The 144,179-nt window shown below is 47.2% G+C and overlaps 1 pseudogene across 1 annotated transcript; it reads left to right on the top strand.

The window, feature by feature from the left end:
• Positions 1-31,974: 31,974 nt before the first annotated feature.
• On the top strand, positions 31,975-109,803 carry LOC144828344 (uncharacterized; annotated as a pseudogene). The gene is made up of 3 exons (XR_013610427.1): positions 31,975-32,108; positions 72,568-72,693; positions 102,857-109,803. The product of XR_013610427.1 is annotated as an uncharacterized LOC144828344 (transcript).
• The last annotated feature ends 34,376 nt before the right edge of the window (positions 109,804-144,179 follow it).

Here is a 144,179-nt window from a genome sequence, read left to right as displayed (position 1 = left end):
AGCATACCCTGCCTCTCTTATGGCGGCCAAAGCGGTACAAAAGGGGGTGGTGATGGACGAAGCATCTGAATCAATCAAACACTCACACCCAGTCAAAAGATCTGGGTTTGATCCATCACCGTTCTTTAGCCCACTCTGCCACCCCAGTTCAGACATGGCTATGTGCAAATCAGTCTGACCCTGTGCCTCATTGCCACAAGGCAAACCATGAGCTTGAGCGCTTTAAGTACTCCAGGGCTATGGCCAAGTCCTTGGGCCTCTCGGCCCCGCGCCAGCAAACGGCTGCCTTTCGCTCCTTTCGTGGCCAAGGAAGGGGCGCCCCCACACGTTCTGCCAGCCACAGGCCGCAGACTACCGTACAGCGCGGTGGCGGACCTGGAAACCACCGTGGCGGCGAGGCCAGTCCACACCTGCCCCTGCAGCATCCGCCTCAAAACCCTCCTAGTCCGTGCTTTCAGGCCCATGTGACACCAGTGGGGGCAGGGTTCGCCATCACCACCACCACTGGCGCACTGTCACTTCAGACAGGTGGGTGCTGCAAATCGTCCGAAGGGGCTACTCCCTCCCCTTCGCGATGTCCCCTCCAGCCATGCCACCGCAGTGCCACCACGTGTCGGGGGATCATTTGAGACTTCTACAGGAAGTTACGGCCCTCTTGGCCAAGGAGGCCATCAAGCGTGTTCCTGGGCCAGAAGTAGGGTGCGGTTGTTACTCCCACTACTTTCTGGTACCCAAGAAGGGCAAAGGGGACCTACGCCCTATCTTGACCTATGGAACGTCAACGGCTTCCTCCGGAAGGAGAAGTTCAAGATGCCGACATTGGCTCAGGTCTTACCTGCCCTAGACCCTGGAGACTGGATGGTAGCGTTGTACTTGCAGGACGCTTATTTTCACATCTCCGTCCTGCCGGCCCACCGGCGTTACCTCCGGTTCATGGTAGGCCAAGAGCACTTTCAGTTTACCGTGCTCCCCTTCAGCCTTACCAGCACCCCACGGGTGTTCACAAAAGTGATGGCGGTGGTCGCAACTAATCTGCGCAGGTTAGGGGTTTCAGTCTTCCCCTACCTCGACGACTGGTTGTTGAAGGCGGGCTCGCCCCAGACAGTCGTCAGCCACCTCCAGACTACCGCCGACCTCCTGCACCTGCTGGGGTTCTCTATCAATGTGCCGAAGTCACACCTGTGTCCCTCTCAGAAGCTCCTCTTCATCGGAGCGGTTCTAGATCCAGCGCAGTTTCGGGTTTATCCTCCCGAACAGCGGGTTCGGGATATTCAGGCTCTAATTCCGATCTTTCAGCCTTTATCCCGAGTCTCGGTCAGGTTGACGCTGCGGCTTCTGGGGCTGATGGCCTCCTGCATCCTTCTGGTGCATCACGCCCGGTGGCAGATGCGGGCTCTGCAGTGGGACATGAAGTTTCAGTGGGCCCAGCATCAGGGCAACTTGTCCGACCATGTCTTGATCTCGGAGGGCACTGCAAGACAGTTGCAGTGGTGGCTCACTGACCGCGATTGGGTCAGTGGCAGATCCCTCTACCTACCCCAACCGGAGCACGTAGTTGTGACGGACGCGTCCCTCCAGGGCTGGGGGAGCCACATGGGAGAGGCGGAGATCAGAGACCGCTGGTCTCCGACGAAGTCCCAGCTCTATATCAACCTTCTGGAGCTGCGGGCGATCCGACTTGCACTGAAGGCATTCCTCCCCTCTGTCCCGGGGAGTGTAGTGCATGTGTTCACGGACAACACCACCGCCATGTGGTACTGCAACAAAGAGGGCGGGGTGGGATCGTGTACCCCAAGCTAGGAGGCTCTGCCCCTCTGGCAGTGGCTGGAACATCAGGGCGTGACTCTGGTGGTTCAACACCTGGCAGGTTCTCTGAACGCCAGGGCGGACAAACTCAGCAGTCGGTGCATGATGGATCACGAATGGCGTCTGAACTCGGACGTGGCGCAAGGCCTCTTTCAGCAGTGGGGAGAGCCTTGGTTAGATCTATTCCCCACAGAAGAGAACGCGAAATGTTATCAGTTCTGCGCGTTGGAATTTCCAAGGCGGTACTCGCTCGGAGACCCTTTTCGACGCGAGTGGAGTTGCTGTCTATTGTACGCCTTTCCGCCTATACCACTTCTGCCCAGAGTGCTGAAGAAGATCAGGCGCGATCAGGCCCAGGTTATCCTTGTGGCTCCGGACTGGGCACGAAGATATTGGTATCCAGAGCTACTCAGCATGTCTGTCGATCCCCAGATTCATCTGCCTCTTCGGGAGGACCTTCTGTCGCAGCAGCAGGGGACGGTCCTCCACCCGAACCTGTCCAGTCTCCACCTCCATGCTTGGAGATTGAGCGGCGACAGTTGAGGCCATTTGACTTGCCTCCTGAAGTCTGTAATGTCATTCTGGCAGCCAGGCGTCCCTCCACAAAGTCGGTACACACCTGCAGGTGGAACAGATTTGTGGCATGGTGCACAGCAAAGGCTGTGGATCCACACTCTGCTCCCCTTTCTGAAGTTCTCCTCTTCCTTCTTTCTCTTGCCCAGCAGGGTTCTGCTCTGGGCACTATCAAGGGCTACCTTTCTGCCCTTTCCGCCTTCTTAAGGCTACCTGATCAGCCATCTTTGTTCAAGTCCCCAATCGTAAATACGTTTTTCAAGGGCATCACACACATGTTCCCTCCTGTTCACTTCGTGATGCCTCAGTGGGAGTGGACCTTGTACTTACTTATCTGATGTGCGCTCCCTTTGAGCCACTTCATAACTGTCCTCTCCGCCTTCTTACTCTGAAGACTGCTTTCCTGGTTGCCATCACCTCTGCCGGGAGAGTGAGAGAGCTCCAGGCTCTTTCTTTCAAACCTCCTTTCCTTTCTGTCCATCCGGACAAGGTTGTGTTGCGGACAAGACCCTCTTTCCTGCCCAAGGTAGTCACAGCCTTCCACCTCGGGCAGTCCATCACCTTGCCCACCTTCTTTCCACCTTCGCATCCCTCGAAAGAGGAAGAGAGGCCCCACCGCCTGGACCCAAAACCTGCGCTCTCATACTATCTGGATCGCACACGCCAGTTCTGGGTGGATGACCAACTCTTTGTTGGTTACGTGGGCGCTAACAAGGGACGGGCGGTGCACAAACGGACCATCTCTCGGTGGATCGTGTTGTGCATCCAAGTATGCTACTCTTTGGCTGAAAAGGAATTGGGCTGAGGGCCCATTCCACTCGGGCCATGGCGACTACTACTGCCCTGGGCCGAGGAGTCCCCTTACAGGACATTTGCCAGGCAGCTACGTGGGCCTCGCTGCACACGTTCGCAAGACACTACTGCCTGGACAGCCAAGTCCAGAGGGATGGCTTCTTTGGCCGTTCCGTCCTCCAGGACTTTCTGGAGTGATTATTGGTTCGCAGACCCACCACCAGGGGTTGGTATTGCTGGGGTATCTATTCTAAGGTAAGGAATCTATCACTAACGTGTCTCTTTCAGATGCACAAGTTACTACTTGTGTAACGATATATCTGTAAGAGACATTAGTTAGTGATAGATTCCTTACCGACCCACCCATCCTCCCGATATCTAGGGTTAAGGTCATCCCCTTTCAGGGCCCTAGTTTCATGACACCAGTGTTGATTTGTATCATGGCTCTGCGTTTCTGGCGCGGAACAGCTGTGTATAAGAACTGACATCAGCACACGGAGGCGGCGTCTAAGTACTCCGACGACGTCATCACAGCGCCCACGACGCCGACGACGGACGCGGAGCCACGGACGACGCCTACCGATGCGCATGGGTATTGCTACGCAAAAAATGTCCGGATTCAGTCTGACGCCTGGGGATATTCTAAGGTAAGGAATCTATCACTAACTAATGTCTCTTACAGATATATCGTTACACAAGTAGTAACTTGTGCGTCAAGTCTGGCGTGAAAGTTTCCTTATTTTAATGGGTGGACAGAGGGAGTAGAGGGTGTAGTAGTTTCTTTAGATATGGCTGTGTCAAGAGTAGTGGGGGTATGGGTGGGGCTGATGGGCCCATGGGAGGAACTGTGAGTAACAGATAGGGGGGAGGGTGAGATATGTAGAGCAGGGTGAGTGGATTGAGGGGTGTCAAACCTGGGATCCGAGGGGGTAAATGTAGGGCTGTTAAGCTGAAGGGAGGTGTTGGGAGTAAAGGTGAAGGGGGAGGGAGGGGGAGAAAGTACAGTGTGAGGAGGGATGGTGAGTGAATTGGTGATGTTACGTTGTGAGGTGGTTGTAAGGTGGAATGTGTTGTTGGGTGGATTGTCGTTGAGGTCTAGCGATAATTTCGGGGCGGAAGGGGTCAGCTGAGAATTCTGACTTACTTCGGGAGCCGGATGGGAGTAGAGGATATCAGAGTGATTGGATGGAGAGGGTGGGTGTGTTAGAGCGACTTTCTCCTTAATGAGCAGAAAAATGTGATCAATCAAGTTGAGGTTGTGGTTGGTGGATTGGATTAGGATGATACCATTATGATAGATATTGGCGGTGGCATCTGCTTTCAGTGACTCCGACACTCACGAACAATAATTAAAACATTCCCTTCTGTCAATAAGGATTAAGAAACAAAATATCCTCCCTTCCAAGAAAAAATTACTGTGAATGTTTCTACAATCACATTTTCTTTGAGGATTTTCTGCCTCTAGTTGACCGTGGAAGTTTTTACTGCAGACTATTTTAAAGCGTTGGTGTTGACTGGCAGTTTATTAATCTAATCATTAAATCTCTTCATATGTAGACATATGCTGAGCACAAATTTGAACACGCAAACACTAGAGCTGCCGTGGAATGCCATAACGGGCTCACACTTCTTCCCATCGGCCACAGAAAGCTGTAAATTAGAGGGTTTCTGGGAGGGGCCTTCATGGGGAATCCATTAACTTGCCGCAAAGGTCATGGCCTGAACCCAGGACTTAGGGTCTGGTTTCCAGAGCTATTGCAAGGCTCGAGACACCTGCTCAGACCCCCTTTAGCCTTGTGGTGTAGGCTGAACCTCTACTTTCTTAACATCTGCTCAGTCCCCCCTGATAAGAAAATAAAGCATTTACACCGTCAATTTGCCTGGCATTTGCAATCCTGCAGATGTGTTCTTCTTGCAAATATCTGCAACACACATTAACAAGCATTTGCAAAGCAATAGGTCTCGCAGTTACCCGAGTTTAAGAAGATGGCATTGTAAATGACAATGCCTTTTATTTATGTTTTTAAAACAAAAATAAAACGCATTGCTAGTTGGAATATCACTAGCTCAAACTCGCATAAATGCTAGACCTATTGCATTGCAAATGCTTGTTATTCAGAGCGCCTGCAACCCAACTCCATTTCTTATCTTCCTCATCTATGGAAGGAACATGCTGAGTCTTTTCCTCCGTGAGTAGCGAGACCCTCCTGCCTTAGCTTCGAGGTGTGGCGCCGCGGCCAGGGCGACTGACGCTGGAATCTGGGGACCACGGTTCGATCCCCGGCTCCGGCGGCAGGTTAGCCCAGCACCATGTGACTCTGGGCAATAGCTCGCTTAATCTTCCCGACGGCCCCCCAGCGCCTAGAGACCCTTACGGGTGATTGTGCGCTTTACAAATGTGGACTTTACTTTACTTTACTTTACTTCTTTACCCATGCAAACATGCAAAATACTCTCGCTCTTCGAGTGGAGTAGGACCCTTTTGGCGATTTCAGAATAAGTATTAGACTGCTGATTTTGAACCACTTTTTATAAAGCTAACTCCACATCAGGAATAAGAGCATCAATGCCACAACAACGTAAATTATCGTTATGTAACATTATCAAATGGGAGATGGCTTTAGATGTAAATGTTACTCTTGCTCCCCTAGGATTATTATATATTTTTAACTTGAGCCAAGGCAAGGTCATTGCTTCGGATATTTTCTTTCAATTTCAATTTGTTTTTCCTTCTAAAAAAGGGTTTACCAGCCTGAACACCAAAGTCCCGCCCTTTAGAAAGATGGGGGGAGCTTAAATGAGCAGTATGGAGCTGGTTGATGTTATCCTCCAAAATTGGAGGGGGAAAAGGCCCCTTCCCAATATTAGGCTTACAACAGGGAAGTAGGCCAGCTTTACCTGGTGACAGGCTTCGCTCAGAAACTATTAATTTAGTCAGGGCCAAAAGAGAATCCAGAGTAGAGTCTGAATTAATTACTGATTTCTCCATTAGTGCTAATATAGAAGACATCACTCTTTCCAAACAGAGTAATGAATCCGACAACAGCATTTTTGTCTCTGGATTATGAATTGAAGGATGACAATGCAGGGATAGATCAGGTCCCCATGTCCCCATGATAGATTGAGCCCCATGTATCTAATATGCTTGTTCTACTTGGTGTACTACTGAACAGCTGCATTTGTACCGGATGACCCTGAGAAGCAACACAAGAGTTGAAGGACAGGGAATTAGCTGGAATAAGATTCCTGGACGACTCCAGATCAAGTGTGTGAAGCAGCTTGGAGGGCTGATTTAAATTGATATTGATGTCAGGAAGATCAAGGAGCGTAAAGTCTTCCAATATGGGTTCTCCAACATTTGCGACTGAATGAAAAACCCCTTCAGATTGAAAGACTTCATTTACAAGAGTGGATGGTTAAGTTTGCCAGCAAAGATTCAGTTTTCATGAAATACAAGTGTTGGAGATCCCTAGACGAAGATCCTCGGGTTTCGGGAAATAGATTAATAGATACTGCTGGTGATGATTTTCCAGGAACTACTTTAGCCTCACCAAGTGCTTCTCGAGTAGACTCCATCATCCCTGCTGAATTTAAGCTTGTTTCTTTTTTTGAGAAAAAGGAAGGGATAATGTTGAAGCTTTTCAAAATATGTATTTGTAATGAGTTGTTTCTTAGAGGGTTAGCTTTCGTTTTTTACACACTCTTGTATATAACAATCTACCAGAGCGCAGTTTCTTTGCAGTCATATCTTAGTCCTTACAGCGTCGGACCCTTGGCCGGTCTGCTGATGCAACCAGAAAGGAATAGCTCCTATTTGCCGATGTACTGATGCGCTGCTCATGAAACACCGGGCACCGACTCAGGGCGCTACTTAGAAATGGGTACTGGCAATCAAAACCAATCACGAGCTGTAAGACAGCAAGAGTTAAAACTTAAGGTAATCCATATCAATGTCAATAAAAAGTAAAGTAAAACTGTAGAAATGATGAGTGGGTACGGCAAAAACAAGGACCTGGCAAAGCGAGGCTCCAGGGGTTCCCAAGGCTATATTGCAGGGTGTCTCCACAAGACCCCAGAGTCTCACTGCCTGCACACTCTGTCACCTCCAGGATTCCAACCAATCGTTCTTACTCTAGGCAGTCAAGCAATTGTAATTATGGAATTAGTAAATGACGGGTAGTAAATACCGAGCAGTAAATGCAGGGCAGTAATGTGCTGTCCAGGGGGCTGGGCTACTGAGCTGCCAGCAGTAGCCAGCCAGTGAGCGTGTAAAGCTATCCCCCACGCCGGGCCGCTCACCGAGAATCCTGAGGTCCAGAAAGGAGGGGAACAGGTCGGGGCAGAGGAACAGGTCGGTCCCGAAGTGTCAGGATTCGCGATCATGAGCGCCTACCTGGCTGTTAGAACTACAACTCCCATGATTCTTGGCAGTATGGGAGGTACTTAATGGTGAGACATGCCGAGGCAGATGCGCGTAATTCTGTTTCCTGATTCCAGTCCCGGCGTCCTGGAAGCTTTGATTCCTCATTGTGGTGTTCTTCTGCACCTACTGTTGTTACAAGCTTGGTGGAACCTGGCGATTTCCTTGTGTCATCTGTGCGGTGAGTCCTTGTTGCGCGGCTGCACTTCTTAGTTGAGCGGAACGCGGTGTGTCGGCCGACCACGCGTTACCGTTCTTTTTACTTGCCTGATTCCAGTTTAAATTGCGGAGCGTGGTGGTGCTTGCTACACGCTGCCGTATTTACAATCCGTTTCTGCCTATACTTTCAGCAGAGCGCGGTGTGTTAGGAGGCCACGCGCTACCGTTGTTGGTTGTTTTCTTATCAATAGGCTTTGTGAAGTCCTTAAGCGGAGCGAGGTGTGTTTGAAGGCCACTCGCTGCCGTGTTTCCTGCATTTCACGTGTAATTACGAACAAGGTTACCGGTACAGCGGAGTTCAGTAGTGAGTTGTAACTACGGACTACTGTGTGTACAATTTCTAAGATTGATGCACTGTTGTGTTTTATCTGACAACATTTCAGACTTTGTATTTTCGATGACTCCAAGGAATTATGATGCACAATAATCTTGGAGCCTGAAAGTGACTTGGGGTACCTTGGGAACTAAGGAATATACCCCGTTCTCATTTATTTCTTTGTTTTGAACTTTGAACTGCCAAACTCTAGGAGTATATCAATACTTAAGATTCCTAGTTGACCTAGTGTCTGGTTATCTAATGTGATGGGTTCTGAGTCCTGCATCTGTTTAGCTTACTCTGTAGTTGAAGAGTGCTTATTGTTCCCTTCAGGTACGACTCCTCTTAGTGAGACTATATGAGAGTAGCATTACAGTAGGAGTGGTGTATAACTGTGTTTTTTTTTGCTTGTGTCATTTCAGAGCCTTTTATCCCTGCAGCTCCTTCCCCTTCCTTTTTTCCCTCGCCTGATGGTTCGAACCCCCTGTTATTACAGTCAGGGAGTTGGTAACATCTGGAGGTGGACCCCTATGAGCAACGACCGGATCCTGTGGAGCATAACCCTGGCACCCAGCCCCGGTTCACCGCCTGCAGTCTTCCCGGTAATGCGGTGATGCGGTAATGTGGAGCAGCAGAGGCCGCGTTGGTTACAGCACTCGGCTGCAGTAGCTGCAGCCTGCTCGCTCCCGCTCTCCCTGCTCTCCCCTCTCTCCGCTCTGCTCCTCCGCTCTCTGCTCTGCTCCCAGCTCACCAGCAAACGTGGCCTGGACTCAGCAACCGCAACTCCATTTTATAGAATTCTTGTTTTGCACATTTCGCATTTTGAATTGCCTGAATAGTACATTTTCTTAGCTTTTTTGATAGCTGACTTGTGTAATCTGTTAATTTTCTGTAGGTGAAGTATGTATTTGTTTTTTGTTTTGAGCTAGACACGCTGCAGCCTTCTAATTTGTAGTTGTATGTCTTTTATCTCTGTATTTCTCCAAGGTCCTTGTTTTCTTTTGTTTTGTTTTGTGGTTTTGAGTGATATTAGGATATCAAAAGCTTCCTGTAGCCACTCATATAGTTTTTGAACAGAATTTATTGTACTGGATGTTAGTTGTATTTCTAAGTGTTCCAAATTGAGTTTGTTCCACGGTCAATAGGTGGATGCAGGTAAGGTGGTTTTAGGTGAGTGGCTTAGTGTTGTTTTATGTTGGAAAGCAAGCAAATGGTGGTCTGACCATGTGACCGGAGTTATAGTTTGAAAGGTAACTTGTTCGGTGGTAGCAAAAATGACATCTAGGATATGTCCAGCGATGTGTGTGGGTGTGTGGACAATCTGATGCAGGTTCAGTGCGTCTAGGCCAGTGAATATTGTTTTTGGATGGGCCATATTGGGTTTGTCAAAACAAATGTTGAGGTCACCCAGAATGCATAGGTTAGAGTATATGGTTATCCAGTTTGAAATTGTGTCTAGAAGTCCATCTGGGAATGTCTCCTTGCAAGGTGTAGGTCTGTAAAGGAGCAGTAAGTTACAAGAGGAAGATGGTGTAGAATTGCATTTCATGAGAAAAGCCTCACAATTGTTTATGGAGATGGTATTATCTGTATTAGGATAGCAATCGTGTAGCTGTTCTGTAATGTGTTCGTCATCAGCAGGCTAAGAAGGCACCGTCTCTTGATGCCGAAAATGCTTTTGAGCACATTAACTGGCAATTCATATTCACTACTCTCCGTTGGTATGGTATTGGCCCTAATTTTATTTTGCTTGTAAAATTATTATATTAGATGCTAGTGTCTTTGTTAATGGTCGATTTCCCCAGTATTTTTAGTTACACAGAGGTACACAACAAGGTTGTCCTCTGTATCCTTTTCTTTTAATTCTGTGTTTTGAGCCTTTACTAGATTTAGATCAGGTTTTAAACATAATTCTACTGAAATCAAGTTGTCGGGTTATGCTGAAGATATTTAAATTTAAATGTCTAATCCCCTCTACTTCTTAACTAATTTTTTGTACGAAATTTAAAGGTATTCCAGTATTTCTGGATACAAATTCCTTTTTTCTAAAATTGAAAGTTTGCCATAACATTCTTCATGTCATCAGTATGTGTTTGCTTCTACTAACTTTACCTGGTGCCCTACCAAAATACAATTTATTTATTTGGTTTTCTTCTACCATTTCAAACATAAACAGTCATACTTTTAGCATTTTAAAAATAAAACTTCAGAAATTCATTTCTTCTTGTCTTTGCTTCACCTATCATGGTGGGGTAGAATGGATACCATTACGATGATGATAGTACCACATGTCCTTTACAAAAACAACAATTGATGGACAGAATGTAGAACAATGTCATAGATTCACCCCAGTACAGAGATCTGAGCCTAAATCCATAGTTTTGTTTGCTCACCGTGCCATTCCAGTTTGAACCCAGCCATATGCAAATCAGTCTTTTTTTTATATTTATTTTAATCTTTTTATTGAATTCAAGGAACAAAAAAAAAAAAAAAAAGAAACAAAACAAAAACAAGGCAGTACAATACAAATGTGTCACCACATTGCCGGGGGGGGGGGGGTATAAACGCAAATCAAACATCAGAAGCATACAATGAGATGGGGGGGGGGGGAGGAGACCAGAAGCAAACAAAATATCTAAATTCCTGCGGAGGAAACATCAGGTTGGGAGGAAGACAGGTCGGTATTAAGTTCCGGAAAGGGGGGAGTACATATATCGCCACGGTATGTGTTCCATTGAGTCAAAACTTTCCCCCATTTGCGGGGCTTGCCACAGGAAACATAAACCGTCTTTTCTCTAAACATGCACCAGTCCATGTTTTGTTGCCATACCAGAACTGTCGGTGGCCTCTGAGCACCCCATAGCTGGGCAATGTCCCTCTTGGCAATCATGTTACCCAAGGTCACCCATCGAAGCTGCGCCTGGTTATAGTCATTCGGCTCCCAGACATTCAACAAACATCTCCGCGCTTCAGGCATTAACTGCACACCCGTGACCTCACTCATAACATCATGCACGCAAGTCCAGTAGCGTAGCACAGCAGGACATTCCCAAATAATATGGAGAAACGTGCCCACCATACCACAGCCACGCCTGCACAATCCATCTGCCGAGAACCCCATGCGTACCAGACGTGGACCAGTCACATACACCCTATGTAGAATTTTGAGCTGGACAAACCGGAGGCGCGCCGGGATAGCCACCTCCTTCGGGGAAGAGATCGCAGCCTGCCAGTCTTCGTCATCGAGTTCTAGACCATCACTAGTCCATAACTCTCGAAGGCTATCCAGTAGGTCAATCCTGGTATTAATTAACTTTTTATATATGAGCGAGATTGTGCTATCAGGGACATGCCCATCCAGTATCCGATCTTCAAGCGGGGACGCCTCCGGAATGTCCGAACCCAGGGGAAAAACAGACAGGACCGCATGCCGGATTTGCGCATACCGAAAGGATTCCCTATCATTCAGGTCGTACTCAACTTTCAGTTCCTCAAACGTCTTGACTCTACCCTTGATCCACACATCATCGACCCTGCTGATTCCAATCATGTCCCACCTATCAAAACCCTTCGACTGCCAGAGGGAGCCAAGCTTATCCGAAGCATAAAGCGGAGTAGCACGGGTTGGCTTGTCGGCCCATCCCGTGGCCGCTGTAGCTCGATACCACACCTGTACTGCTGTTTTAGTGGGGCCCGTAAGAGATCCGCCGGCAGATTTCACGTATAGAGCCCTGTTGTAGTCTCCACCGGGTAGCAGCCATTTATCCATCTCAAAGGCCGGGTTCGGCGAGCGAGCGTAAGTGCCGTGGTTGATGGCCCCCAGCTGAGAGGCCCAATAGTAGCGACGGATGTCCGGGAGCGCGATGCCCCCATCGTACCAAGGGAGCGTCAGCTTCGAAAGGGCGATACGAGAACGGCCTCCCCATATCAATTGTCGCTATAGACTTTCAATCTCCCGAAAGTAACCGGCTGGTACAATGTCAAGCGTGTTTTGAAGCGCATAAAGAAATCGGGGGAGCGACATCATCTTAAACAACGCCGCTCGTCTCAGAGGAGAGAGAAGGAGCCTACCCCACGTTATAACATCAGCACGGAGGGGCTGGAGAGGGGGCAGCAAATTGCGCTCATATCGAAGCACAGGGTCCAAGGTGATAAAGATTCCCAGGTACTTGAATCCCTCCAGCGCCACTGAGATAGGACAGCCACGTGGCAGGAGAGGAGCTTCGCCGGAGGGGACATAGATGCAAGACTTCGACCAGTTGATGACAAGACCGGAGTTTTTACGGAAAGAAGTCAAAACGTCGAAAAGGACGATCAACGACTTCCGAGGCGACGTAAGGTACAAGAGTATATCGTCTGCGTACAGAGATATTCGATCCTCAAACTCCGGAGTCCATCTAATGCCCCTCAAAGATGGCTCCCATCTCAACAAAGCCGCCAGCGGCTCCAAAGCGAGGGCAAACAAGAGTGGGGACAAAGGGCAGCCCTGACGCGTTCCCCTACCGAGAGCAAAGGAGGTCGGGACATGCTCATTCACCACCACTTGGGCTAAAGGGTCAGTGTAGAGCAATTTCACCCAGTTAATAAAAGTGGGTCCGAAACCGAATTTAGAGAGAACCGCCCAAAGATAAGGCCACTCAAGCGTATCAAACGCCATGGTGGCGTCCAAAGACGCCAAGATGGCCGGTTCACGCAAAGTTTCCGCTCGCGCAAGGACTCCATGCATGCGCCGAAGGTTAAGTGCCGTATTGCGGTATGGTATAAATCCGGACTGGTCCGGGTGAACCAGATGGCTTATGACTGATACCAAACGATTGGCGAGCACTTTGGCCAGGATCTTCGGTTCAGCATTAATCAGAGAAATGGGCCTGAAGGAGTCGCAACGGTCACATGGCTTACCTTCCTTATGAATAACCACTATGGAGGCCAATCTCTGGTCAGGAGGAAGGGAGCCCGTCTCCAGTGATTCTAAAAACATCGACCGTAGATACGGTGCCATCACATCCGGACGGAGCTTGTAAAGCTCAATGGGGAGCCCATTAGGGCCCGAGGCGTTTCCCGAGCGAATCGAGCGGATGGCGATCGCGATTTCATCAACCGTAGGCGGAACCTCCAGCAGATCCCTCTCAGGGTCGGACAAGCATGGCAGCGAGATATCGCGTAGAAGCAAGTGGGAGTCCTGCTCAGGTCTATCGGACACAGGGGAGTACACTACCCGGCAAATCAGTCTTGACCCCGTGCCCAATGGGAACAGTCCAGCCTGAACTGCCAGGCCATGTCCTCCTGGAAACAAGCACCCTACAAGGAACAGGGTCAAGACTGATTGGCATATGGTTGGGTCCAAACTGGGGTGGTTAGCAAATTAATGGTGGATTGAACCCAGATCCTTGTGACTGGGGGTGAATGTTTGCATTGTCCAGCATTCCGTCCATCAGTTGTTTCTTTTGCATATGTCACTCTAAGTGGGAAGGGTGTGCCGAGACGTGGGTCCCGTGCTCACTACACCTCTGGATTCATGCTAGGCTGGCTGATGAAGGGTAATACCCTGAAACCGGTCCCAGGATGCTTGTTTTTGGTCCAGGGAGCACCTGGCTTGGCAGTTCGGGTTGGACTGTTCCTACAATGAGCAGGGTAAATACTGATTTGCATATGGCTGGGTCCAAACTGGGGTGGTGAGCAAAGAATGGTGGATTAAACCCAGATCCTTGTGACTCGGGGTGAATGTTTGCATTGTCCAGCATTTCGTCCATCAATTGTCTCTTTTGCATATGTCGCCCTAAGTGGTAAGGGTATGCCCAGACCTGGGTCCCGTGCACACTACACCACTGGATTCAAGGTAGTCTGGCTGATGAAGGGTGATGGACTGAAACCGGTCCCAGGATGCTTTTTTTCAGTCCAGGGAGGACCTGGTTTGGCAGTTTAGGCTGAACTGTTCCCACAAGGAACAGGGTCAAGACCTATTTGCATATGGCTGGGTCCAAACTGGGGTGGTGTGGTGAGCAAAATAATGGTGGATTGAACCTGGATCCTTGTGACTGGGGGTGAATGTTTGCATTGTCCAAAATTCCGTCAATCAATTGTTTCTTTTGCACCACATGTCCTTTATACAATATTGATGCTACCTTTCAAGATTAACATTTCCTATTTTTCTCAAATTTCTATGGAATAATAAGCATTTCCATTTTGCTTTGGCTAAACTCAAACATCCTAAGAATGAAGGCGGTTTCCGCTTTCCTGATTTTAAATTGTATCACTCTGCATTTTTTATTCAAAACTTTTTTGCAATTGATTTTCATGATTTCATTCCAAGACTAGAGGCCACCATTATGGAACAATGCCCCACCACCGCCCCACATGTAGCCCATCAAAGGACACACACCACATCACGTGGTCTTGTGATGGATGTCTCATTCTGGAATGCTACTTATGGTATTATAATGTGTTGTGAATTTCTCTACAGTATCGGATTGTGTTACTTTGGCACTTAATGTGGGCTTTATTTGGCCCAGCTGCGTATCTACTTTGCCCTGCTGATATTTAAGGCTACATTTTAAAACTAATTAAAGGTGAGTTGAACACATTTTGAAGGGGATCTTATCTAGAGCATTATTACAGGCAGGTGCCCTTGTGGAATTCAATGGTATGTACAGAGGAATGTCTTATTCTACACTTTTGAAAGCATTTTTGAAAATAATCCTACCCATAGCACTTTATGATTCTGAAATAATCTGTATAGACAAAGGGAATATACTAGATCCAGTGAAGTGTGTTGACAATTGCTGTTGCCTCCTGTATTTTTGCATTGCTCTTACATGCAACCTTTTCATATGTCTGATGCAGTATTGTTCATTTTACAACTAATCAATGTAAAATATATGCACCTGTTTTGACACTTAGAAAAATATTGTTGTGGTGGTGCTTGCTGGTGTCGTGCTTGTAGTGCCTGTAGGTGTGCATTCAATAGTGTGTATGTTGTTTGTGTGGTATGCAATATGTAACAAAAAGGGGCATAGCACATTACCTAAATATGTTTTTATGATTTAGAAGCAAACTCAACACCTGGCAAATTAATAAGTAGTGCTTATCAGTCTCCACTTTACCAAGGACTCACTTAGAGCAGCAAACCGCTGGTAGGTCAATGCCAGCACAACAAGAAAATCTAAATACACTTGGCTCAATACCGCTGATTGCAGAGTACAGTTAGCTAGCACAGGAGACTGTTGTGTCAGAGGAGGTAAGCCACTTATGCTATGGAAAACAGTCTGTCGATGCTTACCGCGGTTCAGACAGCACACATAAATGTAAAATGTAAATCCGTACTTGTAAAGCGCAAACTACTCACCCTTATGGGTCTCAAGGCGCTGGGGGCCGTCGTGGAAATTAAGTGAGCTATTGCTCAAAGTCACATGTTGCTGAACTGAGCTGGAGCCGGGGATCGAATTTTGAACCCTGCGCTCCGAAGTCAGCTGGCTTGACCGCTGCACCACACCTCTCCATCTGGCAGGTGGGTCTCCGTCAGCTCGACAGAGCATTTGGAACTGCTGCCACCGAGGGACAGCAGGAGTACCCGCAAGCTTTAAATCAGTCCCCCACTCTGGAAGGAGCCCGGAGAGAATATTGCAGATCTGTTGGACTTATGCACTGTTGAGTGAGCTAAAATGGGATCAAACTTTTAGGAAGTATGTACAAAATAGTAAAAATTATATATTATCTGTAGGGGCTTTTGATAACTGGTATCTATTCCCTTATAAAAACAAACTCCAAGAAGGTGCATGGACCTTGTATAATCAAAGGGATGTGTTGTACCAAACGCCAGGATGTTTTCTGATTTCTTGCTTGAATAAATTCCAAAAATCTTCAACCAAAAATACACATTCATTTCTAAGAAATGTAGCTATTTTTTCCATATCCTTTTTAGTTGTCAAATTCTTTTTCTTCTTCAAGACATTCTAAAATCTAGAATACGATGTAATTCCTTAATGGTCGCCCCCAGCTTGACTGTAAAAATTAGAGAAAACAAAAGCTATTGTGTATGCACTTAAAAAATAAAATGTACCATTGTTTGTGTAAGAATTGAATGGCCTTTACTTTTAAATATGCATCAGAAATTTGTATGACTTTTATTTCTTAATTACAGATTTTTTTTGCCACGCAGTGGAATTTTTTTTAAAAAATGTGATATTTGGATGTGACAGTAGTACTGGGAAGTTTTTTTACGATCCATGCCAAATTTGGATAATCATGATTGTGATTGCACTCTGCGGAGATAAATTGTATTTTGTATCGAGAATTGTCTAAATAAACATATTATTCTGCATCAGTTAAATATTGCAAATTTAAACAAATGTCTAGGCCTGGGCGGGGTTCTGTATTGCGAAACTCCTCAAAGTGACCAAAAACTCTGCTACGCGGACCTAATCAAGAGGCAGAGTGCTTTAGATCGCACCGTTCACACTGATTTTTAGCGCCGGGCGTTGCTACTGCGCTGGTAAATCAATGCTGCGAACTGTACCATGCACATCACAAGAGGGAGCTGCTTCTTTCTGCCGCTGAGTAGATTTTCTACTCGATCGGCACCTTTCTCAATACAAATGGATGGTTTCTCAATGTGAGCTGTCGCGACCGCCCGCATTGAGAAATCTCACTGGGAGGTGGTCTAGCGTTGGATTTTCCTCGCTTGCTCTTGCCAACTTAACGTTGGCGAGCGAGAAACAAAATCTGCTCCGGTACTCTGCGTACTCAGCAGAGTGCAGAAAACTATGCATATTCCATTAATGGAGCGGAGTTCACCGCCAAGGCCTACAAATGTCCTTATTTGGAGAGGAAATGTAGTTTGGGTGGTTGACAGGAATCCCCGTCTCACAAGGAACAGTATACCCTGTGTTATCTGTCAACACCTATATGGTGGTCGAATTAGTCATGTCGCTGTTTGTTTATAGAACTGCATCTTATTTTATTATGTTTTAATTTGTGATGATTTTGCCTATGCGTGTTTATTGATTTTGCCTATGCTTGTTTATTGCGTTTTTATTGCGTGTGCCAATGCTTGTTATTACATTGGTTACAACTTTGAACTTGCCCAATGCTTATTGTTAGACCCGGCCTCGTGGCGTGGTCCTCCCTGACCCTTAGGCACCCCCCATCCGAGCTGTACCCCACAACAGACCCTTGAGTCCCCCGGCCTAGCCAACCCTTCCCTCCATGTTACACACACCCGTCCCCGGACTGCCCCGTCCGTGTCTCCATCTTCCTGGCCCGTAGGCCCTGTGTGCCCACTTTCCGGCATCTAAGATGGCCGCCCGATCCAGCGCGGCCTCAGCCGAGAGGCGCCACCCTGGGTGGAGGACAGCGCGCTCCCCTTGAGTGAGAGAAGGAGGAGCAGTTTCTCTCACACCTCCGACCTCCCCTCGAGAGATGGGTTTCGATCGCCCCTCCGGCCACCCCTCCGGCTGGCTCCACGCCTGCTGTGTGTCTGGGACTCCTCCCGAACCTGACATGAATGGATCAAAGGGCCGCGTGGCAGGCAACCCCAACAAGCGGCCCCCAGGTGCCAAGACCCCCGCATACCAGGACTCCGGAGATCAAAGAGGAGCATTCCTATAACTGGGGATGCTCCGGGACTATCGACAGATTCGACTCTGGAACGACGAGAGCCCTGCTGACGTGGTCGCAGCTCGCCTGGCAGAGAAGGACTTCTGCTGGAACCACCTGAGCCCTGCTGAGTGACTCGCTGCTCCCTTGTAACTCTGGAACACCTGAGCCCTGCTGAGTGACTCGCGGCTCCCTTGCAACTTTGGAATATCTGAGCCCTGCTGAGTGACTCACGGCTCCCATTGCAACTTTGGAACCCCTGAGCCCAGCTGAGTGACTCGCGGCTCCCTTGCAACCTTGAAACACCTGAGCCCTGCTGAGTGACTCGCGGCTCCCCTGAAGATCGTAAGACCTCCGACATCCTGCTTGAGCCCGGCTGAGTGACTCGCGGCTGCCTGACTCTCCTGGTCCAGCTGGACCCCAAAGATCAAATCGTATCCCCGGCTCGAGGATTGAGAGCTGTGCGCCGGATACGCACCGATATTGACATTGAACCACAAGACTGTCCCGCTACCCCTACCCTGACCGAGACTCTCTGGGCCCTTGCCCCATTTGTAAATACCTGCCTTTGCCGATCATAAAGATCCTTTTGAAACACGAGATAAAGAAACGTTCTTAAGAAGCTACGGTGTGGTGTCTCTTTGTCGTGTGGTGCTTGTAGAGTGTGTACGATCCTAAATTCGAGACTCTCCCCCTGAGAAGTCTCCCGCCAGTGCTCGTCTTTGTGCTTAGGAAGGCGGGCCCCAGGGTGGTCAGGTACACTTCCTGCTCACCCCTGAGGTCACCGTCCAACACTTATGGAGAACCGGGGGTCTGAAAACGTGAGTCATGGCATTTAAATGCACACGTTTTTCTAAGTCTTTTGACATTGCAATTATGTGTCTAGGCAAATGCAGCTCCTTGGTATAAACACGTGGCAATGCGTCATTATTGCCCACGTTGTGTTACGAGACACGCCCGGGAATTATAGCCACATCCATCTGTCAAGCATTGCTTGCTTTTTGCTTCCTGACTCGACAAGGGAATTTCCCAGAGCCTTTCGTCATCACTGCCTGAAAGGAACAGCCTCATCTTCTGTAACTGGAGCTGTCTGCAAGGATTTCCTTCGTGTCTTCGAGCTGGCTCAAGACACGAAGGACATTCCAAGGATTCAAGGACATCATGTTAGGGGTGGGCGGAATTTGCGAAATTGCCTTTCGCAAAATTTCACAAAACGGCAAAAAATCTCTGCGAACACGCTGAATTTCGTGTGCTCGCGGAGATTTCGGGGGCGGGGCATCTATGCGAGTTCACATGCCTCTTGTGTTTATAAAAGGTCAGAGACCGATCAAAGCAGCAGATGAGGGGAAAGAAGCTCCTGGTCACAGGAACTGCATGGGGATTGCGCTTGTGAAAGTCAAGGATGCAAATGCCTCCATCAAGCATCACAGCTAATTCGAGGGTAGATATGGGGAAAAAAGCACACCTGCCCAGCCTCGACAAAGCTCACAAATGTTTTGGGCTGATTAATGAGTTACTGAAGTTGAGCTGAAACTCGGGCACCTGCTTCATTTATATCTGTAAGTGCTTCCTGTTCAGGTTTAATTTTAGTGACAAGAGCATCGTGCCAGAATGAATCCTGCCCTGCATTTATCTGAGAAGACGCCACCGTTTTGTGCGATACCTCCACTCAACTGGAGTACTTTCTACTGGCTAATCAGTAAGTGCTACCGTATAGTGCTTTTCCTACACTACAGCTGCGTAAAGGGCCAGAAGAGTTGTCTCCAGTGAAAATGTGTCTGTAACTCTACCATCGGGCCGAAGGGCGCCAGGGTCCCTTGAGTGAGCTGTCCATCGTAGTGGGTAAAGGGCGGGAAGACAGTGCACAACGCTAGTGTGTGTGCTCGTGGAGATTTCGGGGGCGGGGCTTCTATGCGAGTTCACATGCCTCTTGTGTTTATAAAAGGTCAGAGACCGATCAAAGCAGCAGATCAAGAGAAAGAAGCTCCTGGTCACAGGAACTGCACGGGGATTGCACTTGTGAAAGTCAAGAATGAAAATGCCTCCATCAAGCATCACAGCTAATTTTCGAGGGTAGATATGGGGAGAAAGCACACCTGCCCAGCCTCGACAAAGCTCACGATTTTTTGGGCTGATTAACGAGTTACTGAATTTGAGCTTAAATTCGGGTACCTGCTTTATTTATATCTGTAAGTGCTTCCTGTTGAGGTTTAATTTTTGTGACAGGAGCACTGTGCCAGAAAGAATACTGCCCTGCATATTTATCAACTAAGATGCCACTGTTTGTGCAATACAATTCCGTTTCGCCACGGATCGCGGAAGTTTTGACATTTTCGCGTTCCGCGCAGAACGCGAAAATGCTGCAATTGCGCAAGTTCCGCAATCGCAATGGAATTTGACGCCCACCCCTACTCTCATCCTTGCCCTGGACACTGAGGTGTGTGTGAGTATAAATAAACATTGATAACATAACTCCATGCGTCCAAACCAGAATGATGGACGAGTCCTCGTGTGGGCCATGGGCCTCAGTCACTCCGAGCCTTGTCCTGGCCAATGAGGTTAAAGTGAATATAAATAAACATTGATGTCATAGCCCCATGCGACTGGAGCAGACTGATGGACGAGTCCTCGTCACAGCCGTGGGTCCCAGCCACTCTCAGCCTCGTCCTGGACACTGAGGTTAGAGTGAGTACAAACAAACATTGATATCAGCCCCATGCGACCGGACCGGACTGATGAACGAGTCCTCGAGGCGGCCTTGGGTCTCAATAACTCTCCGCCTCCTTGTGGCCACTGAGGTAAGTGTGAGTATAAATAAACATTGATATCAGCCCCATATGACCAAACCACACTGATGGACTCGTCCTCGTGGTGGCTGTGGGTCTCAGTCACAATCTTAGCCTTGTCCCGGGCCACTGAGGTTATTGTGAGTATAAATAAATATTGATATCATAGCCCCACAACATGTTGTCCCTCTGCAGGCTGCCCTTGTGTCTCTTCCGGTGCTCGTGCTGTGAGGGTGATGTGCAGGGTACACATTCAGGACCTGAGAGAGCACGGCCACTGTCCTTGTGTCTATTCTCATGGTGCACCAGCATCGTGCACTGCACGCCCACTTGTGCTCCAATGACGACACGAGAGCTCACATTCCCTTCCTTCGTGTCTGGGCATGTGGTGTGTCAGTTCTGTGCATTGCACACCTGCATGTGGGCTGCATTCACAGCCTCCGGCCCTGAGACAGCATGACTTCTGTTTGTGGGGTGTGAGTGTCATGCAGTTCACACGCACTTGCTGTGCCCCCATTCACGTCTTGAGACAGCATGACTTCTCATTGTTGGGTGTGAGTGTTATGCAGTTCACAATCACGTGCTGTGGTTCCATTCACGGCTTGAGACAGCATGACTTCTGTTTGTGGGGTGTGAGTTTCATGCAGTTGACAGACACGTGCTGTGGCTCCATTTAAGGTCTGAGACAGCATGACGTCTGTTTGTGGGGTGTGAGTGTCATGCAGTTCACTATCACGTGCTGTGGTTCCATTCACGGCTTGAGACAGCATGACTTCTCATTGTTGGGTGTGAGTGTCATGCAGTTCACAATCACGTGCTGTAGTTCCGTTCACGTCTTGAGACAGCATGACTTCTCATTGTTGGGTGTGAGTGTTATGCAGTTCACAATCACGTGCTGTGGTTCCATTCACACTTGAGACAGCATGACTTCTGTTTGTGGGGCGTGAGTGTCATGCAGTTCACACACACGTGCTGTGACCCCATTCACGGCCTGAGACAGCTTCACTTCTGTTTGTGGATTGTGAGTGTCAGGCAGTTCACATGCATGTGCTGTGGCTCCATCCACAGTCTGAGTAAGCATGACGTCTGTTTGTGGGGTGTGAATGTCATGCAGTTCACACGCACGGGCTTTGGCTCAATTCACGGTCTGAGACAGCATAACTATTCAATGTGGGGTGTGAGTGTCATGCAGTTCACACACACGTGCTATGACCCCATTTACGGCCTGAGACAGCATGACTTCTGTTTGTGGTGTGTCATTGTCATGCAGTTTGCACACATGTGCTGTGGCTCCATTCATGCCCTGAGACAGCATGACTTCTGTTTGTGGGGTGTGAGTGCCATTGGATATTGATTGATGCTGGTTTGGAGATGGATGGATGGATGGATGCTGAGTTGGGGATGGGTGGATGCTGGGTTGGGGATGGATGGATGCTGGGTTTGGAGATTGACGGATGCTGGTTTGGAGATGGATGGATGCTGGGTTGGGGATGGATGGATTCTGGGTTAGGGATGGATGGATGCTGGGTTGGGGATGGATGGATGCTGGGTTGGGGATGGATGGAGTGGGGTGGGTGGATGCTGGGTTGGAGATGGATGGATGCTGGGTTGGAGATGGATGGATGGATGCTGGGTTGGAGATGGATGGATGCTGGGTTGGGGATGGATGGAGTGGGGTGGGTGGATGCTGGGTTGGAGATGGATGGATGCTGGGTTGGAGATGGATGGATGGATGCTAGGTTGGAGATGGATGGATGCTGGGTTGGAGATGGATGGATGCTGGGTTGGGGATGGGTGGATGCTGGGTTGGGGATGGATGGATGCTGTGTTGGGGATGGATGGATGCTGGGTTGGGCATTGATTAATGCTGGGTTGGAGATGGATGGATGCTTGGTTGGAGCGGGATGGATGCTGGGTTGGGGATGGATGGATGCTGGGTTGGGGATGGATGGATGCTGGGTTTGGAGATTGACGGATGCTGGTTTGGAGATGGATGGATGCTGGGTTGGGAATGGATGGATTCTGGGTTAGGGATGGATGGATGCTGGGTTGGGGATGGATGGATGCTGGGTTGGGGATGGATGGAGTGGGGTGGGTTGGAGATGGATGGATGCTGGGTTGGAGATGGATGGATGGATGCTGGGTTGGAGATGGATGGATGCTGGGTTGGAGATGGATGGATGCTGGGTTGGGGATGGGTGGATGCTGGGTTGGGGATGGATGGATGCTGTGTTGGGGATGGATGGATGCTGGGTTGGGCATTGATTAATGCTGGGTTGGAGATGGATGGATGCTTGGTTGGAGCGGGATGGATGCTGGGTTGGGGATGGATGGATGCTGAGTTGGGGATGGATAGATGCTGGGCTAGAGATGGATGGATTCTGAGTTGGGCATTGATTGATGCCGGGTTGGAGATGGATGGATGCTGGGGTGGAGATGGATGTACGATGGGTTGGAGATGGATGGAGTATGGGTTAGAGATGGATGGATGGATGAATAATCCAATGTCCCGGCACTCAAATGTGACAATTTAATTGCTTATATGTTTACCATAAAGGACTTATTTTGCACACAGATCCTGAACATTCAGCCACAAATAACAATTTTGGTTCATATAAATGAATAGGTTTAATTAACACACATTAGGAACACCATCAAAAATTAGTATACAAAAAAAACAAAGAATGATACAAATTTCATTGGTGAAAAGCTGTCCAAGAGAGGGTGATGAGCAAAATATATAAGACAACTGCAATTTATATGTCCTCCTCTTCTTGATCCTCAAGAAACAACAAGTTCGCGAACACGGTGCCATTGACAGAGAGGACGTTCACGCATGCGGCATATCAGAGCCCATCACCCACGCCTTCAAAAACGGAAATAAGCTAACATTTTCCTAGGAATATACACGCTCACGACTTGAAAAACGAGTTCCAGGCCGTAATCTCATTCTACCAAAGTAAGAAAGGAAAACTAAGGTGGAATTGTTAATAAACAGTAGAGTGACCTAAGGGATAACAATCTGAGAAGAATAAAACTTACTAGAGAACCTAGACTTGAGTTAACGATACTTTATGGTGGCCCCGTGATGCATTTTGCAACAAAACGGTTGCATCACTATGGTTCCGTGTAACGGAGGTTACTAAGACATGGAATATGGGCTGGACATATGAATCACAGTAAATAGGAGCTACAAAGTATATGGATAAAGTCATTCGTCAAACGAATTTTAAATCTTGGTTATCCGCTAGAAGATTACGGACACAGACGTCAATAAACTTGCACTACAAATATTTAGAAGCCTTGAGGAAGTCACATGACGTGACGAAACACGTGTCGGCTGTTGTTTCTTGAGGATCAAGAAGAGGAGGACATATAAATTGCAGTTGTCTTATATATTTTGCTCATCACCCTCTCTTGGCCAGCTTTTCACCAATGAAATTTGTTTCATTCTTTGGTTGTTTTGTATACTAATTTTTGATGGTGTTCCTAATGTGTGTTAATTAAACCTATTCATTTATATGAACCAAAATTGTTATTTGTGGCTGAATGTTCAGGATCTGTGCGCAAAATAAGTCCTTTATGGTAAACATATAAGCAATTAAATTGTCACATTTGAGTGCCGGGACATTGGATTATTCATTTTGAGGTACTTGGGGGTTTTCTTTGATATCCCCGTGTATATGTACACCTAGGTAGTAGGATGTTTTTTGTCCCGAGAGGCACCACCCCCAAATGTACTAATGCCCATGACCCATACTTTGTCAATCCCTGAATGTGTTACCTAATCTGAGTATACTGCTGAATTAGGTGCGCCTCAGTTGCATTACTTGCAGTGAAATAACATAACGAGATGGATGGATGATGGGTTAGAGATGGATGGATGATGTGTTAGAGATGGATGGATGATGTGTTAGAGATGGATGGATGATGTGTTAGAGATGGATGGGTGATGTGTTAGAGATGGATGGGTGCTGGGTTGGAGATGGATGGATGCCAGGTTGGAGATGGATGGATGCTGGGTTGGAGATGGATGGATGCTGGGTTGGGGATGGATGGATGCTGGGTTGGGGAGGGATGGATGGATGCTGAGTTAGAGATGGTGGATGCTGTGTTGGGCATTGGTTGATGCCAGGTCGGAGATGGATGGACGCTAGGTTGGAGATGGATGGATTATGGTTTAGAGATGGATGGATGATGTGTTAGAGATGGATGGATGCTGGGTTGGAGATAGATGGATGCTGGGTTAGGGATGGGTGGATGCTGGGTTGGGGATGGATGAAGTGGGGTGGGTGGATGCTGGGTTGGAGATGGGTGGATGCTGGGTTAGGGATGGATGGATGCTGGGTTGGGGATGGATGGAGTGGGGTGGGTGGATGCTGGGTTGGAGATGGGTGGATGCTGAGTTAGGGATGGATGGATGCTGGGTTGGGGATAGATGGATGCTGGGTTAGGGATGGATGGATGCTGGGTTAGGGATGGATGGATGCTGGGTTGGAGATGGATGAATGCTGGGTTGGGGATGGATGGATGGATGCTAGGTTGGAGATGGGTGGATGCTGGGTTGGGGATGGATGGATGCTAGGTTGGAGATGGATGGAGTGGGGTGGGTGGATGCTGGGTTGAGGATGGATGGATGCTGAGTTAGAGATGGATGGATTCTGGGTTAGGGATGGATGGATGCTGGGTTGGGGGTGGATGGAGTGGGGTGAGTGAATGCTGGGTTGTGGATGGATGGATGGATGCTGGGTTAGGGATGGATGGATGCTGGGTTGGAGATGGATGGATGCTGGGTTGAAGATGGATGGATGCTGGGTTGGAGTTGTATGGATGCTGGGTTAGAGATGTATGGATGCTTGGTTGAAGATGAATGGATGCTGGGTTGGGGATGGATGGATGCTGGGTTGGGGAGGGGTGGATGCTTGGTTAGAGATGGATGGATGATGGGTTGGAGATAGATAGATGGATGCTGGGTTGGAGATAGATAGATGGATGCTGGGTTGGAGATGGATTGATGCTGGGTTAGAGACGGATGGATGTTGTGTTAGAAATTGATGGATGCTGGGTTGGAGATGGATAGATGCTGGGTTGGAGCTAGATGGATGCTGGGTTGGAGGTGGATGGATGCTGGGTTGGAGATGGATGAATGCTGGGTTGGGGATGGATGGATGCTGGGTTGGAGATGGATGAATGCTGGGTTGGGGATGGATGGATGCTGGGTTGGGGATGGATGGATGCTGGGTTGGGGATGGATGGATGCTGGGTTGGAGATGAGTATTTGCTGGGTTGGGGATGGATGGATGGATGCTGGGTTGTGGATGGGTGGATGCTGGGTTGGGGATGGATGAATGCTGGGTTGGGGATGGATGGATGAATGCTGGGTTGGAGATGGGTGTTTGCTGGGTTGGGGATGAATAGATGGATGTTGGGTTGGAGATGGGTGGATGCTGGGTTGCGGATGGATGGATGATGGGTTGGAGATGGATGAATGCTGTGTTGCGGATGGATGGATGTTGGGTTGGAGATGGGTGGATGCTGTGTTGGGGATGGATGGATGGATGATGGGTTTGGGATGGATGAATGCTGGGTTGGAGATGGATGGATGCCGGGTTGGAGATGGATGGATGCTGTGTTGCGGATAGATGGACGTTGGGTTGGAGATGGGTAGATGCTGGGTTGGGGATGGATGGATGGATGTTGGGTTGGAGATGGGTGGATGCTGTGTTGGGGATGGATGGATGGATGGATGATGGGTTTGGGATGGATGGATGGTGGGTTGGAGATGGATGGATGCCGGGTTGGAGATGGATGGATGCCGGGTTGGAGATGGATGGATGCCGGGTTGGAGATGGATGGATGCCGGGTTGGAGATGGATGGATTCTGGGTTAGGGATAGATGGATGCTGGGTTGAAGATGGATGAATGTTGGGTTGGGGATGGATGGATGCTGTGTTGGGGATGGATGGATGCTGTGTTGGGGATGGGTGGATGCTGGGTTGAAGATGGATGGAGTGGGGAGGGTGGATGCTGGGTTGTGGATGGATGGATTCTGGGTTAGGGCTGGATGAATGCTGGGTTGGGGATGGATGGATGCCGGGTTAAAGATGGATGAATGCTAGGTTGGGGATGGATGGATGCTGGGTTGGAGATGGGTAGATGCTGGGTTGGGGATGGATGGATAGATGTTAGGTTGGAGATGGGTGGATGCTGGGTTGGAGATGGGTAGATGCTGGGTTGGGGATGGATGGATAGATGTTGGGTTGGGGATGGTTGGATGCTGGGTTGGGGATGGATGGCTGATGGGTTGGGGATGGATGGATGCTAGGTTGGAGATGGATGGATGCTGGGTTGGGCATTGATTGATGATGGGTTGGGGATGGATGGATGCTGGGTTGGGGGTGGATGGATGCTGGGTTGGGGGTGGATGGATGCTGGGTTACAGATGGATGGATGGATGCCTGGTTGAAGATGGATGGATGGATGTTGGGTTGGGGATGGATGGATGGATGCTGGGTTGGGGGTGGATAGACGCTGGGTTGGAGATGGATGGATTATGGGTTAGAGATGGATGGATGATGGGTTAAAGATGGATGGATGATGTGTTAAAGATGGATGGATGATGTGTTAGAGATGGATCGGTGCTGGGTTGGAGATTGATGGATTCTGGGTTGGAGATGGATGGATTCTGGGTTAGGGATGAATGGATGCTGGGTGAGAGATGGATGGATGCTGGGTTGAAGATGGATGCTTGTTGGGTTGGGGATGGATGGATGCTGTGTCTGGGATGGGTGGATGCTGGGTTGAAGGTGGATGGAGTGGGTAGGGTGGATGCTGGGTTGTGGATGGATGGATTCTGGGTTAGGGCTGGATGGATGTTGGGTTGGAGATGGATGGATGCTGGGTTGGGGATGGATGGATGGATGATGGGTTTGAGTTGGATGATGCTGGGTTGTGGTGATGGGTTGGGGATGGATGGGTGATAAGTTGGGGATGGATGGATGCTGGGTTGGAGTTGGGTGAATGCTGGGTTGGAGTTGGGTGGATGCTGGGTGGGTGATGAATGGAGGTTGGGTTGGAGAAGGATGGATGCTTGTCTGGGGATGGATGGGTCTATGTTGGGCTGGGGATGGATGGATCTTGGGTTGGAGATGGGTGGATGCTGGGTTGGGGATGGATGGATGGATGGATGGATGGATGTTGGGTTGGATGGATGGATGCTGGGTTGGAGATGGGTGGATGCTGGGTTGGGGATGGATGGATGGATGTTGGGTTGGAGATGGGTGGATGCTGGGTTGGAGAAGGATGGATGCTTGTCTGGGGATTGATGGATCTAGGCTGGGCTGGGTATGGATGGATGTTGGGTTGGAGATGGGTGGACGCTGGGTTGGAGATGGGTGGATGGATGATTGGTTGGCGATGGATGAATGCTGGGTTGGAGATGGATAGATGCTGGGTTGGGGATGGATGGATGGATGATGGGTTTGAGTTGGATGATGCTGGGTTGTGGTGATGGGTTGGGGATGGATGGGTGATGGTTTGGGGATGGATGGATGCTGGGTTGGAGTTGGGTGAATGCTGGGTTGGAGTTGGGTGGATGCTGGGTGGGTGATGAATGGAGGCTGGGTTGGAGAAGGATGGATGCTTGTCTGGGGATGGATGGATCTATGTTGGGCTGGGGATGGATGGATCTTGGGTTGGAGATGGGTAGATGCTGGGTTGGGGATGGATGGATGGATGTTGGGTCGGATGGATGGATGCTGGGTTGGAGCTGGGTGGATGCTGGGTTGGGGATGGATGGATGGATGGATGGATGTTGGGTTGGAGATGGGTGGATGCTGGGTTGGGGATGGATGGATGATGGGTTGGCGATGGATGGATGGATGCTGGGTTGGAGAAGGATGGATGCTTGTCTGGGGATTGATGGATCTAGGCTGGGCTGGGTATGGATGGATGTTGGGTTTGAGATGGGTGGACGCTGGGTTGGAGATGGGTGGACGCTGGGTTGGAGATGGGTGGATGCTGGGTTGGAGATGGATGGATGATGGGTTGGGGATGGATGGATGATGGGTTGGGGATGGATGGTTTCTGGGTTGGAGTTGGGTGGATGCTGGGTTGGCGATGGATAGATGCTGGTTTGTGGATGGATGGATGCTGAGTTTGAGATGAATGGAGTGGGGTGGATGGATGAATGCTTGGCTGGGGATGGATGGATGATGGGTCGGAGATGGATGGGTGCGTGAGGGGTTCAAGTTCAAGTTCAAGTTCGAAAATTTGTATAGCGCACTACTCACCCAGAGGGTCTCAAGGCGCTTGGGGGGAGGGGGTGGTAATTTACTTATCGAATATCCAATTTTTTAGTTGCTTTCTGAAGGAGAGGTGGTTCTGTGTAAGGCGGAGGTTGGTGGGGAGAGAATGCCAGGTCTTGGCCGCTAAGTAGGAGAAGGATCTTCCCCCCATGGTGGATCTATGGATGCGCGGAATTGCGGCGAGGGCTTGATTGGACGATCGTAGTTGGCGGGCGGGGGTGTAGAAGGACAGTCGTGTGTTGAGGCATTCGGGTCCTAGGTCGTAGAGGGCTTTGTGTGCGTGGGTGAGGAGACGGAATGTTATTCTCTTGTTGACGGGGAGCCAGTGGAGGTCTTTCAGGTGACCGGAAATGTGAGCTTGACGGGGGATGTCCAGTATGAGTCTGGCTGAGGCGTTTTGGATGCGTTGGAGTTTTTTCTGTAGTTTGGCTGTGGTTCCGGCGTAAAGGGTGTTTCCGTAATCCAGTCGGCTTGTGACCAGTGCGTGGGTGACCGTCTTTCTTGTTTCGGTGGGGATCCAGCGGAAGATTTTTTTGAGCATAGGTAGGATGTTGAAGCATGATGATGAGACGGCGTTGACTTGTCTGGTCATCGAGAGGGAGGAGTCCAGGATGAAGCCTAGGTTACGTGCGTGGTCCGTAGGTATGGGTGCGTTTCCCAGGGCCGGTGGCCACCATGAGTCGTCCCAGGCAGCGGGGGATGAACCTAGGATGAGGACTTCCGTTTTGTCCGAGTTCAGTTTTAAACGGCTGTTCTTCATCCACTCGGCTACTTCTTTCATTCCTTCGTGTAAATTTGTTTTGGCTGTGTTTGGGTCTTTGGTGAGGGAGAGGATCAGTTGGGTGTCGTCTGCGTAGGAGATGATGTTGAGGTTGTGTTGGCGTGCGATGGCTGCGAGGGGACTCATGTATATGTTGAAGAGGGTGGGACTGAGTGATGATCCTTGTGGTAGGGGTGGATGGATGTGTGAGGGGTGGGTGGATGGATGCTGGGTTGGAGATAGATAGATGGTGGGTTGGAGATGGATTGATGGTGGGTTGGAGATGGATGGATGGATGCTGGGTTGGGGATGGATGGATGGAGTGGGGTGGATGGATGTGTGAGGGGTGGATGGATGAATGCATGGATGGATGGTTGACTGTGGGTGCTTGGAGCACGGATTGATGGATGAATTCATGGGGAGGCGTGTTTGTCAATGCTGGATGGGTAACTGAATAAACTGTGAGGTCAGAGGCCTAAGGCCCCCGAAGGCCTGAAGTGCGGCGTATTTGCCATTCTCGCTGGCTTGTGGCCTCTGTGTGTTTGCAACAAGGTGACCCGTTGCCACCGAAGGTGCTGTATTTTCTGTATTTGGCATTTTTTTAAACAATCATGCAGTTACGTTTAATAGGCGGTTTATTGGTAGTAAACCAAGACTCTTGCCCTCAGAATGTATTTACTGTTGAAATGAATGCTTACGAATTAAATCCTCGTTTCCCTGTGACTTAGGAATATAAGGTCACCCTCTCTGGGCACCATAGAGATGTATAAGTGTGAGTCCCACAGGCGTGGGCCAGTGTCTCCCCTGAAAGTGCAGTTATCCTCTTCTCCACCAGATGTGATTTCACACTAAAGGTTAGTGATGTCAATGATATTTAAAAACCCTGAACGCCAGATCTCTGCAACCCGCCCTTTCACCGCCTGCCTCTCCATTCAGATCCTCCCAGTTATCAAGCCAGATAGACATCCACCCATTCATCCACCACCACTCCACTCATCCTTTCATCCACACAACCACCTTTCCACCCACCACGCATACAATCACCAACCGCCACTCCAACCACTCAAATATTCTGTCACTTTTAACTAGAGGGCCCTCCACCCATGCATCCACCGGTTCAAGGATGCACCCATTGTCCACCCAGCCTCTTCCTCTTCTGTGTCTTCTCATGGGTCCCTCAACATGATCATCTTTAAACCATCTTCAAATCCATGCATCCATTGACTCAAGGATGCACCCACCGCCAGCCCAGCCTCTTCTGTGTCTTCATCCCTCTACCAACTCATTGATTGCTTTAACTAAGAGGGTATCTGCCTGTGCATCCATTCCTTGATGCACCACAGTTCCATTGACTCGCCCCCACACCTATCTATTCAAGTCCCCATGTCTCTGTTCTTTCATCTACTCACACAGACATGCCTTCAGTTTCTATTTCTTCTCACATGCATCCACCTATTCAGCTCCCCGCCCACCTGCCCAGGTATCACATCTTATTTTTTTATTTTATTTTATTTATTTATTTAATGCAATTTTATAGAGCGCGTACTTTACCCGAAGGTGCCAGAGCGCTTTCCATAAGAACCAGTTGCAAAACATAAGGACTAAGGATTACATGCGTTACATAAAAGATACAAACAGAAAAAATTGCAAATGTACAAGATGTAAAGTCACACAAGGAAGAGATACAAACAGAAAGAAAAATTGCAAATGTACAAATAGTAAAGTCACTCAAGGAAGAGATACGAATGGATATACTTTAAGAGTCACATAGGAATGGTAGAGAGTACAAAGGTCTACTGCATATACTAGTGATTAGAGTTATCTCTATATACATAGGGAAGGGGTACGGATATACTCTAAGAGAGTCACATAGGAATAGTAGAGAGTACCAAAGGTCTACTGCATATACTAGTGATTAGAGTTATCTCTATATACATAGGGAAGGGGTACTCTTAAACGAGGGAAAAGCTGCAAGTGTCACATATTTGGTTGAAGAAGTTCTTCGTGGGGGAGGGGGGGCTGAAGCACTTTGACCCCAACGGGCGTTGCACGCCTGGTGTGCATAGCGTGTGGTGTGTGTTTTGGGAGGTCAGGCTGTGGATGGTGAGGGTCGTGGCCCCCGGCTGTCCTTGGGGCTTGTAACGCTGCCAGGTGGGGGCGCATGTTACATAGTGCGCATGCGCGCAATTACACGCATGTGCACTAAAACGGCAGCATAGCGGTAGTTCAAAAACACCTGTAGGATGTATGGTGCGCATGCGCACACACCTGGGGGAGCCCATACAGACGGGGAGCTGGGAAGGACGGAATAGCTGCCCCTCCTCTCTGTTTCATGCTTTGTCCCTCCCTGGAGCCTCCCGAGTGAGCAGGAAGTGCGCACTCCCTCTCCTGCACTCCAGCCTCCCCCTGCGTGTCCAGGCGCTCTCACTCTAGCGCCCAGAAGCTGCTGCACGACCTGCACCGAGGGGGCACAGAGGGGGACACTGAAAGAGGGGACACTGAGCGTCCAGCAGAGGGCGCCTTTCACCGCAGAACACCGGTGAGTGACCGAAGTACTTCAACTTTAATACCGAGCCGTCGGCCTCTAAGCGCTATGCTGGTAGTCAGGGTCGCATTGGCAGGGCGGGCGGCGGCCGGTGCCCGTGGGGCCTGTGGCTCTGCCCAGCTGGTGCCGGTTTCCCGCTGTAGCGGATCTGGGCCCATTTTCCTGGGCGGAAGCTGCAGCGGCCTCGGGGGGAGTTTAGGGCTCAGTGCGACCGACTTCGGGGCGGGGGGGGGGGGGGGGGCACGAGCACAAGGACAGCCGGGCACTCTGAGCAGGCACAGCGGGGGGGGGGGGGCTCCTCTGAACAGGCACAGCACATGGTACTTTGTTTTCTCTTGTAACTGCACACTTGTCACTTTTTCCTCCTGTGCACTTTTTACTACCTCATGTATTTTGTTTGCTCACGATTGTCACTATTACCTTTTACTACCTCATGTATTTTTGGTTGCTCACAATTTTTACTACCTCATGTATTTTGTTTGCTCACAAATGTCACTATTACCTTATGTAACGTAATGTATGCTTTTGTAATCTGTTATTTTGTAATGTTTCTCATTATGTTTAATTTCTGTTCCTTTTGTGAAGCGCTCTGACACCCTCGGGTAAAGTCCGCGCTATATAAAAATGCATAAATAAATAAATAAATGGGGTAGCGCCATGAAACCGCCTGGTGAAAGTGATCTTTATAAGTGTCTTTAACTTAACATTATCAGGCACAGCACAAGGGGGTTCCTCCCACCCTGGGGCGCAGGCAGTGCCTGTGAGGTCTGGGCCAGGCACTGAATTCAGAGCTCATAGCACTAGAGCTCCGTGGTGAAGGGGGGGGGGGGGGGGGGTGCAGGAAGGCAGATCAGGGGGGGGGGGTGCAGGAAGGCAGATCAGAGGGGTGAAAGGGCAGTGTGCAGGGAGGCAGATAAGAGGGGTGAAAGGTCAGTGTGCAGGAAGGCAGATCATGGGGGTGAAAGGGCAGTGTGCAGAAATACAGATCATGGGGATGAATGGGCAGTGTGCAGGGAGGCAGATCAGAGGGGTGAAAGGTCAGTGTGCAGGAAGGCAGATCAGAGGGGTGAAAGATCAGTGTGCAGAAAGGCAGATCATGGGGGTGAAAGGGCAGTGTGCAGGGAGGCAGATCACAGGGGGTGAAAGGGCAGTGTGCAGGGAGGCAGATCACAGGGGGTGAAAGGGCAGTGTGCAGGGAGGCAGATCACAGGGGGTGAAAGGGCAGTGTGCAGGGAGGCAGATCACAGGGGGTGAAAGGGCAGTGTGCAGGGAGGCAGATCACAGGGGGTGAATGGGCAGTGTGCAGGGAGGCAGATCATGGGGGACTAAAAGGGCAGTGTGCAGGGAGGCAGATCATGGGGGACTAAAAGGGCAGTGTGCAGGGAGGCAGATCACAGGGGGTGAAAGGGCAGTGTGCAGGGAGGCAGATCAGAGGGGTGAAAGGGCAGTGTGCAGGGAGGCAGATCACAGGGGGTGAAAGGGCGCTGTGCAGGAAGGCAGATCAGAGGGGTGAATGGGCAGTGTGCAGGGAGGCAGATCACAGGGGGTGAAAGGGCAGTGTGCAGAAATACAGATCATGGGGATGAATGGGCAGTGTGCAGGGAGGCAGATCAGAGGGGTGAAAGGTCAGTGTGCAGGAAGGCAGATCAGAGGGGTGAAAGATCAGTGTGCAGAAAGGCAGATCATGGGGGTGAAAGGGCAGTGTGCAGGGAGGCAGATCACAGGGGGTGAAAGGGCAGTGTGCAGGGAGGCAGATCACAGGGGGTGAAAGGGCAGTGTGCAGGGAGGCAGATCACAGGGGGTGAAAAGGCAGTGTGCAGGGAGGCAGATCACAGGGGGTGAAAGGGCAGTGTGCAGGGAGGCAGATCACAGGGGGTGAAAGGGCAGTGTGCAGGGAGGCAGATCACAGGGGGTGAATGGGCAGTGTGCAGGGAGGCAGATCATGGGGGACTAAAAGGGCAGTGTGCAGGGAGGCAGATCATGGGGGACTAAAAGGGCAGTGTGCAGGGAGGCAGATCACAGGGGGTGAAAGGGCAGTGTGCAGGGAGGCAGATCAGAGGGGTGAAAGGGCAGTGTGCAGGGAGGCAGATCACAGGGGGTGAAAGGGCGCTGTGCAGGAAGGCAGATCAGAGGGGTGAATGGGCAGTGTGCAGGGAGGCAGATCACAGGGGGTGAAAGGGCAGTGTGCAGGGAGGCAGATCACAGGGGGTGAAAGGGCAGTGTGCAGGGAGGCAGATCAGAGGGGTGAATGGGCAGTGTGCAGGGAGGCAGATCAGAGGGGTGAATGGGCAGTGTGCAGGGAGGCAGATCATGGGGGACTAAAAGGGCAGTGTGCAGGGAGGCAGATCAGAGGGGTGAATGGGCAGTGTGCAGGGAGGCAGATCAGAGGGGTGAATGGGCAGTGTGCAGGGAGGCAGATCATGGGGGACTAAAAGGGCAGTGTGCAGGAAGACAGATCAGAGGGGTGAAAGGGCAGTGTGCAGGGAGGCAGATCACGAGGGGTGAAAGGGCAGTGTGCAGGGAGGCAGATCACGGGGAGGGGTGTAATGAGGCTGCCCGCGGCTCATGCAGTGGGCCACCTCAAAAGGGCGGCCACCTTATTGCCTCAGGCACGCCGCCACCCCCCTCGGGCTAAGGGGACCCGAGGAGGAGTACCCAAGTCTGGTAAATGTAAATGTAAATTGATACTTGTATAGCGCACTACTCACCCGCAAGGGTCTGAAGGCGCTTGTATGAATACCGCTGTGGAACCCATCCTGGCTTTCCCTGTGAGGTGTCCACTCCTGGGTGGATATGTTGCGTCATTTCCAGCGTGCGGATGGTAGGGCCAGGGTACTTATACTTGCCCGCGCCCATCCAGTGCCCTCTTTGGCTCTGTAGCCATGGGTGAAGCCTTCTCTGTGCCTCGTTGCGCCGTTTGCCAGTGAGCAGCGTCACTGATTTCTCACGGTGAGTCCGGGTCCACTCGCCTCCAAGAGTGAGAAGTATTGGAAGTTGGAGGCACCGTGGAGTGCCTGCAGGACCAACAGGAGGAAAAAGTGACATGTGTGCAGGTCACAAAGGCATACAAAGTACAAGTAGTGTTACAATACTGCAATAAATGGTAGACACTCAAACACAAGAACAAACGTTACGTAGGCAATGGTAGCGCTTGTGCAAGTATCTAAAGCAAACAAAATGTACGAGGTAGCAAACAGTGTGTTACAAGAGAAAAGTGATTTGTGCATGTTACAAAAGAGTACCAAACACAGCTAGAAGGATAATACTGCAATAAATGGCAGACACTCAAACCACAAGAACACACTGGGAAGGCACTTCCATAGTCATGGAGAATAGAATTTTCTATAATCTAAGGTCTTCCTTCAGATAATAGAGAGGGCGTGAATTAAATTTAGAAGTGTCTTTGAAGGAGGAGAACTTTGAGGTCAGTTTTGAAGGCCTGGGAGGAGGAGGTGGTCCGGAGCTGAGGCGGAAGTGAGTTCCAGATTCTCACCGCGTTGCCTGAAAAGGATTGGCCATCGATCTTTCCTTCTTGAAAGTGGGAGGTTCGAGGAGTAAATTTTCCGCATTACGTGATGGTTTAGAGCCTCCAGAGAGTTTCCGTTTATTCGCCAGGTAGCGAGGAGAGGAGGAATGCAAGGCTTTGTGGGTTATACAGGCAGTCTTGTAGATAGATCTTGCCTTGATGGGAAGCCAGCGGAGGGTGGATAACATGGGTGTGATATAGTCGCATCTTTTGGCTCAAAAAATGAAACGAGCTGCTGAATGAGATAAGGATTGACGGTGGTCAGTGGTGAATAACCCTCAGTATGACTTTTATACATAATTTGAGAAAGGTGAAGGCGCATTTCGTCATCACCTTCCTTCAGTTCCCTGTTCTCGGCAGTCACTGGGTTTTGGTTCTGTTGCGTGCCTTGTAGCGTCCTACCAGTGAGGTCAAGAGGAAATAGGGTTTGCTCGAAAGAGAGGGGCTGGGCAGACTGGCACTGACAGTCCAGCTCCTGTCCCGTGAGGGAAAGGGTTGTGAGTTTTGTGGCCCCTTGACACGGCACGCACAGTCAGTTGTTCATTTGGGACAGTGAATCCCTAGAGAGTGCATTTCTTTTGCCTCGGCGAAGCACACTAATACCTCCGGGTCGAGTTAAAATACACTATGCCCCAGAAGTTATGGCATGGTCTAACCTCCTCCAAGTGTAAGGAAGGAGGGTTCACGGATCGTTTTACTAATAGGTATTCTCCCATTTGTGCGAAGTGGGTGTGAGTTTGAGAAACTGCGTTAGTTGTAGGGTGACCAGATTCTCAAAACAAAAAATGGAGACCGGTCATAGACATAGAAGTAGGACTACAGTTTGCAGTAACCATTGACATAAAAGTAGGACTATTTGACAGCTGTCATAGACATAGAAAAAGGACTACAATGACAGCTCCCCCCACAGACCGAGATGAAGCATTACAGACAAATCCAATGTCTTTTATTGGCACCACTCTCCTTTACGCAGCAGCATTAGTACTTTTATTACATTTACACTTTTAACCCCTTCGATGCTCATGACGGAACGGTTCCGTCATGAGCGTCGGTTGGCCTGTGCTCATGACGGAACCGTTCCGTCATGAGTCCATAGGCCCAATAGAACCTTCAGCACAGAGCGAGAATTCGTGCCGCGCTGAAGGGGTTAAGGACTATAGTATATATTTACTAAAAATCAATAAAACATCACAGGCTTGCAAACGTCAGATTTACTTGCTTTATCAATGCTCGTTTCTATAGCTGCGCGTCAGCACCACGTAAAGTACAACTCACTAATGTTGCTTAGTTGCTAAAGACAGAAAAGCATGGGAGGTAAACTGCGGAATGCTAAATTGCCAAAGGGCAGCCATGGACCAATGTAAGAAAAACACTTCTCTCCAGGTATTACTGCCTTAGGGTCTTAAAGGCTGGCCGACCACACAGTCGTCCCACATTTTTGTGGTCACTGCTGTGATGTGATGTCATGTTACCCTACTGGGGTATGTATAGTGCACTCTAGCCATTGGTATAATCTCATAGCGCAATAGTGTGAAGACCTGAGCAAAAAGCTCGAGCAGCGGTGCTCGCCTCTTCCACAGGTGTTAATACTGCTCCTTTTAAGTCCTTTCCAGCTAAACAGTTTGCTGTGATCTGAAAGGTCAGTCAAAAGGTCAAGTCATAGCTTTGATATGGAGAACACAAAGCATGCATCAATTGGTTATGAATAAAACATGCAATGAGCAATACATTAATCCTTGCACGGTATGCATAAGGGCTACTGAAAAGTTTGTATGGCTATTAATACAAGCTACAGGACGAAGAAATATTGTTTTATCCAAAGTAGAAACTTTTGGTAAGAGACATGGGCTAGGCAACTGAAGATCTTTTGGATTACAACCTGGACAGTATGCTTGCTCGTGAAATTGACAAACTGCTGATGCAAGCAATAGATGCACAACTTCCATGTGCAACTGACAAGCTATTAATTACAGATCTTTGACTAAGTGAAATTTAATGGCTTTGGGAATGTGCAATATCTAGGCTACTGATACAACTAAAAGACCACTAAGGCAAGCAAAGGGCATGATATGGGAATGTGCAATGTGTTCTTGGTATATGAAACAGATAAGCTATTGCCACATATCCACTTTTAGTAAATATGTTTAAATAATGGAACAATAGGGGACATTTTTTACAATCTGAAAAACATGTTGGAAACGATTAGCAGATTTAATAGCCAAGGCAGGTTTAACCTGAAGCCACTGAATGCAGGCCTCAAATAGCGACCCAGCCTTTTACCTGATCACCCGTGTTCCGTTTCCCAGGATTTCTGTTATGAACCTTGGAACTGGTAGAAATGAATGGTTGGAGCTTGAGAAGGACGTTAGGGACATCATCACCACATGTGTTATCAGACACTCATCCTAACATTCAGAAATACTTTAAAGTTTCTGTTTCGTGTATTTCTAAGTGGGACATCTGGGGGAGCAGCAAACATACAGCCTCAACAGATCACAGAAGTTCAGAAATTTCATAAACTGGGATTGCACCTTAATATCACTATTTCCTCCTCTAGCGAAGATACAGTTTTGATGGGATGTATGACGTTACAACGCATACTTTTACATCGCATGCCTTTACAACGCGGTTTTTACATCGCATACCTTTACAACGCATAGCGCTTTGGGGTGCTGGATAGTGAATAGTTTAATTTACTATTCCAACTCCAGTCCCCGTGGACACTAGGGAAGGTGTTGGACAGTAAATTAAACTTATTCCCAATCCTGGAGCGCCCCCCCCAGCGCAATGCCTTGTAATAGTTTGCGTTGTAAAAGTTGCGTCTTAAAGGCACTGCGTGGTAAAAGTTGCGTTGTAAAGGATGTTTCCCGTTTTGATGATATGCAATTGTTCAAATATGGCTGGCACGATGACGTAGGTCGCGCTGCGTGTAAAAAGAGAAGGGAAATCCAGAGAGAAAATGTCTCTCTTCAAAGGATTTCCCTTCCTGCTACAGCGCTCACCTCGGTGATGACACATGCCGTAAACAGTGCAAAGAGAGCATGCGAGCACATGCTCAACCGGAACAATGAAAAACAGGGACATTTCTGTGTTTAACCCGGACGCTGTTTGAAAACAGGGACATTTGAGTCACTTGGAGAAAAGTGTTGGGACACAGGGACACTTTTCCAAAAACGGGGACCATCATGGGAAAGCGGGGACGTCTGGTCACCCTAGTCAGTTATTATACTCCTCCAGTAGTGGGGAATGTAGAGAGAGCATGGCACAGCGCAATCGTGCTGCTCTGAACCTGGCGCACACACAGAGGATGAATTGCCATGGTCTGAGGGGCATCCCTTTCTCACATGAGTCACATTGCAATGTGCAGGGGCAAGCTTCCTATTTTACTGTCTCTCCCTACACACCACAGTTGGTAAAGTCTCCCGCCTGTATGCTCATGTTATTGTTCGGCAGGCGTCCTTCTTGCCCTGGGAGCCCATGTTGCCTGAGGGGACGCTTTCTTTGTGGTTGAGCGCCTGCTGGGCGGCATCTTTTTTACCCCATGTGCATCAACTCTGGGGCAATTTGCCGCATGTGTATCATGAGCGGGGGTGTTGGTAGCCAAATGGGGTTTGGGTGTGAGGTCCCGACATCGGCAGTAGATTCTGAGGGTGAGTTTGTGGAGTAACGGCCAGCGCTGCCGAATACTGAGTTGGTGGGAAAGCAAGTTGTTTGTGTCTCGGGTTTGGCGGGGGCTCCAACGCAAAGGGATGACCACTTGGTGCCGGCCGGCTAGAGGGGCGGGTGGCTCGCCCTTAATTGGTAGTTTGAGCGCCAGACATGGTGGCTCGGCATCTGGTGGCACGGGTCAGTGTACAGAGTTGGCAGGAAGGGTTAAGTTAATCTTCTGGCGGCAATATGCCGACAGTAAGTACACCAAGCAGATGCTAATGGTTTATCCTAAAGGGGTGTTTAGGCCACCGGGTGGCACTGCCCCATTGTTTTGTTTTATATTCGGGCGATGGCTTGTCAACAAGTGGGCATGCTGGAGCGTACTAGGTGAGAGGATGTGACCTTACAGCTAGCCCGATCGACCTCGTCACTGGGGACCAGGTTCAAGTCTCACCAGGAGCTCCCAACATCCTGTGAGTCTGGGCAAATCACGCAATCCACCCCGTGCATAACAAAATGAATGGGTCCGTCTTTAACGCAACTGACGCTCATGCGAAGTGCTCCGACACCTTGGGCACCATGCGCGCACAGGAGTAACACAGTGAGAAAGGGGTAGTTGGGTGAAGTTTTGAGACTGTGATGTAACTTTAAAGAAACTCATGGTAGAGCTTGCACAGTCTGATCAGTTCAGAATGGAAGCATTTTCAATTTTCTTACAAGGTAGCCTTAGTTGTTGCTTAATTACCTTATGTAACTACCAAACGGTGACAAAGTCAATGGTCCTGGCAGGCTATAGGTCTGATGTTACAGGATGAGTAAATAGTTGGATATAATGGCAGAAGAGGCAGAAGTATGTGGCAAGCTATGCCAAGCAAAGATGTCGGTATAAATGTTTTAATACAAGGCCAAGAGAGAACCTCGAGGACCTGGACAGAATCCTTAAGTCCCTGGGTTGCTTTACTAATACTTTAAAGCATGCAGATGGCACAGTTGATAATGGTGCAGGATAATCACTCCTTAAGGTTCACCTGTGCCAGTCAAATGGGGATGACTTGTACATAGATGAACATGGTTGTTTTAATAAATACTTTGTTTCAGTTTGAAGGGATGATTGCCTATTTCTGACATGCCCCCGACTATTAGTCTTTGACCTGGAACTGGGTAATGTCCAGCTGGTCTAAGCTGGGTGGGGGAGAGTTGCGTAACAGCTGATATGTATCAGCAGCCGTTCACAGAGCACAGCCAGGTGGGCACAACAGGAAGGGCTGAAATCTTTCTCACAGTTTGGGTTATGAGTTGAGATCAGGAAGAATTGGTTTCAGACCTTTATTTTAAGCTCAGGTAATATCATTGTTGAGTGATATTAAAGAGCGCTGAAATGAATAACCTCTTTTCTCGTGAGGCAAATGGATGGCAGAGTGTGATAGTAAAGGTGGAGCACACCCATCGGTAGGGATGCAAGTTGGTGAAACCCAGTGGGGTATTACGAGGTGTGCGAAGCTGGTACCTTAGAAATCCAGAAGGAGCATGAGTAAATTGGTGTGCAGTAGACCCAGGGCACCCCACCCGTTTGCTCTCATCACTGATATTAGTTATCCCAATTTTATTATTAGGATAGCAAAAATTCAGAATGTCACTTCCTCAAAAGGAACAAAATAAAGTAAATCCCAGCGCCAAGCACGTATAGGCAGCGTAGTGGTGCACAATGGTCCCCCATTTACTGCTCTTGTCAGGTTCCCAGGAAGTCACCTGGTGAGGGCATTACTGGCCTCTTTTGAGGGCATCAAGTTGGAACCCTTTTGGGCTGTCGTGATAGATGAACACATAGCTCAATAATGCAAACACAGGAGAAAGCTTTATTCAGTGGACACCCTGACCACATGTATTGCAAAGTGCCCTTATGTCAAAGGAAGGTACAAATAAGAATTTCAGACAATGGCACTATGGCGACGGTTATGGACGATTCCAGAGCTTAGCCTCTTTGCTTGTGAGTTGAAGGAGGTTAAATCTTTGTGGGGTGCCCACAGAATCCCCTGGCTCAGGGAAGTCAAACATGTTTTGTACGCAATGGGCCTTCCTGAGCTGTGGATAAATCCCGGGTGTTCCAGCTGCCCCCCAAAACAAGATTTTAAAGATCTATTCTGGGCCTCGATAAAATCTACTGAGGTTATCCATTCCTCGGACACGACCCTAACGGGGCTTTTCTTAACACACAAATTGACACCTTCCCTTGAGCCCTATTGGGACCTGATATGCAAAACCCAGGATCGGAAACTGTATCATCAGTTTCGTGTAGGCACACTCCCCATAAATTCCTTTACTACAAAGTGGGCAAAGAATGCTAGTAACAAATGTCCCTGGTGTCCGGATCATGTAGAAAGTATTGGCCATTTGTTTTTTGCCTGCCCAGCTTATCGAGCCCCACGACTCAAATGGTTGAAACCTTTATGCAGAAGCTTGGATTGTGGGGGATATCTTGAAGCCCTGCTGAAGTTTCGTAATATTAGATCTGAACTTTTTGTGATCTGTGTGGCTAAATTTCTGGGTTGGGCGTGGTTGATCCGTATTAAGAAACTGAATTCCTATCTTAATTAACTGTTACGACATGAAGCACATATTGTATGTTCATAACTTTTTATACATTATGGGAGATGTCTGTAGTTTTTTTAACATATTTTTATGTATTGTATGCTGTCTTTTATGAATTTTACTTCGAAATAAAGACATAATGAACTGCACTGAATTTCAGACAATTGCCTAGATCACACAATGTAGTCAAGTAGGGTATAGGGCCTTCCATTCCTTAAGGTCATCCCATTAGAAGTTGTGCTGTCATGGATAAGATGCAGCAGCAGGCCCAGTTTGGGGCTAGGTTGATGTCTTTGAGTGACAGGCTAGTGCATTAAGCGAGCTATTTTAGGTAACGAGGTTACTTGCAGTGAAGCAGAGGGGTTCCAGCGGACTCACACAGGTGGGCTGCGTCAAAACAGGAAACTGGGAATCTTAGGTCCGACATGGTCATTGGAATGTAATATGCATGACTACCTGGCCTTGCTGGGTAAAAATGTTTGAACATGAATTACAAAGTTACTAGAAGTTAAGACAAATCACAGCTTTGATTCTGGTGGAGGGCTATCCATTCGATTGGGTTGTCCACTGTGCAATTTGGCTGTCAGACGGGCAGGGCATCTTAGGTCAGTCACCGCTGCCTGCCCTTGGATCGCCCATAAATTAACCCACCACGTTGGCATACTTTGCATAATCTGCTGTAAACTTTTCCCAATAAAATTGTGTTGCATGATTATTTATTCCAATTGCATGCTAAGTTTTGCGAGGGTGGGGAAGGTTGCCTATATAAGCACTATGAGGCTGCCTGCATCTCACACAGTGGGCCACCTCAAAAGGGAAGCCACCTTAGTGCCTCATTAGGCACGCCGCAACACCCTCCCCGAGCCGAGGGGACCCCGGGGAGGAGTCTCCATGTCTGGCGCACATGTCGCATAATGTCCGGCCCACGGATTGTAGGGCCGAGGTACGTATACCTACCTCTCCCATCCGGCACCCTCTTTGGCTCTGGTTACGGCCAGACCGCGTACCGCATACCTAGCATGTCGGCTGGTGAGCACGGCTAGGTAGGACTGTTTAATGTTTTCATTTGTGTTGCAGGCGGAGTTACAGGGTGATCCGGAGGTGGAAGGGTACCTCTTCAGGAGCTCAATAGGGGTGCCTGGGCCAAACCCCAGGAGTCTTTACTGCTGGACCCTCGAGGAAATATCCTTGATGCCCTGCTAGTCCTTCGGGTTGTTGTAAGCCAAAACAACCAGAGGCTTGCCTTGCAACGCTCAGCTCTTAAAAGGACGTGAGTAAAGTGGCGGACCGGTGGTTCACGGTATTCAAGGGAGTACCCTCATAACTGGTAGCACCGATTGGGTTGGCCATGGTGCAATTTGGCTCTTCAGGAGGGCAGGGCAGTTTAGGTCAGTCACCGCTGCCTGCCCTTGGTTCGCCCGTAAGTTAACCCACCACGTTGGCATACTTTGTATGGAATAATCCTGCAGGAAACTTTTCCCAACAAAATTGTGTTGTGTGATTATTTATTCCATTTTGCATGCTAAGTTCTACAAGGGTGGGGAGGGTTGCCTATATTTAGGCACTAGGGCGCTGTGCAGGGTGGAAGATCACATGGAGGGGTGAAAGGGCGCTGTGGAGGGAGGCAGATCACGGGGTGAAAGGGCAGTGTGCAGGGAGGCAGATCACTGGGGTTGGGTCAAAGGACTGTGCAGGGATGCAGATCACAGGGTGGGGATGAAAGGGCACTGTACAGGGAGGCAGATGGGGGTGACAGGGTACTGTGCAGGGAGGCAGATCACGGGGGGCATTTAAGAGGCCAGGTGCCTGCTACCAGCATCTGATGTTAAAAACTGAGAAGAAATCACAATAAACAAGCATTTGCAATGCAATAGGTCTCGCATCAGGAAAGTTTGAGCTATTGGTATTGTAAATGACAAATTTTTACTTATGTGTTGGTTTTGAAAATAGCGAAATTAATAGTTTTATCATTTACAATGCCAATAGTTTTAACTTTCGCAAATGTGACACCTATAGCATTTGTAATGCAATAGTGACTTAGATGTATTGATATTACAATGGCTTTTAATTTTTTAAATAATTAATACTTAAATAAAAGGTATTGTAATTTATAATGGCAATAGCTTAATAGCTTAAACTTTTGTAAATTACTTTTGTGAAGATTATGTTCAGTGTATTTTATTGTGACAAAATCCAAGAACAGAAGTGAAATATCAACATCTTTTTGTGACATTTGTAATAAAGCTTGAAACATTGAGAGAACATATTTGAATCAGTTGTTGTTGAATGGTTGCACAGATTGATGCTGTGGTGGCTCTCAATGATGCTGTGACGGTGACGAGTGATGCTGTGGCGTTCAGTGATGCTGTGGTAGAACATAGTGATGTTGTGGTGCCCCTGAGTGATGCTGTGGTGATGCCGAGTGATGCTGTAGTGATGCGATAGATAGTGAGGACGAAAGATAGATAGAGGGAGGGCGAGAGATAGAGGCAGGGCGAGACATTGAGGGAGGGCGAGAGAGAGATAGAGGGAGGGCGAAAGAGAGATAGAGGGAGGGCGAGAGAGAGATAGAAGGAGGGCGAGGGATGGAGTGTGGGCGAGGGATGGAGTGTGGGCGAGGGATGGAGTGGGGGGCGGGGGAGGGATGGAGTGGGGGGCGGGGGAGGGATGGAGTGTGGGGCGGGGAAGGGATGGAGTGTGGGGCGGGGAAGGGATGGATGGATGGAGTGGGGGGATGTATGGATGGAGTGGGGATGGCTAGATGGATGGTTCGAGTGGGGGGATGGATGGTTCGAGTGGGGGGAATGGATGGATGGAGTGGGATGGATGGATGGATGGAGTGGGATGGATGGATGGAGTGGGATGGATGGATGGATGGATGGGTGGAGTGAGGGGTGGATTGATGGATGGATGGAGTGGGGGGATGGAGTGGAGGGGTGGATGGGGGGATGGAGTGGGTGGATGGATGGATGGATGGATAGGGGATGGATGGATGGATAGGGGATGGATGGGGGGATGGATGGAGTGGGGGGTCGATGGGGGGATGGATGGATGGATGGATGGATGGATGGATGGATGGATGGATGGGGGTGATGGATGGATGGGGGATGGATGGAGTGGGGGGATGGATGGGAATGTATCCAATATTAAGTTTTAAGGAGAACTTTGCTTGATTTCCTCGGTAGCACCATTCATCGCTGGGGAATGGAGCCAGACAGGAGCTGTAACTAAAATGGAGAAGCCCTGGAATGTCCTTGTTATTGAACCCTCTCATTAACTCCGGGCCCTGACATATCCACATGTATGAATACTGCTGCTTCCTAACTGTGATTTGTAGGCCCGTGGCACATTTTGGTTACAACCTACATCCAAATAAATACATTTTTGCAACCCCTGGCTTTCATGCTCGCATGCCCCTGCATGAACACTGCGGGGTTTCTTAGCATGCGATTCTTTGGGGGCAGATCTCAGAGAATCTTCTCCTGCTAAAAGCCTCAGTACAAACTCCACAGTGGGCGTGGTACGATCTCTCTAGATGATCCACGTAAAACAAGCAGAAAAGATGCTCTTAAGATAAACGTAATGGCATGTCGAAAAGCTGTTTATTTTACAGCAGATACATGCATCTGTTAACGTTCACATGCAATGACCTACTCAGAATAAAGAAACAAGGGCGGGGTAGTAGCGGAGGGGGGGCGTTAATGAGCAGCAACACACAGGAGACCGGGCGGGAGTTAAAAGCAGAGGCGTGAGAGGAGGAAGGGAGGGACTGGTGGTGACTCAAGTAAATACCCAGCAGAGGAGGTGGGGGTGGGGGGGAATGTTGTGCTAGATCAGACGGCCTGGGAAAATGCAATCATATATAAGGTACATTGCCCATGCTGCGCTAGCAGACGTGTGTGCGCGCACACAACCAGAGCTTTCAGCCAGGATTTAACAGCAGCGCAGGAACTTCTGTGAAGTGCTCCGGTAAATAATAAGTGAGCATTGACGTTCATGCGGTCCCACAGCTGAGGCAGTGTTCTTTCCTTGCAGGAAGTTTACTCTGACAGCAGTGCGCTTTAAAGACCCAGAAGCTGTACTAGGGAAGAGGCCACTCCAAAACTGCTGGTAACATTTGGGCTCGATCTTTAAATGCACAGTAAATGAAAGGAGATAACGCATGATTTAAGAGCATCATAGGAACGACCTAAAACAAGCTTCTCGGCAGTGGCCGCAGGCTGTCAGTGGGAGGGAATGAGCATATGGCGAGTTGCGGGGGAGTCTGGTGCGAGGCGTGGGGGCGGGGGAGGGGGAGCAGATATATGGGGTGTGAGTGAGGCCAAGCGCGCGCCTGGGGAAGCTTCACGCTCCAGTACACACCATGCATTGTGAGAAATCCGCTTGTTCAAGAGCGTTTAGTCACATGTAATAGGTTCAGAGCAATAAATTGCTCAACCTAACGAGTAAAAATCAAACAATTATCTTTTTTTTAAGGGTTACTGTGAAAAAAACATTCATCCCGGGCAAAGGGAAGGTAACAAAATGGACAGAGAGAGGGGCGCAAAGTGGAGAGAGAGAGAGAGAGAGAAGAGGCAAAGTGAGATGGTGGAGTGGGTAAGAGAGAGGGAAGGAGGAGAAGGCAATAAAGGGAGAGATAAAAAAGGAAGGGTAGAGGAAACCCGAAAGTTAACTAGAGGGGCAGTGAGATGGAGGAGGGCGGGAAGAAATAAGGACCTGAGGTACAAGCATAGTGTATGTGAGCGACTTTGAAAGGATAGTGCGTGTGAGGGACTATACCGGGAGAGTGCATGTGAGGGACTAGAATGGGATAGTGCACGTGAGGGAATATAACGTGAGAGTGCACGTGAGGGACTATAACGTGAGTGCACTTGAGGAACTATAATGTGAGAGTGCACGTGAGGGACTATAAAAGGAGAGTGCATGCGAGGGACTATAAAAGGAGAGTGCATGCGAGGGATTATAAAAGGAGAGAGCATGCGAGGGACTATAAAAGAAGAGTGTACGCAAGGGACTATAACGTGAGGGACTATAAAAGGAGAGTGCGTGCGAGGGACTATGAAAGGAGAGTGCATGCGAGAGGGACCGTAAAAGGAGAGTGCACGCAGCAGGACCGTAAAAGGAGAGTGCACGCAGCGGGACCGTAAAAGGAGAGTGCACGCAGCGGGACCGTAAAAGGAGAGTGCACGCAGCGGGACCGTAAAAGGAGAGTGCACGCACGGGGACCGTTAAAGGAGAGTGCACGCGCGGGGACCGTTGAAGGAGAGTGCACGCGCGGGGACCGTTGAAGGAGAGTGCACGCGCGGGGACCGTTGAAGGAGAGTGCACGCGAGGGGACCGTTAAAGGAGAGTGCACGCGAGGGGACCGTTAAAGGAGAGTGCACGCGAGGGACTATGAAAGAGTGCATGCGAGGGGGCTATAAAAGGAGAGTGCATGCGAGGAACTATAACGTTAGAGTGCATGCGAGGTACTATAAAAAAAGAGTGCATGCGAGGGACTATAAAAGGAGAGTGCATGCGAGGGACTATAAAAGGAGACTACATAGGGCGATACCCAGGGGTTTTGATCTGCCAGTCTCCTGACCCCTAGAGGATAGATTTCTAGACGACTACCTCAGGAAAAGGCGGTTTCCTTGACATATAGAAAAATACTCAACAACCCGGCGGATACAATGGGAAAAACACAAGCAAAATAGGTAGAGGATATGGGGGATATTAGTGACGACGATTGGCAGGAGGCAATAGCGTCACCCCGGGAGGTGGCGATCCGATCACAATTTAAGTTTATCCAACTCAAAATCCTACATAGAGCATATTATACAAGTTCAGCATTAAACACATTTGAATCTTACTCTAAATGACTTAATCTCCTAACTTTCTGCTAAATAAACATTAATTTCAACTAAACAGAAAAACATCGCCTCCAACAAGAACATATTTAGGCAGGAAACAAATACATTTTACAATAATACCGAAGAAAATGTGTGCTGTACAGTTTTACTTTAGCTATGAAATGAACGAGGCTGTGTTTAAGCAACTGACTACTGATAATAGCAAGTTACAGGCTGTAAATTATAAGAAGCTTCTTTCACAGGGAAAAGGGGAGAGAGAAACATCTGACTAACGCCTCGTGTTTTCACTTTTCTAACACCACATGTCAGAGTGTCACTTTTTTAAAAATACAGTTTTATGTCTGAAGCTCAAGGCATCTTTTATCACTAGTAATGAACCTCTCTTATAGGTGTACACAGCAAGTAAGAAAGGAGTATGGCGGAATACATAAAGAAAGGGAGAGATAAAGTTACAGAAAGTAAGAAAAGAGTATGGATACCTACATAAAGAGAGGGAAAATGAGAGGTACAGCAATTAAGAAAGTAGTATGAAGGTATGCTTAAAGAAAAGGAGAATGAGTGGTACAGCAAGTAAGAAAGGTGTGTGGAGGCATACCTAAAGGGAGAGGGAGAATGAGAGGCGCAGGACGTAAGAAAGGAGTATGGATGCATACACAAAGAAAGGGAGAGGGAGAATGAGAGGGGTACACATCAAGTAAGAAAGGAGTATGGAGGGATATATAAAGAATGGGAGAGTGACAATGAGGTGTACAGCAAGTAAGAATGAAGTATGGAGGCGTACACAAAGGAAGAAGAATGAGCAGCGACACCTACGCCTTGTGCACAGGCAAAAAACCTGGGAGTTTGGCTAGATCCTAGCCTTTCTTTTGACTACCAAACTAGGTGGGTGGCAGGTACGTGCTTCGGAATTCTGAAGGTCCTGCGAAAAACCTTGGACCTACTACCCATGGCGGCTAGGAAGACACTGGTCCATGCGCTGGTGACTTCTAGCCTAGACTATGGTAACATTCTGTATCTAGGCGCACCAGCCATAAGCTTGCTGCGCCTGCAGGGTGTGCAGAATGCAGACGCCCGCCTCATTCTGAGGCGCCCGAGAAGATCTTCTGCTAGGGCAGCCGGGGCGGCACTTCACTGGCTCCCGATTAAAGAAAGAGTCGCCTTTAAAGCGCTCTGCGTCTGCCATAGGATACTGCAGGGAAAGGCTCCTGCGTATCTGGCAGAACTTGTGTCCCCGCACATTCCCTCAGGTCGGGTGGGGTTGGTCGGGTACGCGTGCCGGCCATAAAAAAGGCCAGGATGGGTGGCAGGTCCCTTCGTCTACTAGCGGCTAAACAATGGAATGCCCTCCTGATGGAGTTCCGGATGGAGACCCAAGAAAGATGTTTTAGGAAAAAGTTTAAAACATATCTTTTTTCTCAAGGATAAGTCAGGGGGGCTTTGGGCTTGACCACTGGCTGATCTTACCGCAGCGCGGGGACACACTGGTATTAGTGTAACCATGGCGCTTTACAAGTGGACTTATTATTATTATTATTATTATTAGTGCAGCAAGTGAGAAAGTAGTACAGAGGCATACTTAAGGAAAGGCAGAGTGAGAGGGGTACACAGCCAGTGAGAAACGAGTACGACGGCATACATAAAGAGGGAGGGGGAGTGGGAGGTACAGAAAGTAAGAAAGGAGTACCGAGGAATACACAAAGAATGGGAGAGTGACAATGAGGTGTACAGCAAGTAAGAATGAAGTATGGAGGCGTACACAAAGGGAGAAGACGAATGAGCAGTACAAAAAGTGAGAAAGGAGTTTGGAGGCATTCATAAGAAAAAAGCAGGAGAGATAGAGGCATAGCAAGTAAGAAAGGGGTATGAAGGCATGCATAAAGAGAGGGAGAGTGAGAATGAGTGGTACAGCAAGTATGAAAGGAGTATGGAGGCACACACAAGGACAGGGAGGGGAGTTTGAAATGTATACCAAGCAAGTAAGAAAGGAGTATGGAGGAGTACATAAAGAGAGGGAGAATGGAAGATTCAGAAAGGAGTATGGAGGCATACATGAATAAAGGGAGATTGAGAGGGGTACGCAGCAAGTAAGAAAAGAGTATTGAGGCAAAACTTAAAGGGAGATTGAAAATGAGGGGTGTAACCAGCAAGTAAGAAAGGACTGTGGAGGTACGCATACATAAAGGGAGAGGGAGAATGAGAGGGGTACACAGCAAGAAAGAAAGGAGTATCGAGATGTTCAAAAAAACACAGTGGGAGAATGATAGAGTTACAGAACTAGTAAGAAAGGAGTATGAAGACATACATAAAGAAAGGGAGAGGTAGAATGAGAGGTATACACAGCAAGTAAGAAAAGAGTATGGTTCGTACATAAAGGGAGAGGGAGAATGAGAGGTGTACATATTAAAAAAGGAGTATGGAGGCGTACACAAAGAAAGGAAGAGGGAGAATGAGAGGTACAACAAGTAAAGAATGAGTATGGCAGCGTACATGAAGAAAAGGAGAGGAAGAATGAGAGGTACAGCAAGTAAGAAAGGAGTATCACTAGATATATAAATCGAGATGCTGTACATAAGTACACCTACAAGTAAGAAAGGAGTATAGAGGAGTATGTAAAGAGAGGGAGAATGGGAGATTCAGAAAGTAAGAAAGGAGTATGTTGGCATTTACAAAGAAAGGAAGCTGGAGAATGGGAGTAAACAGCAAGTAAGAAAGGAGTATGGAGGCATACATAAAAAGGGAGAGGGAGAACGGGAGGTACAGGAAGTAAGAAAGGTATATGAAGGCATATACAAAGAAAGAGGGGGTATTAGGTGTACAGAGCAAGTAAGAAAGGAGTATGGAGGCATACATATAGAGAGGGAAAAGGAGACTAAGGTATAGCAAGTAAGAAAGCAGTAAAGAGACATACATAAAAAATGGAGAAAGAGAATGAGAGGTGTACACAACAAGTACAAAAAGAGTATGAATGCATACATGAGAAGGAGAATGAGAGGTGTACACAGCAAGTACGAAATGAGTAGGAAGGTATACATAAAGAAAGGGAGAGGGAGAATAAGAGCTACAGAAAGTAAGAAATTAGGTTGGAGGCATACAAAAAGAAAGGGATTTGAGAATGAGAGGTACTGCCAGTTAGAAAGTAGTATGGAAGCACACACAAAAAAATTGGGAGAGGGAGAATGAGGTGTACACAGCAACTAAGAACGGAGTATGATGGCATACATAAAGAAAGGGAGAAGTAGAATTAGAGTTGAACACAGCAAGAAAGAAAGGAGTATGATGTTATTCATAAAGAAATGGAGAGGGAGAATGAGAGGTGTATACATCAAGGAAGAAAGGAGTAAGGAGGCATACATAAAGAAAGGGGGAGGGAGGATGAGAGGTACAGCATGTAAGAAAGGAGTATAGAGATGTACTTTAAGAAAGGGTGATGGCGCGGGATATGTACACAGAAAGAAAGGAGTATGGACGCATACCTAAGAAAAGTGAGAGGGAAAATTAGGTATACACAGCAAATAAGAAAGAAGTATTGACACATACACAAAGAAAGACGGAGTCCATTCTCCCGGGTTGTAAGTGCATCAGCCATTGAGACGTATAGAGTGGCCATGCGTCATTATGTGATAACCATCTCTAAACTGGCTGTAACGAACCCTGTCAGGTTTGGTATCAAACATGTTGGGATCATACCCCCACACCGTAAATGGTGTGGGAGGTATGATTGCATTTTTCAAAGGGTACTTGAGGGCTTACCTGTGGGTGGGTCCCTAGATTCATTGTGGGACAAGATTCAGATCACATATAACTTTAACTTTGACCATCTGGCAATCTGGACTTTGCTTTTTGAATCAAGACTACAACGGGAAAGATTCCTGCTGCTCCTGGTCTCGTCGTCCTGCTGGACTTCTGCAACGTCAGTGCCCGTGCTCCATACAGGTTCTTCACCAGCCCTGTGGGCCTCGGAAGGAATCTCTCTTGGAGTGAAAGAGTCACTCCTCTGCATCCGCAGGCACCGCAACGCAGCTGACCGGTCTACTGATCCTGGGCTCCCACGGACTCCGAAAGGCTCAGCAACACAGGTGGTGGTTGTTCAGCTCCCTCAAGGCCTGCACGGTCTTCTCATCAAGTTTGAGGCCAGTACCCTTCGTCGGAACCGCTGAAACAAAACCCCTGTGCACCGCTTAAACTTGCCGTTGCCAAGGTTTGTTGACTCTCTCCTCCAGAAATCTTTGGGCTCCAAGAAGCTCCAACCTCAAACATCTCCTGCAGCCAAGATATTTGCCTCACCGCATCCCTTGCACCGTGGCCCTTCATTTGGTGAGCTGCTCGTGGTCCTCCTGCGACTCCTGTGCCTCTGGCCCCTGGGTCCACTTTAGGGTCTTCTTCGACTCCAGTGGGCTCCTAAGCTTGCTCGGGCCTGCACCGACTTACCTGCTCTCGGTAAGCCACTTGGACCTTGCTGGTCAGACACTGCTACTTATTCATTGTCTACATTGTTTGCTGCTGCCAAGGCTTGTTGGTGCCCCTGTCGGACACTGACTCCTTGGCTCTCGACACCCGATGTGGGACAAATCGTAAGTGGCTCCTGGTATTCCTCAGTGTCACCTGGTCCGTGCAGGTGCAACTTGAAGGGCACCGTCAAACTCTCCTTCATCGGAGGAGCCTAGCTCGAGGACGGAATGGCCGCCTTTCAGCTCGGCTCCGTCGGCCCTCCGGCTCACTCCGACTATCCTGCCATATATCCTGCACTGCGACGCTACTTCCATACAGAATTTGAACTTTAAAGACCCACTCTTACTCACCGTCTGGTCCGGAGGTTCCTGTGTGCTGTGGATCCGCAGCTGTGCCCTCTGTGAGATTGGGGCCTCCGGGCACTTGAGACCGGGACCTCGCCTGCGGGACCCGACCGGCAGAGAAGAGATTCCTGCGGGACCCGACCGGCGGAGAAGAGATTGCCGGCCCGGCCGCGAAAGTGAGCCACTGGTGGGAACCGTTGTGCGTGTGCCCCGGAGATCCTGAACCGGCCCCGATGACTGGGCCGTGCGGCTGGAGGGGGACGAGAAGTGTTGGGGGCTGACCGTGTGAAGGGGTCCCTTCGCCTTTGTCTTGTCTGACGGTCCTGAACCCCGCGCCTGGCTCTCGCCTGTGGGGCCTGCCACTGTTCGGAGGGGACCCCCCCCCCCATTAGGCGCTCACCCATCCTGTGCCGGTGAGGCCGTTGTTGGGAGCCTCCGGAGGTCTGTAAAGTCCTACATTTGGGAACTGTTTGGGGGCCCACGGTGGAGTGTGGGGCGGCGAAACTCACAAGATGGCTACTGACGACGTGGGGGGTGCTCCGCTCTGCACCGACGCTCCTTACCGGCCGGATTGTGCGGAGGCCTGGGTGTATACTCGAGCGCCCACGCCCGGAGATGTCCTGGACGCCTTGATGTCATTGTACGCTGTCTTGGCCCCCGGTGCCTCTACCGACCCCATGCGGCTCGCCGCCATTTTGGGCCGCCGCTCTTTCATGCACCCCTGTCGTCCTGCTGCCGCCATTGCTTCGCCCCCTTCGGCTGCGCCAGGAGTTGCTGTTGTTGTTCTTCGGCCGCTTGATGGGCCGGTGACTTTTGACCCTCTGCTTCCTCGCCGTCTGGATTTCGAGGACTTCCACACGACGCGGAGATCTGCTCCTTCCCGGGTACCTGGGACTCATGGTGGGCTGCTGTTTGCTCCCGCTTCGTTGGATTCGAACTTTTGTTCTGGAGGGGTACCTTTGTGTTGTCGAATTGCGCACCTGGACTCCGGCTTGCCTTTGCTTGCCCTGTCGTTCCTGCTACAATTGACTTGCTTAATTGACTTTTTGTATTCCCTCCGTCCGAAGGCTCTACCTGATTTATATCACTGCCGTGACTCTGGACTACGTTACGATTATTTTGTGCCGGTTGGTCCGCTCCACATTATCCTTTATTGGGTTGGTTTCGTGGTCAGGAAGGGTTGGGGGTGAGTTGCACGACATGATAGTTTGCTGGTCTACCTGCCCGTTGCATTGATGTTTGTACTCCCGACACGGTGAAACGTTACAATCTCTCCCTCCTCCCCCTCCCTGTGGTTCTTGCTGTATGTGAAGGTGTAGTACTGATTTGATACTTATTCATTTGTTGGTCGGGGGAGGGTTTTGGCCGAATGTGTTTGCTCATATCCTCTGCCTCCTCCCTCACATTTTCTTTTTGTTTTGTATTTCCTTTCCTCTTCTTTTTGTCTTCTTCCTCTACTTTTCTTTTTTCACTATATTTCGGGTTTCGGATTAGGGCGACAGGCACGCTGTTTGGAGGGTAGGCCGTAGCCTTCTGCAGGGGTGCGGGGTGGGACGGGTGGGTGGGGTCTTTCAGATGTTTTCTTTTGGTTCTATGGCCCTTTTCTATCCCTTTCTAGCGGTGCCGCTTCTGTCCTCGCTTCTCAGGCATGGGTGGGTTGGGGTCTGTTGCTATGCCACTTTTCTCGGTTTCGATGCTTTGTCGCGACTGCAATACCCTTCTTTTCGCCAGCTTCCACTTTCTTCTGTACTATCAGCCGCGGGTTGCCTGGCCCGGGGTGGCGCCCATCTTGCACAATTGTGTTTCTCCTTTTATTTTTATTTTATTTTGTTCTTCTCCCTTCCTTTCCCCCCCTTTCTATCCCTTTTTGGTTTCCTCCCCCTTGTTTCCTTCCTATTTTTTCCCCCCTTCCCTTCTTTCCCCCCCCCCTTCGCCCCCTCCCCCTTTTTCCCAGGCTCGTATTGAGAGAAGTGGGCTCGATTCGTACAGTTTTCCGCTCCCATTGCCTCCGTTAGCGTGTTATTGGGTGGGGGTCATGAGATCTCGGTAGCACTTGTATGCTTCTCCACTATATTTTGCGTTTGTTTTGTGCTACGGTCGTATTGTGCCCTTACATCCTCTTCCCACCCCACCCCCCCCACCTCCCCTCCTTTTGTTTTGGCATGGGTGTAATCCTGTTTTTGGGGTTTTTCTGTATTTGTGAGTCAGCCATGAGCCTTGTCCCCTTATTATAAAATAGACCTCATTGATCCTGATATTGGGCCGTTATTGTCGCTTATCCCATCCTTAGCATTGTTCAATTGTGTTTGCTTGCCTGCCAACTGGCCTTGTGTCGCTTATTTTGATTCTTGATCATTTTTGACTTGTGGCCGGCCGGATTGGTTGTAGGCCCACACATGTTTATCCTAATGATGCAAATAAAGGTCTTCAAAAAAATAACAAAAAAAAAAAAACTCTCCTTCATCTCTGTCATCGGAGGGCCTTCATCTTCCGTGCCTCCTGGTCTCTCCGGAGTGGCATAGAGTCTGTCCCCTCTGCTTGCAGGTTCTTCCCACCTTGAATCCACCTTTTGAGTTCCACTGGACTCCTTCGTCTTCTTCTCCAGCAGCAACTTTCCTGAAGTCCTTCATTGTGGTCTACGGCAGTTTCCGACATCACTTGACACCTATGCACCCTGCTTTCCTGGTGTAGGTGTCCCGGTTTCTGGGGTATCTACGCGTGGGGTGACTCTCCAACCTTCCATTTTCCACGTGGTTTCTTCAAGGTCTGCTAGGAAGGGTCCTTTTATTTAAAACTGCAACCACGACTTACCGATAGACTTCTATTGAGTATGCGGTTGTGTTCCCACTGTGCATGTGACCTCTGTGTGGTTCTTGGATGCTCTCTTTGGGTGGTTCCTTGGGTCCCCAGCTCTTCTACGTCTTCTGGGTCCACTTTTGTCTTGCGTCGTGGTTCGCATTCCACCATTTTAGTATATGGTTTGGTGTGATTGTGCTACTTACGTGTTCTATTTCCTAAGTATTGTGAGTATTGTGTTTATATCTCCGGGTAGGAGCTACTACAATGTGTTAGTGAATGTTTGTTATGAAATAGCTATTTTTAGAACATCACTGTGTGATTCTTTGTCACATAACCTATACCATAAGGTTAAGTACTGGTAAAACAAGCTGCTTTACACTCCTTATGGACTAAGCCTGAAGGCTGTTCTCCACAGCTACCACTTAGAGCTTTCTGAGGTTGTCCAAGACCACTAAAATTCCCATACAGGTTGTCTGATTTAGTGCATTGTGCTACACCAAGTGAACACCATATACTAAGCCAGCCTCTCACACATAGCAAGTAAGAAAGGAGTATGGAGGTATACATAAAGAAAGGGGGAATGAGAGGTATACACAGCCATTAAGAATGGAGTATGGAGGCGTACATGAAGAAAGGGAGAAGGAGAATTAGAGCTGTACACAGCAAGTAAAAAAGGAGTATGGAGGCATACATAAAGAAAGGGAGAGAGAAAATGAGGTATAGCAAGTATGAAAGGAGTATGAAGGTGTAAATGAAGAAAGGGAGAATGAGAGGTGTACACAGCAAGTAAGAAAGGAATATGAAGGTGTACATGAAAGGGAGAATGAGACGTGTACACAGCAAGGAAAAAAGGAATATGGAGGTGTACATGAAGAAAGGGAGAATGAGACGTCTACACAGCAAGTAAGAAAGGAGTATGGAGGTGTACATGAAGAAAGGGAGAATGAGAGGTATACACAGCAAGTAAGAGAGGAGTATGGAGGCATACATCAAGAAAGGGAGAAGGAGAATGAGAGTACACAGCAAGTGGGAAAGGAGTATGGAAGTGCACAAAGAGAGGGAGGGTGAGAGGGATACATAACAAGTAAGAAAGGATTATGGAGGGATACATAAAGAGAGGGAGATTGAGAGGTGGGTAAACCAAGTAAGAAAAGAGTATTTCAGGCATACATAAAGAAAGGGAGAGGTAGAATGAGAGTGGTATACCGCAAGTAGGAAAGTATGGAGGCATACATGAAGAAAGGGAGAGGGAGAATGGGAGGTACAGCCAGTAAGAAAGGAATATGACCACATATACAAAGAAAGGGAGACTGAATTGTACACAGCAAGTAGGAAACTATGAAGGCATAGATAAAGAAAGTGAGAGGAAGGATGAGAGGTGTACATACTTAGTAAGAAAGGAGTATGGAGGCTTACATAAAGAGAAAAGGGAGAATGAAAATTAAAGCAAATAAGAAAAGAGTATGGAGTTGTACATCAAGGGAGAATGAGAGTGGTACACAGCAAATAAAAAAGAAGTAAGGAGGCGTATATGAAGAAAGGGAGAGGGAGAATGGGAGGTACACCAAGTAAGAAAGGAGTATGACTGCATATGGCAAGAAAGCGAGTGAGGCGTAAACAGCAAGTGAGAAAGGAGTTTGAAGACATACATAACGAATGGGAGAGTGACAATGAGGTGTATAGCAAGTAAGAATGGAGTATGGAGACGCACATAAAGAACGGGAGAATGATGGGGGTACATAGCAAGTCAGAAAGGAGTATGGAGGCCAGTGGCAGCTCCTCCTCTAAGGCGGAGGAGCGTCGCCCCACTGCTTCCCAGCAGTGAGGTAAAGGAATCATAAAATGATAATACGCATTATCATTTTATGTTTCCTTCTTTATTATGCTTTTATGTTTCCTTCTGCTGTAGCTTTGCATTTGGGGTGGCGCTGCTCCTACGACAAACAAGCAGAAAAGAAGTAGTTTGCCCACATCTGAGTGCACTTTACTGTTTGGCCGGCCCTCTCACTATAAGTTTCTTTGATTAGTGGTGGTAATTGAGGTGGTGATTGTCTTTTACTGGGGAGGGCCTGTTCTTTACCAAGGATTGTTTCTCCAAACCGCTCATTAGGATATAAAATGTACCAGGACTGATGTGAAAGGGCTGCCTTACCCTTCTTTCTCAGCTGCTGTTTCAAGAGGTTCTCTGACTTGGGGCTGCACAATAGTAATGCTGAGTTTATGCATCCAAATAATAAGGTGACCTGGGATGGGGTCGTTATTGGCTGTATTTATTTTTAGCTGCAGTCTAGGGTGGACACAGCTCCACCCTGTTTCAAGACTATGCAAACATTGGTTTTGAGAATGGACTTGAAGCAAGGCTAGCAAATTATAAGTTTGTGTATCGTAAATGGCTTGTAGCAGTTTTAACTTTTATTTAACGGGGCACTTGTATCCTGAGATGACTCAGTGGCAATTGTATTTGGAGAAGCACGCACCGGTTTATGGTTCCAATCCCAATACCTGATTTAAACTGCGATATCTCGGGAACTGTATGTTGTAGAATCCACCCAGAGGCATCACATGTTGTGTGCACTTGGACCCGAGCTCTCAAGGGCTTCATGTGTTATGTTATGTTAACATTTTGTTAAGCGCACAGCTACCCCAGCAAAGAGGCGTCCCGGCGCTGGTGAGCTCGTTATACAGATTACACATAGAGCTGACCACAGAAATCACAAACCCTAGGACAGTGGAAAAAGGAAGGTCTTAATAGCTTTGCGAAAAGTAAGTGTGTCCTCAATGCCGCGGATAGAGGGTGGCAAGGAGTTCCACAATTTTGCTGCTAGGAGCCGAAAGGAGCGGCCTCCGGCACGACAGAGAGAAGGGGAGAAATTGTGCCCAATGTCCGGCTGGGTAGGTGACGGCCGAGGGGGTGAACCAGGGCCGATCTCCTCTATAGCCGTCTAGGCAGCTCCACCGGGCATCAGCCATATTGCTCGGACTCCGCTGTCAGGATAATGATCAGGGTTAAACATAAGACAATAACAAAAGCAGTGATACAGTAATTCATCGGAGGGAGGAGACAAAGCCGAGTGATGGGGATAAATTGTGCCCAATGTCCGGCTGGGTAGGTGACGGCTGAGGGGGTGAACCAGGGCTGATCTCCTCTATACCTGTCTAGGCAGCTCCACCGGGCACCAGCCAAATTGTTCGGACTCCGCTGTCAGGATAGTGGTCAGGGCTAATCAGGGAGTAGGAGTGATGAGAACCGCAGTCAGATCTAAACCCAGGTGTGAGTGGGGGTTAATGTTTTGATGCTATCAAGGCGCAGTCAGCAGGAGGCTCGACGTCTGGGAGTGGTAGCCGCCAGAGAACCTCAGAAGACTGCAGGCAGTACGGAGTCAAAAGCGCGGGCACCATCTTAAGGTCAGGCATTGTCCAGGCCCGTCCTTACAGTTGACACCCCAGTCTCGAAATGCCCCCGAATAGAGCGTCATCGCAAGGGGGGGATCAGCTTGAAAGCCCCTACTGCTAAATTTGGGAGTGCCCCGAAGCCTCAGCAATCCCCGCGGTGGTAATCAAGACTGGCCCCAGCCGCCATCTTGAGGTAAGGCACTGCCCGGAGAAGGCTCCTCGAAGAAAAATAATTCGGCCTCAAACAAAGTTCCCAGGCCAGCTTGCTAAGTCAGGGGGGATTCCCTGTAATGCTCCCACTGTTCAGAACAGAGGAGCTCCGGAGCCACACTCACTTCCCGATCCTGCCAGCAGCGCTGGGGCTGGGTCTATCACTGCGGCGGTAATCCGCGTGCAGCAATCACCACGTCCAAGGCTCCTGAGGGGGCCCAGTGGGTGACCGCAAAACACTGTGCAATCTCCATGGCAGCAAAACTTATCCGGTTTTGATGTCCGGTTTCGACGTGTCCGTTTCAATGTCGCTCGGGGTGTATCCGACACAGCCAGGACCGGAGCCACAAAGAATTCTCAGGCTTTGACAAGCGCATTCAGGTGCAAGTGCTTTGCCCCCTTTTAAAATAGCGCTGCCATCATGCAGCTGACAGAAAGGCAGTGTGCTTTGAGAGGGCATAATATTGAAGGGATGAAGGGGAAGAGCCTGGACAGTCAATGCCCGGCCTGTTTGTGATTATTAGGTATTGAGAAACAGGGCCAGACATACTTTAACTGACCGAAGTGAAAGGGTTGGAAGGGAGGGGTGGGAGGAAAGAGGCCTGGGTGAACTGCTTAACTCTGCACAAGACCTCCAGGGTTTTAAGTGACCCCTACTTCTCCTGGCCAGGTGAACTTCTAATGTGGCTACACGTATTCCTGCAGATTGGAAGGCCCTTCACAAAGGTTGACTAGACATCGTTCTGTTGTTCATTGCAGTATTTTTATTATAAACTGGTACTGATGAGGTGAAACCTTTGCCATGGGGTTTTTCTACAAAACGAGATATGGGCAGTGGACCACTTTCACAACTACAAAGCACCAACTCAAAAATCACCAATATTCATATACATTCAATCTTTCAAATAGCGTGCAATTTTCAAATACTCCCTGCCCTGAGAGTATATCCCAAATCCTTGGGAAAAATCAATGTTATGCCAAACTTTGAAAAGCACCGCCAACAAGTTTTCGATCTCCACCATGTGTGGTTAGTAAAGTCTAGAAGCAGTAAATATTTCAAATTAAAGGACGCTGTATCCGTAAATGCAAAAAAATTCAAGATTCCTTTAATGATCCATTTGAAATGCCAGCCAACGCGTTTCGTTCCGTCAAGCGGAACTTCTTCAGGGCGCAATAAGTGTAGTCAGGCGTCTTGATCTTCCAAATCACAGTATCACGATTGGGACACAAATCAGTTCCCTCAATATGAGTAATTGATATGCGGGCTCGATCCAGAATCAAAGATGTTTACTCTCTTATTGATTTATCAAATAGTTTCTTGCCAATTATTTCACCAAATCTATTTACGATGTGAAATACACCTTACGATTTCGAAGGGTATGTTCCTCGGAAATTATTCCTATCTCTCCATCCTCGTTGTTGATATTATTAGATGCTTGTCTTAAGGGTACTAACCTTAGATAATGTCACGTGCGTGTTCTGTACCGTTATTTGGTCAGACTTCTATGTTCTCAATATGACTCACAGTTTCCATTTGTTTAAGGCAGTAACCTGTCAGGGTCAAGTTGTAGGACCCCCAATTGGCGTCTTGGTAATCCGCACGCCGGATCCTTTCCCGCAAAGGTTGCCTTTGGTTAGTACCCTTAAGACAAGCATCTAATAATATCAACAACGAGGATGGAGAGATAGGAATAATTTCCGAGGAACATACCCTTCGAAATCGTAAGGTGTATTTCACATCGTAAATAGATTCGGTGAAATAATTGGCAAGAAACTATTTGATAAATCAATAAGAGAGTAAACATCTTTGATTCTGGATCGAGCCCGCATATCAATTACTCATATTGAGGGAACTGATTTGTGTCCCAATCGTGATACTGTGATTTGGAAGATCAAGACGCCTGACTACACTTATTGCGCCCTGAAGAAGTTCCGCTTGACGGAACGAAACGCGTTGGCTGGCATTTCAAATGGATCATTAAAGGAATCTTGAATTTTTTTTGCATTTACGGATACAGCGTCCTTTAATTTGAAATATTTACTGCTTCTAGACTTTACTAACCACACATGGTGGAGATCGAAAACTTGTTGGCGGTGCTTTTCAAAGTTTGGCTTGCCCAGGGGTACCTTTTGTAAAAAAGAAAAAAGTCACAATAATGAAGCAATACTATCCCAAAATATGCTCATCAAATAGGATTATTAACTTTTTCTTACCACACAGTTTAGTTGACCCTGCTGCATAATTTGGTACTCCCCTGCCTCATAATTCCAGTAGCTCTGCCTATAAGACAGTGTGATCATTCCCAAAGCGGTAGCCAGTCAGGTTGGTGTGAGGGCTATTTTTGGGCTGCTTCCTGCCCTGTTTTATGGTCTGGTGGACTGTTTTTATTCTTGATTTCTGTTCTATTACCACAAACATTGTCTGCAGGAAGCACAAATGCATGCAGTCTACCATACCTTGCAAAGCACATATACGGCTCAATAAATTACAAGTTTAAAACAGCCCTGCTTTACAAAAAAGGCCTCTTTTTTTTTAGATCTTGTATACTCTGCTCTCACATGCAGTAAATTTCATTGTCCGCTCTGCGCTATATCCCTTACAGCTCCGTGAGCTCCAGTGATGAGTGAGAGGGGAGGTCGCACTAGCGGAGCTGGATGCTAGGTTCAAAAATCATACCGATAGGTGACAAAGATGGAGTGGATTTTTGCAGGCTTTCATCTCAGGCTGTCACGAAGGAGAGGATGGTCAGGCACGAACCTGTCAAGGAATTGGGAGTTTCCAGGAAGAGAGTACATACTCTTAGAGTGCTATTTTTTTAACATTGGAAGCATAATTGATACTGCACACATTCTCCTCATACACGTTTGAAACAGGCAACACAGACTTTTGAGCAGTATTTGCTTGAGGCCAGTGGCCACCCCTTGTTATGCATGTGAGTGGCCTCTTGATGCGCCTCAGTTCAGCAGAGCCTGGTTCGCCGCTGGCAAAGCAAATAGAGCACCCCTTATCTTACAATTATCCAATGCATTGTGAGTGATTTTGGGACAAATAGGATGAGCCAGAAGGTCTAACAAAATGGCAGAATGCCACCAGTGTCCACGCATGTATGAACTTGCATTCCTTCAAGAGACGGAGAGATGCCGTAGAGGTTGAATGCAAGGAAGGAGATAGAATATGAGAGCAAAGACAAGAACGTTAATACAGGAATACAATGCATCATTGAGTAACCAAGAGTCTGCCACAACTGCCTACTGTTGTCTGGTAAGGTTTCCAAGCAAGCACCGCAAGGCTTGATTTTGCTGGATAGCAGTGGTTTTCCTTCAGAGATCAATTATGGCACGGACAACAACCTTGTATTCCTTCTACCTTTCATGAAGAAGGCGTCCGGAGATCAGGACTAGCCTCCATAGAGAGCACTACAATAATCAATTTGGGCACAAACAGCAGATTTTAAATCTCGATAGCAAGTTGGAGCAGCATTCTAAGCATGTCATCCACACGTCTCCCAGCTGCCTCCCAGCTGCTCCTCCCTCCCACTTGGCCTTAAATGGAGACCGTGCGGCGCAGGTGAGTGTGACCTGTTCTCAGGACACCCCCGCGCCGCACGGCCCCCCAGCTGTGTGTGTGCCCCCTCGCTGCTGCTCATTGTGACGATCTGCCGTTTTTTTGCCTGTTTGTTCCTGCTCGTTTTTTTCCTGGTATTTGCCTCTGTTTCCCCTGCTGTCTCATTTGTGATATCTTTACCCTGTATTGCCTCCCCTGGTGATAGCCCCGCTCCCCGCTTCCCGCCGCCGTGATCTCGCGGCCCCGCCCCCTTTTCTTCCGTGTCCTCCCCGCTCCCACCTCCCAGCTGCTCCTCCCTCCCACTTTGCCTTAAATGGAGACCGCGAGGACGCGCAGCGGGCGTGCCGATTGTGCGCCGAAGGCGCGCCAAAGGCAAGCCCGTCCGCGCCTGGACCGCGCCCAGCACCAGGACCCCTGGCCCCCGAGGATGCCAGCCCACACGACGGACTTACGACTCCACCACCCTCTACGCAATCAACGCCGGCCGGAACCCCGCCTGCTACCGAGCCACCCCGAGACGCACCCACAGACCCTTCACCTGCCAAGCCTGCAAGTTCTCCTGCCTCCGGTCCTGCACCGCTCCAGCCAAACCGAGCCCCAGCAACAACCACCTGAAGTGCATCCTGCTCAACACCCGCTCCGTCCACAGGCACGCCGTCGAACTCTGGAACCTGGTCGACACAACAGCACCAGATGTCGCCTTCCTCACGGAAACCTGGATGAACGCCTCCTCAGCGCCCGACATCGCCATCCCGGACGGATACAAGCTCAACCGGAGGGACCGCGTCAACCAGACGGGAGGAGGCATCGCCATCGTACACAAGAACACCATCCGCATCTCGACCAACTCCGACAACACCTTTACCGCTGCCGAACACCTCCACTTCCAGATACACACCGACCCCAAGATGACCCTCAGAGGCACTCTCATCTACAGACCCCCGGGACCTCGCACACAATTCAGCGAAGACATCGCAGACTTCATCAGCCCGCACGCCCTCCCCTCCGCTGACTACATCCTCCTAGGGGACCTCAACTTCCACCTGGAGAACAACAATGACAACAACACCACCACCCTGCTGGACAACCTCGCCAACCTCGGACTCAAGCAACTGGTGAACACCCCGACCCACTATGCCGGCCACACGCTTGACCCCGTCTTCTCATCCAGCAAGCACATCTCCTTCAGCCACTCCACCGGACTTCATTGGACTGACCACAACTGCGTCCTCATCAACTTCAGAAGAACCACGACCCACCACCACCCGCAACAGGTTCCTCGCCGGAGCTGGAGCAAGATCACCGCCGAGCAGCTCACCGCCTCCCTCAACCAGAACCCTCCCACCAGCACAACGGACCCCAACAAAGCAGCCAGCAACCTCCCACGGTGGCTGACCGCCTGCGCCGATGACCTCGCACCACCAAAGAACCCTCCCAGCAGACCCGGCAGCAAGAAAACCCCCTGGTTCACCGACTAACTCAAGGACTCCAAGAAGAACTGCCGCACCCTCGAGAAAGCCTGGCGCCACGACCAGACCACAGACAAAGGACCGCCCTCAAGCACGCCACCCGCAAGCACCACCAGCTGATCCGCGCCACCAAGAAGACAGCACTCAAAGAACGACTGGACAACAACGCCCACGACAGCAAGGAACTCTTCAGCATCGTCAAAGAGTTCTCCAACCCCAGTGCCGGAAACAACAACATCACCCCCTCGCAAGACCTCTGCGAGTCACTCGCCTCCTTCTTCCACCGCAAGATCGCCGACATACACAACAGCTTCGGCGCACAGACCACGCACCCAACCACCGAACCAACTCCCGCCACCACCACCCTCTGCAACTGGACCCCGGTCAGCAACGAAGACACCACCCGCACGATGAACACCATCCACTCCGGATCCCCTACCGACCCCTGCCCCCACCACGTCTTCAACAAGGCCGACGCCATCATCGCACCCCATCTCCGGGACATCATCAACGCCTCCTTCCACACTGCCACCTTCCCGGAGAGCTGGAAGCACGCCGAGCTCAGCGCCCTCCTGAAGAAACCAACAGCGGACCCCACTGACCTCAAGAACTTCCGCCCCATCTCGCTCCTCCCTTTTCCTGCCAAAGTCATCGAGAAGACCGTCAACAGACAGCTCGCCTTCCTCGAGACGAACGGATCCCTCGACCCCTCACAGTCCGGTTTCTGAGCCAACCACAGCACCGAGACCGCCCTGATCGCAGCCACCGATGACATCAGATCCCTGCTCGACAACGGGGAAACAGCGGCCCTCATCCTCCTGGACCTCTCCGCAGCGTTCGACACTGTCTGCCACCGCACCCTAGTGCAGCGCCTCAGCAACATCGGAATCCAAGAGAAGGCACTGGAGTGGATCATCTCGTTCCTCGCGGGAAGAACCCAGAGAGTCCGCCTCCCCCCGTTCAGATCCGAAGCCACCGAAGTCATCTGCGGCGTACCACAAGGATCATCACTCAGCCCAACCCTCTTCAACGTCTACATGAGCCCCCTCGCAGCCATCGCACGCCAACACAACCTCAACATCATCTCCTACGCGACGATAACCAGCTGATCCTCTCCCTCACCAACGACCCCGCCACCGCCAGAGCTAGTCTACACGAGGGGATGAAAGACGTCGCCGAGTGGATGAAGAACAGCCGCCTGAAACTGAACTCAGACAAGACGGAAGTCCTCATCCTGGGATCATCGCCCTCCGCCTGGGACGATTCCTGGTGGCCCCCTGCCCTGGGCACCACTCCCAAACCGACGGACCATGCACGCAACCTCAGCTTCATCCTGGACTCCTCCCTCTCGATGACCAGACAAGTCAACGCCGTCTCCTCATCATGCTTCAACACCCTGCGCATGCTCCACAAGATCTTCCGATGGATCCCCACCGAAACCAGGAAGACCGTCACCCAGGCACTCGTCACCAGCCGACTGGACTACGGGAACACCCTCTACGCCGGAACCACAGCCAAACTTCAAAAAAGACTCCAACGCATCCAGAACGCCTCCGCACGACTCATCCTGGACATCCCACGACACAACCACATCTCCGGCCACCTGAAAGACCTGCACTGGCTCACCATCAGCAAGAGAATCACGTTCAGGCTCCTCACCCACGCACACAAGGCTCTCCACGACCTGGGCCCAAAGTACCTCAACGACCGCCTGACCTTCTACACGCCCACCCGCCAGCTGCGATCAACCAGCCACGCCCTCGCCTCCCTACCACGCATCCGCCGAGCCACCGCCGGAGGAAGATCCTTCTCCTACCTGGCAGCCAAGACTTGGAACTCCCTCCCCATCCACCTTCGGCTGACCCAGGACCACCTCTCCTTCAGGAAGCAGCTCAAGACCTGGCTGTTCGAGCAGTGACGTACCCCTCTCCCCCAGCGCCTTGAGACCCTCCCGGGTGAGTAGTGCGCTATACAAATGCCTTGATTGATTGATTGACACGTGTTACCTATTGCTATCAATGTGTGTACGTTAAAGGGAAGGGGAACATTGGTAACGGCCCACAACGCCAGTTCAGGTAATGGAAGCCAGGACCAGCTGCAATTTCTGTTTTAAACGAATGTGTTATTCGCATTTTAGATAAGACCAATCAATCATAATTTGTAAAGCGCACTACTCACCCGCGAGGGTCTCAAGTCGCTGGGGGAGGAGGGGTAGGGGAGTGCTGCTACTGCTCGAAGAGCCAAATCTTGAGGAGTCTTCTGAAGGCCAGCAGGTCTTGGGTCTGCCTTAGGTGGATGGGGAGGGTGTTCCAGGTCTTGGCGGCGAGGTGGGAGAACGATCTGCCACCGTAGGTCGTTCTTTGGGGGACTTTGGCGAGGTCGGCGGAGCGGAGCTGGCGGATGGGGGGTGTAGAAGCTGAATCGTCTAGTGAGGTATGTTGGTCCGGTGTTGTGGAGAGCCCTGTGTGCGTGGGTGTGAGGAGCTTGAAAGTTATCCTCTTGTTGACGGGGAGCCAGTGGAGGTCTCTCAGGTGGGGTGTTATGTGGCTGCGGCGAGGGATGATGAGGATCAAGCGTGCAGAGGCGTTCTGGATGCGTTGAAGCTGTGTCAGGAGTTTGGCCAAGGCTCCAGCGTGGAGGGGGTTCCGTAGTCCAACCTGCTGCTGACGAGGGCCTGGGTGACCGGTCTTCTCGTTTCGTTGGGGATCCACTTGTAGATCTTGCAGAGCATGCGGAGGGTGTTGAAGCAGGCGGAAGAGACTGCGTTGACCTGCTTTGTCATGGAGAAGGTGGAGTCGAGGATGACCCCTAGGTTGAGTGCGTGGTCGGTGGGTTTAGGAACTGTTCCCAGTGCGGTCGGCCACCAGGAGTCGTCCCAGGCCGAGGGGGTGGATCCGAGGATGAGGATCTCCGTCTTGTCTGAGTTCAACTTCAGTCGGCTGTTCCTCATCCATTCGGCTACGGCCTTCATTCCTTCGTGGAGGTTGGCTTTGGCGTTGTGGGGGTCCTTGGTGAGGGAGAGGATCCGCTGGGTGTCATTGGCGTAGGAGATGATGTTGAAGTTGTGCAGTCGGGCAACGTTGGCGAGTGGTGCCATGTAAATGTTGAACAGCCTTGGGCTGAGGGATGAGCCCTGGTGTACGCCGCAGATGATCTCGGTGGCTTTGGAGCAGAATGGGGGAGGCGGACGCTCTGTGTTCTGCCGTAGTGGAAGGAGGTGGTCCAGTCCAGGGCCTTCTCTTGGATCCCGGCGTCATAGAGGCGTGTGCGGTGGCAGACCGCGTCGAAGGCGGCTGACAGGTCCAGGAGGATGAGGGCCGTGGTTTCTCCGTTGTCCAGCAGGGCCCTGATCTCATCGGTGGCGGCGATGAGGGCAGTTTCGGTGCTGTGGTTGCTGCGGGCCCCGGACTGGGACGGGTCCAAGATGCTGTTCTCCTCGAGGTAGCGGGTCAGTTGTTTGTTGACGGTCTTCTCGATGACCTTTGCCGGGAACGGGAGCAGGGAGATGGGCCGAAGTTCTTGGGGTCCTCCTTGGGTTTTTTGAGTAAGGCGTTGATCTCAGCGTGCCTCCAGCTCTCCGGGAAGGTTGCTGTCTCGAAGGAAATGTTGATGGCTTTCCGGAGATGAGGTGCGATGGCGGTGCTGGCTTTGTTGAAGATGTGGTGTGAGCATGGGTCTGACAAAGATCCGGAGTGGATGGTGTTCATGATTTTGATGGTGTTGGTCCAGGAGAGCAGGCGGTTGGTGCGGATTGTGATTGTGGGGGCGGAGGTCTCAGTGGTTGTCGGGGCGATCGTGGCGTTGAAGCTGTCGTAGATGTCTGCGATCTTGCGATGGAAGAAGGTGGCCAGCGAGTCGCACAGGTCTTGCGAAGGTGGGATGTCGTTGGAGTTGGAGCTGGGGTTGGAGAGTTCCTTCACGATGTTGAAGAGCTCTTTGCTGTTGTGTGCGTTGTTGTCTAGGCATTCTTTGAAGGAGGCCCTTTTGGCGGATCTGATGAGGTGGTAGTGTCTGCGAGTGGCGTTCTTGTGGGCTGCGTAGCTGTCTGGTGTTCATTCCCGGTGCCAGTTCCTCTCTAGCTTTCGACAGGTTTGTTTGGAGGCCTAGAGGTCTTCAGTGAACCAGCTGGCTTTTTTGCTGGTGTGGTTGTTGGAGGGTTTCTTGAGCGGGGCGAGGGTGTTGGCGCAGTTGTTGATCCACTGTCTGAGGTTGCTGGCGGCAGTGTCGGGGTCGTTGGGGTCGGCGGGTGGGCTCAGGGCGAGGGTGGTGGTTAGCTGGTCTTCAGTGATTTTGCTCCAGCAGCGGCAAGGCATTTGTTAGGTGCGGTGGTGCGGTGGTGCGTGGTGGTTTTCCGGAAGGTGAAGTGGATGCAGCGATGGTCGGTCCAGTGGAGTTCGGTGGTGTCGCTGAAAGTGACGTGGGAGCTTGCAGAGAAGATGGGTTCAAGCGCGTGGCCGGCAGAATTGGGTCGGTGTTGTAACGAGTTGTCAGAGTCCGAGGTTGGCGATCAGGGTGATGGAGTTGGTGTCATTGTTGTTCTCGAGGTGGAAGTTCAGGTCCCGAGGAGGATGTAGTCCGTGGAGGCGAAGGCGTGTGTGCTGACGAAGTCGGCGATGGAGTCGCTGAACTGTGGTCGGGGTCCGGGGTGTCTGTTGAAGAGGGTTCCTCTGAGGGTGGTGTTGGGGTCGGTGTGGACCTGGAAGTGAAGATAAGATTTTTAACACATCTTGAAAAGTTGCAAAGACTTTTTTTAAATTTGTTTAAAAGACAACCATATTACATGCAGCAGCAAGTCTGTGGTAATCATTAATATTGAACTTTGGAATTTTGTATGTTATGTTATGTTATGTTGTTTGTTTTTTGTACCGCGCACAGCTGCCTCAGCAAAGGGGCGTCCTGGCGCACTGAGAAGGCAGACACAACACAACATTAAAAAAAAAAGGAGCAGGCTCAGTCAGAGTTTAGGCAAACAAGAAAGTCTTTATTGCCCGCCTAAACTGCAGTAAGTTATCCATTGCCCGAATCTCAACAGGAAGGGAGTTCCATAACTTTGCAGCCACCACTCGAAAGGAGCGGCCACCCATTCTGCTTAGTCTGAAGCGAGGGACCATCGACAAGTGCATACCCAGGGATCTCAAGGGTCGCAAAGGGACGTAAGGACTTAAGAGGTTTACCAGGATTTGTGGAGCCATGCCTTTGAGGATTTTAAAAGCCAGGCAAAGAACCTTGAATTTAATCCTCTGGCTCATAGGGAGCCAGTGTAGAGAGTGCAGTGTCTTGGAAACCGAGCACCGTTTAGGCAGGCCCACCACCACTCTGGCTGCAGTATTTTGCACTCGCTGCAGTCGGGTGAGTTCTGCCTGGTTGATCCCGGCCAAGAGAGCACTGGCATAATCCAACCTGGATAGCACCGACGCCTGAACCACCAGCTGTCTGGTGGGGGCGTCAAAAAATTTAAGTATTGGCCTAAGTCCTCTGATAATGCCATAGCAAGAGCCTGCCACTCTCTTGGTATGGGAAGTGAAACTGAGAGCCGGGTCCAGCCAGACCCCAAGGTTTGTTATCTCCATTACAGGGGAAGGGGTCAGCCCCAGTTCCCGAGGCCACCAATTATCATTCCACAACCCCACCTGCTTTCCCACCACCATGACCTCTGTCTTCATAGTGTTCAGTTGGAGACAGTTCCGATTCATCCAATTAGCCACGGCACATATACCCTCGCGGAACCTAAGGGCCTCTACATCAGAGTCCCCACTCAACGTGACCGCCAGCTGTGTGTCATTCGCATACGAGACCATTGTCAGGCCCCAGCGTTTGACAACCGCAGCCAACGGTCTAACGTATAGGTTGAATAAAGTGGGGCTCAAAGATGACCATTGTGGGACCCCTAGTGTCAGCGGGTACGATTTAGATTTGCCGGGTGGAATAGCCACCTGGAATGATCTATCCGTAAGGAAGGACCGTAACCAGCACAGCGCGGACTCCCTAACTCCCACTTCCTCAAGTCGTTGCAGAAGGATACCGTGTGAAACCGTGTCGAACGCGGCACTCAGATCTAATAACAGGAGTGCCGCAGTTCGCCCAGTATCCAACACGGAACGCAAGTGCTCGACCATAAAAAGTAGGGCAGTCTCCGTGCTGTTACCTGCGCGGAACCCGTTTTGAGTGGGGTTTATCATAGGTGAAACACACATTTGACATGGATCGTTTCCAGCTGCCAAAAGATGGTAGATCACTCAAATGAAAGGCCGAAACAGAGGGTGAGAAAAGAGCTGCAAAAATTAGGAAGTATGATACCTCGTACCTGGACATTGGATTCACCTGCATCACCATAAATGGTGAAATTAGGCCACAGTGTGTGGTTTGTGGCATTACCTTGGGTAACGCACGTCTGAAACCAAACAAATTAAAGCACCAATTTGAAACTAAACATGGGTCGCTTGTAGGAAAGAATACAGATTCTTTTGCCAGAAAGCTGGAAGGCCATCTCCACCAAAAAGACACTGTGAAAAATGTGGTCTCCACCCCAACAAATGCCTTGAAAGCGTCTTACCAAGTGGAGTACCACATTGCCAAAAATAAAGAAAATTACAGATGGGGAAAATGTGATTCTTCCAGCAATGCTTGGTGAAAAAGCAGGAGATACGTTTAAAATGGTACCCCTCTCAGACACAGCAATTTGCTGCCTCTCTAACATGTCAGACTAAAACTCCTTGCACGCTTGAAATAGAGTTTTTGTTTTGCAATTGGATGAAGCCACTGTCTTTTATCTACGGAAGCTCATTTAATTGCTATGTTAGATACTGCCACAAAACTGTAATATTGGAAGATTGTTTCTTCGGTAAACCAATCAAGGGACAGGCAACAGCATCAACCCTGTTTGATATTCTCAATGACTTCTGTGCTCCAATGCCTTATAATGGGACAGCTGTGTTGGGATCTGTACATATGGGGCTAGGGCAGGCTTAAAGCCAAAGTGTAGAAAGCGGCTCCTCATATTCTATGGACCCACTGTATGATGCACTGGAAAGATCTGGCAGGCTGAAACATGGTGAGAACTTGGGGATGTGTTGAATTGTGCTGTGAAATTGATTGTTAATTTAATAAAGTCTCACCCCACTAAAGCTCCTCTATTTGTAATTTTGTGTGCAGAAATGGGATATGAACATTTTGGTCTCCTTTTCCATACAGAAGTGCGATGGTTATCCAGAGGGAAGATTCTGAATCATATTTTTGAATTGAGAAATGAAGTACAGCAATTTCTTCTAGATTTGGCCCCATACAAAGCAGAACATTTGTGTAATCCCCGTTGGCTTGTGCTTTTATCATACCTTGCAGACATCTTTGATACATTAAATTCCTTGAATTTGTCTTTGCAACAAGCTGAAAGTACATCTTTCACAATGTACAAAAAATAATCCGCTTTCAAGAAGAAGCGGGAGTTGCAAAGAAGACTAATCCAGGGTGGCCTGCAGGAGGCATTCCCATGTTTATCAGAAGCTGTTGAGGACACAGGATAGGAACTTGAAAGTGCTGCTGAAGTCGTAAGAAATCACTTGACTTCTCTCAGGGACGATTTCGAAAAGTACATTGATCACGACAATGACTGGGTATTTCTACCTTTTCTAGTGGATGCAGGTACTCCTCTCCCAATGCACCTTCAGGAAGACCTAATTGAGGTCCAGAGTGATCATGTTCTCCAGATGCAATTCAGCAAAACCTCATTGGGGGAATTTTGGCTGAAAATGTCTGAAGAACATTCATGTTTGTCAAAAATGGCAGCCAAGGCTCTTCTGCTTTTTAGCTCATCGAATTTATGGGAGGTTGGGTTTTCAGCATTGCCAGTATTAAAGACTAAGTACCGTTCAAGAAATGAGGTGGAGCACAACCTGAGGATGCCAGTAGCAAAAATACCTCCACAAATTGACAGGCTCTCTGGGGAAAAACAGGCACACCCATCATATTAGTTCAGAAATGTGTTATCAGGTTTTGTCATATTATGTTTTGTGTAGGAACAATAAAGTACTGTTGTGAATTTTTGGGCAATTCTTTTGGGAGACTTTGTTTGAACCGTGTAGTAAGCCTGTGACTCCGAACTAGTCACCCACAGACCTTTGATTTGGTAAACACTGTTTAATAATATTTCCCCACCGTCAAAATGATTTGACATGGGAACTGGGGCATTTGTCGTTGTTGGTGATGAGGAGTACCAAGTTCTAGAAATTTTTGTCAGGAAGGGGTCCTTATGCCTGAAACTTTTGACAGGGGGGGCTTCGGCATCAAAATGTTTGAAGAACTGTACCCTATAGGCGTACAAGAACAGCATACCGCCACAAACGGAAGAACCGCGAGCCAAAGAAGTGTCCAAAAAAGAAAGTCTACGGTGCCTAAAAATGTACTGCTACAAAGCAAGGGGCACCGCAAAGGAACGGATTAGGTGTGTTTTGTACAAAATGCAGAGTCAAAAGAACCCTAATGCTTTTTTCTCTCAAACAGCTTGTTCCTCCAGCATGTAGTAAGAGGTATAAAATGTGATGTAGAAGTTAGGCAGGTGTGGGCGGGCTTGGGACACCTTTAAATATATATCTTTTATGTTTACATTGTAGAGCCATCACAAACGATCTCTGGAGAAGTCCCACGTAAGGCTAAGCAGACGTTGACGGCACTAAATGACATCTCCCAGACCCGTCAAAATACCCAGACTTCAAAAACAGGGGAGAACTGCACTGTGGGTAAGGACAAACCAGGCGCTGGCTTTGCAAATAACTGTTATAGACCCAGTTCTGACTTTAACCCAAACACCAGTCTATAATTAAAGCCTACAACCAGTACATTGAACACTCCTACAGGAACTCCATTTATGCCTAGGGCTAAAGACCCCAAAAGGGTACACACTTTCAGCCACAGACACACTACAGTTATGGTTTGTAAAACAATTGAAGGGGCTTCAAGTTATACAAAAATCAAAAGCGAATCGCCTTCCATTAAAGAAATGGAAGAAGAGGCCAGATGTTCCAGAGCTACAAACCGTACATTTAGATCTATTCTTAAACAATACCATTACACCTCAGGCAGGTCCCTATAATCCGCAGGACTCTTAATGTTCAACATCAGATGTGTCTAATGTAGAGGTGCTAGGCAGAGGACCATCCCCAAAACCATCTTTAATTAACGACCAGAGGCCTTAGGATGCCAATTTTGAAAGCGATCAGTCAGAGCAGAACCCTTCATCTTCATGTATGGGACTTTTCAGGGGGCTGACCGGGTTTGCTGAGAGTTCTGAAACAACCGCAGCATCCGCACACAGTGGACCTTGTAGTGTAGACTCTGACCTGCCGCAATCACCAGTACCCAGTCCCTGCGCCTACTACACATATGCGACCCTGAGCTATTTCGGCTAGCATTTAAGTTCCCCATATCCGATGTCACCAGTAAGTCCTCTAGGAGCGTACAATCCAGTCAGTCCTCCATCAAGTGTAAATCTACCATCACCCGCCTCAACATACCCCGACACTAGTATAGGTTGGTGTGTATATCAAAATACGAGCTTTAAAGCCATGTCTAGCAGGGAACCGTCCTCCGGAGCACCAAGGTGCTCGCATTTGGACCCTGTTTTTTTGATCCCCCAAAGGCCTGACCTTCAGAAAGGTGTTAGCGGGGGTAACCAGAGAACTGTACTAGGTGCGCTTTGTGGTTATATACAGCCCAGCCCAACGGCCGTCGCTAATGCCCCAGAATATGATGTTTTGAACAAAACAACTGTACCAGGGTCATATATTAAAGACATACAATAGGCTGCCTGGAAGCTAAAATCCAAGCTGAACTCTGACCTTAAAACTGGGGAAGACAGGAAACAAGAACAGTCCCTTGAGTGATGCCCAGAGGGAGATTATTCAGAGGATGGATAGGTGTAGAAGAGAGGTGTTACAAGATTGTGAATCACCTGCTGCAGAAATAGGGGTTATACCATAATGACTAGGTCTATGTTGCTCCCTAAAGAGCGACGGTTACACATTTATTAATAAAGCTACCCATAGGTTAAAATATAAAAAGAAGGTCCAAGATATACTTACTAAAGCCCATCAGTTCTTACAAGTCCTCAAGTACAAAAAACAGTTAGAACCCCTCAACCTAGGCCTACAAGTTCCAAATATATTGACAGCACCATACAAATCTGCCCCTGTTAGACCCTAAAACACACATTTAGAAGAGAACCTCTTGAGCTCATGGACATTAGAGGCACTTATGGGGGAAGTTGAGCGACCTGGATACACTAAACACCCTGAAGGGCTCCATGCTAGGTCTGTAGTCAGGGAATCGTTGAGGGTGTGTTCAACAGATACTTCTGAGTTAGTTCAAACAGGCTGAGGGAACCTGTCTAAAAGCGGGTGGCCCGGTAAGAAATACAAGTGGGCTAATAAGGCCAAGTTGCGTAGTCTTTTAATAAGTAAATTAAAGAATGTCAGAATCTGTGTTACAAAGAGACTTAAAAATACGCCTGCTCAGAACCAGTCATCCACCCCAAAATGATTAGCGGGAGAGCTCGCCATCTAACGCAATCCCCCAGTATAAGTTTTCAGAACCTGTGTTTTTAAGAGCGCGTCAGAAGGTACAGGCACACTGCACAGAATTTTAACGCTACAGAGCATTATGATGAATTCAGGTTTGTTAACCTAGAGCGCATACATTTCTCTGATCAATGGGTTTTAGCTATTCATCAAGCCATGCAAACTCTCATAGCACGGTTGCTACATGATGTGGGGGTCTAATGATTTCTTTCAACTATGCTTCCAAGGACAAGGCATTGGCAATCCCTTGTTCACCAGACAAATGCCACATGTCTGACACTGTGGCATTTCTAGAAAATCTCTCTGATCTTTTATAGAGTAAGGCAGAAATAGTAGCATATGGGATTTTCAGAGTCATCGCACTTATTGTTCACAGCAGTGAGGGGGATGTTTCCAGACCATTAAAAGAGCATATTGTACAGTAAAATCATTGGAAGGAAACAACGTTGGTTGCTCAACTTTAACAACCGGATGTCCAACACGTGTCTGATGGCTAGCATTGGCAGGCTACTGCTGGATCCCAGCACCCCCAACACTGTTATTATGTCTAGAGGCAAAAGCCTAGCCAATTCTTGAAATACCGCACAACAGACTGTTCGGGTTTGTGGCCCGAGGGCTTTTTTGAGAACTATTCTGCAGTTACGATGAACAGTTCTTGGAAGTACTTCACAACCAGAGTGTGTGTGAAAAACAAGACTGTTGATCTTCTCCATCAGGAAAATCACTTTTATGGCATCTTGAACCTGAAGGGTTTTTCTAGGAGCCAAATATGTGTGCGCCCATGGCATCCATATTTACAACACGCAGTCAACTCACCATTGTGAAATGCACTGTAAAATGTGTCAAAGGGACGGTTGCATCGGCGTCGCCGATCAGGTGGTGAGATGTTGCATATGTAATCTATTTTGTTGCTTGCAAAACTGCTTGAGTGTACAAAACTGGTTTGTTCGGTGTATCCTTAAAACAAACTGTAGAGAATGTGTGTGCTACGTAGCCAACGATCATGTTTGTAAAGGCATCAAAGGTGTAAGGCGTCTTACCAGACGGGAACAGAACACGTGTGTTACATGGTTAACTGGAGGCCCCAGACCTAAACAGTAGACTACATAGTGTTCGCTTTAGAGTGTATCCAAGAGCACTGTTCCCTTTAAGGTGTGCGCACACCTCTCTTACAGTGAGCGCGCACTGCCGTGTGTGGAGAGCGCACACACACAGGACATCCCGCGAGAGATGCGCCTCTGCTTTAAAAAAGCGATCGCAGTGATAAACTTCCACTTCCTGGATGCGGTGTTTCAGAGGAAGAGTCACAAGTGCAGGTAAGGCTGGCTTTGGGGCTTGCGGCAGTTGGCACTTGCTGGTGCGGGGTAGATTGTGGGTTTTGTTTAAGTATTCATGTTAATCGCAGCCCCTTCCCGAAATGTGATTAACATAAATACTTAAACAAAAACCCACAATCTGCCCTGCACCGCGCTTTACTAACTAAAGACTGCAGTAAGTTTAAAAACACAGCATGTACTTTCAGAAAGTACACGCTGTGTTTTTAAACTTATTGTGGTTTTTAGTTAGTAAAACGCTGCTGTAAGAGCGATTGTGGGCTTTTTAAGTATTCATGTTAATCACAGCTCATGACGGCACTTCGATTAACATGAATACTTAAACAAAAGCCCACAATCTGCCCCGCACCATGCTTTCTTCCTACTTTTCCTCTTTCTTTATAGCACTCCTTTAATCAAGCGTGATTCAATCCAATCCCCCCTCCTTCACTTTTCTCATTGCCTCTTTTTCACCCTGCCATTTAGAGCACTGGCATCCAAGAATGTTTGTCAAATGCAGGCAGGGTGAAAAAGAGGCAATGAGAAAAGAGAGGGGTGGGGGAGGTAGGATTAAAACACGCTTGATTAAAAGAGTACTATAGAGAAAGAGGAAAGGTATAAAGACCCCCCAAAAAGGCCGCTAGAAATACACACAAATCTTTTTATTTATGTGTGGGGGGTTCAAACCCCAGCATAGAAGGCATTATTTGTGTGTGATGGCTGGGCTCACCACGGTTTGTATAAAATAGAACTGGTGAGTCTGGAGGCTTTAATTGGAGAGTACCGGCACTTCTCAGAAGCAAGCAGGTACTATTGTACAGAGTAAATGCCTTTAAATCTTGTTATCCTGTCACTTTTGCTCCGTTTTCAAAGACAGAGGACAAAAGTTAGTTTGTCTTCCTACTCGCCAGAAAGGGCGAGTAGGACCTAAAAATAGCTCGTCCTCATCAACTCTCCCTCGCAAATGCGAGCGGGCGAGTGGATTTGTCGAGCCCTGTATTCTAAAGCGGTTGATGCAGGGCACTCTTGCAAAGCGTGCAGAGGAAGAGCGCAGGATGCGTGCTGAAATATATTTGCTGATCCTCTCTCTGTAATAGAGCGCATCCGTGTCATGCATGGCCTTATGCATTAGGACAATAGCCTTGAAGGCAACCCACTTTTTTTATAGGGAGCCGGTGGAGTATGAGTAGCAGTCTCGCCGCTGCGTTCTGCATCACCTGCAGTCTGTTGAGGAGATAGTCAGGGAGACCAAGAGAAGGTGCATTCTCATAGTAATCAGGGCCTGCACTATCTTTCTCCCAGCTGACTAATAGAAGAGGTAAAAAAAAATGTTTAGCATGCGGAGTATGTTGATGTAAGAGCCAGCGAGGGCTTGAACCTGCGGTTGGAAGGAGAGGGTGCTGTCAATTTTAACCTCTACATTTTTTACATTGCGTTGAGCCAGGGTTTGGTTTATCGCTCGGCCAGAAGGTTTCCATAAATTATGAGATACATCTCAGAAAATCTCAATTTCGTGTTTATCCAGGTTGCACCTCAGATGGTGCATGTCCAGCCATTGGAACACCTTGGCGAGACACCGAGAGATAAGCTTCCCATCTAAGTCATTTCATTTTACAGGCGAATAGAAGCTGCATGTCATCTGTGTAGGAGATTACTTTTGCACCCAGGGACTTGGCAAGAGTAGCCAAGGGGATCAGATATATATTAAACAAGGTGGGACTTAGAGCCAAACCCTCTGAAACATCCACAGTCAGGGTTCTGGCTTATGAGGTGTGAGGAGGTAGCCATATTTCCTGAGTATGTTTGTCCAGAAAAGATGTGGCTCCTGCTCCCATGATTTATGAAGGCAATGGCAGGAAGCGAAAGTAAACTGGCTCATAGTGGCTCATTTACATTCTGTAATCTCTACACCAGGTGTCTCGAACAAATAAATTGTGAGCTACCCATAGCTCCAAGACACCTTCAGAAAGCTCACAGCCTTATGTTCATTTTAAAAAAAGCACAAGGTCATATTTTCCTTTTAAAGTTAAGGTACAGCTGTGCTTATTTTACACTATTATCATCAGGCTGCAGATAGCCTGATAACATGCAGTTCTCAGTCAGATTTATGACCCAGGCTGCAGCTGGGGCACAAAAGTGAACAAAGGAAGCACTGAGGTGTTTAAGTCCTAAATAAAAGTCCTTGTCAACTCAATATTGGTGCTGTGAACAAAATGATGTTTCTGAATGCTTTTAAATGGGAGAAAATTAAAACGAAAGTTACCTTAATGGTGAACTCATTAAAATTCTCTCCCATTTCAAAGTGTCACATTTACAAACAGCAGGCTTTTTGCTCCTAGTGGCCAGGAGACTCTGTGCCATAGTTATAACCACTGTTCCCTGTAAGGTGTGCATGCACCTCTGTCCACCCGAGCACGCAGTGCTGTGTGTGTGAAGCGCACACACAGCACATCCGGGGAGATCGCTCGTACGCCGAAAGGCAGAAAATGCACCTGCACTCGATGCCTTTCTTTTTTAACTAGAGCGCGGCTGTGGGCCTGAATGTGTGCCTTTTGAAAGTATTTATGTTAATCACAGCGCCCGTCAAGGGATGCATTTAACATAAATACTTTCAAAAGGCAAACCATCAGCCCAACATTTAGAAAAGAAATGCTGCAAGTTTTATGTAGTGTTAACTCAATCCAAAAGTATTGGAGCGCTTTACATGATTTTTTATTTTTGGTATGCATGGGGCGATTAATTGATTTACCCATAATCACAGGATGTAAAGCTGACCCGATACTCGAAACCCATCTCCTAAGTCGGCACCTCGAGCATTAAGCCACAACCTCTACCACAAGAGCAGAAGCATTTTCAAATTTATATACAACTTTATACAACAAACAACCATTGACAAAGCCAATAGTCCTGACTTCTTGTAGGTCTAATGTTACTTGTATTATGTATTTGGATGCAATGACAGAAGAAGCAAAGTATCAGTCGGTTGGTGCACTAAGCTAAGCACACATTTTTAGCTTAATTGCTTTAAATCTACGCCCTTAATTGCATCGGTCACGCAACTTTGAGGGACCCCTTCGTTTTTTCATCCCACGTAAAGCCCTGGTCTACACGTGCAGTCAGGTTCTTGGTGCTCATAGCCTTGGCTGCAGCGCACAGAGATCTTACTCTGCCGCACACAGAGGAAAAAGATTTGAGGGAACATTGCCCAAGAGACAGGTGTACACCAACCTAACTATATTTACGCTCATCAACTAACTTCCGATGACAACTGGGAGTTTGAAGGTCATTCATGTGTGAACGATTTCCTCAACACTTTCATGCAGCCCAAATTCAAAGGGTACACCCCGAGGGCTCACAACTCAAATTATGATTTATTTATTTTGCAAAATACGATTTGTGAAAAGATGCCTGTAGAACTCCTCACTCGGGGCTCTAAACCAATGCTGCTAAGGTTTATAGATACCTTGAATTTTCTGCCCATAAAATAGTGCAAGTTGCCAAGAGCCTTTTGTTTTCCAGGGAGTAAAGTTTATTTCCCCCACGTTTTAACACCTGGGCGAATCAGAATTATGAGGGCCTCATGGCTCCGCCGAACAGCGAGTGCAGACACAATAACAAGCAAAGGATGCTCGCTGGGACCTGGTGTAGCATCAAGGTACAAGCGGCCCTCGAGACAGGATATCGCCTTGGTAAAATACTAGAAATTTGGCACTTTGAAAGGACTACAACCCAACTCTTTTCTGACTATATCAACTTATTTTTCATAGACAAGCAGGAGGCATCTTGGTATCTAGAATGGTGTATTAATGAGGCTTCTAAGCAAAAGTGCATCTATGATTACTATGCTCACGAGGGTATAAACTTGAGACCCGGTTTTACTCTAGCCCGACCTGCAGTTTCCCCTGAGATCACAACAGACGCCCTTCAGAAGCAGCGAGTGGGGAAGCAGAAAATAACCTCCAGCGATCCCAATGGTAGCTTTAAGGACCTGATGGTGCCTAAATTGATCCCCTATAAAAACTTGGCTTCTACTTGTAAGCGGGATTCGCCGAGCCTGACCCCAAAATGTCTAGAGGGCTCTAGAGCATTGTTCTTGTACAATAGCCCCTGGTAGCTTGAATGATCACCTTACAGCCTACCTGACAACCTGCCTGTTCTTAAGATGGCGACTAACAGCAGTTCTGAATCACTTCAGATGATCCTCAGCGTCCCATGTGTCGCCTTCCCCCGTCCCGCCTGACCCTATAATGGCAACTGAATGGCCTTCTATGAAACTATGCCGATGCCCAACAGGCTGAAACTATAACTGTTTGTTCTGACAGCTAAGCCTGAGTACCCTTGGACGTTGTCCGGTGAAGCTGTCTTATGCAGCTTTAGGGGATCCTGGCTCTGGGTCACCTCCTCAGCCGTCACCTACCCAGCCGGACATCGGACATTGTATTTCACGATTCTTCCCGGTTTAATTTGTCTCTCTCATCGACTGCCTTGACTGATTTGTTCCCCTTGGAGTACTTTCCCCCTTCAGATCTACCCGACTCTGTCTGTTTTTCTCTCCCTGGTTTACCTTTCCCCCACTACCTTCCATTCCCCATTTGTCCTAGATATGCTACGCTCTAATATCTTATAATATTGTGAAGCTCATGTTTTTCTCCTAAGCATATACTGGTAACTGTAACTGATGTAACTATGTAACAATGTTCTGAAATAACGTCCTGTCTCATGTAAAGCGCTCTGATACCTCCGGGTCTAGCCAGCTCTATATAAAACTTTTTAAATAAAAATAAAATTGAGGTCAACCACGCCAGACATCAGCTAGCCAAGCTGGGTCTCAATTCCTTGTGGGGAAAATTCACACAACAAACAAACTTATCAAACACGACCATCGTCACAGATCCTGACAAACTGTTTAACTGTTTAAATATCCTGTTGCGCCATGTTATGAGATATCCAGCTGTGAGTTTATCGATGATGAGATACAGCTCTGTGTTGGAAATACAAAAAAAATCCCACAATGTGTAACAATATAAATATCTTCTTAGCCTGTTTCACAACCGCTCACACTTCATTCAGAGCTTTACAGTGAATTGGATAAACTTCAGGACAGGTGCTTGTATCACAACACTGATTCTGTTATTTTTGTGAACAAAGTAGGGGATGAAGACACTCCACTAGTTCATTATCAAGGAGATTTGACCAGCGAGCTAGAAAAGGCAGAGTACATAGGCGAGTTTACCTCATCTGGACCCAAGACCTATTCTTACAAAACATCAATAAATGCAGTGTGTATGAAAGAAAATGATAAAACAATTGTTGTAAAACAGTCTAGCATAGTCCAGTCCGAAAAGCGGTGGATAATTACAACCCAGCCATTGTATACAATCTTATGCATAGTGTTTGATAAAAGGGTAATGACTGAAGACTGCAAAACCCTACCGTACGGTTATTAAAAGGCATTAGAGCACTGAATTCCCGACAATGGACACCAGATTGCAACATCCGTTCTCCTGCATTTTAACAGGTCCCTTAAATTGAGGTAAAAGTTATTTTATAAAGAAGCTTTTAAAAAATGCTCCGTGGGTTTTATCCCATCCCCCTAACAATAATGCATGACTTTATTCACGCTGGCAAGATCTTTATACCAAACTATCCCTAAGGCTCCCACACATCACATTTATAAAAGGAATATCTTGTAATCTCAACCATTATGCATTGTTACCTACAGACCTTCTAAACATGGTGATTGTAGACGATCTTGTGCGCGAAGGTTGGGAATCAACATGAGCTAGAAAAAGCGTTTACTCAATATTCATACTATTGCAATATAAGCTTATGCTACATGGTGCAGAGCTTCTTTTACAATGGTAAAAGTATTTGTTGTATAACTCTCAATGCCTCATACCTTGTTTTATTTAAAACCCACTGTGACAAACAGCAGCTATCTATTATAGCTAAACTAAAGTTCCGTGGAAACATGCTGTTTTTCTTGGAAGCCTTAACTTCGCTATCACAAACCACACGGCTACCTACTGGTAGACTTAACACTTAATACTACGAAGACTACAGACTTCATGATGGTATTTTCCCACCTGATCTCCCCGTCGCTTACACATCTAAAACCAGACCCAAAGCCTATGAACAGAATAGTTAAAAGACTTTTGTGACATTTACACTCTTAACCTTATAATATAATGTGTTGGCGATTGTCTGCGCGTCTACACCATAATTTAGCCCTCCTAAAAATGCTTGTCATATGCATAGTTAGCCCCCAGCAAAGAAAGGCCATCCTGTGCATGGCTTCGGACGACTTAGTGAATGCCATTTAAAAAATCATCCTAAACTCCCTAAAAGGTAATGTCCCTATATCAGAGAGCCAGTTCTGTGTGTTGAAGAAGAAGCATCAATTTATCAAGAAGCTTAGTAACAGAAGGGCTTCCAAACTTTCTAAGAAGAAACTGGTAAAGCAGTCAGTGGTTTTATAGGTTCTTTGTTGGGCACACTCAGGATACATGGCCCAATTAACTATCCCATATATATCCACCAATCGTTTTAATATTGAACAAGAGTCCCCCCTAAATAAAAGTGCTACTGATAAGCGTGATTCCCAAGCCAATTGCTCTCATTTTCTCACATAGACACATACAGTCACTGGATCACTCAATGCAACTTGCTCTACTGTAATCAGGTGTCGCAGCACACCCTGGGAGCCAGGGTGGGAACCCAATGATTAAGCATGTCACCTACTAGGTAGGTGAGTGAGGGTTCTTTTAAAAACCCTGTGGGTTCCAAGTCTCTGAAACATCAAAGAGACTGAAGGAGTAGACGTGAAAAACCAAGATAAAAATAGGAATGAGATTCGTTCTAGTTGTGTTTATTGAACATCTGAACATACATTCATTCATTGTTTGTAAAAGAGTATTATTAAAAATCGCATTACAATTAATGAGCCCCCGTTCAGGATGAAAAGGAGTCTAAGGGCCGCCAGCCGTTTACCTGCCTCCTGTTTCATGCATTGCTGAGGGGAAAGCTGCGGCAACAGCGCCGGGGAGACCAGAACTCCCATCTGCCCCTCCGACTCCTGGAACTTGCGTATAAAAGCATGCCTTGCACCCGCATCACGGTACATGCCCAGCCCGGGCCAAGGGTGGCTCGTTCACTCCTGTCGGAGCCAGGAGGAGGTTGGGCTGCCCCCCTCATCGACGTTCTAATCCTCTTTTGCCCCTAAACCTCTCCGATCTACAAAAAATTGACACATTATAAAATGGGAGAACATTGATTCTAGCTCTTTATTGCCGAAGGCTGTACCCAAAATGTTACAGGAGGTTCATTTTTGTTTAGGTCCACAGACTAACAGACTAACAGTTCTCAAGTTGTGATAGCTTTTAGTCAAATTTTAATATCTATTGGAACTCATCTTTTTCGACCAGCAACGCAAAAAATTCCACAGTCTACTAGGGGGTTTGAGGAAAATTGCTCCCAGGCATCTAGTAAACTCCAAAAAGTCCTTAAAATGCAACCTATAAATCAAACACTTATAAGAAATTTGAGGGTTATATGTAAATCAGCAAGGGAGGAGAGGAAGAGGCAGTTACATGAGGAAGAGGAGTAAGAAAACTTGAGACAAGCCTCACAGAGTAAAGACAGTAAGGCTTTCTGGAAAATGGTTAATGCCCCCTTAATGCAGGGGGAGGGTGGGTCATCCCTCTATCTTCATGTAGATGACACTGCATGGCTAACCCATTTTCAGAATATATTTCATTCCCAGTTGGAAAGAAATGCAATGGACACTGAGGTCTCCTCTTCTGTTCCTCCGGTGCTGGAGTTCTCTATTGAGAAAATAGAGCTCTCCCTGTCCCAATCGCCTGCTCTGAAGGTGTCCCGTTGGATATTTTTCTTGTCACCAAACCTTTGCGGGCTCCACTTTTGACCTTAGTTTTTAATGCTGTCATCAAAGTGGGTCCCCTGCCATCATGGAAACAATCCCTGATTATTCCAATTCATAAGAAGGGAGATCCATCGAATCCTGCTACCTATTGCCCAATCTCCCTATTGGACAGTACAGTAAGCTAATGGGGAGATTGTTATTAAAAAGACTGGAGGATTGGGCGGCTGAGAAAAAGGTTTTGCCAGAGATCCAAATTGCAATTATAAAGGGAATGGGGACTGTAGACTAGTGCTTAAATCTAGCCCTAATTGCAGCAAAAGTTGCCTTTGCCAAAAAAGGCCAGTTTTACATGGCCTTTATGGACTTGTCCACGGCTTATGACTGCGTGACCCACAGTAAACTGAGGGCCATTATGGAGTCGATGGGCTTGGATAACTCCATAATTCATTTCATTAGAGAACTTTACAGAGAAGCAGGTGCTGTAATAAGATATGGGAAACAGGGTGAATGCACAAATATTGTTAGGATTGAAAAGGGTGTGAGACAAGGCTGTGTCCTTTCTCCATTCCTTTTCTCATTATATACCAACACATTAAGCAAAATCTTTAGTGCTAAATGTAAGGATGTTCCAGCTATAGGAGCTTTATCCCTGCCCGCCCTGCTTTACGCAGACGATGCGGTCCTAATGGCAGGAACTCCAATGGCCCTACAGCGTTCTATAGGTATATATTCGGACTAAATGACAGAATTGGGACTTTTTGTAAATGAATCTAGAACCTTTGTTATGGCGGTTGGTACCCAATCAATCAATCAATCAATCAAGAAACTTGTATAGCGCGCTACTCACCCGGAGGGTCTCAAGGCGCTGGGGGGGGGGGCGCTACTGCTCGAACAGCCAGGTCTTCAGTTGCTTCCTGAAGGAGAGGTGGTCTTGGGTGAGGCGGAGGTGGATGGGGAGGGAGTTCCAGTTCTTGGCTGCCAGGTAGGAGAAGGATATTCCTCCCATGGTGGTTCTTCGGATGCGCGGAACGGCGGTGAGGGCGTGGTTGGTCGATCGTAGTTTGGCGAGTAGGAGTGTAGAAGGTCAGGCGGTTGTTGAGGTACCTGGGGCCCAGGTCGTGGAGGGCTTTGTGTGCGTGGGTGAGGAGGCGGAACGTGATTCTTTTGCTGATGGGGAGCCAGTGCAGGTCTCTCAGGTGTCTGGAGATGTGGCTGTGGAGGGGAATGTTCAGGATGAGTCGTGCGGAGGCGTTCTGGATGCGTTGGAGTCTTTTCTGCAGTTTGGCTGTGGTTCCGGTGTAGAGGGTGTTTCCGTAGTCTAGTCGGCTGGTGACAAGAGCCTGGGTGACCGTCTTCCTGGTTTCGGTGGGGATCCATCTGAAGATCTTTCAGAGCATGCGTAGGATGTTGAAGCATGAAGACGAGACGACGTTGACTTGTCTGGTCATTGACAGGGAAGAGTCCAGGATGAAGCCCAGGTTGCGTGCGTGGTCCGTTGGTTTGGGTGCGCTGCCTAGGGCCGGGGGCCACCAGGAGTCGTCCCAGGCAGAAGGTGTTGATCCAAGTATGAGGACTTCCGTCTTGTCTGAGTTGAGTTTCAGGCGGCTGTTCTTCATCCACTCGGCTACTTCTTTCATCCCTTCGTGTAGGTTAGTTCTGGTGGTGGCGGGGTCGTTGGTGAGGGCGAGGATCAGCTGGGTGTCGTCGGCATCGGAGATGATGTTGAGGTTGTGTTGGCGAGCGATGGTTGCGAGCGGGCTCATGTACACGTTGAAGAGGGTGGGGCTGAGTGATGAGCCTTGTGGTACGCCGCAGATGACTTCGGTGGCCTCAGATCTGAACGGGGGGAGGCGGACTCTCTGGGTTCTTCTGGTGAGGAACGTGATGATCCACTCCAGCGCCTTCTCTTGGATTCCGACGTTGCTGAGGCGTTGAACTAGGGTGCGGTGGCAGACAGTGTCGAACGCTGCGGAGAGGTCCAGGAGGATTAGGGCCGCTGTTTCCCCGTTGTCGAGCAGGGTTCGGATGTCATCAGTGGCTGCGATGAGAGCGGTCTCGGTGCTGTGGTTGGCTCGGAAGCCGGACTGTGAGTGGTCGAGGGATCCGTTCGTCTCGAGGAAGGCGGCCAGCTGTCTGTTGACGGTCATCTCGATGACTTTGGCGGGAAACGGGAGCAGCGAGATGGGGCGGTAGTTCTTGAGGTCGGTGGGGTCTGCTGATGGTTTCTTCAGGAGGGCGCTGAGTTCGGCGTGCTTCCAGCTCTCCGGGAAGGTGGCGGTGTCGAAGGAGCAGTTGGTGATGTCCCGGAGTTGGGGTGCGATGATGGAGTCGGCCTTGTTGAAGACGTGGTGAGGGCATGGGTCGGTTGGTGATCCGGAGTGGATGGTCTTCATCGTCCGAATGATGTCTTCCGTGTTGACTGGGGTCCAGTCGCGGAGGGTGGTGGTGGGGAGCGTTGGTTCTGTGGTTGGGTGCGTGGTCTGTTCGCTGAAGCTGTTGTGTATGTCTGCGATCTTGTTATGGAAAAACGTGGCGAGTGAGTCGCAGAGGTCTTGCGAGGGAGTGATGTCGTTGTTTCCCGCGCTGGGGTTGGAGAGCTCTTTGACGATGCTGAAGAGCTCCTTGCTGTTGTGTGCGTTGTTGTCTAGTCGTTCCTTGAATACTGTCTTCTTGGTGTTGTGGATCAGCTGGTGGTGCTTGCGGGTGGCGTGCTTGAGGGCGGTCATGTTGGCTGTGGTTGGGTTCTTTCGCCACGCTTTCTCAAGGGTGCGGCAGTTCTTCTTGGAGTTCTTGAGGTCGTCGCTGAACCACGGGGCTTTCTTGCTTCCGGGTCTGCTGGGGTGGGTTTTCAGGGGTGTGAGGTCGTCTGCACAGTTGGTGATCCATTGTGCGAGGTTGAGGGCTGCTTGGTTGGGGTCCATTGATCTGGCGGGGGGTTCTGGTTCAGTGAAGCGGTGAGGTGGTCGGTGGTGATCTTGTTCCAGTTTCTGCGGGGAACCTGTTGCGGGTGGTGGTGGGTGGTGTTCTTTCTGAAGCTGAAGTGGACGCAGCTGTGGTCTGTCCAGTGAAGTCCGGTAGAGTGGCTGAAGGAGACGTGCTTGCTGGAAGTGAAGACTGGGTCAAGCGTGTGTCCGGCGTAGTGGGTGGGGGTGTTCACCAGTTGCTTGAGTCCGAGGTTAGCCAGGTTGTCCAATAGGGTGGTGGTGTTGTTGTCGTTGTTGTTCTCCAGGTGGAAGTTGAGATCCCCGAGGAGGATGTAGTCGGTGGAGGGGAGGGCGTGTGGGCTGATGAAGTCTGCGATGTCTTCGCTGAATTGTGTGCGAGGTCCTGGGGGTCTGTTGATGAGGGTGCCTCTGAGTGTGGTCTTGGGGTCGGTGTGTATCTGTAAGTGAAGATGTTCGGCGGCTGTGAGGGTGTCTTCGGAGTTGGACGAGATGCGGATGGTGTTTTTGTGGACGATGGCGATTCCTCCTCCAGTCTGGTTGGCGCGGTCTCGCCGGATGATCTTGTAGCCGCCCGGGATGGCGATGGCGATGTCGGGCGCTGATGAGGCAATCATCCTGGTTTCCGTGAGGAAGGCGACGTCCGGGGATGTGGTGTCGAGCAGGTTCCAAAGTTCCACGGCGTGTCTGTGGACGGAGCGGGTGTTGAGCAGGATGCACTTCAGGTGGTTGCTGTAGGAGCTCAGCTTGGCGGATTCGGGTGGGTTGTGGGTCTGGATGCCGGTGAACTTGCAGGCTTGGCAGGTGAAGGGTCCGTGGGTGCGTCCTGGGGTGGCTTGATGGCATCCGGGGAGGCATCGGTGTTGAGTGCGCTGAGGGTGGCGGCGTCGTACGTCTGGCGGGAGGGATGGCATCTGCGGGGGAGGGGGTCTGGCGCTGGGCGCGGTCCAGGGGTGGACGGGCGTAGACGGGCTTGCCTTTGGCGCGCCTTCGGCGCACAATCGGTGTGCCCGCTGCGCGTGAACGCTGTGCGTACGCGTGGACTCCGCCATAAATGGCGTAGTGGGGGGGCGGAGCGAGGGAGGAGCAGCTGGGAGGCGGGAGCGGGGTGGCGAGTGGGGAGGGGAGTGATGTCAGGAGAGGCTGAAGGAGCGGGGGAGGGACCGCGCGGGAGCAGCGGCAGGGAGCGGGGTGGGTCAGCGGGAGGACGAGAGGAGGACCGAAACCAAGCAGGGCACAACAGTCAGACAGGGGGCAGAACAGCACGGATAGCAGAGTACAATCAGGGGCAAGGGCAACACACAAAGGCACAAGCACGGGGAGAGACGATACTATCTATCACAGAATACTGGCAATACAGAATACAGTACAATACAATGCGGAATAAAGGCAAGCGTGGGGAGCAAGAGACGATACTATCTATCACAGAATACTGGCAATACAGAATACAGTACAATACAATGCGGAATACAGGCAAGCAAACAAAAGTTACTGGCAGTGGCGGCAGTGGCGGCGGCAACGGGGACTGGCACACGCAGGTGGGCCACGCGGCGGGTGGAGCGACCGGCACTGACCAGGTCAGGTCAGGTCACAGCTCCCCGCCTCGCGGGCCCCACCTAAGTACTTCAGTGGGAGGGAGGAGCAGCTGGGAGGCGGGAGCGGGGTGGCGAGTGGGGAGGGGAGCGATGTCAGGAGAGGCTGAAGGAGCGGGGGAGAGGCCGCGGGGGAGCAGCGGCAGGGTGCGGGGTGGGTCAGTGGGAGCACGAGAGGAGGACCGAAACCAAGCAGGGCACAACAGTCAGACAGGGGGCGGCACAACAGCACGGATAGCAGAGTACAATCAGGGGCAGGGGCAACACACAAAGGCACAAGCACGGGTAGAGACGATACTATCTATCACAGAATACTGGCAATACAGAATACAGTACAATACAATGCGGAATACAGGCAAGTGCGGGGAGCACGGGGAGAGACGATACTATCTATCACAGAATACTGGCAATACAAAATACAGTACAATACAATGCGGAATACAGGCAAGCAAACAAAAGTTACTGGCAGTAGCGGCAGTAGCGGCAGTGGCGGCAGCAACGGGGACTGGCACACGCAGGTGGGCCACGCGGCGGGTGGAGCGACCAGCACTGACCAGGTCAGGTCTGGTCACAGCTCCCCGCCTCGCGGGCCCCACCTACTGAAAAGAAAAATCTAATGACCCTACAAATAGACGGTAGAAGATTGGAACGAGTGGAGAATTTTATGTATTTGGGAATTCTTTTTAATGCTAAATTAAACTGGTCTGCAATAGTGGCAAATATGGCAATTCTTATGAAAAAATTTGCTTCAATCCTAGGAAAGAAGCCGAGTAAGGAAATGGTGGAAATGTATCTGGCGAAATCAGTATCCATAGCTATCTATGGTGCTGCAATCTGGGGCATAGCCCAAGTGGACGCTCTGCAGGCTATTGAGGACACATTTATAAAAAAGATTGGTGTCAATTCCAGGTTCATGTCCAAATATTATTGGCCATAGAGAATTAGGTCGCCCCATTATAACTGATTCCATCAAATTGGCTCCACTTTCATTATGGCTAACATTCTGGAAAAGGAATTCTGTCAAGTTAAATCAAATGATGCTCGGGGATATCGTTACTCTCGACCGAGCCTCCAGCATTCCGTGGATAGCATATGTAAGGCGGCATTTCAACAATCTGGGTTTAGCAATCTTGTATGATTCACCATCTCACTGTGTTACCTGCCCCAAATCGAGACTAAGATCTTTTTGATGCCAAATGCCATCATGTTAGATGGCAGCAAAACCAATCCCAAACTACTTTGCTAACTTATCAGGCATTGCCCTCGGTTGCATCTGCCCACTCTTCTTATCTTTCCTTTGTTTCTAATAATATGCACCCCTTTTTACTAATAAGGCTAAGATGAAATATCTTCCCTCAAATGGTTGTTTACCCGTCTCGAGTATACTCTCTTAATCAGTTGTGTCCTTGTGATGAGGGGACTACCCAATCCATTTCTCATATCTTATTTTTCTGTTTATTTTCTAAACTGAGAGGAAAAAATTATTATTCCACTGGTGAGAAAACTGAGCTTACACATGCATTCTCAAGCTCTCTCAGTAATAATTACATTGGAAACTCCTTTCATATGTTTTATGATTGTGAGTTTCTTATACCCAGTTTTAATTACTGGAAAGAGGTCATCCGCTAGAGGGGTTGTTTTATCCAACCAAATTTTAGTGACTGGTTAATGAATTTCTGTGCTATGTAAGTCTAATGTTTTAGTGCATATGCTATTGTCTCCCATATATGTGTTCTGCTTTGATGAGATTGTCTAGGATACAGTACGCCAATTTTTAATATTTAAATATTCATGTTGTATATTTTACTGTTTTTTTAATGTACTTTTATGCATTTATCAAATGAGAATAAAGTTGATTGATTGTTTGAGTCCAAGGGGAGACACTATACCAACTGGGATAAAGTGCAATTCAAAACTTTGTAAAAGTGGCATTTTCAGAATTGTGACTTTAAAATCTGATGTTGCATAAAAGAAGATTTAAAATTAGAATTCATTAGTGGAAACACAATATTCCAACCTGCTCCCAGTCTAAACTTATCACTTTTAAAATGTAATATTGTAGCCCAATGGTAAAGATGGGCCTTAAAGTAGTGAAAATAAATGTAGGGGTTTTTCACTACCAAAGACATGTAACATTTAAAAACACATGTCCTACCTGTTACATACAAGGCACCCTGCCCTATGGACTGTTTTCATGACAATTTGATGCCGCTGAGGATGATGTCAGCAACATATGTACATTTCTTGTTAAATTCAGTTTCAGCAGTTATTTCTAGATAGAACGGTGAGTGTCCTTAATGTGCTAATTTTCTAGGTTTTATACTTTTCTTTAGTAGTGCTTCAGAGCATTTTGTAATCAGTAGCTTTATTTTGTTGGCTAACGCGGTCTTTTTTCTATCAAGAGTTGTTTTTTGAGCACCCTAATATAGCCTTTTTTTAAATGATGGCTGTGTCATTAATGTTAAAGAATTCAATAGGGAATTGTTTGAAATAATTAACTATATCTGTATGGGTCAGCAATTTTTGTGTGTAACTGCCAACTGGATATGTGATCATCGACAGATGTGTTGTCAAATATCAGTGATCTGATAAAATTATTGATCCAAAGTTAACATCAGTGAGGATGTTGAGTAAGTGTTTTGATGTTGGAAGTAATTGATCCTCATGTGTGAATTATGATCAATGGAGGAAAAGGTGTTTTCTTGTTCTGTCAGATTGGCAGTGTGCCACACATCAAGGTTTTTGCTTTGAGTCAACTTTTTAAAGAACATCTTTTGTTTGTGATGAACATTGCAATAGATATTGTGTACATTGTACATGTGACACCTCCTTCCAGTACAAGGATCTTTTAGTATGGACATTCTACAATTAATTTTTCTCCCTGGTTTCCAATAATGTTTTGGGGGTTCAAAGAAGTCAAAATGACAAAATATTGGATGATGCCATATGTGATATGATAATGTTTTATTGTTAGTCTTGCATCTTTTTTTGTGGCACTGGTGGATTTGTTGCCCACCTCAGGTGATTTTCTCTTGTTTTCTTGCTGCTTACAGAATAATGGAGGCTTGGGTATATTCTAGATCAGTGGTTCTTAACCTGTGGTCCTGCGAAATAATTACACCCCTGGAGTTTGGGTTATTGGAATATGGATTAGAGGGCCTTATCAGTGGGCGAATGTGATGATAATTTGCGATTTTGCACTTGGAGCGTTTTTAACAATTTTAACAATTGTACTATTTTACCTTGGGTGGCTTTCAGAGATAAGGGGAATTAAGTGATAGGCACTCTGACACCCTGACCAGCTATCGATCACTTGGCCCAGCCGCTTCTTAGCCGATACTCGGCGGCGGTGGGCGCCATCTTGAGTGAGGCGGGGACAGCGCTCTAGTAGCGCCGTCCTCCCGCCCTCTTGGATTATTTAATCGGTCTCCTTTTCGCGCTCAGTGCCTTTCAGAAGCTCTCCCTGGTGAGGGGAACTGGTGCTGCGCGCTGCATGTGATTCTTATGCTGTGACAAACCTGCGATCTGTGTTGATAATTTGCGATTTTGCACTTGTAGCGTTTTTAACAATTTTAACAATTGTACTATTTTACCTTGGGTGGCTTTCAGAGATAAGGGGAATTAAGTGATAGGCACTCTGACACCCTGACCAGCTATCGATCACTTGGCCCAGCCGCTTCTTAGCCGATACTCGGCGGCGGTGGGCGCCATCTTGAGTGAGGTGGGGACAGCGCTCTAGTTGCGCCGTCCTCCCACCCTCTTATCTCCCTATATTATGTGCAGGGCGGCTAGACGGCGCAGCGGGCTGGCGCAGTGGGCGCGCCGGATGCGCGCCGAAGCCGCGCCTAAGCCAAGCCCGTCTGCGCCCGTCCGCGGCCGACCGGGACCAGGGGCCACGACCCCTGCCCAAACCATCAGTGAGGCACCATACATGGGTGGAAGCATTACCTACACGAGCCGCGAACTGCGGGATCTGAATGGTAAGAAGACCATTAATGTACATGATTGGGCTCACATGGGCCCGATTGACACCTTCGGCCCATTCAGCTGTTATAATTGTAGATGGGAAAGTACCCCATAACTGAACCCTGCGGAATCAAATCTACCCACATTTCCTCTTCAATGCATCTACCTGAACGTAAGATCGCTACCAAAACATTCCACGTACATCTGGGACCTTCTAAATGAACATAAACCTGACTTAGTGTGTCTGTCTGAAACATGGCTTGATGACCATAATATCCCAGACATAGTCTCAGCCCTTCCCCCAGAGTACAAGATATTGAATGTTAATAGAGTCAAGAAAAAGGGAGGAGGTGTAGCTCTCCTGTTCAGAGACCACCTCTTATGTAGGCAAGAGACTATTGTGCCGGTCGAACACTATGAGGCTCTGGCATTTACGGTATCTATAAACACAAATGTGCTATTCGGAGGTATCTTAATCTATAATCCCCCAGGCTGCACATTAAACTTTAGCACACAACTACTCACACAAATTATGCCTGTTTGTTTAAAGAACAAGAACATCCTCCTTCTTGGAGACTTCAATATACATTGGGACAACAGCAGCAACTCTCTGACAAACCTATTAGTGAAAGATATGGCTATCCTACAGTTATCTCAGAGAGTCCACCAACCAACACACATCGCAGGACATACACTAGACCTGATATTTTCTAATATCGATTCCATTGACATTGACCCTTTAACACCGTTGTTATGGACCGATCACTACATGATCACCTTCTGCATTAACCTTCCCATCCCTCAGACCAAAAAACACAGTGTATTCACAGCAAATACGAGAAATTGGAAATCTTTCACACTTGATAAATTCAGAAATCATTTTTCACACCCTTTTTGTACAAGTACTAATATTCATGAGGAAATAGATCTCCTTCATAAAAACATTAAAAACGCACTTGAATATTGTTCGACTTCTCAATCCCGCCACAAACCTGGCAACAAAAAATCAGAGAGATGGTACGGACCAGAGCTTAAACTCTTAAAAAGAAATTGCACCTCCCTTGAACATAAATGGAGAGTAAGCAAGTCAGATGAGACTAAATACAGCTTTAGGAAAGCACTAGCACTCTATCACAGAGCGATTAGAAATGCAAAAAAGGACTATTTCACACGCAGAGTCACTGAAAATAAAAACTCCTCAAAAGAACTTTTCAGAATTGTCAGAGAACTTTGCAACCCAACCAATCTCTCCCTAAATCTTACTCCTTCACAGGAGAACTGTAACAAATTTAATGACACCATTTATGCCTCCTTTCCAAAATCAGGGACGAAAAAAAGTGAACATTACGTACCAACTGCTGCACATACCATCTGTCACAGTTTTGGCCTTTTTTCGGAAGAGGAGGTAGAAAAAGTCATGCTTGAGGTCAAATCTGGGTCACCACTTGACCCGTGCCGACATCACATTTTCTCCCAGCTAACCCCTGTAATATGCCCAGTAGTCACTAGAGCACTTAATCTTTCTCTTAGTTCTGCCGAATTCCCAAAATCATGGAAACAGGCCCTAGTCACTCCTTTAGTAAAAAAGGCTGGAGCAGACGTAAACAATCCGGCCAATTATCGACCAATATCCCAGTTACCCTATTTATCAAAGGTTCTGGAGAAGTTGGTCAACAGACGACTTTCCATACTTTTGGAAGTTAATGACCTACTGGATGCTTCACAGACAGGGTTCCGGACAAACAATAGCACTGAAACTACACCCCTAGCAGTGACAGATAGCATTAGAACTAAGGTGGATCAAGGTAAAACAGTCGTTCTGATACTTCTCGATTTATCAGCGGCTTTTGATACCGTACCCCACGATCAATTATTGAACATCCTGGCAGAGAAAGGAATTCAAGATAAAGCATTAGGATGGCTACAATCGTTCCTAGCGGATCGAACCCAATCAGCTTGGGTGACTACACATCCCCTCCGCGACCTATAAAATACGGGGTTCCCCAGGGGGCTTCGTTGAGCCCAACCCTGTTCAATGTGTTCGTCTCCTCATTGGCAACCATTGGCAAAAAGTGGGGTGTCGAAATGTGCTCTTATGCGGATGACACCCAGTTGATGGTCACCATTGATGAAAAAGATGATTCAAAATCTAGACTGACAAACTGCCTGACTGAGTTGGCAATTTGGATGCAGGACCATTGTCTTAGACTAAATGCCGACAAGTCTGAAATCTTACTGTTCGGCAGAGGCACACAGGCTTGGGACAACAGCTGGTGGCCGAGTGACCTGGGCTCGCCTCCCAACCCTACTGCAAAAGCCAAAAATCTAGGCATAACACTGGATAGGGACTTATCCATGAAATCCCATGTCTCCATAGTTTGCGGCAGAGGCTTCGGGCTATTGAAGATGCTTAGACGAGTCTTTCCCTGGGTTCCGACAGAGTGCAGGAAAACACTAGTCCAGTCACTATTGATGAGTAGGCTGGACTATGGTAACTCCCTGTTTGTGGGAATGGCAGATTACCTTTTCTCTAAATTGCAGATGGTTCAGAATGCTGCGGCCAAAGCCATCTGTAATAAAAGAAAATATGACTCAGCCAAAAACTGCATGCGTGAGCTTCATTGGCTCACAATGCGACAACGAGCCACTTTTAAACTACTATGTATTTCACACAAAGTACTTCACGACACAGGCCCCGACATCCTACATGACAAGATTAGATTCCATAAACCCTCAAGGAACCTACGATCCATAACATCAGGTAGAGCTTCCACCACCTGAGCACGGACTGTCAGGATGGGAGAACGGGCCTTCTCTCACATTGCCGCAACAAAATGGAATGAGTTACCTTCTAACCTTAGAACAAATGACTGCTTCCTCTCATTTAGGAAACAATTAAAGACAGTTCTCTTCCCCAGATCAGATCAATAATCCTCAACCAGAGCTGCTATCGAATCACTTGCCACCTCTCCCCAGTCCTTCCAAGGATGAATGTTAGCGCTTTACAAATAAATAAATACAAAATACAAATGTGATGTTGAGAAGTTCTATTAAGATAACAAGTAATTTGGTTAACAAGCTGGTGCTGCTTTTGTGTGTTTCTGAACCACTTGGCACTTGGCACTGCTTTAGCGAGTCTGTGGTATCTGGACTATTGCAGCTGGTGAGCAAGTATCCAGTTGTATAAGCAATGCTGGAGGACTAAGAAATACTGAGGAGAAGGCCAAATTATGCAGCAGGGTTGGCTAGTTATCCGCCAAGAAGAGACAAATTATGCAGCAAAATTTGGGCTATTTTCCAATAGTATTGATTTGTTATTTTGTAATTTTTACACATATTAACACTGTCTGGGCATAGGTTGCACCTCATTAGTACCAGTTTAACACCTAAACAAAGCCATAACATAGGCATTAGAAGGAAGAACTCTCAGGAGCTGCTAGCGCAACTAATTATCGCTCTGTTCTCGGGTCTCTGACCACAAAAACACTGCTGCTAGCTAAAGTTGCTGCGATCTGTTTTAATTACGTGACTACTACGTTTTTAAAATCTGCTACGCTTTTAAAATTGCTTCCAGCATTTGCACAATTGTAATTTGTCATTATTATTGTACCTTAGTGCCCGTATCCCTGGTCTGCCGCGGGAAGTCCCGTTTGTTGCAGAGGGAGAGCAGGGTAACTCCGGGTCTTCGGAGCGAGCACAGCCGCCATCTTGGGACAGGTGGGGACGCGCTCTAGCTGCCGGTACTTCCTGCGAAAGCCTACTTAGGCAAGGCTCGGCAGGACGCACAGCATTAGAAAGAAGAACTCTCAGGAGCTGCTAGCGCAACTAATTATCGCTACGTCCTCAGGTCTCTGACCACAAAAACACTGCTGCTAGCTAAAGTCGCTGCAATCTGTTTTAATTACGTGACTACTACGTTTTTAAAATCGAATACGCTTTTAAAATTGCTTCCAGCATTTGCACAATTGTAATTTATCATTATTATTGTACCTTAGTGCCCGTATCCCTGGTCCGCCGCAGGAAGTTCCGTTTGTTACGGAGGGAGAGCAGGGTAACTCCGGGTCTTCGGAGTGAGCACAGCCGCCATCTTGGGACAGGTGGGGATGCGCTCTAGCTGCCGGTACTTCCTGCAAGAGCCTACTAGGCCAATGCACAACTGGACGCGCAGCGGAGGCGCACAGGCGAGCCAAAGGCAAGCCCGTCTGCGCCCGTCTGCGCCCGTCCGCGCCGGACCCGCGCCCAGCGCCCCAACCCCTGCCAGTTTTCCCAAAATTAGCATTTCCCGTACTCAACTACTGGAATTAAACACGGGATACTGTGAAAACCCGACTATCATGCTCGACCACGGCATCATAAGCACCACTAACTGCTCTTCTTGCGGCTTTTTGCTCAAGAATGCACTAGTACCTCCTATGGATGGTTATCAACCCATTAGTATCTTAGAGAATAAGTCTAACCACATCACTTATTATCCAGCAGCCTCTAATGAACATACTAATATTACCGGTGGGCACACTGATAACAACTATAAAATCTTAAACAGTATTTAAATAAATGTTAGATCAATGTCTAAGCATAAATACGAGCTAGAAACGCTTATAACTGACAATTCAGCTGACCTGATCTTCCTCTCGGAAACTTGGGCATCTGATTCGTCAGGACCAGATTGGAACATTGCTGTCCCTTCGGGTTATTCTGTAGCACATGCAGATAGAACAGGATCAGTGGGGGGCGGAATTGCTATAATCTATCGCTCCTACCTTAAAGTAAATGTACTCCCACAACTAGGTTTGGAAGCAGAAACCCTGGCTTTTAGTGTCAAAGACAGAAATCAAGTAATACTATCAGGCCTATTGGTCTATAGGCCCCCGGGACCAAAAGCCCCATTTATTAAAGCGCTTCAAACCTTTTTAGAATCCAGCCTTGACACAAACCACCTTCACGGTCCTAGGTGATTTTAACTTCCATCTAGAGGAGAACAATGATACTGAAGCGGCCACTCTAGTCGATAACTTCCAAAGTTTCGGAATGGAACAGATCGTTTTAAAACCAACCCATATAGCTGGCCATACGCTTGATGGCATTTTCACAAACAATAACCATATCAGGATAACATCTGTTATGCCAGTCCCATGGCCTGATCATGCAGCTATCCTCGTCAATCTAAAAACCAAACTTTCCATCATTCGCCGAAAGGATCTTTCTCTTCCAGTTAAAATGCGCTCCTGGAAGAAGATTCAAGCCAATCTACTTACCAATGCTATATTTATATAGTTTATATATATATATACTTACCAATCTATAAAAGCCCCCTCAATTGAAGACAGCAATAGTGGGGCCAACAATTTCAACACTTGGATTAGCCAGGCGATAGATGAGCTGGCTCCAGAGGAAACTAAGAAACCTAGAAGGCGCGCAGTTACCTCACCATGGTATACTGCTGACGTCAAATTAATTAAACTTAAATGTCGACACTCTGAGCGGATCTGGAGATCCGATTACAGCCCCGCAAACAGGAAGGAGTACACCAGAGTCCTACTTGAATATAAGATAAAGATACAACAGGCTAATTCGGCCTTCTTTACTAAAGAAATCCAAGATGCCTCAAACTCCTCAAAGGAACTATTTAAAACTGTCTGACATTTAGCTAAGAGTCCCCGTGACACTATCTTTGTCCCGGATCAAAATTTTGAGGAAAATCTGGCTCTGTTTTTTCAGCATAAAGTCCGAGCGGTTTAAGACGATCTCCACAATCTATCTACTACAACACCAATGAGTCACAGGGAACAGTTGGTACCAGGTACCAACCAGCTCTCTCAAATCTCGCTTTTAAATGAAAAACACGTTACGAGCCTGCTAATCCAGATAAAATCAGGTTCACCATTGGACCCCTGCCCTCCCTACCTACTTCATCTGGTACCTGAGACAATTAGCTCAACCCTGACCCCTCTGCTGAAAGAGGTTATAGGCTCTGGTATCTTTCTCCATAGATGGAAAAAAACGTGTATAAGGCCTATTCTCAAAAAATGAATCCCTGGACCCTATGGAACCCAAGCACTATCGTCCGATATCGTGCCTTCCCCTACCGGCCAAGATTCTTGAAAAAGCTATGAATCAGGAGCTAATGGAATTCATAGACCATAATAACTTACTTGACTCCACCCAACATGGCTTCAGGTCACACCACGGAATCCTCTTTAATCATGGCCACTGAGATAGGAATATGGATGACGGAGGAACAGCTGCCCTGATTCTGCTAGACCTAACGGCAGCATTTTATACCGTCAATCATGGGGTCCTACTGAATAGACTTGGAACAATAGGCATTACTGAGACTGCCCTAACTCTACTCAGGTCCTTTCTAGAAGCCCGATTACAATCAATCTGGAGAGTTTTCTCTCCCATGCGGCGTCCCTCAGGGATCGGTGCTCTCCCCTACTCTATTCAATCTGTACGTGACTCCTTTGGCAGCATTAATAAAATCGCATGCTCTTCGTCTAGTATCTTATGCAGATGACACCCAATTAGTGGTGTCACTTTCCCAGACGGTGGAAGCCACAGCAGAGTGCTTCCGAAACTGTCTTCTAGAAGTTAAGAGCTGGATGAGTGAGAACTTTTTAAAACTCAATACAGAAAAAACCGAGGTGATTGAGTTTGGCCAAAAACCCTACATCTGGAGTGACCTCTGGTGGCCTCCAGAAGCTGGTACATGCCCAGTCCTGGCTAAAAAGGTCAGGAACCTCGGTTTCATGATTGACAAGGAACTAACCTGTGCAACTCAAATCAGTCAGGTTACATCGACCTGTTTCTTCACAATCAAGGTTCTCCGAAAAATCCTGCCATATATTCCTTTCACTCTGAGGAAAACTGATGGGAGCTCTGGTACTGTCCCGTATAGACTATTGCAATGCACAGTACCTAGGTACGGGGGGGAAAACAGCTCACAAAACATCAATCAATACAAAATGCGGCAGCCAGAGTCCTACTGAATCTCCCTAAGCGCCATCCGACATCCTCCGCCATACGACAACTTCATAGGCTCCCTGTCAGGCGTAGAGTCCAATTCAAGACTCTCTGTTGGGTCCATAAATCCCTCAATGGAGGAGGGGCCGAGGATTTGTCTAACTTATTCCCCCGCTATGCGCCACTTCGCACATTACGATCCAGCAGCCAAGACCTAATCTGTTTGCCTAAAATAAGGAGAGCTCGGTGGGGCGGCAAATCCTTTTCATACCAGGCAGCGAAATTGTGGAACACCATGCCCATCACGGTACGCTCTGACACGAATATAACCAGTTTTAGGAAAGCGCTGAAAACCTCGCTCTTTTCTATGCTCTAACTGGTAATCCTGTTCGTCTTCCCTCTATAGCGCCAAGACGCCTCGGCATAAGCGCGCTTTATAAATAATTCAGTCAGTCAGTCATAAGCAACAGAACGGTGACCAGTTAACCTTTGCAAAGGGAGACTTCCACTGGGCAGGAATTTGTGTTGCTGCGCCTTAATTAACCTGTGAACCATTTGAGCTAGAAACCATTTTTAAAATAAAATTTGCAGATTATATAGCAGAAGTTGAACTATGTAGCAAATGTGCTAGATCTACAGTCATGCAAAAAATGTTGCTGCACAATCACATAATTCCAGTGGCCCTATGTATAACTTGTGCCCCACCATGAACGCCAGCTCTCCCACGAGGGAATGATGCCAGTATCTTCTGATATACAAGGATCATTTATCACAAAAGTCTGAACCTGATAGGCAAATAGAGAGGGACGGGCAGTTAGTACTGAGGGGGAGGGCTGGTAGGTGACTGTTAGTGGTTGATTGTGAGTGGTAGTGGATGTGGATGAGAGTTGGATTTATAAGGTGAATGCTTGATGTGAAGGACTAAGTGAGTGCCTGATCTGGATTAATCAAGTGCCAAATGTGGTTGACCTGATGCTCACAGGATGGAGGACCTAAATCCTTACTCTTCTTTTAATTGCTTTTTGAAGTGTTGTGAATAAAATGTGTGTCAGAGGATTGAATAAGCAACACATTAAGGAAGCAAAAGGCACTTTTAAGACCGCTCACAAATAATAAAGCCAGAACTGGACCACCTTTAACACTCAAGCACTATAATAAATAGGCTTTTCCTGTAACACACAAAAGTGGAAAATTGGATGGAGCTTGGTGCAGTTCCCTCCAGAGCAAAAAAAGTTTAAATCTTTGGCTGCTTATGGAAATGTTCTCCCCTGTGGCTCCCAGAGGAACCAGGCTACTTTCTCTGCAGAAAGGTAGCAGCAGTGACTTGAATAATGATGTTTACAAAGGGTATTAAAGTAGTATAATTCAATGAAAGTAGGCGTTTTCTCCTGCTGTGGGTCTGACCTCTTGTGCTGCCCTCTTTGTATTGGGGTGACATATGAAAAAAGAACAATTGATGGACAGAGTGCAGAACAATATCATGCATTCCCCCAGTACAGAGATCTGGGCCTAAATACATATTTTTTTTGCTCACCATGCCTTTCCAGTTTGGACCCAGCCATATGCAAATCAGCCTTGACCCTGCGCCCAATGGGAACAGTCCAGCCCAAACTGCCAGATCATGTCCTCCCTGGACTGGAAACAAGCATCCTAGAACCGGTTTCGGGCTTTTGGCCCTCATCAGCCAGGATAGCTTGACTCCAGTGGCATGGAGAGCACGGGACTCACGTCCGAGCATACCCGTCCCACTCAGGGTGAGAAATGCAAAAAGAACAATTGATTAACAGAATGCAGAACAATGTTATACATGCACCCAGTACAGAGATCTGGGCCTAAATCCATCGTTTTTTTGCGCACCATGCCATTCCAGTTTGGACCGAGCCATATGCAAATCAGTCTTGACCCTACACCCAATGGGATGTCCAGCCCGAACTGCCAGGCCAGGTCCTCCCTGGTCTGGAAACCAGCATCCTAGGACCGGTTTTGGGCTTTCAGCCATCATCAGCCAGGATAGTTTGACTCCAGTGGCATGGAGAGCACGGGACTCGTGTCTGGGCAGTTCGGGCTGGACTGTTCCCATGAGGCATAGTGTAAACTCATTTGCATATGGCCAGGTCTAAACTGGGGTGGCATGATGAGAAAAAGAATGATGGATTTAACCCAGGTCTGTTGACTGGGGTAGAATGTTTTGATTTGTTCTGCATTCCGTCCATCAATTGTGCGTCTTTTGCTTTCTTGCCCTAAGTGCGCCAGGTATGACCAGACGTGGGTCCTGGGCTCACTGTGTCACTGGAATCAAGCTATCCTGGCTGATGATGGGTGAAACCCTGAAACAGGTCCTAGGATGCTTGTTTATGGTCCAGGGAGAACATGGCCTGGCAGTTCCTGCTTGACTGTTCCCATGAGGCACTGGGTCAAGGCTGATTTGTATATGGCCAGGTCTAAACTGGGGTGGCATGGTGAGCAAAAGAATGATAGATTTAACCCAGAACTCTTAACTGGGGTGAATGTTCTGATTTGTTCTGCATTCCTTCGATCAATTGTGCGTCTTTTGCTCTTTGTATTGGGGACTCTAAGTTGAGGTTATTTTCTCATATTTAGAAGACTCATGTGGTCCTCCTAGAGCCAGGGTCAGTCAGTTAATCCAGGAAAATTCCCATTTGACAGTGGTCCAGTGGAGTATTTCTATCAGTGAAGTTCGGTTAGCTTCTCCAGTAGTTGTAATAGTCGAATATGTGGCTGTCAATTACTCTGATTATCAGCCCTTTGCAGTGTGCTTTGTTCCCAAACATGTGTCTCTGTGCTAGCAACTCTGCAGTAATAAAAGCAGCTCTTGTTTGAGTAATAAAAAGGATTCAGTTGTTTTATACTGTTTACTGGGATAAAGTCTCTATTGGAGACTGAAGATGAAAGACCATAAGCGAGTCCTCTGCCATTGGCTCAGATTTTAATAGCGTGTTTGTAGGTGAGGCTTGCATAATCATCCAGGGTTATTGGGGGAGTAATGTCTGTCTGGGTTTTTGAAATGTTGTTTTCAGAATTGAATGAAATATTCTCACATAGCAGCTCTGGTGGCATAGGAGAAGACTGACTTGCCTTCGTATATTGTAGTTTGGGAGTGATATCAGATAGCTCCTTTGATAGATTTGAAGTACTGCTAATGTGCTCAGAAGATTAATCAAATATTCATTGCTTTATGAAATGCTAATTCATAAAGTCAATCAGAGCCTGGCATCCTTCAACTGTGCTTTCAGTTATCTGCTGCTTTGGGTTTGAGCGAATGGAGGAACCTTCACAGGGTCAACTGGTCCTTCCAGTCAGTTGTCAAGTTAGGAGAGATTACTGGTGCTGGAGTTGATCTGGAAATCGATTATGCGCCATGTTCAAGGGTCACAAGATTTAGAGCCTGTATCTCAAAACTGGGCTGTTGTGATCAAGATTTATGATTGGCGGCAGCGCCCACCTAACTGACTAATTTGCAAGTTACTGCAAGGACACTCTATTTTACTTTTAGGGTGTAATTGTGACTTCAGACCACAGTATATGTTGTTCAGTTTTCCTCCTTCAGTTCCTCTCCTCTCGTCCCAGTAGCTCCTTCCTCATCCCACTTTTCTGTCTTGTAGCCGCCTGGCTGTGACAACCTCACAGACATTTGTTTCTCATTCACAGATTCAAAGGAGCTGATGAACAGACCTGCAGTTCCCCTGCACCAAAAAACTCCTGAGCAGCATTACCAGAAGAAAAAACTGTATCAGAGTGAAGAGTCTGCGAAAACATCCACTTGGAAGCATGCTCTATATACACACTCTGCAAAACATTCTGGGGAAGAACAGTGAACAAGCTCAAGCAAGACCTTCATACAAAGCTCATCTTTGTAGACAGTTTGAAGCTCCATACCCTGAATAATCTTTGTCTGTGGAGTGAGAAATGTTTACTTAGAGCTTGCATCTATATGTACCTCAGAGGTTGTCTTCTGGTGATAAACCATATTTGTGTACAGGGTCAGACAAAAGCCTCATTCAGATCTCATATCTGTACATGCATCTGAGGATCCCTATGAGACTGAAGCATAGAGGTGCACAGAGTGTGATAATTTCATTCTAATGTCAAATTAGGGCAATCATCAGAATATCCATACTCTAGAGAAACTATACCATTGTAAGGAGGATTAGAAGAGCTTGACCCACCAAAGAAATCAGTTAAATTACCATAGAATTTGTATATGGGAGACATAGCACTGTACAGAACGTGAGAAAAAGATGCACTATGAGCTCTTTGCTGCACAGGCATCAAAATGTTTGTTCTGAGGGTATGTCCTACCAGTGTATGAAATGTGGGAAACGTTTCAGTGATCTAAAGAGTGCATCAGAGAATCCATACTTGCAAGAAACGCTATCTGTACTGAAAGTGGACAGGCTTCACTCGTAAGACAAGTATGTTAAGTCACCAAAGAATCCTCCCTGGTGAGAAACCCTGTTCCTGCACAAAATGTGGAAAACACTTCACTCGGAGAAGCACACTAATCATACATCAGAGAATCCATACTGGTGAGAAACCCTACCAATGTGCTGAATGTGGCAAAAGCTTCAGTGTGAAGAACACCTTGGTGCAGCATCAGAGAATCCACACTGGTGAGAAACCCATTCAGTGTACAGAATGTGGGAAAAGATTCACTCAAACAAGCGCACTGCTCGTACATCAGAGACTCCATACTGGTGAGAAACCCTACCACTGTACTGAATGTGGCAAAAGCTTCAGTGTGAAGAACACCTTAGTGCAGCATCAGAGAATCCATACTGGTGAGAAACCCTATCAATGTACAGAATGTGGGAAAAGCTTTGTTCATAGATTCCATTTGTTGGTCCATCATAGAAGCCATACTGGTGAGAAACCCTTTCAGTGTACAGAATGTGGGAGAAGCTTCATTCAAACAAGTGTACTGCTCGTACATCAGAGAATCCATACTGGTGAGAAACCCTACCAATGTGCTGAATGTGGCAAACGCTTCAGTGTGAAGTGCTCCTTGGAGCTGCATCAGAGAATCCATACTGGTGAGAAACCCTACCACTGTGCTGAATGTGGCAAAAGCTTCAGTGTGAAGTGCTCCTTGGAGCTGCATCAGAGAATCCATACTGGTGAGAAACCCTACCACTGTGCTGAATGTGACAAACGTTTCAGTGTGAGGGGCAACCTGGTGGAGCATCGGACAATCCATACTAGTGAAAAACCCTTTCAGTGTACAGAATGTGGGAAAAGCTTCCGTTTAAAGCGCACACTGTTGTCACACCAGAGACTCCATACAGGTGAAAATCCCTATCAATGTACAGAATGTGGAAAAAGCTTTGTTAATAGATCCAATTTGTTGTCACACCAGAGACTCCATACTGGTGAGAAGCCCTTTCAGTGTACAGAATGTGGGAAACGCTTCAGAGTGAAGTACAACCTGGTGCAACATCAGAGAGTCCATACTGGTGAGAACCACTACAACTGCACTCAATGTGGAAAAAGCTTCAGTGAGCAGCAAAGGCTGGTGATGCATCAGAGAATCCATACAGGTGAGAAACCCTTTCAGTGTACAGAATGTGGGAGAAGCTTTACTCGGCCAATCACACTGCTTCTCCATCAGAAAATCCACACTGGTGAAAAATCCTATGTGTGTACAGAATGTGGGAAAAGATTCAGTGAGCCGTGGAGGCTGGTGAGACATCAGAGAATCCATACTGGTGAGAAACCATTTCAGTGTGCAGAATGTGGGGAAAGCTTCACTCACAAAAGCACACTGCTTGTACATCAGAGAATCCATACTGGTGAGAAAACCTACCACTGTGCTGAATGTACAGCACAGTGGGAAAGGCAACCTGGTGCAGCATCAGAGAATTCATACTGGTGAGAAATCTTTTCAGTGTGCAGAATGTGGGAAAAGCTTCCCTCAGAAAAGATCACTGCTCGTACATCAGAGAATCCATACTGGTGAAAAACCCTACCACTGTGCTGAATGTAGCAAAAGCTTCAGTGAGAAGGGCAACCTGGTGCAGCATCAGAGAATTCATACTGGTGAGAAACCTTTTCAGTGTGCAGAATGTGGGAAAAGCTTCCCTCAGAAAAGATCACTGCTCATACATCAGAGAATCCATACTGGTGAAAAACCATTTCGATGTACAGAATGTGGGAAAGGCTTCAGTGTAAAGAGCTCCCTGTTGTCACACCAAGAATCCATACTGGTGAAAAACCATATTCATGTACCGAATGAGGGAGAAGGTGTACTCTGAAGGAAAGGCTTTTGGTAAGTCAGAGAATCCATAATGGTGAAAATCCCACAACTGTACCGAATGTGGAAAAGGATTTATTGAGAGGGGAGAACTGGTGAAGCATCAGAGTCCACACTGTTGAGAAACCTTATCATAGTACAAAGTGTGAGAAAAGCGTCACTCGTATGAAAAATGTTAAATCATCAAATAATCTACACTAAAACCCCTATCAGGGAACAGAATGTGGAAAATGCTTTAATATGAACAGCACACTGTTGAGATAGCAATAGTCCATACTGTGGAGAAACTAGGTAAAGTTACAGAATGTGGGAAAAGCTTCACTCAAAGGAAGGTTTGTTCCAGCATTGGAGGATACATACTTAGGCAAGGCGGATGTAGTGAGGGAAATGTGAGAAAAATCCACAATGATGAGAAACCCTGTTTGGCGAAATGTGAGAAAAATCCACACTGCTGAGAAACCCCGTTTGGTCACAGAATTCTCCCACTCCTCTAAGGTACTGGGCCTGCGTCTCCCTGGCTTGACGGGGCCAGGCTGCGTGCCAAAGAGGGAAAGGAGAAGGGCTTAAAGCCTTTAACCCCCCTAACCAGGTGCATAAATTGATTGATTAATTCCCCGATTCTCATGGGAGACTCGTGCTCTGACCAGAGCTCTTCTTCCGCTCTGCTCTCTCTCCCCGCTCCTCTAAGGTGCTGGGCCTGCGCCTCCCTGGCTTGACCGGGGCCAGGCTGCGCACCGCAGTGGAGAAGGGCTGAGAGTCCATACCCTCTGTGACTGTAACCCAAAGCTGGGCCTTCGTTCTCTGGCTCGCCCGGAGCAAGGCTGCGCTGAGCGGGAAGGAACCTCAGGGGAAGGTCCTCCAGCAGACACTACGGCCAGCTAGCTAAAGGGTCGGACCGGCTAAAGGGACAGCGACCGTAGCAGCAGCATCTGAGCTATCGTATCTGTAAAAGCACTTGAGCAATTATATTATATCTACCCAAGGCGCTCCACTGCACCCCCACCAAGCAGCATCAACCAAGGAGGCAGACGTCATGGCTCAATCCAGCAACACCGAAGATAACATGGAATGGCACACTAAGACAAAGAGAGGACGCAAATCGTGCCAGAACTCACCAGAAAGAGCAGCAAAGCTTGCCCGCGCACCCCCCACAAGCACTGCAATTGCAACCATAAACTGCTTTCTGGTTCTCCACCGTACCCAGGACAGTGGCACCTACCCTCAGGACCACAAGGCATCTGAACCCGAGACCTCTTCAGGTCCCACAAAGCATCTACGGATCCCTCCCATCATCCTGAAGAACTTAGCCACCCACAAAGTCCTTGTGGAGCTACTGGAGGAACACTGCACCGCCACCTTCACAATCAAGCCCCGACAGGACCACGCCAAGATCATGCTCACCACACCAGAGGACTACGGGAGTGTGACCAGCATGCTCAGAAAACAGAAAATGAAGTACCACACCTTTTCATTGACCGCTACAAAAGCCCAGTTCTTTGTAATACGGGGACTCCCAGCAAACTCATCTCTTGGGCACATCACTCAGGACTTATCGGAACTTGGACTTCCAGTTAAAAATATAACACAGATTGCCTCTCCAGCGGACCAGAACAAGAAATTTCCCCTCTTTGTCGTAACCCTGTTGGCAAGCCAGGATGGGAAGCCAGCAGACCTCTTAGCAGTCACACGGCTCTGCAGATGCACCGTCACCACAGAAGCACCTAGAGGGAAACAGGGACCGATCATGTGCTACAACTGCCAGAGCTTGGGGTACACCTTCTCCCATCAGAAACCAAAGTGCATATGCTGTGGAGGCGAGCACACCTCTAACCAATGCACAAGAAACTGAGAAACCGAACCAGCAATATGTGCAAACTGCACTGGACCTCATCCAGCATACTATCGCGGTTGTCCCTACCTGCAGAAGGCAAATAAGGATGGACCGCACCCCCCCCCCAACCACAAAAGGCATACCTACACTCAACAGCAACAGACCAGGGACAAAGGAAGACTTACAAACCCACATTGGCACACAGGATCCCAACTTGCAATCCAACCAACAGCCATAGCAACGCGCGCATGGATGGAAGGACATACGCAGAAGCAAAAGGACCCAAATAGGACAGCCCACCACCAACTGCCCCAGCACCATCCTGTGAAATAGGCACAGCCATCAACCACCGGTCAGGAACTCATCACGAAGATTGTGAAAACACCCTGTGGTGACAATGGTGGCAAATCTCAACGCCGGACTTTTCCACGGCGAAGAAAACACCCGCAATGGCAGCAAAATCTAAAGGAAACTCCCTCTTCTTGATGTGGAAAGCTAACAGCATTCAGAAGAAAACTGTAGAACTCCTGCGCCGATGGAAACCATGGATGTGAGTGTAGCACTTATCCGAGACCCATCTCCAAGGAAGCCAGAAGCTCAACTTAGCAAACCACAGGGTGTACCGCACAGATCGCACCACCAGAGCCAAGGGCGGAGGAACAGCGGTGATCGTCAGCACAAAAGTGAAGCACCACGAGATCTCACTACCACCAGTGGGGAGTATTGAAGCAACTGGCATACAGATCCAGACAACTGCAGGCCCTTTACGGCTGATTGCCACCTACTCACCCCCAGGCAAGCTAAGCCCAAAGGACTTGGATGCTTTACTGGACCCCAGCATCCCAACATTAATTGGAGGCGAACTTAATGCCAAGCTCTAGTGCTGGAACACTCGCATGGTAAACAGCAAAGGACACGCTCTACTTGCCCACTGAAAGAAGGAGGACTTTGTAGTGGCTGGCCCAACTCAACCAACACACTATCCAGGCTCTGCACTGCTTAAACAGGACGTTCTGGACATCGTCGTCATGAAGAATCTCTCCCAGTCTATGGAGCTGGAAACCTTAACAGCACTGACGTCTGACCACAACCCAGTGTTGATCACAGTTGGAGACATGCTTGAAGACCAGCAACAGGGCACAAGGCACAACTACAAGAAGGCAGACTGGAGCCTGTACAAGAGAAGCCTGGAGGAGACACTGGTCCCTGGCCTCCTACGCTGCAATGGAGACATTGACCAGGCGGTTCACCACTTCACAGCTGCAGTCTACACTGCTATTGAGCGCAGCGTTCCCGAGCAGAAACTCCAGCGCTGCCTAATCTATGACCTCCCGAAGGGCATCAAGCAGTCGATAGCTGACAAGAACAGAGCCTGGAGAGAGTGGCAAAGGAATCGCACCCCCGACCTGCTGAAGAAGTACAATGAGCTGACAAGACAGCTGAAGATGCAAATAAGCCAGCACAGAGGTTAAAAATGGGAAGCAGCTACAGCTAACTTGAAGGACTCGGACAACTCACTCTGGAGAATGACCCGACGCTTGACTGGGAAGAAGAAACCAAACCCACCGATACAAGGGAAGACTCACTTGGCATGCAGCAACAGGGATAAGGCTGAGGTCTTCGCTGACACACTGGAGGCATCCTTCAGGCCTAACCTGTTGTGTGCGATTGAATTTCCCGATTCATGCCCTAATATAGATACAATTTGCGTTGCCCTTATATAGGCATAGAAATCCAGTCCTTATTTAGGCATAGCCCATGCAGCCCAAATACAGGCATTGCTACTTCCATCCGTTCATCTACGTCACAACGATTTCTTGAAAAACCAGACTCTTAACTCATTAGGTATTTCCTCTTGCTTGAATATTGATTTCTCCAAGAACTCATTTATTATGCATGAACATTTATTCCTTGGGGGTTCATCCATGACGTTCATATGCCCGACTTTACGTCAAAGCTGGCATTCCTAAAACACCTTTAAGGTATAAATATACCTTCACTTGCTATGGCAAAGTACGGTGTGGTTCGGTGCAGTTTGACTATCTACTTGCCTGACGCAGCTCGCTTCAGCAAGTGCCGAAGGAAGCCATCCTCCTCTACTGAGAAATCCAGCTCAAGTGTTTCTGACTCCCCTTGCGGGGTATTGGGAAATCAAGTCCGAGACAGAGATACCAACCTCCTTCATTCTAAGGTGAGGAACTGATTAGAACCTAGAGAAACCTTTGGCAATTCTTGGCAAAAACTAAACCTATGCTAAAGACCACACTTACTTCTTCCCTGGTACTAGACCTAGGTTAGGTACATTGGGGTAGGCGTATTTTAGAAGCACCAGTAGAGTATTTTTAGCCTGTTATTTATGTATGTATTTTTATATGTGATAGCACAAGACAATGCTATTACAGTATTATTTTATACTACTGTTTACGTTGTACGCATTATACTTTGCATTCTGTCTAACAATTGTAGCAGTTCACCTCTCTTGCATGAGAAAGAAGACTGTTCAATAAATCCTTTCATTGAAAATGCCCGTCTAACTATTTCTCTGCAACTCTGTAGAAACGAAGAATGCACGATTGACTGGGTAAAATAGTTATCTATTGTTTCCACGACTCTGAAGATATTTGTTCCAGTCCTAGGGAAACAAAGTTGTCATGTTTATGCGGTTGTCAGAAACTAATCCCTTCTTGTGTATTCGAGAAAGTTTCTAGTGACTTCGGAGCTAGCTGGCACTCACAATTAAGTTTAGTATGTTCAATAGAGACATACTGACCTAAGTCCTATGTTATATCTATAGGATATATTATTCCAATGCGCAGAGCCTCTTGGGAATATAGGAACTACACTACAAACCAGGCAAGCAAACTGGCAGCAGAAGTCGAGCAAGAGGTCGCTAAGCACCACCGGGAGCACCCACCAGAAACCGAAGCTGCAATCATTGAGGAATGCTCAATGGGCGAATTACTGGCCTTGGTAAAGACACTGAAAAACGGCAAGGCACCAGGAAAGGACAGAATAGCCAACCAAGCCATCAAGATGCTCCCAGATGCCGCAGTGGATCTTCTTGCTGAGATTTTCAACGCATGTATGCAGCGTCATTATTTTCCTAACGCCTGGAAAGAAGCAAGAGTCTTATTCCCCAAGGCTGGGAACCACTACGAGATCCTGCAAATTACCGCGTCATAAGTCTGCTATCTGGCCTATCTAAGCTCTTTGAAAAAGTTATCCTTGCCTGTCTCGTGGACTTTGCGACAAGCGAAAACCTCCTCGCTAAAGAACAGTTTGGGTTCCTGAAAGGCCACTCAACCAATCACCAACTCCTCAGAGTTGTGGACATCATTAGCGATGGATTCAACATCAACAAGTCTACTGGAGTAGTCTTTCTGGATGTAGCCAAAGCATTCGAGCGAGTATGATACGAGGGACTGCTTTACAAACTTATCAAGCTCAAGTTTCCCATCTCCCTGGTCAAGCTACTGTCCAGCTACCTGACAAAACGGACCTTTCACGTGGCAGTGCGAGAAGAATGCTCTTCGCCACGCCCAATTCTTACTGGAGTGCCTCAGGGATCAATCCTAGGACCATTTCTCTTCAACATATTCACAAACGACATCCCCACGGAGCTAAAGAAGACTGATCTTGCCCTTTACGCAGATGATGTTGCAGTCATCTCTCAATCCTTCAGCGACAAAGAAGTGGCTAAGAACCTGGAGACATCGCTCTGCAGACTCTCCGAATGGTACAGCGACTGGCAGATCACCTTGAACACAGGCAAAACCACTGCAACATTATTTACCAGGAAGCAGAACAGGAAACACCCACAGATCCTCCTCAATGGGGACGAGGTCAAATGGGAAAACAGCAGCTCCTACCTGGGGGTGACTCTGGACTCTAAACTCAGCTGGAGAAACCACATAGAGAAGACCTGCCAGAAAGCAGCAACAAAACTGACTGCATTATAACCACTCTTCAAGACCAAGTCGATGCCCATGCAGAGCAAGGTGCGAGCAATCACCGCAATAATTCGACCAACTATGACGTACGCTTCAATAGTTTTGAGTGGCTGCCGCCCGCAGCATCGGAAAGACCTACAGAGACCACAGAGCAAGGCCTTATGGACTGCAGCAGGTACTCCTATCTTCACAAGAACAGCAGACCTCGACAAAGACCTAGGCGTTGAGATGTTGGACGACCATCTCCCCAAACTCAACAGATCATTCTACAAAGGATTGGATCAAAAAGAAAATCCACTGATTAGGAAACTTGCAGACATTTCTACAAACCCATTTGACCACTACCCGCGGCCCATCGAAGTGCTAACCTTTGTGAAACTGTAACAGCAACACAGCATCTAAAAACTCATCACTGCCAGAAGGCAACCGCCTCGGCAGGCATCCAAAACTCATCACTGCTAGATGGCAACTGCCCAGCAGGCACCCAAAACTCATCACTGTCGGAAGGCTACCGCCGCTGCAGCCATCATATGCTCGTCACCGCCAGAAGACATTTGACATACGAAAACAAGACTCTGCGATAAAACTTGCTGACACTTCCGCAAACCCAATTGACTGCAACCTGCGGCCTATCACAGCGCTGACCTTGTGATCCAACTTCAACTGTGACAAAGCGTCACACAATAAGACAACATAAACAGCCACTAAAATACTCAAAAGGAATCTGGAGTAATGAGGCTACTGCCTCGGTATCCAAAAACTCACCACTGTTAGAAGGCATCTGACAGACGAAGACAAGACACAGCTCAACAAATTACATAGTTATAATATCATTACAATTCAAAGATGTTTTACATTCATACATACATTTCAGTTTTAATCAGTGATTCATGATATTAAGTCGATTATGTTTTAGGCTAATAAAGCCCTGATAAAACCACATTAAAAAACAACATATTTCATTATTATTTGTACAAGGTACATTTCAGTGAGCCATATAAGGTGCAGGACAGTTCCTTGGTCCGATCATCCTTTAAATAAGAAGAGTTTCCCTAAAGTGCGTATAGTGCAGGTATTGCATATATCAGGATCATAGTGCAAAATTATAGCGTACATCAAAATCTTGTTGGCTTTAAAACTCCAAGTTCAGTCATTTGGCTGTTCATAAACTAAAGCCTCTAGATAGGAGTAATCCTTTCGTCTCCTGGTGGACATTTGTATAAAGCTAATAACAGCATTCATAACTTTTACACTGTCCAGTTTACAGATACAATTAAAAGCTTGTTTATAAAGGTAGAATTTGTTTGCTAAAAAGAGTGGTTTCAATACTGCTTTTCTGATATCCCCATAAAAACTTACAAAATAGTAGAAAATGCAGGGTGGACTGGGGAGACTTCCCATCACATGGGCAGTTCCGGAGTTTATGACACCACTCTCCAATCTTAGGGAATGCAATTAAGAAATGTAATGTACCAAACCTAAGCCTTGTTAGGTAAAACCTTTGCTGAGTATTTCTAACCGTTATAATGTAAGGTTGTATGCTCACAAACAAAGAATAATCACAGTATAAGGTGACACTGTTTCTGACCTATTTCCTACTCTTACCAAATCCACTGAGGAAATGAACCTTGATTTCAACTCATTCTTGCTGTAATCCTGTACAGATGAGTGTTCTTTTCGGTCTAGAGGAACCTTACAGCTTTATAGGAGGGTGAATTTATATATATAGAAAAAAGCAGAGAACTCTGGGTAGATCTCAAGTTTAGGTGGAAAGCAGCCCCTGTTAGAGCACTCTCAAAACCAACGACACTCTAGATCTGCTCACCTCAAATGTTTGCTTTTCTATCAAAGTCTTTAAGCATAGGATTAGCACAGTGCTATCCACGCCGAGATAGAAAAGAACAAAGTATTTTGCCATTTCTACAGCAAAGTCTTTAAGCATAGGACTAGCAAGTGCTGTCTATGCTGAGCTGTAAAATGACAAAAGCCATTTACCACTCCAGGCACAGTATTACAGCTTTGAATTGGTAAAATACCAACCAAGCCAACCTGAATAGAATAAAAGCAACCTCTGACACAGTGTTTAGCTCTAATTAGAGCTCTTCTGAGAGGTATAGCTTTGTCCAGACACAAGGGAGCACCTGGTATAAGTCAAAACAATACCCTTTCAAGCATATAGTGACGCATAAATTATGCAAAAAAATAAGCAGAGAACTCTGGGTAGTTCTCAAGTTTAGGTGGAAAACAGCCCCTGTTAGAGCACTCTCAACACCAACGGCAATCTAGATCTGCTCAATATATATATATATATGGAGGAGTACTGGAGTGCTAAAGGGGAGCCCCCAGTGTGGCAGCTGGGATGAGGAACGAGGATGACTGCAGAGGGAGAACAAGGGCCCGTAGCGAGGCTGTTTTTGCGACAGCCAGTGCGGATTCTACGTTTTCCCAGCAAGAAATGCCTTGCCCAGAAGACCGGCGCCATCTGGTGACTGGGCACTGCGGATGGCCTATGCCGATGCGGTGAGGTGGGTTTGGCGCATCCGTATTTTGTCCATCGGTCCCCCTCAACCTCGAACTGGTGCCTGGTTGGAACCAATATTTTAATTTGCTGCATGTCATTCAGGACACTGAGACTCTGTTTCCCCTCTAAATGACTAATTTTACAATTGCCTTTTGACCTCGGGACTTTGTTATAATTTGCAAGGTTTCCATCATTAAGACTATGTTGCAGGACTCCTGCCTGTGCCACCGCGTTTTTCTTTGGTCAGCAAGCAGGATTATGGGACAGGTAGTCCTAACAGGACACAAGCATGAGCTGGGAAGCAGATGCAATTGTCGAGTAGCACACTTTGTGCTCAGTTAGGCCCCGGGGAAGCAGCTGTGATTTATCCTGTCATTTTACTTCTAGAAAAATGTACTGAAATCGCGGTTTTCAAAGACTGGGCTAGAGGGAACATTGTTTCCGTAACCGGGGTCAGAGGCCAAATGCCCAACAATCTACCATCTGTGTTGATGAAAATGTCGAGTCAGAGGTTGTGGGTATGCAATTATGAGGCGGATAAGTAGCAGCATGGTTCTTTTAGTATACGCAATATATTTTACTTTATTTTACACACAGGCAATGCGCAATGAGAGCTTGGCAGCACTATGCAATTATTTGTTCCCAACCCATGCAGATGGCATATACATTTTAAATCCGTATGTACATTCAACTAAGACAAAGATATGTTTTGGTGGTTAACAACACTATGTAATTTAAAGACATAATTGTATGTTTTTACCTGTTATCCATGCACAGCAACCTTGGATACTCATCGCAGGGCTACACTGTGGTTTCATGCTTCAGAGTATGTTGTCTATGTTCATTAATGCTTTTAGTGGGAGGGACTATATAAACCATTGATACAATAGCGCCAAGTAGATTGATAAAGGCTTCTAGTAAGCCAAAACGCGTCTCTCTGTTATCTTGAGATTGAGGATGACCTGATCTAATAAAACTGATGCTGTATCCTGACTGCCTCGAGTCCGTGCCTTCTTCCGTGGATGCCTCTGTGGGAGCTGGTTGTTGTGATTCATATAGATATACATATATATACACACTCTAGCTTAGGGATTCTCCTGAATTATCAAGAGCCAGGCAGTCTTTTGTGAACTTTGTCTCTTCTTTCGTCCATATCTCATACCATAGGGTAATTCCTGCCATACCTATAAGGTTGCTAATATATAGGACAGACAGTTCGCTATGGACTATATAATTAAATGCGGAGTGTAGGACTGCCAACAATCTTTTTAAAAACATATTCTCTTGAATTTGCAGAGAGGTAATATTAGACCTTCTCCATATGCCTGCCCCATAGCATGCGGTTGTAATGGAATTACACCTGCATAGTGCAAGGATTACCCTTGTTGGTTTATTACCTATTTTTGAGACGAATCTAAAAATGCCCTCAATTGTGCGTAAAAATTTCAAATTGGTTATTTCTATATGCGTGCACCCCAGGTACCATTCCTAGTAAATAATAGCCCCAGATATGTAAAATTTGAAACTCAGTTGATTTTGACGCCGTCCACATGATGCTGTCTGGTCCTTACTCTTTTTTTGCCACAAGTCATAAATGTTTTTGTAAGGTTTAACTGTAAATCTTTTTCAGTCATGAATTAGATAAACTTTTCTAAAAGGCATTGCAGACCATTCGCAGTCCTTGAGATTAGGACATTATCGTCCGCGTATAAAAGCTCTGGAGTTGGGTGAACGCCCACTCTAGGGGCATCTATCTTTAAATTTTGTAAATAAATATCAACTTTGTTTATATACAATGAGAATAAAAGCGGAGCTAAAACACAGCCCTGTCGTATCACTCCGGTTACTCTAAAGTCCCGGGTACATTCGCCCTAGGGCCAAAACGCACTCCAGATGTTAAAGTATAAATCTGGGAGAGATAAATAACTGTGGTTGGGGGCGCCTAACTCAACCAGTGTTTGCCATAGTTTAACATGGTTAACCATGGCAAGCACGCTGGTGAGGTCAACAAAGCATAAATGTAAGGCCCACTCCTTGGCTAGGGTATATTTCCCTAACAATAATTCCAAATGTACGCATTGTTCTACTGTATCAATACCCCTTCTAAAGCCATACTGGGCTTCGGTTAAGATGTCATTTTCAGAGGCCCAGTTTTCTAGTCTTCCTAACAATACTCTGCCAATCAATTTCGAGGTGGAGTCAAGAAGGGATATGGTATGGTAACATTTGGCCTTCCCTCTAGCCCCTTTTTAAAAATGGTTACTATTATACTTTCTACCCAGGATGCTAGTAGCGTTCTCCCTAAAGTGGTATTAAATTGTCATTTCCTAGTATGATTTAAAATGTAGGTGTTCAGTTTGGGATTATTCAGAGTAATTAACACAATAGCATTTTATAAAAAGATGTCATCAATATGTAATTTGTAGAGTAAATTGTTTTATGGTATCGATGAATAATGTTTATCAGAAGTTACTGTCACTACAATACGTTTTTTCTAATTTAACAGCCTTGACGAAACCATTTTTTTGCAAAAAACATGTTGGCGTGGTAGTATTGAAGTGAACATTACATTGACGTTTGTGAATATTATGAAAAGGAAGAGTTGAAATAGTGGTGTCTTCAATCTTTGACTTAAAGAAACAATTGTAACAATAAAGAGATTAAGACATGGAAGACTGACAATGTGTTATATTGCACTCTATCTATTTTACTCTCATTTTCTCAGCAATTCTTTTAAATGTATACCATGTTATCCTCCTGCAGATAATTTAGCTCCAAGAGAACCAGAATATTGAAGGTATTGTAACAATATGTAAACCCGGCCATGTTAGATGAGAGGGTTGATTTAGTGGAGGCCTTTTAACGTTGATACACACCGGAATAATAAGAAAGGTAAGAATGATAGAAAGTGTAAGTTTGTGGGCACAAATATCAGTGGTTGAAATTCAGGCAAAACAAAATCGAACTGAAATGTTATTCTTAGCTAATGTATATCTCCATGAGGATATAAAGTCAAACCTGATAGAATTCTTGAAAACATTTGAAGGAAAATTATCTATGTTAACAATTGAATACAGAGAGTATGTTGTGATCATAGCAGTGCATTTTAATCAAATAAATTGATCATACAGTAGTTAATATATTAAATTATATCCTTGAGTTGTAGAATATCCCTCTCTCAAACGTTTGTGCTGTTGCATCCTCAATTGAGTCTAGCATTATTTGGGATTGGTTGAGCAGAAGTGGCTTCATAAGCTCAAATGGTCGGTCTGCCCATGTTAATCAGCTAGTTCGACTTTTAGGTTTGGCACTCATCACTATTCATTTGACTATGGTTTTTGTCCCCTGCGATACATTTAACCTATTTTGTGATTTTAATGTAATGCATTGTGTTTGTGAAGGAAGTGGTCTTTGGGTTTTACAAGGAACACTTATGTTAAAGGAAGCATTTTAACCGAAAAGGTTTCAATTCTGTAGATGGATTTTGAACACCCATCTAGGTCCAATTCAATTACAAGTGCTAAAGGAAGTTCAACTATCCCATGCTCTGGGCAATAATTTCATTTATTTTTCAAATAAATTATACTGGTTTGCCTCGTTAATAGAGAACATATTTAAATGTCTTCTGAAATTTCTGTTGTCAGCATTAAAAGTGAGGAATAACCAGTAAATATAATCAGGAGTGGCTTGACAAAGAGTGTAGCGAGGATAAAAAAGTGCTAAGTAAATTACAACATTCTTTTAGGAGACTGTTAAGAGGTAAACTGTACGCAGATCATGGAGTTGTCCATTCAATTTAAGTATCTCATCAGAAGAAAGAGTGAGATTTGTACTAAAAAATTTAATGAAATGTTAGAAGATTTTCAAGCAGGGGATCAGAAAACATTCTAGCGACTGGTAAACAATATAGATGATGCACATACAGTAATTCCTTCCTTTGTATAAAGAGGACCTGGTCTCAGATGTACATAACATATATTGTTTCCCTTAATAAAGGTTTAAGCAAATAAGTATAGTGTTGACACCAACATGCTTGAATTATTTACCAAGGAGCAAATTTAAAATACAATAGCTGAGTGGAAGCTAAGTAAGGCTGCTGGCCCTGACAGCATTACAGCAAATGTCCTAAAAACTAATGTTGAGTCGTGGGCAGAAAGCTTGAAGTTTCTACACAGATGGATAGTAGGAATGATTATTATCTCTGAGTGATGGTAGGGCTCGGTAATAAAACCATTACTGAAGAACGGTAGAGTCACTGCAAATTACCGGTGAATTAGTCTTTTAGATGTGTCTAACAAAATATTTGGTGTGGTCAACAACAAGGAGGGACATCGGGGGGACAATATTTATAGGGGTCCAGTGTGCGGTCCCAACAATCTATATAACAAATAGTTGCACACAGTTCCCCTGGGAATGGTGGTTGCGTAGTGCAGGGTGTTGTCTTCCTCTCTTCCTAGGGTGCAACAGGGAAGGGTATCCCTTGTCGGAACTAGGGATGCCTCACACAACAGGCTGGTTTAACGGCTGTTGTCATGTCACCAGCTAGTCGTATCGTGTCATCATCGGCTCCCTGCTCCAACGTCAAGCCGGCGCTGCAATGCCTGACGGGTAGCACGGGGTGCTACACTCTTGTGGAGATCTTTTGTTCCTTGCCGGTGGATGTAAGGGTGTGAGGGCCCTAGTGAGTGAAGTTGTGAGCGTGGGTGAGGAGAGTTAAAAAAGGTTGGTGTGGTCTACTGTTTTGTCTTTAATCGTGTAGTTCACCACCTTAATAAAAAGTGAGGGGCAATGGGGCTGTTTTTTGGCAACTCTCCGCGCTGGGACGTGGGTCTAGGTGTAGATGTCACCCGCCCGCTCTGCTGAGATAACCACCCCATTTCCGCAGACCCCACGGGAGCAGCTTTGGGGCACTGACGACCGCCATAAAGGGGCATCCTCTTGATGCAGGAACCCCTCTCTGGCCGGATCCGGCAACCACACAGGTTGTATCCTTTAGATGCCTCAGCCTGATGCGGGGCATCTCACTAAGTTTATGAGCACTGTTTTGGTCCTGAAGAATTGCCAATAGGGCATGAAACATGTCGACCTATTCACGATTGAGGGTTGAACGGGACTGACTTCTCGTAACTACTGCAGTCCCATTGCCCCTCACTTTTTATTAAGGTGGTGAACTACACGATTAAAGACAAAACAGTAGACCACACCAACCTTTTTTAACTCTCCTCACCCACGCTCACAACTTCACTCACTAGGGCCCTCACACCCTTACATCCACCGGCAAGGAACAAAAGATCTCCACAAGAGTGTAGCACCCCGTGCTACCCGTCAGGCATTGCAGCGCCGGCTTGACGTTGGAGCAGGGAGCCGATGATGACACGATACGACTAGCTGGTGACATGACAACAGCCGTTAAACCAGCCTGTTGTGTGAGGCATCCCTAGTTCCGACAAGGGATACCCTTCCCTGTTGCACCCTAGGAAGAGAGGAAGACAACACCCTGCACTACGCAACCACCATTCCCAGGGGAACTGTGTGCAACTATTTGTTATATAACAAAATATTTGACAAAATACTAATAGTGTTGAACTTTGGGTTACAGAAAAAAATCTACTACTTTATTGAACAGGGTGGCTTTCGGGCAAGACACTCTACTACTGATCATTGTTTTGCCCTTTTTTGCTGTAATAAAAAAGGTCTCTTAAATTGGGGACTGTGCACTTGCTTCACAGACTTCTGTATTGCCTTTGACATATTGGTAGAGGGGGGTCTCTGGGGCAAACTACTCACCTGGATTTTCCATAGGGGATTGTTGTCCTAGATTTAAGCATTGTATAGTTTATATTGGACCCAAGTGGAGATAGATCCATTGGTCTGCTTAAACAAAAAGATAGTTATAAGCAATGGCCTGCACTAAGGATGTGTGTTAGCCCTGATTCTTTTTAGCTTATATGTGGCAGATCTTCCTACAATTTTAAATAATTCAAATTCCTTTTCCCAAAAAGTGGCAGTGAGCCACATTCCTTGTTTAATGTGTGCTGATGATCTTTGCACACTAACAGCATATTGGTGTCAACCCACTTAAAAATTAATTTAAATTCGACTTGGGGGCATGGCCTGGCAAGGTGGCCAATGGGACGCAGAGCTTGCTGCTCCTGGCAAGTCCTTCCTTTATCCTTATGAACCCTTATGCCCTGGAGCTTCCAAGTTACCCGTAGAGATACGAAGAGTGACCAGTGCAGCGGTGCCGGGTTCCTGGGGGTGTTTTTGGTTATCTATGGGCAGGCAAGAAGCACTGCCCACGGAGGGATCCTGTTGGCTGCTGCTGGTGTGGCCGCAGTGTGCGTGGCTGGGCCCTCACTGGGGCTGTGCCATGAGCAGGTGTCCCCGACTGCAGGGACAGCAAGCGAGCCCCGCTGGGGCAGTCGAGCCTGCTGGATTTGCGGGTGGTTACCCCTTTGACATTAGGTGACAATGGAGTGTTGCGGTCCACCCACTGAAACAGGGCTGCGATGCGGTGATTGTGCGCTGTACCGCCATCTTGGGGGTGGCCGGGACCCATTAGAGACCCATGCTACTGCAGTGAGAATTTGCGGTGGTCTCCACTGGAGCTGAAGAGGACCGCAGTGGCATTGCGTGGCTGCCTGCTTCCACCGTTGCAGGTAGCAGCGACTGGGCTGGATGCCTGATAGCACCCAGGCCCCAAGAGATTCTGCTACAAGAGTGCCCTGCCTCCCCTTGGAACAGAGGGGGAGCTATTTTGACCAGCGTTGGCTCCATGCGTCCCACCCTGAATGTTATAACTGCTGGAGTGTGCAGATGCAATTGAATTGGGGGCATACTTGCTGCAAGGGCCGGGGGGCCCTTTTGGCATTGTGAGGCTGCCATGGGAGCCTGCCTTGTTATTGTTGGAGTGGTCTGTGGTCTGACACCTGAACATTGACATTAAGTTATGTCCGTCCTGAGAGGCGAGTGCTGGGTCGCCAAGTTGAACCCGCCCTTGCTCACTAAATATTCCTTGAATTGGTGCCTGGGGGCGGTTGAGAGGACTGAGCTGGCATTTGTGACTGCCTTTGTGCCTGTGGGTGGTGCTCCCCTGGGTTATCATGTGCAGATTGCTGCAAACCATCTGGAACTGGGGGATTGTGCCTGAGGCCGTGTCAGTTGTTGCGTGGTGGCCGTGGGTGTGTCCTGTTTGCCGCTGTCATGGGTAAAGGTACTCCTGCCCCTAATACCATAATTCAGTATGCCACCCTCTGCCAGTAGTTGCAGCGGCTGATTGATCGCCGGAGTGCGGACTTCTGCAGTGGTTCCCCTGAGCTTTGGAGTGAGATCTCTTGGGCCAAATTATTAGTTGCTATACAGAGAGTGTGTGCTGCACTGGAATACTGGATTGAAACGATGTCTGTTGATGTGAAATTTCTGGTTTCCGATTTGTGGAAGGTCGCAGAGAACTGCTGAGACTCATATTGAGGCTCTATAAGGTGAGGTCCCAACACTAAAGCTGCAGATGGCTTAAATGGTGATAACCGCTAGGGTGTTGGAGGCCCAGATGGACAAAGCGGAGGGACGTTCCTGGCGTTTCTGGGCGTTCCCGAAAAAGTGAAGGGCTTGTCTGCTGTTATCTTTCTGGAGAACTGAATCAGACAGCAATTGTGCCCGAGTGAGCTGTCTGATCTGTTTGTGCTTGAGAGGGCACACCAGGCTGTGGTGCCGGCTCCACCACCTAGTGCCTCCCCTGACAGCTGTTATAGGCAGCATACTCAACTATAGGGACAGAGACTGTATCCTACAGGCTGCCCGGGAACAGGATATCCAGAGTGTTGATAGTCATGTCATTGCTATTTTCCCTGATTACATGAGGAAAGTTTACGAGCAGGGCAACTTATTCTTAGTTGTCATACAGAACGGATATGATCTTGAAGTACATGTTGCTCTATCCCTTTAAGTTGAAGGTCATAGCTAGCGGGATGTCACTTTTTTGAGAGACCTCTGGATGTATGAGATTGGCTGGAAGTCTAGGATGGTGCTTTGATCAGGGGCCTGTGGGTTTGCGGCTGTTTTGTGGGGGCAGAGGGGCCATGGTGCTTGGAGAGACTGCACTGGTGGGGCCACTTTAACTGATTCCCAGCCACAGTTGACTGATGTTGTGCCATAAACTAATCTTTCTACTGTGTGACGTTGTTTTACGTTTTCATTGCAGGTGACAGGATCCAGTGTTTTATGGTGTGTATAGGTGGGAGCATGCTTGGTGATTGGTATTATCCTTTCTCTTCAGGGCTTATTGCTTACGGAATTGGGCATTTTTCAGTTTGCTGGTAGTAGTTTGCTACTAAGATATTGTGTTTATAACTCTTTGTCTGCTTAACTCCTGGGACTCAGAGTCGAGCTAGCAGGTTTCACTCTGACCCTGGAGTGTGGTGGGTACATTTTTATGAAAGTTGGGAGGGTGGTGGTAGTTGGGGTTCTCATCCCTGTTGGATGAGTAGGGTCCATTGTGTTGTCCTGGCACAAGAGGTATAGAGCCATATTATTAAAAATGTGATTTGCGATTCTCAAATAGCGATTTTTAGCGAATCGCAAATTGAGAATCGCAAAACGCAATGTAATTAATTTTTTGCTAAGAAAATCAAATAGCGATTTCCAAAATAGCGATTCCTTATTAGCGAATTCGCTATTAAGAAATCACAAGTCTAGTGAATCTGCAATTCGGGTGCAGCTTGATGACCTCACACCCAGGAAGTGGGACTGCTCATGCTGTTCCTGATTGCCTGAGGCTATGCCAGAGGCTGGGAGGAGAAGCACACCACTCTGAACTGCAACACCACCCTGAACTGAAGCACACCACTCTGAACTGCAACACCACCCTGAACTGCAACACCACCAAGTCACAATGGATCCACAGGAGAAGGATAAGGAGGCAGCTGGCAGGAAAACAAAACACAAATTCAGTGAGAAAGAGCAGGAGGTACTCATGGTTAAGAGCCATGAATTGCTTTTTGGCAAGAAATCCCTGCATGTCCCAGAGTCCCAAAAGCGCAATATTTGGATGGACATACAGGCTTAGGTGAATTTCATAGGTGTCACACAGCGCTCATTGGTGACCTACGTAAGCGCTAGTAGGACATGCGCTCAAGGTCTAAGGCGAAGGTTGCCACCAGGCTTGCAGAGGCAAAGAAAACTGGTGGGGGTACATCCACAAAGCCTGAATCCACACCCCTTGAGGAGTTGGTGGAGTTCACCCTACAGCTTGAAAGCATCAGCGGGGTTGCAGATATCGATAGCTCCGACACGCCCAACACCAGACAAGGTAAGAAGCATGCTAAATCAGCCCTGACACATTACCAACTTAATAACACAGTGCCCCACTTACGAAGTAACAATGCAACTCAATTCCACATTTTCCACCCCACCCAGCAATGCATCATGGGAGATGTAGTCACACACATAACACAGTTGAGCAATGACACACAGCAGTGTATCAGCAGTTGACACAAAATAGTAATGCCAAAAATGTTAGACAGCACTTAGGTAACCAAAAAATAAATTTATTCAGTGAACAATGGAAAGCAGGACACTCAATAAGTAGTGCTTTTGTATTTACAGTTGAACCTGTAACACAGGGTGACAACACCGAAGCCCGAGGAAGCTGCACAGACACAGGACCGTGCAGGGGGAGAGGACATAGATCCTACGAAGACACTGTCACACTGTGCCTCCACTCCCGGTGTTGGAGGGAGAACCCAACGGCATAGAGGATGAGGCACATCCAGAGCAAAAAGAGCATGCACGGCAGGAACATGATCAGCCCCCTATGCACTGTAGGGACGACAGTTGCCGGAGGCGCAGGCCAAGGGCACAACCCAGCACAGACGCAGGAGATGATCCTTCCGTTTTTTCCGGCCTGGAAGGCACAATGGTGAAGGTCCAGGGCCTGCAAGCCAAAAGCATGAGATCAATACACAGGCAGCTGGTGTCTGTTAATCATAATCTTACAGACATGAAGGAGGACACCCCACCAATTGCAGAACCTAGACAGCATAGTGTGAGGCAGGGAACACCATCAGATGCCTCAAGGGAGAGCTATCAGCACACTGAATGTGCAACTGCAGGACGTGCACGGAAGAAATAAACTGAGTTGCCACAGCTGAATGCTAATGGGTGGAGTAACCCATGGCATATGGACATTTGTAAATCCATTACTCATGCCCTGTGCACATGACATGTGCAACAGCAAGTGCCACACATAAAGTGTGTTTGTAGGCTCTGTGAATGCAATTTACCTGACGCTAACGTACATTAAAAAACAGTCCTTCTCGAATTATTATTTGCTTTGTGTCCTCAATACTCACCTAGAAATAGTTGTGTGGTATTTCGTTACCTCTCTGTCGGCCCTCAGCTGCCCCTACACCACCTGCTGGTCTGAAACGTGGACCTGGTACCTCATCCTCATCTGATTCTGTATTTGTGAGTTCCACTGGTGTGCCTTTTCTTGTTGCAATGTTGTGCGGCATGGCACAAGTCGCCACGATCTTGCGGCAAACAACTTTTACAACGCAACCATAACATCTCACTACACTTACAACGCAGGCATTACATCACAACATCCTTTACAACGCATGACACTACAACGCAGGCATTACAACGAATACCATTATAACGCATGACACTACATCGCTTGTCACCCCAACGCATACCATTACAACCCATACCATTACAACCCATACCATTGGAGTTAGAATAGTAATTTTTAACCCCTACACTATCCAACACTTACCCTACTGTTGCACCCCCTGGAGTTAGAATAGTAATTTTTACCCCTATACTATCCAATACTTACCTTAAATGCAATGTAATGGTGTACGTTGTAAATATAGTATGCGATGTAATGGAATGCGTTGTCAAGGTTTTTTTTAAAAATGCGATGTAGTGTAATGCGATGTAATGGAATGTGTTGCAGTGGATGTTGCGATGTAAAAACTGCGTTGTAAGTGCATGCGTTGTAAATGTATGCATTGTAACGTCATACATATGATCTTGCAGCAGGTCTCTGGGCCATATTGTAGTGCTCCTCCACTTTTGTGCAGGCAGCAGAACCTGCTCCTCAGTATACCAAATGTCTGCTCCATTACACAGCGCATTGACTTGTGTGCGCGATTGTATCTTCGCTCTCTTGGATTAGCCGGATTGAGGTATGGTGCGAGATGAATTTGCTCACTTCTTATGCACTGTCACCTACAGGATGAAAGACATATGGTAAAACACTGTCCTCTCACTTCAGCTCTTAACTCTGTATAGGAGTGCTTAATATGCATTTACCTAGCAGGTATCCCTCTCCAAATTCGCCCCCAGTGAGACGTGTGCATATCCCACTGTGTCTAAAAATGAAGGAATGGTGTGTACTGCCAGGGTATTTTGCCACTATATTGTTATGATATATTTTGAAGATGTCCTGTATGTTAATTGACTGGACTGATTTCGGTTTCTGAATACGTACTCATTGACTGAGGGGGGTGAGAGTGCTACATGGGTTCCATCAATGCAACCAATGACATGGGGAAATTGTGCAACTGGTACAAGTCCAGTATGGTTTGCTGCAATACCTGTTGTGTGATTTAGAATGTGACGTGATGATGTATCCTCTGTACCATAGCATCCAGGAATGCATGGAAGAAGCGCAACAGGCAACTCTGGGAGACCCCTCCTGCTGTCGCTATCACCCCCTGGAAGCTCCCTGATGCCAGTAAGTGCAGTGAGGAGTGCACATGTGGTGGAATTGTTTGGGTCCTGCGGGTTGGATGTTTTAGCATAGGTTTTAGCTCAGCAATTAAGTCTAATATATTAGCTGAGTCCAGCCTATACTTCTCATGTATCTCATCTCTGTCTGCTAGAACAGGGTGATGTGTACTATGAAGACCCATTCCTGTCTCCTCCTTCTCTGTGCTGCAGCTTGAATCCACATCCTCCTGGCTATCACATACAGCACTGCCATTGTGGAGGTCTCAGTTGCTTTGTGGGCCTGTTTAAATATGTTGCACCTGGTTAACACCTGGTTTGAGTTGGTGGTAAAAATCAGGCGCATATTTGCTAATTTTGAAGATTCACAATTTTCGATTTTTTAATACATTGGTTTGCGAGTTCGATATTTGCAAAAATCGCAAATTGCGTGACAGTATTTGCTATTTCGCAAATGATTAATCGCAGAATAGGTATTCGCTATTTTAGCGAATACCTATTTTACAATGCGAAAAACTGTCATACATGGGAGAAGGCTATTTTGCAATCGCAAACACTGCTGTTTTGCAATTCGAAGCTTTTGCGACCTCAAAATACCTTGATACATCTGGCCCATAGAGTCCGCTCTTTCTTGAAACAACATAGTCAACATAGCCTGTCTGCAGAAGAGACATCGCAAGGATGGGAGGGTTGATAGGATGGCCAAATAGCTGAAGGGCCAGTTGTTTCATTCCTCTCATGCCCTTAGCGGGTGCCGTTGAGGGTGGCCCTGGGGATTTCTTTTATGGCCGATTAAGTGGAGGGTGATGTACAGGGAGGTATTTACTGCTGCAGGGCAAGCTGGACAGGAGGGCTCTTTCAGTCCTTAACATTTTTGTGCCTAATGTTATCGGTCAGTCACTTATCAACGGTACGAAAGTAGGATCTGCTTCTTATGGTTACCCCCACTTTTTGCTGATGGCTCACTGTTTTTGAACTAGTCTGGCTGGGATTCTGCTAATCAGGACCCCAGCCTCTCTGCTTTATCCCTTAAATTCAATGGTACACTCTAGATTGGATACTAGGGTACCCTTATAAGTCCCTAATATATGGTACACAGGTACCAAGGGCCTAGGTACCCCAGCGACCTCCCATGGGCTGAAGTATGCATTGTGCCTCCCATGAGAGGCCATTCAAACTGACATAGCAGGCCTGCTACAGCAACCTGTGTAAGCTGGTGCTTGCACCACTTACTTAGATATAGTATCCCTATATCTATACATATATCACTACACTTAAAACCTATCAGTCATCCCTATGGCAGGCCTTATCAATCCTGAAGACAGGGTACTGGATTTTACATGCGAGGGGGGCCCCTGCACGAGTAGGGCCCCTCTGCAGCTGACGGAGACCATTCTTCGGGGTTGTAAAATGTAAATAAAAATGTAAATGTCGGAATTTGTAAAGCGCACAGCTACCTCCACCGGAGGTGTCCCGGCGCTGTCCGTATACCGCTTAGGAACCCTTCCTGGCTTTCCTGGGAAATGTCCACTCCTGGGCACCCCCCAGGTGCAGCCAGGCATCCCAGCGCTTTTGGGGCCGTTGTGGAGACTAAGCAAGCTATTGCCCAGAGTTGCAGCATGGGACCCATGATCAGAACAGGCACTGAGGCAAGAATATCCAGTCAGGGGAATTAATGAGCCGGAGACCCGCCGAGGCAGGAATCGAACCCTGGTCCCTGACCAGAGCTCTGCATCAAGGTCTGCCTGCTCTAACCATTGAGCCACACTTCTCCACTGATGTGATGCAGCCAGACATATAGTTTAAGGTGCATTATAACCTCGCTGTAAATGCTATCTTTAAAACGGCTGCTTAGAAACATGTCGTGTTTGGTGTCAAGCACCTTGGAATCATACCTCCACACCAGTACCGGTGAGAGGCATCTTGAGGGGGTATACAGAAGAGGCGCCCGTAGCTAAGTGGCACAGGTTTGTACCTTTTTGGATCCGCTGTCGCTGCCCCTGTTGGGTGCTGTGGACGTTGAGGAACTAGATGCAGAAGTTACATTGAAAGAGGTCAGAACTGCTTTGCAGCTCCTCCCTGGAGGGTGGCTTCCCTACAGAGTTTTATAAAGGTTTCACAGCGGAGTTGACCCAAACGTTGCTGGAAGTGTTGCTGGAGGCTAAGGAGAAGGGGGTATTAACGCCTAGTATTTGTGAGGGCTTTAACTGCATGCTTCTGCAGCTAGGGGGATTTTTCTGAGCCTGCATCATACCAGCCTATCCCAATGATACCGAGTAATTATAAGATACTTTGTAAGCTGCTGGTCCGGTGCCTGAGCATAGTGGTGTCAGGCTTGGTGTCTGTTGATAAGTGTGGATTCATCCCTGAACGCAGTACAACGATGAATTTTGAGGCACCTAGAACATGTCATGCATGACATTGAGAGCAAGGGTTTGGTGTTGGCTTCCATTGAAATTGAGAAGGCATTTGACATGGTGGACTGGGGGTATCTGTTGGGTATCTGTTGGAGACTTTGAAAACCATGGGGTACACTGGCTTTGCGGCGCAGGTGAGGATAGGCCAGCAGAGCTCTGAGCGCTGGGATGTTGAACGTGACATGCAACAGGGGTGCCCCTTGTCACCCTTGCTTTTTAGGTCTCACCTGAGCCGGCAGGCCTTGACAGACACAGCAGCTGTGCAGAGAGCTGTTGGGCCGACTCGACTCTGTGCTGGAGGCCATCCGTCCAGGTGTCTAGGGCCGCAGGGTCACTGCTCACTGGAAGAGCAGGCGGTCATCACACACTCTGCTACCAGAGTTACTGAAGAGGACTGCATTTTTGGGACATGCGCATGCCTGCCTCAACAACACCACACGCTGTAAGGACAGCAACGCCTACCTGCAATCTTCTGCAAATGCACCCTAAGCGTGTGCTTGAACAAGAACATAGAGGACATACACTACACACTTCCTAAATCCTTAACTGTGTCACTGAAAAAGTGTTTACAACTCTACAGACGGATTGTGCCATCTCATGAGTAGCAGGAGTGACAGCAGGAGTGACACCAGGCCCACCTCCGGGCTTCGGTATCTGGGAGCGCCACGAGGAAGCAATAGGGTTGCCTGGTGTCTCCCAGGCGTCTGAGAGCTGGGTCTGGGTGCTGGATGGTCTAAATTTACTCTATATTTTCCCTGGGTCTGTCCCTATGTGCTTTATCTCTTCTGCTCTTTCCGCCTCGGCATCCTTACTCTCGGCCACACCCTTCGCTTTACCCTGCTCTCCTGCGGACATCGCTCTCTTCTTAGCACTTCACCCTTCTCACTCTTTGCCTCACCCTCCTTTCTCTCCGCCCCATCCGCCTCTGTCATAGCTGCGGCTTCCTCTCTGTCTCTGACCCACCCTCATTTTTCCCTCATCACCCTCCTGAAAGTGCATCATGCATTAACCTCCTACAGAGCTGCACTCCTTCTCTCTGCGTCACCTTCTACCCTTCACCTCACCTAAAAAAAGAGCACAAATGTAGCTATAAAACAGAAATGCGCAGAACTCTTAAGTTAAACGTGCAACTCATAATCAAGTGATGAATTGGATCAAAACATAAAAATAGCAACTAGTTTAATAGCCCTTTGTCCTTCGTTTAGTTTCTAGAGCACTAATCATTTCATTGAGGAAAAGGAACCCCTTCCTTTGTTTCTTTCTGGTTGAAATGCTCTAGGGTTTACAGTTTTGATTCCATCAAGATGACTTCAGGTGTTTATACCTGTGTGCCATTTTTTATTTCTTTCTCCTTTGTTATTGCTTGTTATATTCTGATTTACATTCCACACTCCAGCAGAGTTCCCTTCATGGAATCCATGCCGACCGCTATAGCAGTTGACTCTGGACAGCGACGAGGAAGGATTCCTGCTGATCGTGATGCACTATCTCCATGGTACGTTTATAGGCACGGTCAAACCTGGATGCTCTAATTGTTCACAACTGTGTGTTGTTCTGGTGCTGGATAAAATGGTAACTGTTTGGAAAGTCGGGGCTATGTATATGCTACATTTGGATTAACCAATCAATGTTTGGGTGGATTTGGGCTATGCCCACACTACTATTTTGGCCATCCACATGCAAGTTTACTGTCAGCCATCTTGCGTTTGCCTGAGTTCAAAATATTAGACATCATGCAGTCTCAGCCATCTTGGATTGAGCTAACTTTCAATACACAGGCTATCTTCAACAAGCCATTTTGGATTGGGCTGCTTACTACACATATCATTGCTTTGGATATCCATAAGTATCTGGGTACATTTACAGATTTTGCTCTGTCTGCTTTGTTTATTGCATCATTGGCTATTACTGCAATTACTCCCCTTTAAGGATGGCTTTCAATCATTACTTAGTCCAAATCACACCCTTCTTACACCATCCTAGGAGACTACCCATGCAGTGAAAGTCATGGATATGTACCTTCGAAAATGTTCACATTGCCATGGATGGTGAAGATTTGTACCTAAATGCAAAGCAGCATTACTTTTCAGCTACCTTGGTGAAGAGGGACAACACATTTTTGACAACCTCTCCATTGTGAATGCCCAAACTGTATTATCTGGCGATTGGGGCAGGTATGCTAAAGCCATTGGCAGACTTCAAAGGAAATGTTCTGAAGAATCCAGCATTCATTCGGAGTGTTTTGATTTCTAAAAAAAGTATGCAGAGCTAAGAGGAAACTGTAGAGGAGTACATTTCAGCACTTCGACATTTAGCCTCCACATACAATTTTTCGATTGCTTTTGTACATGTGAGACCCATTTGTCTATTTGTTTTTCATAAAAGTTTCAAGAGACACTTCTATCTTGTGTAGATCTCACTCTAACAGGTCATAGACATTGCAAAGAATATTGAAAATGTCATATTAGCTAATAGGCTTGTCACACAAGAGCTCAATGCGATGTCTTCTGCAACAGTGGTAAATGCATTCTGAGCTATTGACGCCATTTCCGTGAAAAACAGAGGCGGTAAAAATGATTCACAAGCATCAAATACTATATGTTTTAGGTGTGGTTCTAGGAATCACATTAGTAATAATCCTAATTGCCTACTTCAAGGGCAACACTGTGTTAAGTGCAAAAACATCTCTCACTTTCACAGCATCTGCAGAAGTTCCAAAGCATATTGGAGGGTTAAAAGGATGCTGCTTTAGAGGATTGTTCTATTGATTTCTATGGTTTAGTGCTCACTTTAGATGTTGTTACTGCACTGATGTCAGTAAATACTTTATGTGAAGTTACCCTTGTTTTTGCGCTCACTCTAAATATGCTAGCTGATTCAGGTGCTCCCATTACAATCATTCTGATTCTTTCTTCTTTCAGCAGTGGGGAAGACCACTCCCTTACAGCTCCTGGTGTTCACCACATGGCATATGTGGAGCAGGACATTGATAAGCTTGGCGATTTGACAGACAGGCTAACGTGTCTTGATCGCACCATCACCACTAACATATATGTAGCCAGGTAGGGTTGACTCACAGTTGGCTGTCAGGATCTCAACAAAGTAGGTCTCATGCTTGTACCTGGTTCTGACCCACCAGTCAGGGATGTGGATGCTTCTATTTAACTTGTTGATGACATCACTTCTAATTCTGTTACACACATATTTGACACATTTCCTGAAATCCTTAATGAGAAAATTGGGGCTATCAACAAATGTGTGCACAATAGAAGGTTAAAGTAAGATTCCATTCCTGTGGTTCACAAGGTTAGAGCGGGTCCGTTGAGTGTTGGGGAAGAATTCAGGCAATGCTTCATCATCAGGTTGCTGATAGTATCATCCAACCCACCGACTCAGTCAAACGGGTCATCACAGTTGTCATTATGTGCAAGAAACAAGGCAGTATTCACCTCTGTGGTGATCTTCTTACACTTAACAAAAATATTCTAATTCATTGTCACCCATTACTTAAAACATATGACCTCCTAGCTGAGTTAGGATAAGCCAAATTCTTCAGCATGCTCGATGTGAGGTCTTCCTGCAACAAAATTCCTTTATCCCCAGAACTTCTAGAATGTTGCCACATTCAACACACCATTTGGTGTCTACAAGTACTGTAGGTTACCTTTTAGCTTAGCATCAGCTGCAAGTGTCTTTCTGATGTCTTTGTGTTAATGAATATAACCGAAGCACAAGCCTTTCAGGATGATTTTTGCAAACAACATACACAAACAAAACGCAACTCTTGGCAAAGTACTTACTGTTTTCAATCAATATGGTATCACTTTACAACATGACAAATGTCAATTTTTGCACAAGAAGTTGACTGCCTAGGGCACACTATTAGGGAAAAAGGTATACAGCCTAAAGTTTTTTTGTCAAAGCTTTTCAGAAGCAGATGCACCCTGGGACAAGACCTCTCTTTGCTCCTTTTTGGGTCTCAGTGAATGTTTGTCACAATTTATGCAAGGCTGTGATTTTTATTGTAAAGCCTCTGCGAAACCTTCTCAAAAAGGGGGAAAAGTATGTTTGGCAAGACCATGTTGCTGAGGCTTTTAAGAAAGTTAATCAACTTATTATCTCTGTCCCTGCTCTGACACGTTTTATTGATGGTAAAAAATGTTTGTTGATGCGAGTCAAATGAGGCAAGGAATTGTTCTGTCCTCATTTGTAGACAACAAATCAAACAGGTCATCCCAGTTGTTAATATGTGCTTGTGCTTCGTGCTCCCTCGCACATCTTGAATCTACTTACGTTGGGCTGTAGAGAAATGTAAAACTTTCCAAAAGTGTATTTTATTCTGACATGATGTATGTATGCCTCTAGTCTCCTTCAGAGAAGCACTAACCAAAGATGCTCATTCTGGGCTTTAGTTCTACTTGGAAAGTAGTAAAACAGTTTTATTGGTGCCCTTCCATAGACAATGAAATTTCCAAATATATTTACAGTCCTACCGCCAGTTTTCTTTTGGACAAGCTTCAGAAAATTAAGGAAATGCCTATTTACAAGGCCCCTTGGCCTTTCAATGCTTGGACGAAACTTGAATTAGACTTTGCTGGCCCCTTAGAACTTCTTCCCATGCACAAGAGGTATATGCTGGTGTTATTAGATTACTTATCCAGATAGGTACACTTTGAATTTACACCAGCACCCAACATTAATGCTTTTATCAAATTTCTACAATGTATTTTTACAATTGAAGGTGCACCCGTAGAATTTACCCTGATAATGGTTCTCATTTTACCTCCATGCAAATTTAAGGTTTCCTTCACTCTCTTCACATCAAACAATTACAAGTTTCTCTATACTCTCCCACCTGGTATGGCCTAGTTGAGAGTATGAACAGATTTCTCAAGGAGGGAATTCAGACAGCTCTTGCAACTGCAGAACAGGTTGAATAATTTTTAAGAAAAAGAAACACTTCGGTCTTAGCTTGTGACACCATACAGTACCACTTGTGGTTCTCTGTTCAAACTGCTGCCCAGCAGAGGCCCAAGGACTAGGGTGTGTCCGGATTGGATCTTAGAGTTAAAGAGAGAATCCACCATGCCCACTCTGTATCGGCATGATTCTGTAGATGCCACAACCAAAGAAGTGATTGTGCTGCAGTGGAAATTTAATTTAAAGCTCATGTCAAAGAGGTCTACCTTAGTCTGGAAGACTGGATCCCTCAAAGAAAACCCTGCTAAAGTCAGAAGGGAAGGCACTGCATTTTATCGGCCCATGCTTGATAGATTACCCCAATACTTTCAACACAGCAGCTGAACCAAATAAAACTAAGGTTTTGAAAATGTTGTGAAGATTCAAAAAGCGGAGCCAAAGTTATTGGCAAAACAAAAAATGCTTTTCCTATGGAAACCTGGTCCTAACGGGACAACCCAAAAACTTGCTCAGGGGATGAACCCTCATGTAACATCGAATCCTCCAACGGACAAACTGCCTTCGCCAGAAACTGATTCACACTCAGATGAATCTGAAGCAGATATATACAAAACTGGCATATCAACTTCTAGTGAGGCAAGCGATGTAAACAAAGAACAAGATCAAGAAGTATCAACCCATGAAATATCAGGTTGTTCAGGCACAAGGAACACAAGCAATCTTGGGCAAGGAAATACACCAAGGAAAAAACTAGAGAAAAGAAGAATAAGGAATAAAAGATGAAATAAAAGTACCTATGAAGAAACAACCGATCAAGGAAGTAGCCCAGACTCCATCAATCCCCGAAAAATCTCAATATCCAAAAATAAAATAAAGGAAAAAATACTGGCTCAAGAAAGCGAGGATGATCCAACTGGGGACATCTCTCAATATGATGAAGAAATAGGAGAAGCGGCAGAGCCGTCACTAAAAGATATATTAAGCTCAATAAAAAAACTTCATAAAGACGTTAAAATGGAAACCCAAAAGCATCATTCAGCCATCCAACAACTGCAAGGCGCTGTAAATAAGGTGGGAAGTACATGTATAGAGATATCCGAAAGAATGGTGTCAGTTGAATCACGAATCAACCATCTTGAGAACGAGGTTACTCACCTTCAAAACATGGAAAAAAAACAAGAAGGAATCATACAGGATCTATTGATAAAGGCCGAGGAACAAGAGAATAGATCAAGACGAAACAATCTGCGCTTCCTGGGGCTCGAAGAAGGCGTCGAGGAAAACGACCCCAGGGGGTATGTAATTAGACTTCTTAAATCAGCCTTCCCTGAACTTCAAACCTGGGAACTAGAGAGAGAAGTTCAACGCGCCCATCGGTTCCCCCTCACTCAGTCTAAGAAACCACAGAACCAACCTAAATTTCCAAGGGCAATGCGGGTGTTCTTCGGAAACTTTCTACTTCGTGATACTATCTACGACTTAGCGCGTCCCACAAGTAAGAGAGAATATAACGGCTCTACATTTTTTGTGAGACCAGATTTTGCCCACGCTACCGTCGAAAGGAGGTGGAGGCTGAGACAGCTTTTTTCTCCTTTTGAGCAAATTGGTGCTAAAGTTTTTTTTACAGAGCCCTGCCCGACTGAAAGTAATTTTTAGGGGAGCAACTCGCAGTTTCACCAGCGAAATACAGGCTGAAAATTACCTTAAAGAGATCTCAGAGACTGCAAAAGATAATACCGGAAAATGATCGAGAACTAAATTTTCTCTTAGGATGTGGACTGGACAATAAGTTTCAATTCTTTATATCAGTATTAGGTGTAGAACTTTTGTTTTTCATAGACTCTCCCCCAATTTAATTATAATATTCACGCGGGGCTGGGGGGGGGGGGGACTGAGGCGTATTGGTCAACGGACCCCCACACCTGGATCCGGCTGGACCCAGGATGCCTCAAGGGGAGGGGGGAGGGGGGAGGGGGAAGGGGCACAGGGCAGAATATAGGGAAAAAGACTGGGACATATCAAAACAAGGAAATTACACAAAAGGAACTCAGGATACATGTAAGGGAAACAAGGACTGCATTCACGTTTAAAGAGTAAATTTTGGCCAGACTAAACAGCTGGATCAGGCAAAAACTAGATGAAAATGTAAAGGCAAATACAATGGTATTAGTAGTAAGGGTGGTATTGAGGGTAGAAAAGAAATATTATCTCTTCGGTTCAAAAGGCTCAGGAATAATAAAGATTAAGGATGAGTTCAAAAGTTAAGGTGTTAACAATGAATGTATGTGGGCTGAATGATAGGCTGAAAAGGCAAAAGGTAGCTTTATTAATTAAAAACACCCAGGCAGAATTTATATGTTTACAACAGACACACATAGAAGGTAATAAGCCTTTTTTGTTGGAACAACTGGGGCTGCGCGTGCTGGCATATTCAAAACATGGGGCAAAGGTCAGGGGAGTGGCCATTCTAACCAAACTACTTAACGTTAGCACTAGGAAGAAATTAGAAGATCCTTGGGGTAGGTGGGCCCTGATTGAGTGTCTGATTGGAGAAGTCTGGATTACTTTAGCGTCCGTCCATGGGTCAACGGAGGATGACCCTGAAGTATTCGAGTTCCTAGATATAGAACTGGCTACTTGGGCACCAAGAGTGATCCTCGCAGGAGATTTCAACATCGACGGGGCATCAGGTTTGGGATTGAGTAATAGGGGCCTATACCAAGGCAGAAAAAAGAAGGAATGTAGAGCAATCCGGTTGTATGGCCAGTAACAACGCCTTTATGGATGTTTGGGAAGAGCTTAAAGCGGGCGAGGAGGGCTTTACTTATTACTCGGCCCCCCATAGGAAGTGCGTCCGTCTGGATTACTTCTTCACCTCCAGGTTACCCTCAAATACCCTCACGATAGCAAGGTTACCCCGTATTCTGTCTGATCACAACCCCCTATTATTGACAATAACGGGTAGTGGGCTTGAAAGACAGGTTAATTCATGGACATTTGAAAGAGAACTCCTGACGGATATAGACTATATTACACACATGCACGTTTGGATAAAGGGCTTCTGGGACATCAACAGAGGGAGTACTAATCCAGGAAATGATTGGGATACCTTTAAAGGTCGGGTGCGAGGTGAAACACTGAGCTTTAGCCTAGCCAATCAGAAAAAGGAGAAAGCCAAGGTAGATCGGGTAAACAGCGATCTGTTGAAAGCAGAGCAGAGACTTGAACAGGCTATTACTGAGGGGCGGGAGCTGGAACAACATCTAATGGAGACCATGATGGCTAAAGCGGAAGCAGAAGAGAGTATAGCAATAAAATCAGCTAAGATTTATAATGCTAAGAGAGAGCAATGCTATGAATACAGGGAAAGGGTAGGGCGGACACTCGCAACACGCACGAGACAGAGGATGGCAAAAGGTGAAATTAAAGAGATAAGAGACAGCGGGGGCAATATGGTTTCAGATAGGGAAGGTATCCTCAAGGTCTTTAGGGAGTTCTACAGCAAGCTCTATGAGGAGGAGCAGGACAGGGATCCTGCCGATATTCAGCGATACCTGCAAGACCTACCAATTAAAACCCTACAGGAGATAGATAGGGACTCTCTCAAGACCTGCTTAGAGGCAGAAGAAATTAAGGAGGCTATGCTCAGTCTGCCTTCCGGCAAGGCTGCCGGGCCGGATCTGATACCCGGGGAATTTTACAAAGTGTTTTTTGCATCAATTATCTCAGAGCTAGTCAGGACACTTAGGGAGGCACAGGCGGGGCATTCTATACCAGCCAGCTGGGCAGGGGCAGATATTGTTGTAATCCTTAAAAAAGGGAAACCCCCCGCAGAGCCCGGATCATACCGCCGGATTACACTAATTAATGCTGACCTAAAAATCTTCTCTAAAACATTAGCGAACAGACTTGCTAGGGTAATAGAGCAATTAGTAAGCATTAATCAGCATGGCTTTATCCCACATAGAGGAACTACACTCCATGTTAGAAAAATGATCACGCTATTTGATGTAAAAGGGGCAGAGGAGAAACCTATGGCAGCTATGTTACTAGACGCCGAAAAGGCCTTTGATCGCGTGGCGTGGGGATTTCTGTGGGCAGTGCTGAGGAAAGGGAGAATCGGAGAAGGATTCATAAAATCGATACAATCATTGTATGTAGGACCAACGGCGTGTGTAAGGGTGAATGCAAGCCGCACTACCCCATTTAGAATTACACGGGGCACACGGCAGGGGTGCCCATGCTCACCCCTGCTCTTTGCACTTTACATAGACACATTAATTAAGAAATTGGAGCTAAATGATGGAATTAGGCCGCTACACACTAAGATGGGACTGATTAAGGTACTAGCATACGCAGATGATATTGCGATTATCACACCCTCACCAGCAGAGACCATCAGTAAAATAGAACAGGAGGCGGAGCAATTTGGGCGGGTCGCGGGGTACGCACTAAATAAAACTAAGACACAAATTATAAAGAATACATACACAACATGCATAGATTCACGGGTGGTGGCTGAGGGGGTTTACTTAGCAATAACTATCACTCCTGACCTGGGCAATTTAGTGGACTTAAATACTTCTCCTATCATCGCGAAAGCAAAGAAGGATTTGGATAGGGTACATAATCTGCACATGTGCATAGTTGGCAGGGTAAACTTTATCAAAATGAATCTCCTCCCGAAATTTCTATATATATTTAGAACTATACCTCTATTTTTCAGCCCACTTTTGTTTAGTAGAATAGAGCTCATAATAAACCGGTTTATTTGGTCACAGGGTAAAACAAGAAGGGCACTAAAATTTATGGCATTACCAAGAGAGAGGGGGGGTGGGCACTACCGGATCTGAGACTCTATTACTGGGCAGCAGTGCTGCAGCAAATAACGGGCCTCATTGGCGGGGCCGAGATGGAAGGAGAATTCTATACCGGCTCGTCAGAGATATTCGGTTTGATTTTAGGTGAGGAGGCACAGAATGCATTCCTGAGATACACTGAACCGAGCTACTTTAAGAGGACCAGATTCAAGACCCTGGAGGCAGCCTATAAGGTGTGGAAGGCGTTTAAAAAGAGCTTTGGACTGGGTAGATACCATGCATATACTAGGTTAGGGAACGACCCCACATTACCCCCAGAGATCTTTGCTGATACTGTTTTCAAGGAATGGGGACGGTTAGGAGTGAAAAGAATGGGGGATTTCATAGGCCCGCTAGGAGTGCGCCAATTCTCAGAGATACAGAGAAAATTTGGGGTCAGTACAAGGACGTTTTTTAAGTATTTACAGATAAGAAGCTTATTGGCTGGAAAGAGAGGAGGACCTCTAGGATTTGGAGACAATACAATATTACAAGTAATAGAAGGGGGACACGGCTGTACGATAAAAAGGTTCTATGCCGAACTTATAGCACACAGGAGAGATGACTTGGGTAAATTTGAAGCAAAATGGATGGATGCGCTAGGAATTACGCAGGGGATCTTCGAGAAGTCATTGCAGATAGGACAGGAGGTTCTCCGCTCTTCTTCATTTTAAGCCCAACATTATAAGACCTTGTACAAGCTATACTACACCCCAGCCAGAATTGCACAGTGGGGGGGCACACAAGGGATAACATGCCCAAGATGCGACAGCCAGGAGGGAGAAATAGTCCACATGTTTGGCGAATGCCCCAACCTGGCTCCTCTGATAAAAGAAATCGAAAGGTTTTTAGATAGATCGCTGAATTGTAAGTTAATGATGACACCCGAAGTAATATTAATGGGACTGGATGGGACTGGAGAGCAATCACAGTTTGAGAACTTTTTGTTTGTAGCCATAGCAGTATTTCGTCTATGCATAGCTTCAGCATGGCGAGATAAGCTCCCCCCCACTATGCAGCAATGGTTGGCCAGGCTTTTATATATATACAACATGGAAAAAGCGTTATACGCCAGAAAAGGGAAGAAGGGCAGATCCCTTGGTCTGCAGATCTGGAAACCAATAGCAGATTGGAAGAATAGGGTGGCAGGAAACATAGAACTTCCATAGGGTCTTAAGGTGGGTGTGTAATGAAAATCAGGAATATTAATCAAGCTGTATCCATGGTGTTATGTTTAGTTGTTCGCCCTTCACGGGTTTTTTCCAGCTGTTTTGTTTTGATTGATGCTCTAGCTTACCCAGTATAATTTGCCAGGCTGAATTATTGTAACCTGAGATATAGAAATGTCGTGGAAAAAACGAAATTTGATTGTATTTTTTTTGCTTTTTTCATGTCCTGTGCAGGGGGGTGGGGGGGAGGAGTTAGGGGAATAAACGTTGTAAATTTTTTTTAATAAAAATATTACATAAAAAAAAAAGGAAACCTGGTCCTAACTATGTTTACATAGGATTTCAGTAGGTAATCTGTCTGTCTGCCTGGCTACACAAATAGGTTAAACTGACGTTATAGTTAATTAAATTTCAGTGTCAACTTGCACCCCTGCCATGTACTGCTTATGACCTCACATAATACATCACTATGACCTCTCAAATGACAGCATTGAGGACATCATTGTTGAGATCATCCAAACTACTTTTGCACACATTACTCAATAAAGGAGTATGCCATGAGAGGTATGAAAGTATCAAATAGGTCAGAATAATATAATGCCTCATTAATGCCCTCACCCCCTTAGGTGAAGCAAGCATATGTTATGTACAACATTGACCCAATTTAACAATCTACCACACATAGATGGCTAACCCCTACTGCACACCGTGTCCAATCTGTATACAGCTGTTCAGAGAAAAACTATTTTCTCCTGTTTGTCAAGTTCTATTACATAATTAATGCCTTGCTACAGCCATCCTTTACCTGACTCAAACCCTTCAAAGTCATTGAACCTACATTAAGAAATGAAGTGACTATTAGGACAAAAGTGGGTACTGCGGACAGTGTTTACTAGGTTTGGGCATGAAATTCCCTCCGCTCACTGAGTTATTCCGACTCCACGTAGTGTGCTCAGTTTGTTCCTTGCTTGCAAACATTAAGTTGGCAAGCGCCAGCGGGGAAAATCTTTCTCCAGACCACCTACTGCAAGATTTCTCAACACAGGCGGTCGTGGATGGTCACTACTGCTCTCGTTCAGAACATTTCCAGTCATGTTGAGGAAGCTGCAGCTCAAGCAGAGTATCTACTCAAGCGGGAAACAGAAGCAGAGCCATCTTGTGCTGCGCATGGTGCCATTTGCGCTGATTTTCCAGCACAGGACAAACACCCGGAGCTAAAAATCAGTGCGCGGGCAAAACGTAATGCACTCTGCCGCTTGTTGAACTCTGCTTAGAGGGGCGGAGTTTTTTGGTCATTCCGCAGAGATCCACGTAGTGGAACTCCGCAAACTACACCCAGGTCTAGTGTTAACTCTATGGAGAGAGTTTACTCTGTACCACACTATTTGCAGACAGTGAAACATTCATGAGAAATACACCACAGAGTATTAAAGGGTATCTACTAAGAACAGTTACACTCTATACAAAACCTGTCCAAAGAGACTGTTCACTTAAAATACCAAAGGTCTGGAGGTTCTGAACGTTATATTACCTGCAGCCTTCATACTGTTAGTTAGCCCATTTTCTGAAGCTAGTCAAGCATGTGCACATAGGTTCGTAACTGGTGCCACCAGTCTTCAGTCTGATGTAGAAATTGTCATGCTGAAACGATTCTGTCCAAATACTCAAGGCTGCTTACAATACTTAGGTTACGAGGTTAGATTACGAGTTTGGTGATCCAACCGCCCGCCAGTCTGCCGCGTTCGCGATCCCTAGTAAACGGCTACGTCTGCAGTCTTCTGCCCGCTGTATTACGAGTAATGCAGGCTGAAATTTCGACTGCACTAACAGCTGCGGTTGTCTACAATATTGGCGATTTGCACTCAGATGCCATCATGGCGACAGTCTATTGCCGAGCCTATTATGACAGCACAGTTGTAATGGCAGTCCCCTAGTGGTGCTTCCCTGATGGCGGTAGACCACCGTGGTACGCTCACAGCAAAGCAACACAACAGTGCCCATTGGATAGATTCAACTACGCAGCTTATGTCCTTTGGCCAAATGGACACACCTGCAAATCAAACTATAAAGCACACCCCATCCCTTACCATGATACTTTGCTTCTGAACTGCAGCACTGCAAGACAGCCACCACCGTTCTGTGTTTTTGAGGTAAGGCAGCCCTTTTTTCCAATCATCCCATTTAACACTCTCCACATCATTTTTTGTTCTTTCTTGTTATTTCTTATATCCTTTGCTTTTTTCATTGTCACTTACTTTAAATTGTAGTTATGTCTCGGGCCCTGAAATCCATATTTTACAGAGGCTGAGCAGTGAGTCATGGTGGATGAAATAATTAGAGTAGAGCTACAAATGTTTGGAGCCCAAGTCCAACATACTCCTTTCAGTAGGAACACTGGATTGTGGAACAGGATAGTCGACGAATGCTGTTGGTACCACCCTGCGCACACAGCTGGACATTAAGAAAAGCTGGCACGACCGGAGGTTCCAGGTGCATACCCTGGCCTCCAAGCACCATCTGGAGTTCCAGAGGTCTGGCGGTGGCCCTCCCACTAGCCCATTACAACTCTTTCCCTGGGAGGAGAAGGTCTTGGCCATCCTGCTTACTGAGGGCATAATAGGAATACCTGGGTTAGTGGATTTAGGTAAGTAACACTTCACTAACTCTCACAATACCTCAACGTCCTGGTTGCTCTCAACTCTGTTTTTGCGAATGTGATGTTTATTTACTTTCTTAACGTGCAATCCTCAAAGTAACAGAGATGTTGGTTTGTCAGTGTTAATGTGTATTGTTGAATATATGATATCATGTATCAATATTCGTTATATGCCACATGTTGCAATGCTGTGTGTAAGTGTGTAATCAGAAAAAACATAATCCCTGGACCCATGATATGTGTCAAAATGTAAATGTATGGTTCATTCCGAAAGCATATTGCCAACAGGTTTGGTACGCCAAACATTTGTCAAGTGTTGGTAAGTCGAGTTAGAAATGCCTACAACTACCATAAGGCCAGGTGACTGTAGTTCTAACCAAGATTCAATAGTCGCTTTGCCCCTTCTCACTTGTCTGCCATATTAACACTGATGTTCACCTTACATGGACTGTGCAAAGTACATACAATGTTCGACTAAGAGACATGTCTGACTACTTTAATTGATGGTGTCCTGGTATCCTCAATTCAAACTATTGATGGCATGAGTGACACCATACCAAGTGTAATACTCCAATATGTGAGGCATGAAGGTGACTCATCTTATTAGAAGTGGCAGGTGACCTGTTGACACTGCACTGCTCACATCATGAATAATGCTAAACATACAACTAAGTTGTGTGTACACCTGTATTGTACACAACTAGGCATTGGAATGGTCAGATTGACATGTTAATTCTACACTGTGTTGCCTTAAATGTGTTAGAGATGTCATGCTTATCTGTAAATCAAAAATTCAACACATCTAATGAACTCATCAATTCTACTACATGTATTGCAGGTCTTCAAATGTCTAGTAAACAACTTCAACACTACACAAGTAGATCACAATAGTAATCTATACCTATTTGGTTTATTCCTAGGTCTCTACGTAGTGTGACACAAATGATGTGAATGTAGATATCACACTTCCAATAATAACAATGTTCTCAATTTCTCAATGGGTCTGTCTGGCAGAGCACCTGGCCAGAGCTTGGCCACTGAACAGACTTCAACTCCACCCCTTGTTCAAGCCCATCGTGATGACGACACTCCTGGAGAGGTGGGCATGGATAAACTTCATGGCCCATCTGGTCAGCCTGGGCAGACCCCAACAGTGGGGCTCACTGTGCCTACAATACCTCCCACCACAGCTGCAACAACACTGACAACCACTGCCCCACCCAATCTGTGTAGCTAGCACAGTCAGAAACATCTTGTGCCTCATAGTCCTGGATTCCGAGGTGGCTATCACCAACACAGTCACTGAGGATCCAGGAACCAACAGGAGGGTGCAGCCTGGGCCAAAGGCACATGCCCATGGGGTAGAGGTAGTGGGAGGGCCTGCTGAGTGAAACCAATGGGGCCACTGACACCCAGGCCACCTCCACCCAAGTCTTGGGAGTCTATCAGGACTCCCAAGGCTTGATGGGCCAGGTACTTATGGATATCCAGGATATGAGGCAGCTCTAGAGGGACACATACCAGGAGGTGGCTGGCATCAGCACTAACATGTCCTCCGTGGTTGGGGTGCTGCAGGACATCAACACCACCCTCTGCAGAGCTTTTCTACCAGCATCTACCCCTTCCTGTGGTCCACATACATCCAGCCCATGTATAACTAGACCTGCCAGAGGATGACAAACCTGCACACACCTCTGTCTCAGCAGCTGTGGATCCCCCTCTGTCAAAAAGAGGGGGCGTCCACATAAATCCAGAAGTTGTGGATGGCAAGAAGCCCACCGCCATCAGTAAGAAACCTCACACCTAGCATCCTCCTGTGTGTACAACACATTCAGTTTGTGGACTATTCCTGGACACCTTTCCATTTCTGATCAGATTAGTATGTTGGACTTTGGACTCCAGACAATGTGGCATCCACAACTATGGTTCCATCCACCATGACTGCCTGCTTCAATTTTGGTGTTCACAGTTTTATCTTGAACAATTTTATTTGGCTCATTGTTCAATTAAATAAATACACTAGTCACCAATTAATTGTCTCCTGTAGTATCTCTCACATCTACCAATGTATATGTACTCCCACATTTACTTTAGAATGCCAAAACAAAGTATGTGTGTAAGCATGGATATGTTGAATTTAAACAATGTTTACCTCAGGATCACAACCATTTCACACCAACACATACATACATGTATCTGGTCTATAACATCTTTATTCCATTGTTACAATGGGAGGTTGGCCCAATGTCAGAAACATAGCAAATAAGACATGACGCAAATATCCTGTGTCAGTGATCACAGATTCAGTTGCAGACCTCAACAGCATGGAATGAGAGGACATGCCAGACAATATCCTGTACAACAGGCAACATAAACATCAGTGTTGGCTCCTCCATAGGGGTGTGGAAGGCGTCGCCTCACTGCTTTCTCGCAGTCGAGAAGCAGAAACATAAAATGATAAAACTACCATTTTATGTTTATGCTTCTCACACTGCGAGAAAGCAGAAGTACCAGGAATGCCTGGTTGTGTGTGGGCGGGTGGGCTGTCCCGCTTGTGGGCAGCGGGGGAGTGGCTTGCCCAATATTGAGGGCCCTGGCCCCAGGCCGACCAAAGCAGTCATGAGCACTCTCTTTTTTCTCTTTTTAGGCTGCCTGCAGACTACATAGA

Source organism: Lissotriton helveticus, chromosome 4_1 (assembly GCF_964261635.1).
Source record: "Lissotriton helveticus chromosome 4_1, aLisHel1.1, whole genome shotgun sequence".
Classification (NCBI taxonomy): Eukaryota; Metazoa; Chordata; class Amphibia; order Caudata; family Salamandridae; genus Lissotriton; species Lissotriton helveticus.
Note: the sequence above shows the minus strand (reverse complement) of the source record. Positions and strands in the feature narration are given on the sequence as shown.